The 141,314-nt window shown below is 40.8% G+C and overlaps 1 protein-coding gene and 1 long non-coding RNA gene across 2 annotated transcripts; one reads left to right on the top strand and one right to left on the bottom strand.

Moving 5' to 3' along the window:
* Positions 1 to 21,444: 21,444 nt before the first annotated feature.
* Positions 21,445 to 45,644, bottom strand: LOC126210588 (uncharacterized). Its single transcript, XR_007540709.1, has 3 exons — positions 45,607 to 45,644; positions 22,755 to 22,915; positions 21,445 to 21,953 (listed from the first exon to the last, which is right to left on the bottom strand). It is a non-coding gene; the product is annotated as an uncharacterized LOC126210588 (long non-coding RNA).
* On the top strand, positions 44,525 to 101,922 carry LOC126210585 (uncharacterized). Its single transcript, XM_049939854.1, has 6 exons — positions 44,525 to 44,651; positions 44,734 to 44,932; positions 78,834 to 78,917; positions 82,964 to 83,336; positions 84,895 to 84,938; positions 101,132 to 101,922. The coding sequence occupies exons 1-6, from the start codon at positions 44,575 to 44,577 to the stop codon at positions 101,453 to 101,455; spliced, it is 1,101 nt and encodes a 366-aa protein (XP_049795811.1). The 5' UTR covers positions 44,525 to 44,574; the 3' UTR covers positions 101,456 to 101,922.
* The last annotated feature ends 39,392 nt before the right edge of the window (positions 101,923 to 141,314 follow it).

Here is a 141,314-nt window from a genome sequence, read left to right as displayed (position 1 = left end):
CATGATTAGCTCCCAATCTTGTACTTATACCTGTGTTTTGCGTAAATAGCAACTCCTCCTTTATCCATGCTAGATCTGCAAGTGTAAGATGTTAAATTATACCCATTTATATTGACACATTGCATCTACACAGTTACATGATGTTCAGACAGACAAAGTATATCAATCTCATTCTTGTTTTTGAGATCATCTAAACACACTAAGAGCTCATATACTTTATTTTTTATTCCCCTGATATTTTGATGAAGTAAATTGATACTACACTTGGCTTTATTCCTATTTAGTGTACATGAAGCTTCTTTTATTCTCTTTTTCTTGAATGTTGTCTGTCTGGACTTCAGCTTTAATCTAAAAAAAACCTATCTGCCTGGTCCCATTAACCACAGGGATCATCCCTTGTGCGACTGTGGCCCCCATTACAGTGTAGTAGAGAAGCTAACTTATCTTTTCCTTTCCTTTTTAGGTGCAGGCCATGTGTAGTGTATCCCTACCTACTAAAAGCATCAACTGGAATAATACTTACATGAGATTTTGCTGGTGTCTGGAGCATCCTATTCAGCTCGTGCCTTACAGAAGTGTTTACCCATGGCCGATCATGGCGCTGAAATATCTCAACAAACCTCACATGTGTGTGCCCAGTTTCTGCTCCTATTTTGTCCAGTTCACTCCAAATACTATATCTTGGATTCGTAGTCAGGCTGTTTCCTGTTCCCCCATCTATAATTACCTGATCTTCCTTCTCAGAGTCCCTGAATTGCTGACCTAAGTTTTCTGTCACCTGGCTAAGACTAGCACTTGGTTTCACAAAACTTGTGGCCCGGTAACCTGCAACTAATTTCTCCTGCAGCTGCTGGTCTACACCCCTTTCACGACTGCTACCTAGAAGCAGAATTCTTCTTTTCCTGTTCTGATTTGATCCCGACCTGTCTTTTTTTCTTTAAGGTAATATGCTGCTTCAGCCTATATTCTGGTACATCTGGATGAAGCTCTTCCTCCACTACTTCTAATAGTAAGCCAAACCGATTTATTAACTGAATTCCTAAAGTTTTTTCAACAGTTTCCGTTTTTCGCCCTTTGCTTGCTAACTTTTCCCAGCAACCCCTCTCTCTTTCCTCTCGTAGCCTACATAAATACAAATCCGCGTTTTCTAATTCAGCCTCAAGGGCACAAATTTTTGCCTCCTGCTCAGCAATTTTTCTGTCCTTTCTATATAATCTACATTTCCATGGAAGAGCTTCATTATCTACCCCCATTTCCTCGCCGCTACATTCGCCCCAATGAAACCACAACCTACAGTCTTCACAGAACACCCCCTTCAGAGTTTTACGGCAACCACCACGCTTGTCACACGTGGCATGATAGAAAAATTTATGCAAAAATTTACACAAAATTTACACAAAAGCAGAGAATAACTTGGTACAAGAGCACTGTAGTTTCGTAGCCTATACTAATACGTAACTAAACGCTAAGGTAAACAAATTTTTAAACTTACTTTCGAAAGCTTTAATTAATTACCTAAACTCTGTATGACAGACACTAATTAATTTAACTTTGAACAGCTAAGTCTAAACGAAAAAAATAAAGATCTACACTCGCAATATGCTAATATAGTCTGTACTGATGAAGCACTAGGAATGCCTCTTACAAGTGTACATGGGCAGGGAAGGGGGAAAACGGTTGTTGGATTGCGACGACAATGTACAGGAGGTCGAGTGGGCATACAGAGCTGGCTTAAATGACACAATAGAAAAATTAGGTAAAACAAAGAGAGTATGTTTTAGTGTATGGTATACAAGAGGCGCGCCTAGGAAGGAAGTTACGAAGTTTAGGCCCGTCTAGGAGGTCGAACAGCTAATTAAAGTGGGCAGTGGAAGGGGAAGCGGTTGATGTTAATTGCTGTCGGTGGGCGGTCGTGAAATGTCTGCCGCCCACGAAAGACGTCTGATCTACTCGAGGTCTGGATCACGAGAGAGCGAGGCAACTGGGTTCTGCACTGTGGAATCTTCCAGGGTCCAAACGCTCACTTTTGGATAAAACCGATGGCAGTTCCAGCAGAGGGCTCAAGGCGTCTTTTGTCAGCAGCTTTAACTGGACAGCACTGCCTCAGTTCTGGAAGGCAGGCAATTTGTGTCACGTAGGCACAGCCGAAATTTCTCTGGGAGAAAACTTGTACAGATCTGACTGGAGCCTTTGAGATAAAATGTTTTAAACCAATTCCCTAAAATATTCCTTAACTGGCTGCCACACTGTACACAAGCAACCAGTCAAACGTATAGCAGCGGTATTTGGAACATGAAATTACACGCCTTGCTTCCACTGATTCTGTCGAGCAGATGTATACACAGTAATTGCTGTATCTTACAAACACTTGGCACTAACTTAGAATCGTTGTAGTTATGAAACTGAAAACTTGATTTTATGCCCCAAAATGAGGCAGAGAATGGAGTACGTCGCATAAATCTTCGTTCGTCTAGAGGAGGGTGCCGAATTTTAGAATATGTGGCGAGAAGTCATGATCGCATGGACAAGTGTTCCTAAATTTTTTGCGAAGAACCTAACGGTGTTCCGAAAACATAGGCTAAACACAGTTGGCGGTGGCTTGTTTGTTGTTGTTGGAAGTAGTTTATCTTGTAGCGAAATTGAAGCAGATAGTTCCTGTGAGTTAGTATGGGCAGAGGTCAGTGTTGGCAACCGGAATAAAATAATAATTGGATTTTTTACTGACCTCTCAAATTAGATTATACAATTGCTGAAATGTTCAAAGAAAACTTGAGTATAATTTCAAAGACGTACCCGACTCATTGACTTATAGTTGCCGGTGACTGTAATTTATAATCGACAAGTCGACAAAAATACTTGTTTAAACCGGAGGTACATCATCCAATATTGTGCTAAACGCGTTCTCTGAAAATTATTTCGAACAGTTAGTTCATGTGCCCACGCGAATAGTAAACGGTTGTGAAAGCACACTTGACCTCTTGGCAACAAATCACGGGCATCAAAACAGATACAGGATTTAGTGAACACGGCGCTGTCGTAGCGAGATTGAATATTGTAACCCCAAAATCCTCCAAAAATAACAAAAATTACACCTACTCAAAAAAGCAGATAAAAATTCACTTGTCTCCTTCCTGAGAGACAATCTCCTTCTTCTAAATTAACAGTGTAAGTGTAGACCAAATGTGGCTTGAATTCAAAGAAACAGTATCGACAGCAATTGAGAGATTTATACCAAATAAATTAACAAACGACGAAGCTAATCTCCCTTGGTACACAAAACGACTCAGAACTCTGTTGCAGAAGCAACGAAAAAAAAAGACATGTGAAAGTCAAACGAACGCAAAATCTCCAGGATTGGAGATCTTTTACAGAAGCTCGAAGTTTAGCGCGCAATCAAAGCGAAATGTTTACAACAGTTTCCACAACGAGTCTTCATCTCGAAACCTGGCAAAAAAATCTAGAGAGATTCTGGTCGTATGCAAAGTATGTTAGCGGCAAGACACAGTCCATGTCTCCTCTGCGCGATAGCAATGGAAATACTATCAACGACAGCGCTACGAAAACAGAGCTACTAATCACAGCGTTTCGAAATACCTTCGCCAAAGTAAACGATGTAAATACGAGGGTAATCCCAAAAGTAAGGTCTCCTACTTTTTATACCTACATAGGCCTGTTTATTTCTATAATGGTTCACATCAGTTTACAGCTTGAACATTTAGCTATTTTTCGACATAATCACCATTTCTGTCGATGCATTTTTGTAGACGCTGTGGCAGTTCTTGTATGCCCATGTCATACCACCTCGCCGTCAAACTATTCAGAAAGTTCTCTTTCAACTCGTCGTCGGAGCTGAATCGCTTTCCGGCCAAACGTTCTTTTAACGTAGGGAACAGGTGATAGTCACTGGGCGCCAAGTCAGGACTATAGGGTGGGTGGGTGATTATGTTCCACTGAAACTGTTGCAGGAGAGCAACGGTTTGCCGAGTGATGTGTGGGCGAGCGTTGTCACGGAGAATGTGTACACCCTTGCTCAACATTTCTCTTCTCCGGTTCTGAATTGCCCGTTTGAGTTTTTTCAGAGTCTCACAGTACTTGTCAGCGTTAATTATGGTCCCAGAGATTCAGCTCCGACGACGAGGTGAAAGATGAGGTTCACAACTTTCTGAACAGCGTGGCGGCGAGCTGGTATGACATGGACATACAAAAACTGCCACAGCGTCTACAAAAATGCATCGACAGAAATGGTGCTTACGTCGAAAAACAGCTAAATGTTCAAGCTGTAAACTGATTTAAACCATTGTAGAAATAAACATGTCCATGTACTTACAAAAAAATAGGGGACCTTACTTTGGGGATTACCCTCGTATTCCAGAAGTCGAACCAAGAACATTTGTCAACATGAGTAACTTAGAAGTAGATATCCTCTGAATAGTGAAGCAACTTAAATCGCTTAATAAAAGCAAGCCTTCTGGTCCAGACTGTATACCAATTAGGTTCCATTTACAGTATGCTGACGCAATAGCTCCATACTTAGCAATCATATACAACAACTCGCTCGATACTTTCCAAAGACTGGAAGGTCGCACAGGTCACACCAAAAATATTCAAAAAAGGTAGTAGGAGTAATCCACTAAATTACAGGCCTGTACCATTAACGTCGATATGCAGCAGGATTTTGGAACATATATCGTATTCGAACATTATGAATTACCTCGAAGAGTCAACACGAATTTAGAAAACATTGTTCTTGTGAAACACAACTCGCTTTGTACACACACGACGTGTTGAGTGCTATTGACAAGGGATTTAAAATTGCTTCCATATTTCTAGATTTCCAGAAGGTTTTTGACACTGTACCACACAAGCAGCTTGTATTGAAATTGCGTTATTATGGAATATCGTCTCGATTATGTGACTGGATTCGTGATTCCCTTTCAGAGAGCTCACAGTTCGTAGTAACTGACGAAAAGTCATTGAGTAAAACAGAAGTGAATTCTGGCGTCCCCCAAGGTAGTGTTATAGGCCCTTTGCTGTTCCTTATCTATATACAGGATTTACGAGACAATCTGAGCAGCCCTCTTAGGTTGTTTGCTGATTATGCTGTCGTTTATCGTCTAGTAAAGTCATCAGAAGATCAAAAAAATCATAAAACGATTTAGAAAAGATATATGAATTGTGCAAATATTGGCAATTGTCCCTAAACAGTGAAAAGTGTGAGGTCATCCACATGAGTGCTAAAAGGAAACAGTTAAACTTCGGTTACACGATAAAACAGTCTAAAGGTCGTCAATTCCACTAAATACCTAGGAATTGCAATTACGAATAGTTTAAATTTGAAAGAACACACAGAAAATGTTGTGGAGAAGGCAAACCAAAGACTACGTTTTATTGGCAGGACACTTAGAAAATGTAGCAGATCTATTAAACACACTGCGTACACATGTCCGTCTTCTTCTGGAATACAGCTCCATGGTCTGGGATCCTGTCCAGATAGGATTAACGGAGTACATCGAGAAAGTTCAAAGAAGTGCAGCACGTTCTGTATTATCGCGAAATTGGGAGAGAGTGTCGCGGACATGATACAGAATTTGGAATGGACGCCATTAAAACAAAGGCGTTTTTCGTTGCGGTGGAATCTTCTCACGAAATTTCAATCACTAGCTTTCTCCTGCGAACTCGAAAATACTTTGTTGACGCCAACGTATACAGGGAGAAACGATCCACACATAATAAAATAAGGGAAATCAGAGCTCGCACAGAAAGAATGTGGAATAATAGTGAATTATTGTGTAGATGGTTCAATGAACCCTCTGCCAGGCACTTATGTGTAATTTGCAGAGTATATAGATGTAGGTGTAGAATTTAAAAGTTCAAAGGAAATCTATTATACAGCTAGACAAAGTTCCTTGTAATTTCATACAGCTTATTGCCATTTATTACCATAGCTACGTCGTTCGACAGTCATGACTGGATAGACTGTGTCAGTGTTACAAGGTTAAGATTACTTAAGAATTATAATACAAAAAAATTAGCAAGCGTATGCATAATAATACAGAACAAATCTCCTGAGAGAGTGAGAAAATTTTAACAAGTATATTTTCATTTCATACGGCGGTGCATTATTTAGGGAGTCCAGTTTTCTGTTTCACTGCCAAAGAACTCATTTAAACTATACAGTGGTTTTGGCGTAGATTTTGCGACATCTTTCTTCGAAATTTCACAATTCGAAGGACTACATTTTAGTATTTATATAGTTGAACATTTTAATAGCTACTGTTGGAAAACTGTCCCTTGTCATAGAGGGTCGGCAGCTTGAGATGTCTGTCTCTTCCGTACTGCGGGTGTTATAATTGTGGACGTCACTCCTCAATTCTCCTCCCCCCCCCCCCCCTCCTCCTACAGTCAACGTCATCATCATCGTTTTCCAATTGCAGTTTTCCGGGAGTGGTGCGCAAGTGCTCACCATCTCCTTCTGTCTTCATACATCATCTCTTCCAGGACAACTTCCAATTTGTGTCCTTTCTCCTCCACATCTGATTTTACACTCTCTATTCAGCGTTTTTTTGGTCTTCCCCGTTGTCTTCTTCCTACAAGGTTCAGTTCGAAATACTTGTTGGCAACTCTTCAGGTCGAAATGCTTGTTGGCAACTCTTTCGCTGTTCATTCTCATTATGTGTCCCTACCACTGAAACCTGCGTTTCTTTATGACACAGGTAAAAGTAACGTCAATACCAGCTACCTTTCTATTCACCTCATTTCTGCTTTTGTCCTTTCTAGATGTTTGATTCATATTTATAATGAATCTCTTTTCTGTTGCCTGAATTCTGGTGATGTCTTTAAGAGCGTACACGCTTCTTAACCATATATAAGGACTGGTATGAAATAAGTGTGGTACATGGTCACTTTTGCTTTTCGTGGCATTTTATCGTCCCAGAGAAGATTTCTGATTTGACTTTAAAATTGAGTACATTCTGGGTCCTGTTGTATAGTTTGTAACAATAATTATAATAATCAGCAGGCCGCTATTGACAATGTTTCTGCAGACTCATCGAATCTGCAAAACAAATTGTGTACTGCAGTTACTTGAAGTTAAACTATAAGATGAGTCAAAGAAAAATGAATTGAGGACTAAAAAACTAAAAATGAATTGTACCTATTAGCACAATGGAATGATGTAAACGGCCCATTTGGCGCCAGTGAAAAATATAATACTTTCTGTTAAGTAATCTAAAGTTCTTAAGAAAAGCGTTTCAAAACATATCTAATAAATTACCATTTCTGTTTTGTAATTTATTTTTTGCAAGTATTCCCCGGTACTTGAGGATCAATTGCGACTGCTGCTAAACATAGGAGTTCATTTTCCATAGCTGAACTTCTCGTAATAGTGGCGTTCGTAACACTGGTTGAAATTGCTCGGCAAATCGCTCCCATGTAGCGAGGTCAAGTCGAGCGACGGATTGCAGCGATATCGTTATTCGTTGTACATCATCGTAGCTGCGCATGCGCAATAACGCATGTTTTCTTGCGCTCTTCTGCAACTGCTCAAACGAACCTGACGTCACAAACTTCAAGCATTCGTCCGCCATGTTAGTTACCCCAAGACATTAGCTTGTGGTGCTTCGATTGTGTGAAAGACGTGAAAATTATTACATAAAAATGCCAACTTGCGCCGTTATCGGGTGTACTGCTCGTTCTGATCGTAGTCAAAAGTGTTCAGGAATCACATTTCACAAGTAAATGGACTCGTTCAAACAAAATTTTCTTTTATATACATGAATTTTGGTTGCGCTGTTTACTTTTACCGTAATGTTTTATTTCTGTTATTTGACTTTAGATTTCCTAGCAACGCAACTCGCAAAGACCTCTGGGTGAACGCTCTGGGAAGGAAAGATTGGGAGCCGTCGAAGTATAGCAAAGTATGTTCACAGCATTTTCGGGAACAAGATATAGACCGAACTTCTGTTTCGACAGTTCGTATTCGAGAAAACGCTGTGCCATCCATTTTTCCTGCGTTTCCGGCCCACCGAAAGGTACGTAAAACATAGAAAATTGATTTTGAACTTAACTCTTATTATTTAACGATATAAAAGTTTGGTATCAGAAACCAAGAAGGTTTAAACTGTCATAATTCCAATAGTTAGGCACGTAAATTATGTGTGCAGATTACGATCGAGTTTCAAGGTACATCCACACGATGCCACTTTTCTAATGAGCAATCGGAGATGGATGAGAACAAAAGCGCATGCACAAAAATTAGTGGAATGAATCCACGTACGCATGCATGTTGTTGTATGCAACCTTTGTCGTCAGTATTCAAGCAGACTATGCTTTCATGTCTTTTTTTGCTTGGCACCTGTTTGTGATGAAAGGTTATAGCAAAAGAAAACACTACACCAAGATAAATACAAGTGAGGGCAACATTTTGTTTGCAAATTTCAGGAGGTTGTCACAATTTTAGATTTTTACTTGGGATGCCACAACGATAAGGCTTACCACAGCATTTCGTTGGCCGGCAACTGGCGACTTATAGATTCTAGAACCCAATACAAGGGAAGTTGGGTTTTCTAGTTCGGTATTTTTTCCATAACCAATGCAATTAATTTAAATTTCTAGTGGTTTGTTGACGAGTATCACAAGTCACATCTTTTCTTTTGACCAGATGCCAGACTCTTCAGTAGTGCTATTAAGTCGCCTTAATTGAAATATTCGTCCACAATTTTCATAAGCGCTGTTCGTAAATTCGTAGGCCTCTTTTTCTGATCTCCTACTTCCAGACTTATCCTTTGCAGTAATACTGTCAGACACTTTTAATCTGATACTAGACCCTTAGCGCATCACATTTCAAATTTTTGTTGAAATAATCTTTAGAAGCAGTATTCCATATGAGTTCCCTTGTTACATCTATACTCGGCAAACCACTGCGAGGTGCATGGCAGAGCTACGTCCCTGTGTCAATTATTAGGGTCCTTTCTCCATTCCACTCACGTATGGAGAGCGAGAAGAAGGGTTTGTTAAATGCTTCCGCACGTGCTATATTTAATGTAATCTTGTCCTCACGATCCCTACGGTAGCAATATGTGGCGGCTGTAGTATATTCCTAGTCATCATTTAAATCTGAGTCTTGAAACTTAGTAAATAGGTCTTCTCGAGATTGTTTACGTTTCTCTTCAAGTCTGCCAGTTCGGTTTGTTCAAAATCTCTGTGATGCTCTCCCACGGATCTAACAAACCTGACATGTATCACCAACTACGACAATTGTATCTTTTGTGGGTCTACTGAACGAATACTGAATCTAGTCTAATGTAGTCTGACCATTTGTGCTGCCCTACTCTTTATATGACCAGTATACACCGTTAGCCCAATTTGGTAAGGCTCCCACGCACTTGAGTAACATTGGATTGCATGAGTGGCTTCTGAGCAATCTCCTTTGTAGACATTTCCTCCATATTTTACCAATAAACTGAAGTCTGCCACCTGCTTTGCCCCATGACTGGGCCTATATGATCATTCCATTTCACCTCATTGCAAAGTCATGTACCCAGGTATTGGTGTGAGTTGACTGATTCAAAGTGGGTGAGTGTAAGCACACCATGACACACATGGTCTCAGATTTTGGTGTAACCTGCCAAATTTGTTACATTTTTGGATTTTAGTAAGAATCCAAAATATCTTTGATCTGTCTGAAGTGGTTTGGTTTCCACAGCCAGCTAAAGTTTTAGGAATGTCACAGCTTTGGGTTTTCAAGCAGAGGACATGCAGTGTTTTCAAATATGCAAAATACATAATTTATATCTTCCTTATTTATCAATGGGTACTGATCAAATTTTTTGCATATGCATCAACGTGCAAGTAGTTCAGAGAAATGTGAATTAAAACACTGTGAAACTTCACTTGGGCAGTAAAAAGAACCTTTAATTGCAATTTTCACAACAGTAAGGGCCAAATAATGGAAAGGGAAAAAGATAATAGAATAACTTTCCTTTTATTCTTGTTGTAAAAAATATACACTACGAATTGAGAAAATAAAATTATGGATTTTTCACTTCATTGTTTTATTACTTCATAAACGAAAATAATTAGCAAAATTTACATGCTTATATATGTGGCATTTAATTTTCATTCTTTTTGTATAAAAATATCCATTTTTCTATAAAAACTTGAGGAGTAAACAGAACTGAGTAATTCAAACACGATTAAATACATTGCTTGAGGGAACATGATTTTAAACAAAGAAACTGGCATGGTAAACTCATTTCTGTGATTATATTTCATGTTTAAAAAATCACTATTACTATCATTCTAAATTCTAGGTATTTTGTTCTGTAAGTGTCTGCAGTATTTTTGAAGCTCGGCTGTTAACATATGTCAAGCATTCTTTGGTGAATCATTGGAATAATAGAAGAATTATTCTGAAGGTGATTTGCTGAACCCTCTGCCAGGCAATTAAGTGTGATTTCCAGAGTATCCATGTAGAAGTCGTCCCAGTCATTGTGTACAGAGGATCCACAATTTCAATGACATGAAGGTGGGTGTCAGACATGAATCTTCTCTCTTAGACCAGAAAAATGACTCTGGTGGTCACGAGTGGATAAAAATTTTATGTACACATCTCTGTCTTCACTATTTAAATCACAAACCATACTGAAATACAAGGAGTTGTAAGTGCAAGCTATAAAACATCCAGAATATAAATCATCTAGTTTTACAATCACAGTTTTTCTTACTATGTAATTTGACTGTGACTGCTGGTTTTGCATCTTTACTGATTCTTCTTTCCAATTATTTCCACATCATACATTGGTTGAATGTTGTGGAAAGGTCTTGTTCCTGGAAGAGTTTGAAAGTTTTTCCAGCAGTTCTGCAAAGTCTGACAAGCTGAATCAACTATTCCTTTAGAGGTAAGTTGAAAGATAATATTTGTAACATTTGCTTTGCAAAATTCAAATTGTTGTCATTTTCCTGTCCAGATGTTGCTGCAGACTTTCCTTCCAAGCTAAGTGTTTTACAGTACCCCCCCCCCCCCTTTAACCATCACATTCTGTTTTATCATGACTGGTTTCAAAATATGTCCACTGGGCTTTGAGTTGAAAATCTTTTTTATGCAAACACAGATTAATTAAATTACAATTATTTTTATACTGGCCAGCACAGGCATCACTGAAGTAGTGAATGTTTGTGTGGGTAGTTCGCTTTCAGAAATATTCTTACTGTTTTTTGGACCTCACATACCATAGACACATCATGGTCATCAGAAATGAGAAGAGGTAAAACAAGTTTCTCATTGTTTTCAGCACTGCTGTGATTCATGACAGGATGAGCAGTGCATGAAACTGAGGCCCAATGATAACCTGGAACCACTTCTTATACACTGATGTCAAAAATTAAAGCAACAAATGGAAATATTGCATGGTTGCACTTATTTGGTCACAAAACAATATAAACACGTGATAGTAACATAGAAACAATGTAAATAATACAGAATGTAAACAATTGTAACATGCATAATGGTAGACCAAAATGTTTTTCATTTTCTCCAACTTAATGGATTTGCCCATGCATTCCGATAACTGTTTAATGTGCTCAGTATGGGTTTGATCACCTCTGGCAGCAATACAGGCCTGACACGGACAGAGCATTCCCTGAATGATGCCATCAATCTCTTGTTGAGGCAATAACACCCATTCTTACGGCAGAGCTGCACACAAGTCTTGGAGAGTGGTTGGTGGATGCTGGCGTGAAGCATCCCATCCCCCTACTGTATCCTGGTCATACTCTACAGGATTCAAATAGGGAGAGCGAGCAGGCCACGCCATGTGTGCATTACCTTCCCTTTCCAAGACGATATCGACTACCGTCACAGACAATAAGTGACATAAGTTCTTTGTAGTTCTCTCCAATACCAGCTGCCTGAACCAATAAAATGACATTATGATGTAGTACGCATACACACCCTAAGTATGTACCAATGGCAACAGTCGAAACACACCTACTTAGGCCTCAGAAAACAAAATTTTAAAAAATCAATTCTTAAGTCAAAATATTCCAACTTAAATACTGAGTGGCGCTTACGAAGATTACATAACATCATTACTAGTGATATAGTGAGTAATTCACTTTCAGTTAAATCAATAAGCTTGTCCATACCTTCATACATTTTCCCCACACTTATTTCCAGATCATTTCTTCCCTCAAATGGCAAATCAACTGCAAGGAAAGTTTGTATTTTTATTTTACATTGTCAAGCACCCAACCCCCTATGTTCACAAATGGGATGGAGTTTCATAAGGGAACATCCAATTTGACTGAATGAAGCATTTACCAGTGACACTTCTTTCTTGTAATTGGACTACATAATCAAATGATAATCTGACATCATCTACTTCATCTCTTGCATTTAATCTAGCTTCAATGCCACTTACCACTTTTTCCATATTACAGTATTTCTACATATACAGTTTTTGTCATGGTTTCACTTTGTAGCCCTTTGATAAAATTGTTCTATCCTGTTCTGCAGTTACAACTCGAAGTATTATTTTAATTAATGATTTGTATTTCTTGAAAGCATTACAACAAATCTTTTGTAAAAATTCATAGTTTCTCAGAAACACACACTGATGATGGAGACAAATAGTTTTTAACTTGACACCTGCTCCAGTCTCAATTGTAAGAGAGTTAAATTAGTTTCAAACATTTCTTCTGCAGAATGTATGGCTTTTTGTTTGAAATAGTTTAGCAAATAACAAGCAGCGTCAGTAACTTCAACAATAATGTTAAAAGAAGCACCACAACTGCACACACTTATCACAATAATTATTGTCCATTCTAATGTTAGAGGCTGAGCTCAATTGTCAGGTGGAATGTGTCATTCACAGCTACTTTCCCACTGTTTTAATACCTAGAAAAGAAACAAAATTTGGCCAACATCTTTTCCATTCTATCTGAAGCTGAAGACTGACTTACTAAAATAGCTGAGCTATTCATACCTGTAGACAGTATAAAGGAATGTTATTCAACAATTTGCAGAAATAAGTTAACATTGATATGATGCCATGCACTTTATAGCTGCAACATTGTTGATCCAGAATTTGTGCAGAAATAAGCAATACACAATCAGTTCAAAACTTTGCTTAAATAGATATCATGCTTGCACATTAAGCAAAGTATTTAATCTTGTTTTTATTACACACTACTTTTACTTTTCAAAGTAACATGATTGTTATTTAACAAAAGGAAATGTAAACATAACACACTGTAAGCAAATGTGTGAATTTTGTTAATTATTTTCATTTTATAGACTACATCTTTTAGCACAAGAATAAAACAGTTATTTTATTGTCCTTTTCCATTTCAATGACATTGCTCTTAGAGAGGTCTCTGTATTTGAATTAAAAAAAAAATTGGAAACTGCAGTTAAGATTATTTTCCTGGCTATGTGAAGTTTTGTGATGTTTTAATTCACATTTCTCTAAACTCTTGGCATACTGATTGTGAGAGTCCATACCTGTCAAACTCTTGTAATGTAGTAAAACTTAATGGGCTCCTGACAGATTCCCCTTAGTTACACTTTACAGTCATAATTAGTAACTCTACTGAAGGAGAAACTCAACAACTTGCAGATTAAACATATTTTTATCTCTTTATATGATGACTCACTCTCATTGTGTCTTACAGACAAGCTCTTAACATGAACACACAAAGATGCCTTAATGCAATTGACATGTATGTCCATTGGACACTCAGGTCTTCGGTATCCCTTGGACCAGTGTACGGCATAGAAATCTCTTTGCTGCACCTGTGTGACATCAATATGTCAGATCAAACACCTTTCAGCTGTCTAATTTACAAATTTATTTTATTGGGCTACCAGTTTGGTGATTTACTACACCATCTTCAGGCCCCTGAGTGACATGTAGAAAGATTACACTTCCGTTCCAGTCAAAATAGGGGCCAGCACTCAAATACTGATACCTGTAGATTTCTACTTGCTGTAGCAATCACTTCAACCATCATATGCTGTATCAAATGAAAATAATTAACAAAATTCACATGATTACTTACAGTGTGTTGTTTACATTTGTTTTTGTTTAACAACAATTATTTTCCTTTAAAAACTTGAAAAGTAAAAGTAACATGTAATAAAAACAAGATTAAATACTTTGCTTAATCTGCAGGCATGAAATCTATTTAAGCAAATCTTTGAACTGATTGTATATTGCTTCTTTGGTAGATGATGGTTGAAGTGATTGCTATAACAAGCAGAAATCTACGGATACCAGTACTTGAATGCTGGTCCCTATTTTGACTGGAACCAAAGTGGAATCTTCCTACAAGTCGGTCTGGGGCCAGATGATGACGTAGTAAACCACTGAAACTGGTATCCCAATAAAATAAATTTGTAAATTAGATGGCTAAAAGGTGTTTGATTTGACATCCTGTAGCAAATAGCCGAGTCCCGGAACCATCTCTGAAAAGATTGACATACAGAGACTTGTGACATCAGGTGCAGCTCAATCAAATTTGGCACCACACAAAACCCAAAAGGAATACCTTCAACAAACAAATGACAACAACAACAAAAATACCTCATCTAAAGAAACTATAATCCCAACTAGGGATAATTTTTAATTCTCAAGCTCCTCTTACTACTAAAGAGAAACTTCGCATTTTTGTTGATTTTTATGCTACTACAGTATGTGATTTTACAACCATCAGAATTATTACTTATAAAAGCATTGAAGATCTCATACCCTCACATGATTTATGCATAAATAAAATTTTATCAATAATCGCCACTAAATTGTTTTATAAATTTGAACACATTGTATTTCCTTCACCTGGCAACCAAAATCTGTTAAATTTCAAAAACTTTAGCAGGGTGTAAAATTTTAAAAGATTGAGGGAAAGCAGAAATATTTTGATTCAATAAACAAATATGCTAAGTTACATCAAAATCTGAGACGGTGAATGTCAATTTTCATTGATTTAACATGGTATGTTTTCACTGTGACTCATTGGTCATAGGATACTATGTTTTTTTTTTTCATTTTGTGAAGTGCATAATTTCACATTCTGGACATTGAAAGCAAGTTTCTTTACATCACTTTGAAATTTTATCAAGATCTGATTGAATATTAATGCAGATTCTCTGTGATAGTAACTGCATCATCTGCAACAAGTCAGAGGTCACTATTAATATTGCCTGCAAGGTCATTGATATACAATATGAACAACAAGGGACCCAACATACTTTCCTGGGACACATCTGAAGCTACTCGAGCTACTCGAACTTGCTGCATCCTTCCAACTGAGAAATCCTCGACCCAGTCACAAATTTTGTTTGATATCCCACATGAATGGTCATAGCCAAAGGCTTTTTGAAAATCAAGAAAAACTGCAGCTACCTGACTGTCTTCTTCACAGCCTTGCGTATTTTGTGAGAGAAAAGTATGAGTTGGATATCAACCATGATCGATCTTTTCGAAATCCACACTGGTTGGTGTGGAGGAGATCATTCTGTTCAAAATTCATTATGTTTGAGCTCAGAATATGTTCTAAGATATTATAATAAATTGATGTCAAGGATATTTGGTAGTGGTCTTGTGGAACATTTCTATCACCCTTCTCGGAAATTGCTGTGACCTGTGCTTTCTTCCAAATCCTGGGTATAGTTTTTTTGTTTGAGTAATATGTGGTCAATTACAGTAGGTAGACAAGAGGGGAAACTCAGTCACAGGTGCAGTACGGAATCTGAAAGGGTTCCATTGGGCCTGGAGCTTTGTTCAGTTTTGACAATTTCAGCTGTTTCTCAACCCCACTGACACAAATATCTATTTCACTCTTTTTTTCCAGTGGTACAAGAATTAAAATGGGGGAGTTCTCCTGGGTTTCACTTTGTAAAGGAGCATTAGGCATTTCTGCTTTGCGTTGCTACCATCAGTTTCTGTTCCTGTCTCACCCATGTGTCTGGACACTGGCTTTGGTGCCACTAAAAGCCTTTACACATGATGAAAATTTCTTTGGGTTTTGTGATTGATCATTAGACAAAATTCTGCTACGGTAGTTATTGGAGGCTTAATGCATTGCTCTTTTGACAGCCAAATGTGTTTCATTGAGCATCTTTGTATCTATAGCACTATATTATGTTTTGCATCTATTATGCAATTTTGTCTGTTTTTTTAGAACTATGTTCCATTGGAGGGACCCTCCTATTACAGTTATGAACATTTCTATTGGGGACTTATCAATCCAGTGCATGGTCAACTATTACTTTTTACTTGGCTCCTATACTTGCTCCTTTCCTTTGTTAAAAGTTTCAAGTTTCTCATTAAGATAGGGCACTATTGCTTTTTTTATCAGTTTTACTAAACATATTACCTTTGTCTCTGATTTAGTTGTCCTTTCTGCCTTGATATCACTATTGCCACAACCGTGTCGTGGTCACCGACACCAGTTTCAATAGGAGTTAGGTCTTTATATTGGCATTAGATCTAAAATATTTCCGTCCAGAGTGGGGTTCTGAATCATATGTTCAAGGTATTTTTCAGAAACGTGTCTATTGATATTTAACATGATGTCTTTTCGTGCCCACCACTAAAAAACACTGTAATTTTCCTGATTGATTGTTGGATGATTAAAGTCTCCACCTAAAATTACAGAATGATTGGGGAATTTACATACTAGCAAACTGAGGTGAGGTTTCCTCTAAAGTTGTCGGTCACATCAGAAGGGGACTCTGGTGGTCAATAGAAGGATCCAGTTATTATTTTATGCCCACCCCAGACACACTCTTGCATACAGCTTCAATTCCTATCTTGTTGGATTTGAGTGTTTCATCTGCTGCAACAAATACACCACCTCCATTTTCCATTATCTTTTTCTATTGATATTGTTGTTGTGGTGTTCAGTCCAGAGACTGGTTTGATGCAGCTCTCCACGCTACTCTATCCTATGCGAGCTTCTTCATCTCCCAGTACCTACTGGAACCTACATCCTTCTGAATCTGCTTAGTGTATTCATCTCTTGGTCTCCCTCTACGATTTTTACCCTCCATGCTGCCCTCCAATACCAAATTGGTGATCCCTTGATGCCTCAGAATATGCCCTACCAACATATCCCTTCTTCTAGTCAAGTTGTGCCACAAATTTCTCTTCTTTCCAATTCTATTCAATACCTCCTAGTTAGTTGTGTGATCTACCCATCTAATCTTCATCATTCTTCTGTAGCACCCCATTTTGAAAGCTTCTATTCTCTTCTTGTCCAAACTATTTATCGTCCACATTTCACTTCCATACATGGCTACACTCCATACAAATACTTTCAGAAACAACTTCCTGACAAATCTATACTCGATGTTAACAAATTTCTCTTCTTCAGAAACACTTTCCTTGCCATTGCCAGTCTACATTTTATATCTTCTCTACTTTGACCATCATCAGTTATTTTGCTCCCCAAATAGCAAAACTCATTTACTACTTTAAGCGTCTCATTTCCTAATCTAATTCCCGTAGCATCACCCAATTTAATACAACTACATTCCATTATCCTCATTTTGCTTTTGTTGATGTTCATCTTATATCCTCCTATCAAAACACTGTACATTCCGTTCAGCTGCTCTTCCAGGTCCTTTGCTGTCTATGGCAGAATTGAAATGTCATCGGCGAACTTCAAAGTTTTTATATCTTCTCCATGGATTTTAATTCCTACTCCAAATTTTTCGTTTGTTTCCTTTACTGCTTGCTCAATATACAGATTGAATAACATTGGGGATAGGCTACAACCCTGTCTCGCTCCCTTCCCAACCACTGCTTCCCTTTCATGCCCCTCGACTCTTATAACTGCCATCAGGTTTCTGTACAGATTGTAAATAGCCTTTCGCTCCCTGTATTTTACCCCTGGCACCTTCAGAATTTGAAAGAGAGTATTCCAGTCAACATTGTCAAAAGCTTTCTCTAAGTCTACAAATGTTAGAAACATAGGTTTGCCTTTACTTAATCTATTTTCTAAGGTAAGTCATCAGGTCAGTATTGCCTCACGTGTTCCAACATTTCTACGGAATCCAAACTGATCTTCCCCGAGGTCAGCTTCTACCAGTTTTTCTGTTCATCTGTAAAGAATTTGTGTTAGTATTTTGCAGCCGTGGCTTATTAAACTGATAGTTCGGTAATTTTCACATCTGTCAACTCCTGCTTTCTTTGGAATTGGAATGATTATGTTCTTGAAGTCTGAGGATATTTTACCTGTCTCATACATCTTGCTCACTAGATGGTAGAGTTTTGTTAAGCCTGGCTCTCCCAAGGCTTTCAGTAGTTGTAATGGAATGTTGTCTACTCCTTGGGCCTTGTTTCGACTCAGGTCTTTCAGTGCTCTGTCAAACTCTTCACACAGTATCATATCTCCTATTTCATCTTCATCTACATTCTCTTCCATTTCCATAATATTGTCCTCAAGAACATCGCCCTTGTATAGACCCTCTATATACTCCTTCCACCTTTCTACTTTCCCTTATTTGCTTAGAACTAGGTTTCCATCTGAGCTTTTGATATTCATGCAAGTGGTTCTCTTTTCAACAAAGTTGTCTTTAATTTTTCTGTAGGAAGTTTCTATCTTACCCCTAGTGATATGCGCCTCTACATCCTTACATTTGTCCTCTAGCCATCCCTGCTTAGCCATTTTGCAGTTCCTGTCGATCTCATTTTTGAGACATTTGTATTCCTTTTTGCCTGCTTCATTTACTGCATTTTTGTATTTTCAACTTTCATCAATATCTCTTCTGTTACCCAAGGATTTCTATTAGCCCTCATCTTTTTACCTATGTGATCCTCTGCTGCCTTCACTATTTCATCTCTCAAAGCTACCCATTCTTCTTCTTCTACTGTATTTCTTTCCCCCATTCTTGTCAATTGTTCCCTAATGCTCTCCCTGAAACTCTCTACAACCTCTGGTTCTTTCAGTTTGTCCAGGTCCCATCTCTTCAAATTCCCACCTTTTTGCAGTTTCTTCAGTTTTAATCTACAGTTCATAACCAATAGATTATGGTCAGAGTCCACATCTGCCCCTGGAAATGTCTTACAATTTAAAATCTGGTTCCTGAATCTCTGTTTTCCCATTATATAATCTATCTGAAACCTTCTTTTTCTCTTGATATACACTTAATATTTCCCCAAAAGTCTCACTGCTATCAATATCACATTTTAACCAGCTTCCTGCACCTAGTATCACATGAGCTTCACTGCTTTTTGGGAGTGCTTCAGCATTTAACTGCTGTGATTTTAATACCCTCAGCTGGGGGGCATTCCCTTGTATCTTACACTAATACTACTCAGTCTCCTACAGCTGTAATTGTGTGGACTGGATGGAGAGTCACCTCTTCTAAGGAAAAAAGAAAAAAAAAACATGTGTGCTCCCTACACACATTTTCTGATGTGTAGTGCGCACCTGACCCATTTAGGGGGACCTTACAGCTTTCAAACATATGGTGCAAATCCATGACGCTGAACCCCAGCTTGACACAGAACATTTGAAGTCTGTGTTTCAATCCTTCCATTTGTTTCAGAACCAGGGTGCCAGTATTAGTTCTCAGGCATACTCTTTGTCTGTAATCATCTATAATTTCAGCATTCAAAATATTACAGCACATACATTGCCTTAAAGAATGTTGTTTTGTTGTTGTTGTGGTTTCAGTCCTGAGATTGGTTTGATGCAGCTCTCCATTCTAATCTATCCTGTGCAAGCTCCTTCATCTCCCAGTACCTACTGCAACCTACATACTTCTGAATCTGCTTAATGTATTCATCTCTTGGTCTCCCTCTACGATTTTTACCCTCCACGCTGCCCTCCAATGCTAAATTTGTGATCCCTTGATGCCTCAGTACATGTCCTACCAACCGATCCCTTCTTCTAGTCAAGTTGTGCCACAAACTTCTCTTCTCCCCAGTCCTACTCAATACCTCTTGCAACCCAAGTTGCAGTTGCCTATCATCTGTTAAACAGCACACGGTATTCAAACCAAACCGGAGAAGCAATGCACTATAACACACATCTTCTGATTCAAGGAAATTATGCTCACACTGTTGAAAATGTAAGCATCTGTGCACGGATCAACCGAAAGTCAAAATACCATCTGTTGGCTTTGACTTGGGGCATAAATGTGTTGTTGTGTGACATCACAGAGGCACTGCATGTTTGAAATGGATTGTTCTTGAGTGTCCGAACAAGCCGTGGCACCATGGAGCATGGAGGTAACAATAAAAGGAGATGGGATTACCTATGTTTAGAGCAGGCATGAATGAAGCCAGGGGGAAGGACAGTTTACCATCTTGCTAAGATAAAAACAAGAATTTCTCCCTTGAAACAATGTGTAAAATTTCCTGTATCTACTTAAAGACACTATATTGACAGTTATATTTCAGTGTGTACAAAGATGAGGAACTTTCATGGAGGTATATTCATAATCAGACAGTTCAGAACTTCTGAAATTTTCCCGGCGTATTTCTTCTTCTAATAATTTCCGGGTATGCAGCCGGATCCCGTCGACATTCTGCCACGATATTTCGGCCCAGAGACGTCCGGCCATCATCAGGTGAGTACACAACTACTGAAGAGCCCAGGTGCAGTCGCGGTATTTATGCCGAATCATTTCTATAATGAACGGGTTATGCGCTTAAATGATCATTTTATATTCAACAAAACAATATGCTTGTGCCTTGTAAAATTGAATCTTTATTTTACTTTCACAAACAAACAACTGGCAGCTAATTACCCAGTGTACTTTATCAAAAATTTGTTCACTGTCGTTCACAGGTGATAAGATTCGGCATAAATACCGCGACTGCACCTGGGCTCTTCAGTAGTTGTGTACTCACCTGATGATGGCCGGACGTCTCTGGGCCGAAATATCGTGGCAGAATGTCGACGGGATCCGGCTGCATACCCGGAAATTATTAGAAGTTCAGAACTTAATTTATTGATTCAAATTTCATTAGTTAAGCAGTGACTACATCACAGCAAAACAGCTGATAGTTGTAATTTAAGTTGAACTTTTAGCTGTAATAGTTAACAGTACAATCAGCGTAAGATTCTTCCAATCATTTCACTACAAAAATGTATGATTTTTAGTAAGCGCTGAAATGACATGACAATCTTGTATGAAAGTTATTGACTGACCTTTGGTGCAATTAAGCATTACCGTTAAAATGACAAGCTTCACTTAATGTGAAGTAAAGCACATCTTTGTCTTTCACATATCTCCCCACTCCCCTTTTCTAATTATGTTAGGCCATTCTATATTCATTTCTATAATGAACGGGTTATGCGCTTAAATGATCATTTTATATTCAACAAAACTATATGCTTCTGCCTTGTAAAATTGAATCTTTATTTTACTTTCACAAACAAACAACTGGCAACTAATTACCCAGTGTACTTTATCAGAAATTTGTTCACTGTCGTTCACAGGTGATAAGATTACTATATTTGCATTCACATTTGTTTCTGTGAGAAAGAATTTCAGCATTCTCATTGCATGAGCCATACTAGACAGTAACACCAAGTGGCCAAGTGGCACTCAAGTTCAGAAGTAATGTCTTGGTTAAGCAGTTAAAAACTTCACTAACCATTAATTCAATGCAATTCTATGGACACATATTGCATCACTTGCAAAACCACCACTTATTCTACTTGGATGCTGCCTGGACAACTTTCCATTTAGATTACATGGTATCCATTGTTAAGCACTAAAATGCTCTTTATCTATGTATTTCATCTTCTGCAAAACCTTTATCATATGATTCAGATGACTATTTCACTGCTAGAGCAACAATTTAGCTGCTGAGGAAGCATGATTTTTTTCCAATTTTGCACATTTATCCCACACACAGTGTACAAGTTTCTCCTAATTTGAACAACCGTTCCATTGGGTGATGGATCTGGATTGATGGAAACATCTGTTGACAACACTAGAAAACAAGCATATGTCTAAAATTAGCATTACATGTCCAAGTTTTTGATGCACATAAATTATTTTTGCTTTCTAGAACAATAATTCTCAAAATAAAGCAAACTCTTCTGGCATAATAATTAACACAGAGCAGAATAATCGTATATGCACACAAAAAATTAATGTTTTTAAAATTTTAAGTGAAATAACTGGTTCCCTAGTCACAACATCCACTTGCTGGATTATTTCAGACACAAACATTAAAGTAAAATATACAATGAATAGACAGCTGCTGTGACAATAGCTATCAACAACAAAGGAAAACAAGTATAACATCAAATAAATATGCATCTTGCTTGTGGTACCTACAAGCACATTTAAGTAAAGTACCATTAGTGTGAAACATACTTCTGCAAATGCCAGTTTTTAAATCACTGTGCCTGTGTTCTATCATACTTTGCAATGCAAACAGGTACTGCAGTGATTGCCAGCCATATGAAATACGTGCTTGGATGGCAGCCACGTTGACCGATCACCTTAAGCGGAAGATCAGGAATCAAGTCCCGACCAGGCACAAATTTTCATTGTCATCAATGCATAATGCAGCCAATGCTGAGCCGTATTCATTCTTGTATTTACTGAAATAACTGGAATTGTTAAAGTGTCTTATTTATACTTTATGCCTGATGAATCTTCTACAATCAGTATATGACCTAAGAACACGAATTTTGAGAAAGTAAATCATTCAACACTTCTCAATTATCCATGTTAAATCTATTTTTTACAAAAATGTGTACTAGGAATCTATGAATTAACATACCTTTTGGGAAAGTTTGAGTGAGCAGTGAAATGTGAAGACATATTTTCTCTAAGATAAAATATTGAAAGTGCTGGGTACATATACAGCTCCATTTAAACACTTGCCAGGTCTTTCTCCTCGTGGCCTTATCCCATAGAGCTTTCTGACCATCTTTCAGAAGTCTGAAGTCATACGAGAGAAAAATATGTTGCAGTACAAGTAAAGAATTAGCACAAATTTGTTAGCAAGAAAAGTTGCAAAGTTATATGTTAGTGAGACAACTTTAACATCAACTGTTATTCTGTTAGGTTTCACATCACAGTCGGCATGATTCATGCACCCAGACACTATGTTCATCACCCTTATAACTCGAAATCCTTCAAAAAGTGAGAAAACCCTATGCACACAGACTTACAATAGTGGTATTTTGGGTGGATCAAGATAGCTACTTATTGCATTTCTTCGCTTCACAGTTGTGACATCAGGGCCTCTCCTTTATAGCTCCATGCCACAGAGATAGGTGAAACAATGAAATTCACTGATGTCCATGTACATCAAAGTCCTTGTACCATGATTGCCTGACATATATGATGTCATCAGTGTCTTTTCGGCTAATCAGCAAGTGAGGACTGCACAGCCAGTATTTGAACAAGGACTTTAGTGCCCCACACAGGAAGCCAAGCAAAAGTAACATCCCATACTCATGTTTGGGTTTGTACTATAGTAACATGGATGCAAATACTGGAAGTGCTGTATGCATTTACTGCAATGAATGTTTGTCAAAGGAAACGTATTTAATGCAGCATGTGAAGAATGTCCATTGAGTACGCACAATAATGTCTGGTTATTTAACTTGTTCAGTTTTCCAAGTGGACGTAAATATTCAGGATGCATTCACAGCTGAGAAATTGTTTATGGCATTCCACCCAAAGTCTTTTGCTAACCAGAAGATGTTGAAGTTTGTCTTTTGCAGGTAAGCATTAGATTAAAAATTAATTTTTTATATTACATTATTATGCTGTGTGCAGATTATTGCCTGTCAGTTGCATCCAAAAAATTATGAATTTTGAGGAACAGTTTTGGCCAACAACTTTAGATATTTACTAGCAAAAATTCCCTTACTCTTTCCTAAAGTCAAGAATTACTCTTTGCACATATTGCTGTAAAACTTTTTCTATGGAGAAGTATCTGAAATTGTATCTAAAGCGTGTGTCTACACTTGTATGCAACTGTAATTTCTATCCAGTTTCTGGCTGCACTTGCTCCATTTGCAGCTTCAAAATCATTTACACTAATTTCACTACATGTGTTTGACTGATAAAATAACATAAAAACTCATTTTTCCATTTGAGCAATTTAGTTCTAAAAACTTAGTTTTTTGGTAAAAGTTACATAGTGGAACCCATTGCATTTTTCGTGTGATGTGTGTACATAATATTCATCAAAATACTCATCAGAGACTTGCCCATTATCTGACATGTTTTCTGAATTTACCTTGTAAACCTTTATGATTAAGAGTTCATTTAAATATGGTCCAAAAGTAAACATTGTTACACCACAATTCTCTCTTATCACATCCTTCGTATTGAATGAGTTTGCCACATTATTACATTTCTACCTAACCTAAATTCTGGTTGTGCTCCAGATAAGTCTTTCACCACAACCAAGATTTTAGGTGGGAGGGACTCTAGGCATGGTACTTAGCCCCCCCCCCCACACACACACACACACAGATATATGTTTAAGCGTACATTGCAGTTTTATCATTTATAAATAAGAATGCATCAAATATGATGTGAACATTAGCTAAGAAGAATTCATACCAAATTACGAAACAGCTGGACCACAAGGTAGTGTTCGCAAGTCATTATTATGGCACGTGGTAAATATGAAGGAAACATTGCTATGATGAACACAGACCTTAGGCTATGCTACAGATCAATCCACTACCACAGTCTTCTTTTGGTATTCATATTTCTCCAGCACACATTCCTAAATGTTTATCATCATGGTGGGATTCACTAAACATTAATAAATTAGGAGTAGCATTTCTCCTGGAGAATATTTTGTTATTTTCAAGAATCTGGCTCCCTAATTATCAGAAATTTGTTAACTATTCTAGAAGTCTGAGAATATAATTTCTTCAGTGTGTCCCATGTGTGGGAAGCATGAATTTATATTTCTCTCTTTTATTGTGAAAGTAAAATAGTTCTCCTTAAATAACGTTCCTTCAGAGATTATTATACATTGCATATGTATAGTGACAGAATCAATAAGACTTTGTTTCTAAAACAATTTACAAATTTGTATTGTACAGTATCCACGTAGCTAACAATTTCCTTCTGAAGTTTTCGTATCTGAGATAACCTTCATATTTGCCCAATGTTTATTGGCTCATAAGAGCAAACAGATATTTATCATTTTATAATTAGCCTAAACTTCAATATCAGCCCAAACTAAAGGAAAATTGGTAACTCACTTCAGGGGAAGATATAGTGTATTTTACACAGAAGTGCTCAAACAACACAGATCTCGTTTTTAACACAATCATTAGTTTCTTTCTTTCCAGACACTGACACATGATAATATGCACCACAAATTTGTCTATAACAGCCTTTTCTAAAACTTTACAACCAACAAAAAAGTAAATGGAAAGTTTGGATCCATTGAACCTCAAGTGCCTCTCTCTAGGGATACTGATATTGTTTTTCCCATACCAATATATGATCCCTTCAATGTAAACATAAGGATTATAATACTGCATTCTCATTGGCTAGATGCTAGCTAATGCAGCATAACCACCACACTTAGTAGGACATCAGTATATATTAAAAAACCTACATTTACATTATTCAGTCATAGATCTCAACAAAATATTACTTTAAGGTACACACAAAAAGATAGAGTGAAAAACTGAAACAGTATTGTGATATGAGAAGTTAGATTTAGAAGGGAAAAATACTACATTATTGTAGCTGTTATCTAACTATAAGCAGCATAAATATACTGTTATCACTTTTTTTCTATTGTCTCAGGACACATATTGACAGTTTTTTGGTAACTTGTGTGTCAGTTTTGCTACTTATTTCAAGCAAGTAGGTACTCATTTACCCTCATGACCATAAATGCAGCCTGTTCCAGGCAACCCATCATGAAAAAATTACTAGCAGTACTAGGTATCGAACTCGGATCCCCAGCATCTCTGTCAGACATACTGAACACTCCTCCATGGCCAGATACAGGTCTTGATGATATAATGTGTACTGTACTCAGAAACTGTCTTGAAAAACTTTGAGTCTCAAAGAACGTAATATTATGACTTAAAATGGAGAATTCAGTTTTCAGTTCAATAGAAAGGTGAGACATGGATAGAATTCTTTCTGAGACTAACACAAAAATATGAGAAGCCAGTTAAAACAGTTGATGGGTGTTTCTCTATTTTCCTAGCTGATAGTAAATGCATACTGCTGGAGAAGACATGTCAAGCCGACACTCAAGAAGTTGCACTAATATTACTCATAAACATTACAGTACTGACAATTGATACATTCAATAACTAAACAAACTTATGGTACTGCTAATGATTCTGAGACATGTTTTATAAAAGAAATGAGCGCAAGGATATGTATATAAATATGAGGAAACTATACAGCTTCACTTGATAGAGAAATGTTTCCATCTATGAGGCAGGCGATCATTCACTGTTGGTACACAGTGAGTTGTGGTGTTTCGATACATCATCGTCACACGTAGCTATGAAAAGAACAAAGAAATAAAATATAAATGATGCCTCAGGAAAATATATGCAACAGTGGACAACAGTTTCCACCAATACTTACAATGAAGTACAAAAACAAACCACACCAAAGTGGGCACATAAGGTGCTGAAAATATAGCTCTCATATATGTGGAACCAGGTGAGAAACTGACCATACACCGAGAAATGTAGTGGTAAGGAAAATAATTACCATCAGCACATGGCATTATTAACCATACAGACAATAGTTCACCATCAAAGAATGTAACCAAAGGGGAGCATACAATGAATATATTGATTATGTACTGTGTGTGTGAAACTCATGGAGGAAACCATGTGCAGGCATGGTTCTGCTTATGAGGTACTGAGAGCAAGAGTGACTAACTCACATTTGTTGCCGTGTTTAGTTACCCGAATGAAATGATGCTTATGTGAAGTATAAAAATGCTACAAAACCACATATTTAAATTCTGTATGGTAAACGTACACGAGAGGCTAATTAATACTTTTTGCACTGAGGCTTTTAGTGGACTATGATTCATTAGTCCACTGCTGCACTGACAGCAGTTCCCTGAACCACCTCCAGCATTCACTGGTGTTACCTTGTGTAGTAGTTGTTATCACAGTATTCATGTCACTCCACATTGATTCACATCGTGGAATCACGTAGTGCAGGCATAGTTTGTTGGTTGGGTGATGGTTGTTAAATTTACAATGATTGATCAAAACACACAACCTAAAACTATAGAGGAACAATTACAAGGTATGTTATTATTGTTTGTGTGCGCTATCATATTGTGCAGCGGTAATACAAAAATATTGATTCCTGTATGTTTGACATTGAACTTCACAGATATATTTCAATCGGAGGAGGAAGGTGATGATCAAGAATGTGATACAGAGTGACTCACTGTTAACGATGGTTTGGAAATGTCCTCAATACCAGGACCATCTGGATCCTCATCACCCCCTGACAATGTGGACAGTATGAAGGGCAAAAAGTGTTTGAGGAATGAGAAAGATTGGAAATGGAATGTAAGAAAACAGAATCGAGCCAAAGGGGAAGAATATGTAAATGGTAAGGGCAAGATTACACCTGAAAAAAAAAAAAAAAATACTGAATGGGACCATGTTCTTGTATGAAGCAATGCCACCTAAAGATAAGTGCAGACAGGCTGTGTAAATTATTTAATGATTATTATGGATTGGCGAACAAACGTATACCACATTCCTTTCTCGATGGGAAAATACCAGGCAATACTGTTTGCTTGATATTCATAGTAATGATGTGCAAGTGTGCAAACCATATTTTCAGAACAAATTGGCAGTATCTGCAGGGCAAATAGACAGAATACTGAAGCAGAAATGTGTTAACACATCTGTTCCAGTTGACCAGTGAGGACGATGTGAATCAGACAGCAAAACACCGTCAGATAAAATAACTGAAGTGTTTTGTTGACAAATTGCCAGCGTTTGAAAGTCACTATGCCATTCACAAATCGAGAAGAAAGTGTTTGGCACCTGATTTAAGTATCAGTATTACGTAGTCATTATATTGCAAAGAAACAGTGAACCCAGTATCTGATTGTATATTTCACAAAATCTTCAATGAACAGTTTAATATAGCTTTCCATCCACCCATTTCAGATTCATGTAAGAAATGTGATTCTTTCCAAATCAAAATAATGGCTTTACCAAATGACAATTCATTCATCTTGCAGAAAGATGAACATTTGAAGAAAGCTGAGTGTGCACATAAAGGCTTACAGAACAATACTTTGCTTGCTAAATCAAATGATAATGTTACAGTTATAACATTTGACCCAATGAAAATTTTCCTACACCTGTATTGTCAATAGGGGTATGCTATTACAAAAGGCAAATGTGGACCTATTGGCTTGGTATTCATAACGTATGGAATGATGATGTTCACATGTTTCTTTGGAATGAGTCGATAGCATCTAGAGGTCATCAGGAAATTGGTTCATGTTTGTTGTACTATGTGAACCATTTTGTGAAATCTCCCCGGTTAATTATGTACTCGGATCAGTGTGGAGGTCAGAATAGGCATATTAAACTCTCACTTATGTGCCAGTACATAGTTTCCAAAACTATTTACATAGTAAATGAAATTGATCACAAATTTCAAAAGAAGTATTTTAAAAATATTTACTTTCCAGAACACTGGAATGAGATTATTGAGGCTGATAGAAAGAAAAAGCCTTTCAAATTAGTTTGCATGGGTAAAGACGACTTTTTTCAACAAAAACGCTTGAAAGAAATATTACGAAACACAAAATATCAGTTGATCAAACCAAAGTAGAGTGGTTCAGGATCCAGTAGCTACAATTTGTGGAAAAGCTGCCTTTTGATATACTTTTTTAAATATTCCAATGAAACAGGTGGTGTATTTAATAAAGTCAATGTCTCCAAGAGGACATCAACTCTTATAAAGGAGTTAGAACGGCCGTATCCAGAAGGTAATGCAATGAGTGAACTGAAGAAGAAAGATTTACTGAGTCTACTGAACTTCATTCCACTAGTTCACCATGATTTTTATAAGAACCTGAGGACAGCTGTTGCAAAGCCTGCAGATATGTTGCCCGTATCGTATCTTGATATGACGTGCAATAACAGTTTGTGGAAACCTTTGTGGTTGTTGTAATTGCATTATTTCATGACATTGTTTCTTAAAGCTGTTCAATGATGTACACAAACTATAGATCCTATTCCTCTACATTGGTATAGAAAAAACAATAACTATTTTGTTGTTGTTGTTGTTGTGGTGGTGGTCTTCAGTCCTGAGACTGGTTTGATGCAGCTCTCCATGCTACTCTATCCTGTGCAAGCTTCTTCATCTCCCAGTACTTACTGCAGCCTACATCCTTCTGAATCTGCTTAGTGTATTCATCTCTTGGTCTTCCTCTACAATTTTTACCCTCCACGCTGCCCTCCAATACTAAATTGGTGATCCCTCAATGTCTCAGAACATGTCCTACCAAACGATCCCCTCTTCTCCACCAATTCTATTCAATACCTCCTCATTAGTTATGTGATCTACCCATATAATCTTCAACATTCTTCTGTAGCACCACATTTCAAAAGCTTTTATTCTCTTCTTATCTAAACTATATTTCGTCCATGTTTCACTTCCATACACGGCTACACTCCATACAAATACTTTCTGAAATGACTTCCTGACACTTAAATCTATACTCGATGTTAACAAATTTCTCTTCTTCAGAAATGCTTTCCTTGCCATTGCCAGTCTACATTTTATATCCTCTCTACTTCGACCATCATCAGTTATTTTGCTCCCCAAATACCAAAACTCCTTTACCACTTTAAGTGTCTCATTTCCTAATTTAATTCCCTCAGCATCACCCGACTTAATTTGACTACATTCCATTATCCTCGTTTTGCTTTTGTTGATGTTCATCTTATACCCTCCTTTCAAGACACTGTCCATTCCGTTCAACTGCTCTTCCAAGTCCTTTGCTGTCTCTGACAGAATTGCGATGTCATCGGCGAACCTCAAAGTTTTTATTTCTTCTCCATGGATTTTAATACCTACTCCAAACTTTTCTTTTGTTTCCTTCATTGCTTCCTCAATATACAGATTGAATAACATTGTTGATAGGCTACAACCCTGTCTCACTCCCTTCCCAACCACTGCTTCCCTTTCATGCCCCTCGACTCTTATAACTGCCATCTAGTTTCTGTACAAATTGTAAATAGCCTTTCACTCCCTGTATTTTACTCCTGCCACCTTCAGAATTTGAAAGAGAGTATTCCAGTCAACATTGTCAAAAGCTTTCTCTATGTCTACAAATGCTAGAAACGTAGGTTTGCCTTTTCTTAATCTTTATTCTAAGATAAGTCGTAGGGTCAGTATTGCCTCACGTGTTCCAACATTTCTACGGAATCCAAACTGATCTTCCCCGTGGTCGGCTTCTATCAGTTTTTCCATTCGTCTGCAAAGAATTCGCATTAGTATTTTGCAGCTGTGACTTATTAAACTGATAGTTCGGTAATTTTCACATCTGTCGTCACCTGTTTTCTTTGTGATTGGAATTATTATATTCTTCTTGAAATCTGAGGGTATTTCGCCTGTCTCATACATCTTTTGTCAGGACTGGCTCTCCCAAGGCCGTCAGTAGTTCTAATGTAATGTTGTCTACTCCCATGGCTTGTTTCGACTTAGGTCTTTCAGTGCTCTGTCATACTCTTCACGCAGTATCGTATCTCCCATTTCATCTTCATCTACATCCTCTTCCATTTCCATAATATTATCCTCAAGTACATCACCCTTTTACAGACCCTCTATATACTCTTTCCACCTTCCTGCTTTCTCTTCTTAGCTTAGAACTGGATTTCCATCTGAGCTCTTGATATTCATATAAGTGGTTCTCTTTTCTCCAAAAGTCTCTTTAATTTTCCTGTAGGCAGTGCCTATCTTACCCTTAGTGAGATATCTCTCTACATCCTTACATTTGTCCTCTAGCCGTCCGTGCTTAGCCATTTTGCACTTTCTGTCGATCTCATTTTTGAGACGTTTGTATTCCTTTTTGCCTGCTTCATTTACTGCATTTTTATATTTTCTCCTTTCATCAATTAAATTCAATATTTCTTCTGTTACCCAAGGATTTCTACTAGCCCTCGTCTTTGTACCTAGTTGATCGTCTGCTGCCTTCACTACTTCATCCCTCAGAGCTACCCAGTCTTCTTCTACTGTATTTCTTTCCCCCATTCCTGTCAATTGTTCCCTTATGCCTTCCCTGAAACTCTCTACAACCTCTGGTTCTTTCAGTTTATCCAGGTCCCATCTCCTTAAATTGCCACTTTTTTGCAGTTTCTTCAGTTTTAATCTACAGTTCATAACCAATAGATTGTGATCAGAGTCCACATCTGCCCCTGGAAATGTCTTACAATTTAAAACCTGGTTCCTAAATCTCTGTCTTACCAGTATATAATCTATCTGATACCTTTTAGTATCTCCATGGTTCTTACGTGTACACAACCTTCTTTCAAGATTCTTAAACCAAGTGTTAGCTATGATTAAGTTAGGCTCTGCGCAAAATTCTACCAGACGGCTTCCTCTTTCATTTCTTACCCCCAATCCATATTCACCTACTATGTTTCTTTCTCTCCCTTTTCCTACGCTTGAATTCCAGTCACCCATGACTACCAAATTTTCATCTCCCTTCACTACCTGAATAATTTCTTTTTATCTCATCATACATTTCATCAATTTCTTCATCATCTGCAGAGCTAGTTGGCATATAAACTTGTACTACTGCAGTAGGCATGGGCTTCGTGTCTATCTTGGCCACAATAATGTGTTCACTATGCTATTTCTAGTAGCTTACCCGTACTCCTATTTTTTTATTCATTATCAAACCTACTCCTGCATTACCCCTATTTGATTTTGTATTTATAACCCTGTATTCACCTGACCAAAAGTCTTGTTCCTCCTGCCACCAAACTTCACTAATTCCCACTATATCTAACTTTAACCTATCCATTTCCCTTTCTAAATTTTCTAACCTACCTGCTCGATTAAGGGATCTGACGTTCCACACTCCGATTCGTAGAACGCCAGTTTTCTGTCTCCTGATAACGACGTCCTCCTGAGTAATCCCTGCCCGGAGATCCGAATGGGGGACTATTTTACCTCCAGAATATTTTACCCAAGAGTACGCCATCATCATTTAATCATACAGTAAAGCTGCATGCCCTTGGGAAAAATTACGGCTGTAGTTTCCCCTTGCTTTCAGCCGTTCGCAGTACCAGAACAGCAAGGCTATTTTGGTTAGTGTTGCAAGACCAGATCAGTCAATTATCCAGACTGTTGCCCCTGCAACTACTGAAAAGGCTGCTGCCCCTCTTCAGGAACCACACGTTTGTCTGGCCTCTCAACAGATACCCCTCCATTGTGGTTGCACCTACGGTACAGCTATCTGTATCATTGAGGCACGCAAGCCTCCCCACCAACGCCAAGGTCCTTGGTTCATGGGGGGAGGAACTATTTGTATTCTCACTATTTTGTAGCTATTTCAGTGAGTACGTTGTATTTCATTGTATTGCTTATTCATTTGTTTCGTCTATATTACAAGTGGTTCAAATGGCTCTAAGCACCATGGGACTTAACATCTGAGGTCATCAGTCCCCTAGACTTAGAACTACTTAAACTGAACTAACCTAAGGACATCACACACATCCATGCCCGAGGCAGGATTCGAACCTGTGACTGTAGCAGCAGTGCGGTTCTGGACTGAAGCGCCTAGAACCGCTTGGCCACAGTGGCTGGCATGTATATTACTTTACTTTCTTTTCCAATGTTGATGTTTTCACACTCGGATTGCAAAGTACACAATCTGAAATACGTTTGAATCCAAAAGTAAATGGAAATCCTTTTGTGAAAGAGGCTGTACACCTAATGCAACAGTGACTATGTTGAAATTCACGTTACGTGTAATGCAGAAGTGGACTAACCCACATAAAAATTGGGAATTTTAAAAGTCAAGATGTAATTTGGTTGTATAATCCACTTACAAGACCTGCAATACTGCTAGAAGCTACAAGTTGTAACATACATTGACCGGGTAAAGAACAGAATATGTTTGCTAAATCCAGTATCTTTCTACCTTGATTATCTCTGTTGGAGGAAGGTTGGGTTTAGCCCACTATTGCTCTCATGCATCATATGATTTCCCATTTGCCACTGCTATTTCCTTTTGGCAGTGCATATCCAGATCTACATTTTAGTGCAGGATTCACTGTGTGATACACATCACACATTCCATATTATCAGTGTTACTATTTTTCTTATCACTTGCTCCTCCTTCTTTTGGATGCACTGTGTGATACGTGTCACACACTCTATTGACTTTTAGTATTAATTTCTCCTGTGTTCTTATCGTACTCTCCCTTCTTCTCCTCCAGCCCCTATTCTTCCTTCCCCCCTCCCCCCTCTTTATTTACATATGTGTCATCACTCTGAATTGACACTAACAAGTTTTATCTTGTCATTGTTGCAGAGTAATGGAAATTGGTATTTCTTGTCATGGTTTAACACAGTAAACTCTTACAATGCTCTATTCATCAACATTAGTCTGCCGTATTAGGAATGGTATTTTGTTTATGTTGTGCTGCACGTTTGTTATCATGGACACACAGTTCCTATGACATTTCAGTTTTTACTTTTACACAGTTCACATAATTTTAGTTTATATGTGACATTATCTCATGATTACTTGCTCGTTACTACTGTATTAAGTTTATTTTATCTTCCTCTGATTTTAGGAATGACATGATACGCATGTCATTTTATGGCAGGATGATTTTGACTGACTACACTTGACTGCCTGTACATTAGGTTTAGCATATCGCCATATTTATCTTTTTATCACTGTTTGTTTGTAAGTTTCAATAAGCTATATTGTCAGTTTACTGTCTGTCCATTTTCCATTTTACCATGGGATACACCATGTTTTTGTGGCATATGCATATTTGATTTCCTTTTTATTGTTGTATATTCTTGATTAAAAGATAAATAAAATTAAAAAAATACGTTACGAATGCCCATGCCTACATCATAAATGCTTGAGTAAATATATCATATTATATGTACTGGCTGATCAAGAAGTCAGTATAAATTTGAAAACTTAATAAACCACGGAGTAATGTAGATAGAGAGGTAAAAATTGTCACACGTGCTTGGAATGACATGGGGTTTTATTAGGGGGAAGAAAAAAAAAGTTCACAAAATGTCCAACAGATGGCGCTGGACAGCAAAACGTTAGTGATTGTGCATGACAATCGTGTATAAAAGAAGCTGTAATGAGAGAGAGAATCATATGCGCCAGCAGTCGCAGCATGTCGACATTACCTGAAAAGGCACTTTTAGTGAAGCTGTATTATCAGAATGGGGAATGTGCTAGTTCAGTGTTACGATCCTATGGCCATAGGAAGGGGATTTGAATGGGTGAAGGTCCGCTGACAAATGAAGCTGTGGAGAGAATGATTTCGAAGTTCAAAGCCATGGGTTGTTTAGATGATAGACCCCGTAGTGGCCGACCGAGCACAAGGTGTAATGCTGCTGAGACAGTTCAGGAAGAAATGGAGACTGTAGCGGGTTTGTCTATGCATGGGGAAGTCAGCGCTCGTGCAGTCGCACATCGCACCGGCATTTCATACACTACTGTTTGGTTGGCACTGAGGCGTACCCTCTGATACTATCCATACAAAATCCATCGGCATCATGAACTGTTACCTGGTGGTTTAGTGAAGCGGAGGGCATTTGCAGTGTGGGCATTTCAAAAGATGGCAGAAGATGACGATTGGTTGAGTAACGTGTTGTGGACCGACGAAGCTCATTTCACGCTCCGAGGGTCTGTCAATGGCCTCAACTGCAGAATTTGGGCTACCGAAAATTCTAGAACTGTCGTGGAAACTCCATTGCACGACAAGAAAGTCACGGTATGGGTTGGATTTACCACATCTATTGTTATCGGGCCTTTTTTCTTCGAGGAAATGCGTGATTCTGGTTTTGTAACTGCTACCGTGATGCCAATATGTTACAGAATAGCATCATCCCCAGCCTGGCTGATAAACACCTGCTGGAACGTACGATGTTTATGCAGGATGGTGCTCAACCTCATATTGCCAGATGCATGAAAGATCTCTTGCACACGTCGTTTGGTGATGATCGTGTGCTCAGCCGCCACTTTCGTCATGCTTGGCCTCCCAGGTCCCCAGACCTCAGTCCGTGCGATTATTGGCTTTGGGGTTACCTGAAGTCACAAGTGTATCGTGATCAACCAACATCTCTAGGGATGCTGAAAGACAACATTTGATGCCAATGCCTCACCATAACTCCGGACATGCTTTACAGTGCTGTTCACAACATTATTCCTCGACTACAGCTATTGTTGAGGAATGATGGTGGACATATTGAGCATTTCCCGTAAAGAACGTCATCTTTGCTTTGTCTTACTTTGTTATGCTAATTATTGCTATTCTGATCAGATGAAGCGACATCTGTCAGACAGTTTTTGAACTTTTGTATTTTTTTGGTTCTAATAAAACCCTATGTCATTCCAAGCATATGTGTCAATTTGTACCTCTCTATCTACATTATTCCGTGATTTATTCAGTTTTCAAATTTATACTGACTTTTTTATCATCTGGTATATATCATAACTCTTTACAATGGTCATAATGTTTCTACCTTTTATTTGCTGCAATTTTTAAGTTTCTTTTCATATTTCACCTGTTCCACATGAAGCCCGTATATTTTGTGATATTTATTTCCAATCTGTACATTATATAATTTGAGTTATTTTGCCTGCATGGTTTACTCCATGGCTTTCAGACTCATGTAATACATAATTGATATAATCACTGTATGCTTCCCGCTGGTTACATTCTTTGACAGCCAGCTATTGTCCGCATGGTTACTAGCGTTATTTGTTGACAGCAAATGTTTTCCTTATCAGTCAGTTTCCTGATGTATGGTCACTTTGGCACCTGGATCTATGTATCTCAGAGCTATACTTTCAGTATCTTATCTGCCCACTTTGTTATGGTTTGTTCTTGTGCTTCACTGTAAGTATTTATGGAAACTGTTATCCACTGTTGCATTTATCTTCCTGACACATCTTTTATATTGCATTTCTTTGTTCTTACCACAGCTATGTCTGTTGATATATCAAAATGAGTCAATAAATTTGTAACAAAGGCTTTCTGCTATTCAGTGTTTGCCAAAGTATAGAGGCCTCGGTTAAAAATTGTAAATACACGAGTATATTCAAAGCTCAGAAAGTAACTGCAAAACAGCCTGGAATCCTGCTTAAAGAGATTAATTGCAGTGATGAAAATAATGTCCCATTGACTAATAATCCCAGAAAATTGTGCTAATTTCAGTGCCAGTGATTGTATGACACAGGACAAAATTTAAAACGTGTCTCATAAAAGACAGAGAAAAAAAATTGAAAGACACTAGTCACTGGTGTCAGGCTAACAAAGTGTGCATTAACCACCACACAAACTGAGAAAAAATTGTCCTGTAACTTAACCAAACATGAAAATGAAGCATTGAAATTAATGGGACTTACAAGTGGCCAAAAAATTATCTTGTGAAACAAACACAAATTACAAAATGTCGAGTAAACATGGGCTCTAAAACACGTACCTTAAAAGTTACGAGCACTTGATCATTAGAAGAGTTGTTTCAAAGCAGCAAAGATGAACAAGTGCTCATAGCTCTTAAGGAATGCATTTTAGAGCACATGTTTACTGGACTTGTTTTTCTTGTTTGGGTTCATACTACCACTTCCCAAAATATGGAAAGCAAAGAACTTGCAGTAGAAAATATTTGTTTCACAGTATCAAAGATGAAAAATTGCTCATAGCTCTTAAGGTATACATTTTCGACCCAATTACTGACACTTTTTTGCTTCTAGTATCATGTACTTTTAACTGTATGCATTTATGCCATTAATTAGGATACACCCTTTATATGTGGTTACTGATTCCATCGATTATCAGCACAAGAAACTGGATACTACAACTGTATTTAATATAGAACTGTTTCCTTTGGTGGCGTACCTATACATTCACTGTTAGAGAAACTGACTGTGGACCTGGATTTAGAATTGGCTTCTTTGGAGTTATTAGATCTTCATATAATTTTTGTTTCAGTGTACCATTCTCCAATTAGCAATTCCGAAAACTTTCTCATCTGAGTGGAATCTTTCCTGTGCTACTTAATGCACTTGAAATAAAGAATTGCATTTTGTGCTGATTTCAATGTACACTTTGGCAAAGAGAGTACTAAGGAGAGAGAATTTATGAACCTAGTAGCCAGTTACAGACTATTTGTAGCAAAGCATTTACCAACCATAGGCTATGTCTGCCTCGGCTCTGTGATCACAAATGTAAATGCCTGGGACTATTTGATAGCTATAGTTGACCCAATGATCATTGACCAGAGAGCATCAGTCATGGAAATATACACAAAAAGAGCTATTAATCAACCAACTGTTTCCTAGAATTCTAATTATGTATTAACAAAAAGGCTCATAAATAAGGGAACATTAAGTTCTTCTCAAACAGCACAATCTGCAATAGAGGGGTAGCATGGATCACAGTAAATGGCAGTCATTGGTGCATTTAGTGTGTTCTTCCAGACTATCAAAACTAAATTTGATGATATCTATTCACAGAAGACCAGAAAATGTCCTCCAAAAATGTCACAACACATGCAAAATGTGGTGAAAGAAAAAACATGGTATGCTGGTGAACTGAAAAACTTAAAATGCATTATCCTACTATTGCAGGATGTTTTCCAGAAAATATTTGCAAGTATAAAGACTTAACAGAAAGGATGTAGAAGAAGCCAAAAAGAAAAGTAATGATAGGGTCACTGAAGGAGCTCACAACCCATGCAAGGCAGTCTGGTACCTAATCAACAAATCCAAGGAAAAACACAGCTCTCTGAGTTTGTGTAACCCTTATGACTTCAGCAATTATTTTATTGAGATTGAGAGAAAAATTGTACGTGCAATACCTAACTTGAATATAGATCCTGCAGCTGCTGTAAGAAACTGAAAAAAGTGCACCATGATGAAGTGGAGAAAATTTAAAAAAAAAAATCAGAAAAGAAAGAAAAAAAGAAACAAAGAGGATTGTGAAATCTTATAAGCCTTTGGGCAGTCAGGATAAGCTTTCATGGACAGTTCTTGCAATTTGCAGATGAAACATCTTTGTACTCAAAAGGCATTAATGCCAGCAAATCTCAAACAGCAGCACATGCTTTGTTTGATGTAACAAAAGAATGACTTGTTATAAACAAAATGAAAATCAATGAATCAAAAAAGAAGAAATTGATATTTAGCCTCAGTGACAAAGGGGAGAAACTGGTAGAAGCTGATCTCAGGGAAGATCAGTTTGGATTCTGTAGAAATGTTGGAACACGTGAGGCAATATTGACCTGACAACTTATCTTAGAAAATAGATTAAGGAAAGGCAAACCTACGTTTCTAGCATTTGTAGACTTAGAGAAAGCTTTTGACAATGTTGACTGGAATACTCTTTTTCAAATTCTGAAGGTGCCAGGGGTAAAACACAGGGAGCGAAAGGCTATTTACAATTTGTACAGAAACAAAAGGCAGTTATAAGAGTCAAGGTTCATGAAAGAGAAGCAGCAGTTGAGAAGGGAGTGAGACATTGTTGTAGCCTATCCCCGATGTTATTCAATCTGTATATTGAGCAAACAGCAAAGGAAACAAAAGAAAATTCAAAGTAGGTATTAAAATCGGGGAGAAGAACTCAAAACCTTGATGTTTGCTGATGGCATAGTAATTATGTCAGAGACATCAAAGAACTTGGAAGAGCAATTGAACAGAATAGACAGTATCTTTAATGGAAGATAGAAAATGAACATCAACAAAATCAAAACAAGGATAATGGAATGTAGTCAAATTAAATCAGGTGATGCTGAGGTAATTAGATTAGGAAATGACACTTACAGTATTAGATGAGTTTTGCGTGTACACACACGCGCGCGCGAGAGAGCTTGTGTGTTTGTGGCGGCCGACCTAGGTTGCGGCACCAGAACTTTGTTGTGGTCAGTTTTTATTTTTCTTGTTCTTAGTGTATTTGTTGTGTGTTGGGGTCAAGGGAAGTGTTCCATTTCAATGTGTGGTTGTGACTATTGGTGTTCCGGTATCGGGAGTTACTGTTGATCTATATAGGTCAAGGGAAGTGTTTGATTCCAATTTGCGGTTGTGGGTTTGTTGGCCGTTATTGGGAGTTGCTGTTGAGCTATATAAGTCAAGGGAAGTGTTCGATTCCAATTTGTGGGATCAGGAGCTGCTGTTGAGATACATAGGTCAAGGGAAGTGTCCGATTCCAGAGGATATTGTGTTTAGTGGAATTTAGGGAGTTTTGTGTTGTCGGGTTTTTCCGTCGTTTTGAGTGGTTTTGAATGGGTGTATGTGTCTAAACTTGTTTATATTTAGTTTGTACCCACCCAAGAACCCCCAATTTCCCGCGCTTGTCCTGTTAGTGTCATTAGGTCTTTTGTGGAACGTGTGCGTTTTGGTTTTTCGATGTATTTTCGTGTTTATCATGTTTACGTAATGACGTCATAGGCGCCATATTAGATTCGTGGTTTATGGTCGTTTCCGCCATATTTGTGACGTCATGGGTCAAAACAGACGGGTAGAATCGGACGCTTCTGTATTTCCGGGTACGAACTTATTTTTTTGTCACTTTATCTACTGGACAGTGTTTTAGGCCACTATAACTCCTAGTAGAAACCAGAATGACACCGTGATATTTGCTGATTTTGTACACACAAATAATTTTCTTCAACATTCCGATTAGTTCCGCTTTGTGCCACAATTTTTTTCAAAAATGTCGCTTGGGATTCACTTTTCATTTTGTGGTCTTAAGACCACAATTCCGCGCAATATTTCAGTGTGCATACAGTAAATACGTTGCTAGTTTAGTATTTGGTTTAACCTCGTACTCATATTGTCGGACGCCGGTGGTCACCAGTGACTCCCGACGTCCGACACTACTGTGAACTCGTTACCAGTCATCTCCATACTAACTGGATGTACATCTATTGTCTTTGACCATAGCGCTTATCCGTGCCGTCTTAGGAGTGTTTGCTTATATCGTCTGCCATCTTTTAGTTAGGCAAAAAGTTTCTCTTGGTGTTAACGAAGTGTATGTTGTGAGTGTAAAATGGTTATTTCGTGCTCTGCATACAACTGTACGAACTGGTGGAACAAGGAAAGTAATTTAATTTTCCACAGGTAATAATTGAAAGTCGAGAAATGACAACAATCTCGTAAATATCTTGGTCGTTGCTTTGCATGATACAATGTGTCTTCTGTCCTGGACAGGTTTCCCCTGCAAAAAGGCGATTTACTGAAACAGTGGGTCATTGCCACTAAACGCAAAGGTTTCACGCCTACAAGGGCTAGTTTCTTGTGTGGAGACCACTTCTTGGAAGAAGATTATTTAGTAAGGCCTGGTACTTCGAGAAGGCATCTCAAGCCTGATGCAGTGCCATCACAGTTTGCGTTTCCGACGCATTTAATGCCCAAGGAAAAGCAACCAAGGCGACAGATGAAAATAACAACTGAACAGCCTACTGTAGAAACTCATGATTATATTGAACAGGTTAGTCACTTCACAGAAACAGTATAGACACCACTGCTCAATACTAAACTGGAGAGACTACTCAAATGCGTCTTTGCCTAGAAAGCTGTGAAGTTCTATGTTGGAGTCGCCGTATTGTAAAGGGGCAGAATACCACATTCTTCACTGTGGAAGTACTTCTTGTCGTTCTTGTACTTGTGATTTTAAAGTGAAAGTGTTGTGTTGCATACGGATGTAATAATCAATGGGCAGCAGAAAATGGTATTTCACCTGAAAGCTACACATGCTTTAGCATATGGTAAAGGAAATAGTATTCGAGAAATTCAAATACTGAAAAAGATATCTAACATCTTTTCAGTTTTCCTCACTCGTGTCCAGAACTTTTAAAGAAATGACTGTGTGTAGCCCCAGGGGAATACAGAACTCCATCGAAATATAGCGTCATTTGTAGCTCAGTTTTCCAGGCCATTTGCAAGTGAAAATCAATCGGAGAAGGTAACTTGTTCTGAGTAAACCATCATTTACTGAAATACAAACATGTATTCAAGGATACACAGTGCAGGAGAGCTTCTGTGAAGCTTGGAAGGTAGGAGAAGAGGTACTGGCGGAATTATGGTTGTGAGAACGGCTCGTGAGTCATACTTGGGAAGCTCAAATGGTAGAGCACTTACCCGCGAAAGGAGCAGTGGTCCCGAGTTCGTGTCTCGGTCTGGCACACAGTTTCAACCTTCCAGGAAGTCTCATATCAGCGCACACAGCGCAGCAGAGTGAACATTTCATTCTGTCAAGGATACACATTGCTGTTGATGTAGCTTTCTGAATTTGTCGTAACTCGTAATTGTTGCTGATGAATTCTTTTAATTGTGTTAAATATTGAATTAGTTTCTGCACGGTTTTCTGTTGCAAATGTACACACTCTGAACGACATCAGCTGTCACTAGCTGTAAATCACGGCGTAAACTGTTTTTCATTTTTCATAAATAAAGCTACATTTAAATGTTACTAAGTGCAGCTTACTTCAAAAGTTACGCTGGCGGCCGAGGAAAACCTAAAATGATTTCACACGTCCTCGAGTCACCATTTTGATTTTCCGTGCTCCCTCTTTTCCATTGCAGGTATTTATTATACCATGGAGGTAAGAATATTACATATTTCTTTCCTAGGCTGTACATAAATATTCTTGCGATGCTTCACCCTCATATGTCGGTACAAGCTTTTTCTTGTATTAAAATTTGGGATAAATTCTAGTGTCCCATACCACCCGTCGGCTTTGGCCAATGACGTCATACGTAAGGCAAAGATGCTGTAATGAACAATCTATGAATGGCAGGGATCATACTGTTAAACAAACGAATGTCGTAAAAATAATACATTTAACGTGACTATTATTTACGCGCGAATTTCATTAAAACGAGTTGAAGATGACAGAAATAAATAAGAACACGGGAGCAATTACGAGCACATATATTATATTTTACACACGTACTGCAAAAAATATCTAAATAATGAACTGTCGAATAGTTGGAATCGGTAACTAGAAGCAACCTATGTAGGAGGTCGTTTCTAGTTACTGATTCCAATATTACTGTTTGTTGCGCAAAAATCTTATAGCATATCAGAAACGTGCTTAAAAAATGATCTTGTTAGTGAACTACAGAATACGACTAAAATTTCAAAAAATGAAAATCTTTACATACAGTACTGCACACGCAAAGAAATAAAACACAAAAATGATCAAACCTTGCAACCAATAACTATACCACACGAAAGTCACACCAGGTACAGTAGCTCCAAAAAACACTCAGTAAAACCGATACACCAGAAGCGACAGCAAAATTAAGAGAAGTGTAGCAGAAACATCGAAAAGGAAAACGTAAAAGTAGCTACATAAAAAGAAACTTACCGCATATGAACTTCCAAAGGAGTCAAAGATCGAGGCTGACAAGAACGAAAGGAGGACATAACGAGAAATAATAATGTTAGAAGGTCAAACTGTAACGAAAGAAGCAAAATCCGGAATAACTAATGAAAAAAAAATAAGAAACACAAACTGCCAGGAACGAATGATACACCACCCAAATCAGTTCTTCCCTACCACCCGCCCTCAATCAGACGCAAAACTGTAAAATAGTAAAAAAAAAGAAACCACGAGTCAATAACATAAACCCTACGGCAAAGACACAGAAATACCCCTCGGACCACAATTGTAATCAGAAAATATTAAAACGACAGAAATACCTCCCTCCAGAGAAACCAAGAAAGTATCACTGGCACAATACAGTAACATAAAAAAACGCAATGTAAAACAATAAAAAGTGTCAGACCCACCAACACCTAACTAACAAAACGAGGCTTGTACATTTTGCTGACTACTTTCATAAATGCAAGAAATAAACAATAACCTTTAGGAACACTCTTCCTCCAACAGAATTCGGCTAAATGGCCTTGCAACACAGAAATCCTTTTCTTTCCCTGCCCGACAACAGATTTTACAGCCCCAAAATACCCCTTGATAGTACTGGTAGATGCCCCCGTCTTATAATCTTTAAACTGAATATTGTGATTCACGACCAAATGATGATAACCCCTTTCACCCAACACCTTGTATGAAGGAAACCTATCCGACATGACTACAGAACCTTCTTCCACATATTCTTCTACTAAAGATGTCAAGAATTCCTTCGTCCAATTTGGTACAACCCTAAATACATCATGAGCACAATCTCGTCCAGAAACTACTACTCCAAAAACCTTAACCCCAACAACCTCTTGCCCCCTTTTGTACTTTTTTTCCAAAATGTGACTCATCTACCTCAACTATAACCCTTGTCCCCCCCCCCCCTTCCCCCACCCCTCAGTGACTCCCTATACTTTATAAATTCCCCGCAGACTCTTCTACAAAACGAGAATCAGTCGACTACAGTGCCACACGAAACGCCTGCTTCGTGCATGACAGCTTGACAGCTTCACAAGAATATTCATAGCAAAAATAGAAGATTAGCATGACAATTACTTCTAAATTCAGTCTCGATCTTTCGAACCATGTCACCCTGCCTATGCATCTCCATATGTTTTTTCTGCACCTCAACATGAATTCGTCGGAAGTTCGTGATGACGCAACCTTCGTCAAAACTGTATAATTTCCACAGACACTGCCCTTGCAAAATTCAGCAATGACGGCCAATGATTGAAAAAAATTTTATAGTTGATTTACGGTCACTCATTTTCTGAGGCATAATTTTTGCAGTAAAAACAACTGACTCATCCATAACGAACAGCCTCAGAAATAGAGACTTTATAAATCACGACTACTTATAAATCACTTCTTTCATTAACAAAAGATGTCGAAAACAAATTACAAGATGAAAACAAAACAATCTACAGCGAATTTTTAATATACGCGCGTAACGAGGAAATCCAGAGAAATAATTTAACGTTCATGGACAGCAATCTGCGGCACAAATAAAATAACATCACACATTACGTCATTGGTCAAAGCCGACAGGTGGTATCGGACACTACAATTGACCCAAAATTTGTTCCACACACGTTACACAAGCCTGCCACAACACGAGTCCGTTCAACATTACCCATAGTGTACCTTGCGACGATGAATTAAGAAAAGCACAACATCAACACACACACCAAGATGGGTCCCGCGAAAATCATACGAATTACGAAGCGTTCAAAGATCTACCTACAAGCAGCTACGTCTCATTGGCTCTTACCGTCAACCAATGAAATATCGGTGCCAGTTGAAATAGCTACGTATAATGCCTCGTGAGGAATAGAGGGAGACGCCGTGACGTCACAGCTGCGAAGCTATGTGAAGCCGACCAAAACATTGCTGCTGTATGTTTGTGTGCATAGGCTTATCGCTCGCTTTTGGAAGGATTTTGCGCTATTATGGTGACTTGTGTGGTGTTCGGATGTACGAATCGTTCTGATTGTGATGCGAAATCGAAGGGAATAACATTTCACGTGTAAGTTGTCTCGTTAAGTGTGATTTTACAACTTCATTGTGAATGAACGTGTGCTACATCGGTACTTGTACTATGATTTTAGATTTCCTAAAAATGAAAGTCGGAAAGCTCTGTGGGAGAATGCCATGAGGAGGAAGAATTGGCGTGCGTCTAAATGGAGCACTATATGTTCTCAGCATTTCGGAGAAGAGCACATAGACCGAACTTCCCTTTCAACAGTAAGGCTCCGAGAAAATGCTGTACCATCAGTTTTCCCTACACACCCAAAACATTTGCAAAAGGTATGTTAATTCAAAGAATTAAATTCTTAGTTTTCAAGTTCACGTTTCAATATAATACGTACGTATCGTCGATAACCGAAGTGTTGAGTAACTCACTTTGTCTTCATCATGTACCAAATTAAAAGCTAACACTACATTAACTGGCGTAAAGTATAGGCCTAAACAGGCCACTGTGTAGATTTGCCATTCTATGTTCTGTATTTCAGCAAATATTGGTGGTAATGAACAGTGTTTCCCGGTAGTGTAACGTAACTGAAATGTCCCAGTACGTATTACAAACAAAATGTATTTATGGGGCTTTGGAGGGAGGGTATAGCTAACTTAGTTTTCGGTTTCTATTATTTAGTGATATCGTACACGTTTATTACTGAATTAACAAAATTTTATCGTTTACATTGAAGACTAGCTATTCGTAATATTACACTAAAAACTATTTTTAATTAGAAGAAACGCGGAATTTCGCCATTACGAGATTTTATTTTAAACAAAAACTTTGAAACAACCAATCTGATGACGTTACATGCGTATATGGTGCAATTAGCGACTGTAATACACGCAGCGCTGTAGCACACTGGCAATGTTTTAGTCAGAGTGTCATGGCAGCGAGCCACGTCCCCATGGCTTCAAAACGTAGTGCGGCTGGGATACGTAGCGCCGTATCCCCTTATTCTTACCTCCATGTATTATACTGCCTGCGCAAAACTAATAATCGTTTTGTCAAACTTGACTATGCTTGCCAAATATTTGACCGTGAACGGAGATGTTTCATGTGCTTGTCAAGCAAAGAGCATGTTTGATGTGTCAAGTTTGACAAGATGGCGGACGTTGTTTGTGTTCGTTCGTCGCATATGTGTGGTGAAAAGTTATTTTACTACAATGTATGTAACTGTATCGTGGGTATCCACAACCATGAAAACAACGATCAAGGCCAAAAACAACACAGCAATGACAGTTACCAAAATGGCTGAGGTATCATATTTCCCAGCCATATTTTACGCTGGGAGGGGTTATGAACAAAATCATTGTTGACGCATGACATAAGCTAGAGTGCAATGAAATAAAAGAAATCGAAATTTTCCGGTACTTCTGCGGACGATGCGTGGTATATGTTCCTACGTTATGGTATTTTGATTAACTGTCATTAGAGGGGAAAGTACAATAGCATAAATTTTGGCATACATCCCTCTTTTTCAATGTGAGAGCGAAGTAACTAGCAAAGTCCACCATTAAACGTTTCACTGTCCATCCGCAGAAAGTTGATGTAATGACCAAGTTCTGATAGTAAAATTTCCATTAACAGGTTTTCGTGTGTATATTTCTCTCATATTTTAAACTATTCCCTGGACCAACATCTTGTTTTCGATTTCTTCTTCTTCATTAAACTTACCCAAACGTCAATGCCAGGACGGAAAAGTACATGAAAGGAGGACCAATTACGTTATCTTAGGTATGTACAACTTACGTCTACCTGCATGTCATATTGATGTGAGGCACTTCATATAGTGAAAAATATCGAGACATGACACTGTATGATCTTATATTATAGAGCTAATTTTTGCGATTTTTGAGCTAGATAAATCTAAAGTATGTTTGAGTAAAATGTGAGTTTATATATACACATTGGTACTATATTCATCTGCAGCTAAAAGTTATACATAAAGTCAGATTAACATGTTCTGTTTCATTCAGTTTCTTAAACTCGTATGTATCTAAGTAGTACTATTTGAGTCAGTTTCGTACATTGTGATTTTCTATTTTTGTTTCCCAAAAGATGAATAAAGAGTCAAAATATGGCTCCTGAAAATAATAAGCAATGTCGTTCCTACAAAATATTTGCAAGAGTGCTCTGAACACTTTGCAGAAGACTGGTTTGATAGGGAGAGGTTTGGAAATGCGTAGTTAAAGTCTGATGCTGTGCGAACAATTTTTGATTTCCCACAGCATCTGTTGCCGAAATTGACATCAAGAAAATCACCAACAAAAAGAAATTCATTAAGAGCCAATATGTGTTGATTTTACCATACTAGTAGGCCCTACTCGTGGAAGAGAGGAGATTGCGGAGATATGGTTTAGCCGCAAGGCAAATGTCCTATGTTCAAGTCTTGGTATGGCACAGTTTTAATAACCCAGAAAATTTCATTCCAGCCCAAACACCACTGCAGAGTGGAAAAATCCCCCAGGCTGTGGCAAAATCATATCTCCACCGTATCTTCTCTTACAGGAGTGCTGGTCTTGAAAGTTTCTCAGGAGAGCTTCTGTGATGTTCAGAAGGTAGGAGATAGGGTACTGGTGGAAGTAAACCTGTGAGGAAGGGTGGTGTGTATTGCTTGGGTAGCACTTGCCTGCGAAAGGCAATGGTTCAGAGTTAGTGTGTCGATCCAGAACACAGCTTTAAATTGCGTGTTAGTTTCAAAATTGTGCTACTTCTTTACTCGTACAGTAGTGTATTTTCTCTCGTATGAAATCAGATTTTCAAAAGATGATTGAAAAGCACTTTGTCCCCTGAGGAGAAAAAGTACTGGTGATTATGTAAGTGGAGTATTTTCAAGAGTGTCGCTTTCAACCGTTCATCTTAGGGAAATTTCTGTGCCACCTAATTTTTCTGCTCACCCAAAATGTTTGAAAACTGTACGGTAATTCATGGATTCCAAGTTCATGTTTCTATGATCTATTTCCTCAATATTCATGTGCTGAAGTCATATACTCATTTTTAATTTAAGTCCTAAAATATAAATAAGATGCTATGTAGCTTTAAAATTCCAGTTATTTCCATAAACATTGGTATTTGCAGAAGCATGTTCAACAGTAATGTTACTTAAATGTGCATGTTACTTTATTCAGTGTGTTGTATTGTATTTTATCACTGTCTTTTGTTAATTTATGGGTAATTAAGCCCGCCCAGTTAGCAGTGTGGTCTAATGCACTGCTTTCTGGGCAGGAAGCTGCCCAGCAAATTAGTGTCGAGGTCCGGTGAGCTGGCCAGCCTATGGATGAAGGTGGTTCTCCATCTGCCTCGGCGAATGCGGGCTGGTTCCTCTTACTCCGCCTCAGTTTCACTATGTCAGCGATTGCTGTGCAAATACGGTCTCCATGTATGTGTACACCATAATTACTCTACCATGCAAACATTGGGGTAACACTCGTCTGGTGTGAGACGTCCCCGGGAGGGGGGTGGGGTGGAGGGGGAGGGTGATCCACTGGGGGCCGAACCGCACAATAACCCAGGGTTTGGTGTGGGGCAGCAGTGGTGTGAGTGGACTGCTGTAGCCTGTTGTGGGGTTGTGTAGCACTGCGAGCTACAGCGGGGACAGAGCCTCCCTGTCGTTTCTAGGTCCCCAGTTCCGTACAATACAATAGGTAATTGTGTTTCAGTAGTAAATGATTATATCATAAATTTTAAGTGTGTTGATTTTGGGAGCATTCAGAAATCCATTCAGGTCTTTTGAATAAATGAATTTCAATCTCCACCCCCGTGAGCTCCTGGGTCAATTCTAGCATCGGATTCCACGTCCACCCATCAGCGTTGACCAGTGACGCTGCAAGTGGTGTCATTCGTTTTTGATGCGAAGGACAGTGGCTTGTTATTAAATATTATCTGTGGTTTTATTAATATCTGACGTAAACTACGCTGTTTCTTGCAGATATGTTATTTGCAAAGATGTGGTTAGACAGGAACCTAATAGGATAGCTTAAAACATAAAACACTGCAAGTTAAAACATTAGCAGTCATAGGGAATTGAGAAAGCTCCAATTCCACCCGTCTACTTTTACCCGTGATGTCATATTTTGAGTAAACTGCCTGGTTTACAAGAGTTGCTTAAGACAACAATAAATAACATGTAATACAATTACATCCTTCAAGGTGAAGATCACATACTTAAAAATGACGCGAAATATTAAAAGCAGCCAATGAATGGAAATTAATGGGACAACTGCTGGAATTGGGGGGTTATGGGCAGGGATGACCTGAAAAAGGTAAAACTGTAATCATTTCAAAGCTGCCAGAAAATCCAACAAAAATGCACATGAATTCCTCTGGAATAAATTGAACAAAAAATACAGAAAAAACCAAATTGAAGTTGAATAATTTATTTGACCACCAAAAGTGCAGTCCTCCATGTGTTGCAGGTGGTAAATGCGTAATGAATTACCGGCAATTGAACATGGCGAGATGCGTTGACTTTGTCAACTCTCAACTAAATTGTCACGTTCCAATCTGACCTCGGCCTCAGACTTTGCTACAGGGTAGACTGTCATGACATAGTTTTTCTCCATATCGAATACAAATGCAGTCAGCCACACCCTGTCATGCATCATGAAGTTACCAACTGCAGTACACAATGGAAGACAGGTACCCTGTAACAGCATTTAGGCTGTGTATAGGTCAGATGAATACAGCGATACCAGAACCCCTCTCTCCTCACTCAAAAAGATGTGTGTGAAATACAAAGCATAGTTAACAAGTATCATAGTTTACACTTGTTACTAAGATGAACGTAGGTTGTCGAGAGTCAAAGCAGATGTATGGAATCTGACTGTTCACGTGACTCCGATCATATTTGTAATCTTAGTTCTCACAATTTTTTTTTTTTTTTTCAAATGTGGTATGATTTCTATGGATTTGGTTGGGCGTGTACTAAAGTGTACAGCCCAGGTCAATTCTAGTTCACCTTTCCCATACTTTTTTCCATCAGTAAGTGCATATTGTTATTTCTTTTGAGATTTACTTTTTTTTTTTTGTTTCAGGTCTCAGTACTTGAGCTTACAGGTCAAGTCAAATTGTTGATTACATCATCTGTTATGTTTCGTGTTTTTGAAGTAGCACATAGAGTGAAATAAAAAAGTGCTATCCCTTACAAAATAACAATTTACAATCTTTGTAAATAACAGATTTCAGCTATCAGTCGTCCTTTGGAATATTTATTGGCAGATCTAGATTTCGGCTTGCAACTAGCCATTCTCAATGCTACGAATACAACAGGTACATAGTTAGATGATGTCATAAAAAAGTTGCAATTAATGGCTTAACTCATATGATTTGTATATTACATACCACAATCCTTTTTTTGGTCAATGCATGTAATGCCTGTTGGTCTGGCCTTGTACACAGTTCATGTAATACTAATATTTGCAGAATGCGGGCTGTGTGGAGAACACCATCTATGTGAACTACATATAAACCTCAATGGAAGTAAAATTCTTACGTTGTCGTCATACTTATTTCATCTTTATCGTCAAGTAATAAAAGCACATTATGTTTTATAAAGTGCAGACTTTCCCATCCAATGGGAGGTTGCTGCACAAGTGTGAGAGGGCAGGTTCCTCAACCTCCTGGAAGAGGTCCAAATCTTCTGCCATTACAAAAATACCGACAGCAACCTGATTAATGATCAGGTAGTTGTGAAAAATGGTCGGTTCTGGGAGTTGTTCGAGGACTTGTTGCTGGGAACTGGTGTAGGGTTTGACCCAGGGGGAACGAGGTAAGCACCTACCGTCTTACCAATATGTAGCAACCATTTGCAGTATACTATATGAGTACGATGAGTATAATTCTGAACCAATAGAACTTCTTCCATCATATATTAGGTCAAATGCATAAACAGTATTATTAACAGCAATTCCATATATTGGCTGCTTTACATTTACAACGAAAATCAGCTTTAAGGAAGAAAGAGGTTAGCACCCTCTGTATCTATAGCGGAATAGTCAAATTGCAATAACCATGCATCTAACTGATGTTTGACACTGTCTATGAACTATTTAGTAAATATGACTAACAATATACTTATTAGATTTTAATAAAGGGAGATATAATATAAAAATAAATATATCTATGCCATATCGACCAGTAGATGTACGCAGCATGTGCCCTCCAATGTTTTTTAAAAAATTGAAAAAGTTTTACCCCCCTCTTACGTAATTTAAATGTTTCAATAATAATAACGGACTCACAAGGAGTGAACATAATAATTTTATTACTTGACGATAAAGATGAAATAAGTCGGATGACAATGTAAGAATTTTACTTATGTTCCATTTCATGTAATTCAATTTGAAGTGGTTTACTTTGAGGTTTATATGTAGTTCACATAAATGGCACCATATAACCAACCGATGTGTTCTCCACACAGCTTGCCTTCTGCAAAAATTAGTATTCCATGAACTGTGTACAAAGCCAGACCAACAGACATTACGTGCATTGACCAGAGGAGGATTGTGGTATGTAATATACAAACCATATGTGTTAAGCCATTAATTGCAACTTTTTTATGACATTATCTATGTATGTACCTGTTGTGTTCTTAGCGTTGAGAATGGCTAGTTGCTAGCCGAAATCTAGATCTGCCAATAAATATTCCAAAGGACGACTGATAGCTGAAATCTGTTATTTACAAATCAAAACAATGGTCACTGCGTGCAACAGCCTCTGAATGGAGGGGAACATGATGAATTTACAACCTGTAAAAACCACATAACATAATGGGACATGGAATCAACAATTAAAATTGACCTATACAGCTTAGTTACAAATGCCGACTCCAAAATTTTAAATCTTAAAAGAAAGCACGTCACAGACCTATCACAAAAACACAAAAAAATAACAAACCTTGGAATCGATGACTATAATTGACCTATGTGGGTGAATTATAAGTATCAGTTCCAAGGTTTGTTACTTTCTACATTTTGTTTTGGAGGTGTGCACTGTTATTTTTTAGGAATTTCATTTGTCTATACTACTGTGAATAATGAAGTACTTTGTAATCGATAAGCAGATACGACCTATGTAGGTGATGTCTGCTTGGCAATTCAAGGTCTTGGCAAACAAGGTGTTATATTTGCAGTTTTGCAATATGTATCCCCAGCTCCTTCAGCACTTCTGTTTTCTGTTGTTGCTATCCTAGGAATCAGTAAATTGACGTATGTGTAAACTTAGTTGTCGATTTCGAGGTATGTTATTTATCACATTTCTGCAACAGAACAGAAAATGACACCAAACAATTAAATCTTTAACGAATATCAGTCCACACCTAAAGAAAATGACACATTGTGATAAAACACAGAATCAAGTACAATGATACTGTATATTAAAATTCTCAAAGACTGGACAGTCTAGTTGTTGTTGTTGTTGTTGTTGTTGTTGTTGTTGTTGTGGTCTTCAGTCCTGAGACTGGTTTGATACAGCTCTCCATGCTACTCTATCCTGTGCAATCTTCTTCATCTCCCAGTACCTACTGCAGCCTACATCCTTCTGAATCTGCTTAGTGTATTCATCTCTTGGTCTCCCTCTACGATTTTTACCCTCCACACTGCCCTCCAATGCTAAATTTGTGATCCCTTGATGCCTCAAAACATGTCCTACCAACCGATCCCTTCTTCTAGTCAAGTTGTGCCACAACCTTCTCTTCTCCCCAATCCTATTCAATACCTCCTCATCAGTTACGTGATCTACCCACCTAATCTTCAGCATTCTTCTGTAGCACCACATTTCGAAAGCTTCTATTCTCTTCTTGTCCAAACTAGTTATCATCCATGTTTCACTTCCATACATGGCTACACTCCATACAAATACTTTCAGAAACGACTTCCTGACACTAAACTCTATACCCGATGTTAACAAATTTCTCTTCTTCAGAAACGATTTCCTTGCCATTGCCAGTCTACATTTTATATCCTCTCTACTTTGACCATCATCAGTTATATTACTCCCTAAATAGCAAAACTCCTTTACTACTTTAAGTGTCTCATTTCCTAATCTAATTCCCTCAGCATCACCCAATTTAATTTGAGTACATTCCATTATCCTCGTTTTGCTTTTGTTGATGTTCATCTTATATCCTCCTTTCAAGACACTGTCCATTCCGTTCAACTGCTCTTCCAAGTCCTTTGCAGTCTCTGACAGAATTACAATGTCATCGGCGAACCTCAAAGTTTTTACTTCTTCTCCATGAATTTTAATACCTACTCCGAACTTTACTTTTGTTTCCTTTACTGCTTGCTCAATATACAGATTGAATAACATCGGGGAGAGGCTACAACCCTGTCTCACTCCTTTCCCAACCACTGCTTCCCTTTCATGCCCCTCGACTCTTATAACTGCCATCTGGTTTCTGTACAAATTGTAAATAGCCTTTCGCTACCTGTATTTGACCCCTGCCACCTTCAGAATTTGAAAGAGAGTATTCCAGTTAACATTGTCAAAAGCTTTCTCTAAGTCTACAAATGCTAGAAACGTAGGTTTGCCTTTTCTTAATCTTTCTTCTAAGATAAGTCGTAAGGTTAGTATTGCCTCACGTGTTCCAACATTTCTACGGAATCCAAACTGATCTTCCCCGAGGTCCGCTTCTACTAGTTTTTCCATTCGTCTATAAAGAATTCGCATTAGTATTTTGCAGCTGTGACTTATTAAAATGATAGTTCGGTAATTTTCACATCTGTCAACACCTGCTTTCTTTGGGATTGGAATTATTATATTATTCTTGAAGTCTGAGGGTATTTCGCCTGTCTCATACATCTTGCTCACCAGATGGTAGAGTTTTGTCATGACTGGCTCTCCCAGGGCCATCAGTAGTTCTAATGGAATGTTGTCTACTCCCGGGGCCTTGTTTCGACTCAGGTCTTTCTGTGCTCTGTCAAATTCTTCACGCAGTATCTTATCTCCCATTTCGTCTTCGTCTACATCCTCTTCCATTTCCATAATATTGTCCTTGAGTACATCGCCCTTGTATAAACCTTCTATATACTCCTTCCACCTTTCTGCCTTCCCTTCTTTGCTTAGAACTGGGTTTCCATCTGAGCTCTTGATATTCATACAAGTGGTTCTCTTCTCTCCAAAGGTCTCTTTAATTTTCTTGTAGGCAGTATCTATCTTACCCCTAGTGAGACAAGGCTCTATATCCTTATATTTGTCCTCTAGCCATTTCTGCTTAGCCATTTTGCACTTCCTGTCGATCTCATTTTTGAGACGTTTGTATTCCTTTTTGCCTGCTTCATTTACTGCATTTTTATATTTTCTCCTTTCATCAATTAAATTCAATATTTCTTCTGTTACCCAAGGATTTCTATTAGCCCTCGCCTTTTTACCTACTTGACCGTCTGCTGCCTTCACTACTTCATCCCTCAGAGCTACCCATTCTTCTTCTACTGTATTTCTTTCCCCCATTCCTGTCAATTGTTCCCTTATGCTCTCCCTGAAACTCTGTACAACCTCTGGTTCTTTCAGCTTATCCAGGTCCCATCTCCTTAAATTCCCACCTTTTTGCAGTTTCTTCAGTTTCAATCTGCAGTTCATAACCAATAGATTGTGGTCAGAATCCACATCTGCCCCTGGAAATGTCTTACAATTTAAAACCTGGTTCCTAAATCTCTGTCTTACCATTATATAATCTATCTGATACCTTTTAGTATCTCCAGGATTCTTCCAGGTATACAACCTTCTTTTATGATTCTTGAACCAAGTGTTAGTTATGATTAAGTTATGCTCTGTGCAAAATTCTACAAGGCGGCTTCCTCTTTCATTTCTTCCCCCCAATCCATATTTACCTACTATGTTTCCTTCTCTCCCTTTTCCTACTGACTGTTTCCAGTCACCCATGACTATTAAATTTTCGTCTCCCTTCACTACCTGAATAATTTCTTTTATCTCGTCATACATTTCATCAATTTCTTCATCATCTGCAGAGCTAGTTGGCATATAAACTTGTACTACTGTGGTAGGCATGGGCTTTGTGTCTATCTTGGCCACAATAATGCGTTCACTATGCTGTTTGTAGTAGCTAACCCACACTCCTATTTTTTTATTCATTATGAAACCTACTCCTGCATTACCCCTATTTGAGTTTGTATTTATAACCCTGTAATCACCTGAGCAAAAGTCTTGTTCCTCCTGCCACCGAACTTCACTAATTCCCACTATATCTAACTTTAACCTATCCATTTCCCTTTCTAAATTTTCTAACCTACCTGCCCGATTAAGGGATCTGACATTCCACGCTCCGATCCGTAGAACGCCAGTTTTCTTTCTCCTGATAATGACGTCCTCTTGAGTAGTCCCCGCCCGGAGATCCGAGTGGGGGACTATTTTACCTCCGGAATATTTTACCCAAGAGGACACCATCATCATTTAATCATACAGTAAAGCTGCATGTCCTCGGGAAAAATTACGGCTGTAGTTTCCCCTTGCTTTCAGCCGTTCGCAGTACCAGCACAGCAAGGCCGTTTTGGTTAATGTTACAAGGCCAGATCAGTCAATCAGCCAGACTGTTGCCCCTGCAACTACTGAAAAGGCTGCTGCCCCTCTTCAGGAACCACATGTTTGTCTGGCCTCTCAACAGATACCCCTCCGTTGTGGTTGCACCTACGGTACTGCCATCCGTATCGCTGAGGCACGCAAGCCTCCCCACCGACGGCAAGGTCCATGGTTCATGGGGGGACAGTCTAGTTACAAATTCCAAAGTTTTCTATTTTTTCATGAATTTCTGTGTAGTGCCTCTTCCTTTAGGTTTTTTATGTTGCTGTTTTCTCCTTATTTCCTATTTATGTCCTTTACACATTTTCTTTATATTACTGTTTATTTCATTATGTGTTTGTTGTGTTAGAGTTTAGTTTGCCCTTGTCCTAAATGCCAACTTTCGTGTGACTGTCCCCTTAGATTCAATATTTTTTATTAAGAATTACTGGTATTCCATATATTACTAGTTGATGCGTGGTATTGTGGTGGACTTCAAAGATTGTCTGTAGTTCTTTCACTTATATGATGATTTATTTCATGCCTTCTGTTTTTTTCTGTTACTTTTTTACCCCCAACTTCTTTGCAGTATAATTTGTGGCTGTGTAATTACTCGTATGAACTGTGGCTGTATTTTATCATACACTGATCAGCCAGAACATTACGACCACTGACCTACTATCGATATAAACTCATGCAGGCCATAGCAGTGTCACATGGCTAGGAATGACTGCTAGTCAAGACATACAAGCAGTGCATTCAATATCAGTGTTGAGTGTGCAGCCCGTGTGTAGAATGGGGAAGATGTATGACCTATTGGACCTATTTGACCAAGGGTAGATTGTAATGGCCCGGAGGCTTGGCACGAGCATTTTGGAAATTGCACGACTTGTTAGGTGTTAGAGGACTGTCTTCAATACATGGCGAAAACAAGGTGAAAACCCCCTGCGGATCCGGGTGTTAGAATAGACCTGAGGTTTTCCTGCCTGTCGTACTAGGTAACTAAAAGGAGTATCGCACATTGTGGTCTTTATGTGATGGTCCCCTGTAGGGTTTGACCTCCATTCTTCAAAATTTTCCCGAAGAGCAAGCCAATTGGGGAAGGGAGCCTTACAAGGTGCATCATGTCCATCGAGCATTGAGATCTTTAGCGCACTTTCTCGTCGTTGCATTGTAGTCCTGCCCATTCTTCACATTTTGGGTGAGGACACGTTCCTGGGTGCGTTTTCCATCATGCACTACGCAGTGTCGATTTCTGCTTTGACGATGACCATGGACTTCTTTGCACCTGATATCCAGCATGGTAGCCAGTCCTTTGTGGTGGGGCTCCCATGTACCCTGTTGGTTGTAGCCCCCTGACCACACAGGGATCACTCTGCTGATGCCTTCACCATTAACTCCTCACGTATGCCAAGGGGTAGATGCCTATCCTCCTGAGGCATCGGGACTCCCGGCAATGGCCATCCTGCCAGGTGGCCTTTGCTGCGGCTGGTTGGTACCCGTGGTGAGGGCCCCTGGTCGGAATGGGTACATCAGGGCAGATGATGCGCGATGAAGTGTAGTCCATCGTCTCTTGCTGATGGTGAAACACCAGCAGTCTCTAAGCAACCATGAGCTCAATTCAACACACAGAAGTACGACCCCAAATTGTTCCCCTCCTTGGCCATACCATGGGAGGAACGTCAGGCTGAGGATGGCAGCAGATCTTATTCACCCCAGTACCTTGTATGTTAGAGAGCTGATGGGGAATCTTTCATGACAATGAAGCCTCCGTTTTTTGTTGAGCATTTAGAGGACAAGTTCGGGGAGGTGGAGGGCTTGTCCAAAATGAGATCTGGGTCAGTCTTGATCAAAACAGCATGCTCTGCCCAGTCATCGGAGTTACTCGCTTGTGGCAAGCTGGGGGATGTTTCTGTAACCATCATGCCCCATAAGAGCTTAAATATGGTCCAGGCTGTCATATTTCACAGAGACCTTCTTTTGTAGTCCAACGATGAGCTGCACATCAATTTAGAGCGGTGAGGTGTACATTTCGTCTGGTGTGTCCACCGGGATCCGAACGATAATCAGGTTGCCACCGGTGCCTTCATTTTGGCCTTTGAGGGTGATACATTGCCCGAGAAGGTCAAGGTGATGGTCTACTCGTGTGGTGTCAAGCCCTATATCCCTCCCCCCATGCGGTGCTTTAAGTGTTGGAAGTTCAGCCATATGTCTTCCCGCTGTACTTCCAGCGTCTCATGTCGAGATTGTTGGACGCCCATCACACCCCAATACTCCCCCTGCGGGTCCGGGGTAAGAATAGGCCCGAGGTATTCCTGCCTGTCATAAGAGGCGACTAAAAGGAGTTTCAACCGTTTCGGCCTTCCATGTGATGGTCCCCCTTGGGGTTTGACCTCCATTTTTCAAAATTCTACAGAAGTACGAGCCTTTTGGGGAAGGACGCCTTACGTGGTGTCTCACTGGTCCTCAGTGCACTAAGAACTTGGCACTCAGCATTGTAACGGCGTTGTAACCACACCCACTATTCCTCAAATTGGGCCTAAATGCCTGATGGGTTGCACAAGTTACGCCCATAGTGCGTCCCCATCTGCACCTACGATCATGATGGACTTTCCATGGCACCCGAAATCCAGCACGGTAGCCAGCCCATTGTGGTGGGGTCGTCATGTACCCTCTAGGTTGTAGCCCCCTGACAACACAGGGATCGTACTGCCGATACCTGAGCTGCACCCTCCCCACGTCGGCCAAGGAGTAGATGCCCGTCTCCTTGGGGCATCAGGACTCCCGGCAACGGTTATCCTGCCAGGTGGCCCTTGCTGAGGCTGGGTGGCGCCCGTGGGGAGAGCCCCTGGTCGGAGTGGGTGGTATGGGGGCGGACGTTTCGCAGATGAAACTTCGACATGTATCGGGTTGCTCTGCGGCCGAGTCTTTTAAAAAGAAAGGTACTGTCTCTGGTTCTGGTTCTCCTGCACTTTCCCCTTGGCCACTCCCTGGGAGGAAGGACAGGCCCGCCGGCTTGGGGCGAAGTACTTCCCCCGCTATTTAGTCTGTTCTTGGACCGATGGGGGGACGTTCGCCACCTCCAAGCCCATGTTCTTTGTCCAGCACATCGAGGACATCTTCGGGGAAATCGAGGCTCTCAGTAAAATGTGCTCGGGGTCCGTTCTTATAAAGACCGCCTCCGCCACACAGTCGGCGGCGCTTCAGGCGTGCGACCGACTAGGGGACATCCCAGTGTCTATTGTCCCGCATCTGGCACTGAATAGGACGCAGGGGGTTATTTTTCATCGGGACCTCCTGCTGCAATCTGATGAGGAGCTCAGGGCCAACCTGGAGCGCCGAGGCGTGCATTTCGTCCGGCGAGTTCAGCGCGGCCCCAAAGACCGTCGCATCGGCACCGGAGCCTTTATCCTCACCTTCGAGGGGGACATTCTCCCGGAGAAGGTAAAGGTGATGTGCTACCGGTGCGACGTGCGACCTTACATCCCGCCTCCTATGCGCTGCTTTCGGTGTTTGCGCTTTGGGCACATGTCGTCACGGTGTGAGGCTGAGCCCCTTTGTGGCAATTGCGGATGTCCCCTCCGTGAGGAACATACATGCACCCCACCACCTCGGTGCGTCAATTGTCCTGGCATCCACTCGCCTAGATCTTTAGACTGCCCCGCGTATCAGAAGGAGAAGATCCAAGAATTACAAACTTAGGATCGCCTCTCTTATTCTGAGGCCAGGAAGAAGTATGACCGCTTCCATCCCGTGACATTGACAACTTCGTTTGCCTCAGTCGTGTCCACTCCTTCCACAGTATCCTCACCCCTCTCCTGTCCCCCCTCCCCCTCCTCACCCCATCTGAGGTCTATGCCTCCGCCTCCCAAATCCCTCCCTTCCAAATCCTCCTCCCTCGCGGCCCCTGCCCCTTCTGCCCCGGGGGCCACCCTTCCTCCTCCGCCCCCTCTGCCCCGGGGGCCACCCTTCCTCCTCCGCCCCCTCTGCCCCGGGGGCCACCCTTCCTCCTCCCCCCCCTCCGCCGCCTGAGAAGCGATCCTCTTCTCAGGCGTCCATCGGGGAAACGTTCTGGACCCCGGCTTCCGAGGTCCGGCGTTTCAACACGGACCCCGCGCATGAGGACCTTCTTCAGGTCCAGCCCACCATCCCTGTGCCTCATCGGACTTCCAAGAAGAAATCTTTATCCCCCTCTCCACCCCGGCGCGTTTCGTCTGATGCTCCATCCGTGAGTCGCTGCTCCCGGCCATCCTCAATTTCGCCGGGACGCTCTGCTGCCAGGCGCTCAGCTGGCCTCTCATCGGCGAATGATGCTGCCCCTCCTACGCAACCTGGGAAAGCGGCCGCTGCTGGCGATGACTCGATGGAACAGGATCCGCCTCCTGCCAGTTGTAGCGTTGTTCCCTCGACACCTGGCCCTCCGCGGCCGTCGAGGTGACCAGCTCTTCACCCGTTTCGTTCCCCCTCTTTTCTGACTAGCGATGGCTTTGTTACATTGGAACATGTATTCGATCTAATCGGAAGGAATTACAACTGCTCCTCCGCCTGCACTGTCCGCTCGTCCTTGGTCTCCAGGAAACCAAGTTGCACCCAACTGACCGTATTGCTTTTACCCACTATACCTCGGAGCGGTCTGACCTCCCCCCTGTGGGCGGTATTCCAGCTCATGGTGGGGTCATGTTGCTCGTTCGGGACGATGTCTATTACCATCCCCTCCCATTGACCACCCCACTCCAAGCAATAGCTGTCCGTATTACTCTTTCTGCCTTTATTGTTTCTGTTTGTACTGTCTACACTCCATCGTCACCCGCAGTTAGTCGGGCTGACATGATGCACCTGATTGTTCAGGTTCCCCCGCTGTTTTTATTGTTTGGCGACTTCAATGCCCATCATCCCCTTTGGGGGGCTCTTGCATCCTGTCAGAGAGGCTCCCTCTTGGCAGATGTCTTCAACCATCTCAATCTTGTCTGCCTCAATACTGGCACCCAGACTTTCCTCTCGGACTCTACTCATACCTACTCCCACTTGAACCTCTCGATCTGTTCTACCACTCTTGCCTGTCGGTTCGAGTGGTATGTCCTTTCTGACACCTATTCGAGCGACCACTTCCCCTGTGTCGTTCGTCTCCTGCACCACACCCCATCCCCACGTCCTTCGAGCTGGTACATACCGAAAGCTGACTGGGGACTTTACTCCTCCCTGGCGACCTTTCCGGACCACGATTTTCTCAGTTGTGACAGTCAGGTCGAATACCTCACGGCTGTTATCATCAACGCTGCCGAACGTTCCATTCCTCGTACTGCCTCTTCTTCACATTGCGTTTCCGCCCCCTGGTGGAATGAGGCTTGTCGAGACGCTATCAGTGCTCAAAGACATGTTTTACGCACCTTTTGCCGCCATCCTACGTTGGCAAATTGTATTGGATACAAACAACTCCGAGCGCAATGCCGTAGAGTCATCAAAGACAGCAAAAAAGCTTGTTGGGCCTCTTTCACCAGCTCCTTTAACAGTTTTACTCCCTCTTCTGTCGTCTGGGGTGGCCTGTGCCGGCTGTCGGGCATTAAGGCCCACTCCTCGGTACCTGGCCTGACTTCAGGTGATGAGGTCCTTGTTGATCCTGTGGATATCTCCAACGCCTTCGGCCGCTTTTTCGCGGAGGTTTCAAGCTCCGCCCATTACCACCCTGCCTTCCTTCCCAGGAAAGAGGCAGAAGAGGCTCGGTGACCTTCCTTCCACTCGCTGAATCTTGAAAATTATAATGCCCCCTTTACTATGCGGGAACTCGAACGTGCACTTGCACTGTCCCAGTCCTCTGCTCCGGGGTCAGATGCCATTCACGTTCAGATGCTGGCACACCTTTCTGCGGCAGGCAAAAGCTTCCTTTTTCCCCCCAGGGGGTCCACAACTCTTTTGTGGATACGTGCGTAGCGAGCACGGGACCCCGAGCTAATGTGGCCCTCCTTCCTTTCCGGGCTGCATACCTTCCCTTTCCGCATCCTTCCCCGTCCCCCATCTTGGCCCCCCCTCCTCCTCACCTCTGGCTCTTTCCTTCCCTTTCTCCCCCTCTGGGAGTATGGTTTGTGCCTACGTCCTGAGACGGACGCTCGAAACTGTTACAAATTCCTTGCTTTCTACACTTGCAAGTCTTCGTCCTTCCTCTGTCCTTCTCTTTTCCTTCCCTCTTCTCTTTGCCCTTTTCTCCGCAGCGGCGTTTGAGACCCCTCTTCTTTCCTTTCCCTTTCTCCTTTTTCCTCCCTGTGCGTGTCTGAAGGCCGACCCACGCACTTCCATGCGTAGCCGGTGACGGGGTAACGCGTAATTCCCCGCCCCGGGTAGACAGGTAGGACACGTACGTACCCCCTGGTAACGGCCAGGCCCAGGGAGGGGTGATTACCCGAGCTGCTACCTTCCGAAAGTGCCGATTGGTCCCTCTGTCCGTTTGTCGGGAGGTGTGACCTGAGGTGTGAACAATAACCTAAGGCGGGAGTGCCCTCAGAGAGGGCCCCCACAAGGGAGGAGCGCGCCATCGGAGACACCGGTAATAATGGGGGATTCTTCCGCAATGGTTTCCTCACCTTCCACTATGTCTGCTCACAAACATAAGTTCACTGAGTCTCAGCCACAGACAGTTCTTCCATCGTTGCCACAGTTCCTTGTTGTTTCTCGGTCTGATGAAGGTCACGACTTCTCCACGGTCAACCCTTTCATTATTCAGAAAGGTGTAGATGCAATTGCAGGTCCTGTAAAGTCTTGTTCCAGATTACGGAATGGCACCCTGTTGTTAGAAACAGTCAGTGCCCTCCAGGCACAAAAATTGCTGCGTACCTCACTACTACACACCTTCCCTTCCGGGTGGAACCGCACCGTACTTTAAATTCCTCGTGTGGAGTCGTTTATACACGCTCCCTCGATGGATTGTCTGACGAAGAAATTCAGCACTACCTGTCTGACCAGGGCGTAACAGCTGTTCGTAGAGTTATGAAAAGGGTTGACACGAACATCATTCCAACCCGCACTGTCTTCTTGACATTTGACAAAGTTCAACTCCCATCGAAAATCAAAGCAGGCTATGAGATAATTTCCGTTCGCCCTTACGTCCCAAACCCTACGCGTTGCTATCGGTGTCAGCGGTTCAATCACACCAGCCAGTCCTGTTCCAATCCGGCCAAATGTGTTAAGTGTGGCAAGGATGCCCATGCGGGTGCTTGTCCACCTCCATTCCCTCACTGCATCAATTGTATGGGTGACCACGCTGCTTCCTCTCGAGATTGCCCCGTTTTTAAGGACGAAAAGCTCATCCAGGAAATTAGAGTGAAGGAAAAGGTGTCGACCTTTGCTGCTCGAAAATTATTCGGCAGTCGACAGCCCACCGTGCCTCAGACAGGAAAATACAGCACTGTCCTTGCTTCTCCTCGGCCAGCAAAGGAGGCGGCCACGCAGACTTGCGACCTCACCTTTAGTGCCACGGTCGTCAGATCGGCCAGCGCAAAGATCGCCCGTTCAACCTCACCACTTTCGCCTGCTCAATCTATAGCTCACCCTTCATCGGGTTCTGCTAAATCTCGAGCCCAAAAGTCAGACACCAAGACTTCGAAAAAAGAGCATACTCGTAAAGAGTTTTTACGTACCGCAACTTCCCAACCATCAGTTCCTCTCCTTCTCCGCCAAGGCGTGTCCCATCTACAGCACCACCTGGTGGAAATCGCCCTCGGCCGTCTTCTGTGTCGCCAAGGCGCACTGCTGGCGGCCGATCAACCGGCTGATCGCTGGTGGCAGGAGCTGCTCCTGAACAACCTATGGATCAGGATCTTCTGCCTTCGGCTGAATGCCATTCCATGTTGTCAGTCGCAAGCTCTGAGCAGTCGTTGACAGCAACCTTGGTCACATTCCTCCATTTTCTGTTCACCGTATGTCCATTATCCACTGGAATACCCGCGGTATTCGAGCCAATCGGGATGAATTGTCGATCCTCTTACGATCCTACTCGCCGGTCATCTTCTGTCTTCAGGAAACAAAGCTGCGTCCCCATGACCGCTTTGTTCTCCCTCCTTTTCAGTCTGTCCGATATGATCTCCCCTCTGTTGCAGGCACTCCAGCACATGGAGGACTCGTGCTTCTTCTCCATGAAACTCTCCATTATCACCCAATCCACTTAAACACTTCCTTCCAAGCTGTCCCCATCCGTCTTTCCCTTTCTGGATACACGTTCTCTCTTTGTACTGTATACATTCCATCGTCCACACCAATGGCACGAGCTGATCTCCTTCATCTTCTTGGTCAGCTTCCATCCCCCTATTTGCTGGTTGGGGACTTCAATGCCCAACACCCGCTTTGGGGATCTCCACATCCTTGTCCTCGTGGCTCACTATTGCTAGACGTTTTCCACCAAGCGGATCTAGTTTGCCTCAACACTGGGGTCTCTACATTTTTGTCTACCTCTACGACAAATTTATCTCATTTGGACCTTGCGGTCGGTACTGTTCCGCTAGCTCGGCGCTTCGAATGGTTCACCCTTGAAGATACACACTCGAGTGACCACTTTCCATTTGTCCTTAGACTGCAGCCTCAACTGCCATATATGCGCCCGCGACGCTGGAAGTTTGCCCAAGCTGATTGGACACTTTTTTCGTCTCTAGCGACATTCGATGACCGTCCCTTTCCCAGCGTCGACAATGAGGTCACACATATTACCGAAGTTATTCTTGCAGCTGCGGAACATTCAATACGACGCACCTCAGAATTGCCCTGGCGCCCCCCCAGTTCCTTGGTGGAACGAGGCATGCCGTGATGCAATACGTGAGCGGCGACGTGCTCTCCGCGTTTTCCACCACCATCTTACTTTGGCCAACTGTATCTGCTATAAGCAGTTCCATGCGCGATGCCGTCGTGTCATCCGCGATAGCAAGAAGGCAAGCTGGAAATTCTTTATTAGCTCATTTAACACCTCCACTCCCTCCTCGGAAGTTTGGAGTCGGCTTTGACGGTTCTCAGGCGCGCCTAGTTTCTCCCCGGTCTCTGGGCTCACTGTCGCGCATGATACATTAGTGGACCCCGTTGCAATTTCTAACTCGTTGGGTCAGCACTTTGCTGACATTTCGAGCTCTTCAAATTACCCACCAGTGTTTCTCCCGAAGAAACGTGCAGCGGAATTGCGACCTCTTGCTTTCTCCTCTCAAAATCGCGAAAGCTACAATACTGTTTTCTCCATGCGGGAACTCCAACATGCACTCTCTTCTTCTCACTCCTCCGCCCCAGGACCGGATGGTATCCACGTCCAAATGTTGCTGCATTTATCAACCCATAGTCTGCGTTACCTCCTTCGCCTTTATAATCGAATTTGGACCGACAGTACTTTTCCCAGACGATGGCGGGAAGCTATCGTCGTTCCTGTTCTGAAACCTGGAAAGGACAAACATCTCCCCTCTAGCTATCGCCCCATTTCTCTCACGAGTAGTGTCTGTAAGGTTTTGGAGCGTATGGTGAATTACCGTTTAGCGTGGTGGCTGGAATCCCGCAGTCTTTTAACATCTGCCCAATGCGGATTCCGAAAGCATCGTTCTGCAGTTGACCATCTTGTTGCTCTCTCCACTTGCATCATGAACAATTTTCTCCGGAAACGCCAAACAGTAACAATATTTTTTGATCTGGAGAGAGCATACGATACCTGTTGGAGGACAGGCATCCTCCGCACACTGTTCTCTTGGGGCTTTCGAAGTCGGCTGCCCCTTTTTCTTCGCGAATTTATGGCAGAGCGCACATTTAGGGTGCGGGTGAACACCACTCTCTCCCGTACCTTCTCCCAAGAAAACGGGGTACCCCAGGGCTCCGTGCTGAGTGTTGTACTGTTTGCCATTGCCATAAATCCAATTATGGATTGTCTCCTTCCTGATGTCTCGGGCTCCCTCTTTGTGGACGATTTTGCGATCTACTACAGCTCTCAACGGACCAGCCTTCTTGAACGACATCTTCAAGGATGTCTCGATCGCCGCCACTCTTGGAGCATCGAAACTGGCTTCCGTTTTTCTCCCAGTAAGACCGTTTGTGTTAATTTTTGGCGATGTAAGGAGTTTCTTCCGCCCTCCTTACATCTAGGTCCTGTCAACCTTCCGTTTTCAGACGTCGCTAAATTCTTGGGCCTTATGTTTGACAGAAAACTGTGCTGGTCCTCCCACGTTTCCTATCTTTCGGCTCGCTGTCTGCGATCCCTCAACACCCTCCGTGTCCTGAATGGTACCTCCTGGGGAGCGGACCGAGTGGTCCTTCTCCGCCTCTATAGCGCCTTAGTGCGCTCGAAATTGGACTATGGAAGCATAGTCTACTCCTCTGCTTGGCCGTCTATTCTTCAGCGTCTCGACTCTATCCACCACCGTGGATTACGTTTAGTGTCTGTAGCTTTTTACACCAGCTCTGTGGAAAGCCTTTACACTGAGACTGCTGAACCTCCGCTGTCCAATCGGCGAGCAGTCCTTCTGAGCCGTTATGCTAGCCATCTGTCTTCCATGCCTGCTAATCCAGCCCATGACATTTTTTTCGACGCCTCCTTTGATGTAGGGTATGCAGGCCGCCCCTCCTCCCTACTACCACTGGGAGTCCGCTTCCGTCAACTGCTCCATTCTCTTTCCTTCCGCTTTCTTAAAACCTTCTTGACAACTTGGGGTACAGCACCGCCTTGGCTCCGTCCCCGGATCTGCCTGCTCCGTGACCTTTGTCGATTTCCCAAGGATGGTACCCCTTCACTTGTTTATTGTCGGGCATTTGCTGCTCTCTGTGCACAAATGACGAACGCCACATTTATTTACACCAACGGCTCGAAAACATCGTTAGGTGTAGGGAGTGCCTATATCGTTGGCGACACCCCAAATCACTTTCGGCTTCCCGACCAGTGTTCGGTTTATACTGCGGAACTTTACGCTGTTCTCCAGGCTGTCCACTACATCCGCCGCCATCAGCTGATACAGTACGTTATCTGCTCAGATTCTCTCAGCTCTCTCCTCAGTCTCCAAGCTCTTTATCCTGTGCACCCTCTGGTCCACCGGATTCAGGACTGTCTGCGCTTGCTCCACCTGGGGGGCGTCTCGGTGGCGTTCCTCTGGCTCCTGGGACACGTTGGTATCTGTGGAAATGAGGCGACAGATATTGCAGCCAAGGCTGCAGTCTCTCTTCTTCGGCCAGCTATTCAATCGATTCCCTTTGCCAATCTACGGAGCGTTTTATGTTGTCGTGTTGTTTATTTATGGCACGCGCATTGGTCGACGCTTCCCCATAATAAATTGCGGGACGTGAAAGCTCTTCCTTGTGCTTGGACCTCTTCCTCCTGAACGCGTTGTTGGAGGAGGTAATTTTAACTAGACTCCGGATAGGGCACTGTCTTTTTAGCCATCAACATCTTTTAAGCGGCGATCCTCCCCCACTCTGTCCCCACTGATCTCAGCTGTGGACGGTAAGACACCTTTTAATTGAGTGCCCCTATTTTAACCCGTTATGCTCCCGTCTACAGCTATCGCCTGATATATCGTCGATTTTAGCAGATGACATGCGCTCAGCCGACCGCGTTCTCAAGTTTATTAGTGCCAGTGAAATGACGTCAGTCATTTGAAGCTTTTGTTGGGGACAACCACCCCCTTTCTCTAGTGGATTTTTAAGCCTTCCTTCTGCTTTTAGTTTCTCCAATTTTATGACTTTCGTTCCCATTGCTGCTGGTTTTCAATTTCGGTTTTTACTGTTTCCTAAGCCACGGACCGGGCGCTAATGACCATAGAAGTTTTGCGCCCTAAAACCAAAACAAAAAAAGCTTCCTTTTTCGTACCTACAATCCCGTCTGGACCGAAGGTAAAGTCCCCATGCGTTGGCGTGACACCGTCGTTGTTCCTATACCCAAACCCGGCAAGGATAGACACCTTCCTTCTAGTTACCACCCCATTTCTCTTACAAGCTGTGTCTGTAAGGTGATGGAGCACATGGTTAACACTCGGTTAGTTTGGATTCTTGAATCTCGACGGCTACTTACCAATGTTCAATGCGGCTTTCGTCGCAGCCGCTCCGCTGTTGACCACCTTGTGACCTTGTCGACATTCATCATGAACAACTTTTTGCGAAAGCGCCAAACTGTCGCCGTGTTCTTCGATTTGGAGAGGCTTATGATACCTGTCGGAGAGGAGGTAACCTCCGCACTATGCACAGGTGGGGTCTACGCGGTCGCCTGCCCCTTTTTAACAGATCGACAGTTTAGGGTACGTGTGGGTTCCGTATTGTCAGACGTCTTCCTCCAGGAGAACGGAGTGCCTCAGGGCTCCGTCTTGAGCGTAGCCCTTTTTGCCATAGCGATCAATCCAATTATGGATTGCATTTCACCTAATGTCTCAGGCTCTCTTTTTGTCGATGACTTCGCAATCTACTGCAGTGCCCAGAGAACATGCCTCCTGGAGCGCTGCCTTCAGTGTTGTCTAGACAGCCTATACTCATGGAGCGTGGCAAATGGCTTCCGGTTCTCTGAAGAGAAGACGGTTTGCATCAACTTTTGGTGATATAAAGCGTTCCTTCCGCCATCCTTACATCTCAGTCCCGTTGTTCTCCCATTCGTGGAAACAACTAAGTTTCTAGGGCTCACATTGGACAGGAAACTTTGTTGGTCTCCGCACGTCTCTTATTTGGCGGCCCGTTGTACACGTTCCCTTAATGTCCTCAGAGTTCTTAGTGGTTCATCTTGGGGAGCGGATCGCACTGTCCTGCTTCGCTTGTATCGGTCCATAGTCCGATCAAAGCTGGATTATGGGAGCCTCTTCTGCTCGGCCATCCCTCTTACGCCGTCTCAACTCCATCCACCATAGGGGGTTAAGTCTTGCGACCGTAGCTTTCTACACTAGTCCCGTCGAGAGTCTTTATGCTGAAGCTGCCGAATTACCATTGACCTACTGGCGCGACATACTGCTTTGTCGGTATGCCTGCCGGCTGTTGTTAATGCCCGACCACCCCTCTTATCAGTCCTTCTTCGCCGATTCTCTCGACCGTCAGTATGGGTTGTATGTGTCTGCCCTGCTGCCCCCTGGAGTCCGCTTTCATCGCCTGCTTCGACAATTGGATTTTGCCCTCCCTACCACCTTCAGAGAGGGTGAGAGCCCGACACCACCTTGGCTCCAGGCTCCGGTTCATGTTTATCTCGACCTCAGCTCGCTCCCGAAGGAGGGTACTCCAGCTGCAGTGTATTGCTCACGGTTTGTCGAACTTCGTGCGCGACTTGCCAGTCACACCTTTATTTACACCGATGGCTCCAAAACTGACGATGGTGTCGGCTGTGCCTTTGTCGTCGGGGCCGTCATCTTTAAATACCGGCTCCTCGACCAGTGTTCCAGCTTTACGGCAGACCTTTTTGCTCTCCATCAGGCCGTTCAGTATGCCCGCCGCCACCGCCATTCATCGTATGTACTCTGCTCTGATTCACTCAGTGCTCTTCAGAGCCTTGGAGCTCCATATCCGGTCCATCCCTTGGTGCAACGGATCCAGCAGTCCCTCCATTCTTTCGCTGAGGGTGGCTCTCCAGTCAGCTTTCTGTGGGTTCCCGGCCATGTAGGAGTGCCTGGGAATGAGGCTGCTGATGCTGCAGCCAAGGGTGCAGTCCTCCTGCCTCGGCCAGCCTCCCATTGTGTCCCGTCATCTGACGTTAGTGGGTTTGTTTGTAAGAGGCTTGTGTCCTTGTGGTGGGATACTTGGTCCTCACTTCAAGGAAACCAGCTCCGGGCAGTAAAACTGTTCCCAACTGCTTGGACAACCTCCTCCCTACCATCTCGGCGAGAAGAGGTCCTTCTGACCACGTTGTGGATTGGGCATTGCCGCTTTAGCCACTGCTACCTGCTCTCCGGTGACCCAGCCCCGCAGTGCCCTTGTGGTCATGCATTAACAGTGCGCCATGTTTTATTGTCGTGTCCCCGTTTTAGTCAATCTCGTGTTGTCCTGTCTCTGCCATCTACTTTACAGGATATTTTAGCGGATGACTCTCGAGCAGCTGCTCGTGTTCTTCGTTTCATTACTTTGACTGGATTGTCCGAAGACATCTAACTCTTTCACTTATTTTATCTGCATCTTTGGTGTCGTCGTCCCCCCCCCCCCCCCCCACCCCTTGAGTTTTACTAGATTCTATGTGCTCTAACAGTTGTGACTGGGCGCTAATGACCTCAGTAGTTGAGTGCCCTTAAACCCCCCCCCCCCCCCCAAAAAAAAAGACCCAATACTCCATGTGCCCCACCTCCCATCTGTGTCAATTGCAGAGGGCACCATTCGCCTTGCTGCAGGATTCTCCAGAAAGAAAGGAAAATCATGGAGTACAAGACCCTGGACCGACTGTCCTACACTGAGGCTAAGAGAAAATTTGAACGCCTGTATCCTGTGCGTATGACATCATCTTACACAGCCGCTACAACAGTTTTGGCACCATCAGCTCCGCCAAACCAGGTCACCTCCCAGAGCTGGAAGACTACACCTGCCCCCTTGATGATGGGGGGCATTTCACCCCCCCCCCCCCCACCCCCACCCCCCCAACCATCGGGGATGTCTGTCGCCACTTCTAAGCTGGAGAAGTGTAAGTCTTCTTCAGCTTCTCTCGTTAGGAAGGGGATCCCTTGGGTCACTCCCTTCCCAGGTTTCTTCTAGTGGGAAAGATGACACCTGCCAGTCACTGAAGGGCCCAAAAGCAGCTGGTCGTAAGGCTTCATGGTCATCCTCAGTCCCAGAGACTGAGCCAGTGAAGAAGTCCTCCTAGCCAGGGAAACCAGAGGAGCAGCGAGAGAAATCCAAAAAGAAAGCTCCTAAGACCAGGGAAATTGCGGTGGCACCCACACCACCGCTACCTACAAGCTCTGTGGCTGAAGATGGGGTGGAGATTTTGGTGGCCGCTGAGGACCTAGATCTCGCCGGACCCTCAGAGACAATGGACATAGACTGCTCAGGCAATAAATCAGTAGCAGCAGGTGACTCTGAGGCGTAAACTGCCTCATTGAATGTTCCATGCCTTCCCAGTCTCATGATGTCATCCTTCCGTGGAATTGCGGTGGTTTTTTCCACCACCTGGCTGAGCTACGGCAACTGTTAAGCTTTACACCTACTGTCTGCATTGCCCTCCAGGAGACCTGGTTCCCAGCAATGCGGACCCCTGCCCTCCGCGGCTATAAGGGATGTTACAGGAACCGTAGCGACTATAATTGAGTGTCAGATGGAGTTTGCATTTGTGTCCTAAACTTGGTCTGTAGTGAACATGTGCCTATTCAAACCCCTCTTGAATCTGTGGCTGGCAGAATAAGGGCGACGCAGGAAATAGCTGTCTGCAATGTACATCTTCCTCCAGATGGTGCAGTACCCCTGAATGTATTAGCTGCACTGATTGATCAACTCCCTAAACCTTTTGTACTTCTCGGACATTTTAATGCCCATAACCCCTTGTGGGGTGGTACCATGCTTACTGGCCGAGGCGGAGATGTCGAAACTTTACTGACGCAATTCGACCTCTGCCTCTTAAATACTGGAACCACCACACATTTCAGTGTGGCTCATGGTAGTTAATCAGCCATTGATTTATCAAATTGCAGCCCAGGACTTCTCCCATCTATTCACTGGAGAGAACATGATGACCTGTGTGGTAGTGACCACTTCCCCATCTTTCTGTCACTGCCACAGTGTCAAGCATGTGGATGCCTGCCCAGATGGGCTTTGAACAAGGCGAACTTTCACCTCTGCTTTCACCGCTGAATCTCCCCCCACATGGGAACATCGATGTGATGGTTGAGCAGGTGACTAGCACAATTGTTTCTGCAGCAGAAAATGCGATTCCTCGCTCTTTAGGCTGCCCAAGGTGTAAGGCAGTCCCTTGGTGGTCGCCAGAAGTCGCTGAAGCAATTAAGGAGCATCGGCAACCTCTACAGTGGCATAAGTGGCACCCTTCCCTGAAGCACCCCATAGCTTTTAAACGTCTCCGTGCTCGTTACCTTATCCAAACAATGGAAGGAGTGTTGGGAGAGATACGTCTCCACCATTGGGTGCCATGTCACCTTCCCAAGTCTGGACGTAGATCAGAAGTCTTTTTGGGTACCAGACCGCAACAGGTGTCCCCAGTGTTACCATAAATGGCGAGTTATGTACCGACGCAAATGCGATTGCCGAGCACTTTGCTCGAGCCTCTGCATCAAAGAATTACCCCCCAGCCTTTCGCACGCGGCGGCTGGAAGGGAATGTCCTCTCATTCACTATACGCTGCACTGAACCCTATAGTGCCCCATTTACAGAGTATGAGCTACTCAGTGACCTTGCACATTGCTGCGACACAGCTCCTGGTCCTGATTGCATCCACAGCCAGATGATTAAATATCTCTCATCTGACTACAAGCGACATCTTCAACTGGCTCTGGTGCTATGGCGTCTTTCCGTCACAATGTCGGGAGAGCAACATCATTCCGGTGCTCAAACCCGGTAAAAACCCACTTGATGTGGATAGCTATCGGCCTATCAGCCTCACCAAAGTTCTTTGTAAGCTGTTGGAATGTATGGTATGTAGGTGGTTGGGTTGGGTCCTGGAGTCACGTGACTTGCTTGCTCAATGTCAGGGTGGCTTTCACCAGGGTCACTCTACCACTGATAATCTTGTGTCCCTCGAGTCATCTGAACAGCCTTTCCCATATGGCAACGCCTGATTGCCGTCTTTTTGATTTACATAAAGCATACGACACGACTTGACGACATCATCTCCTTGCCACATTGTTTGAGTCGGGTCTCCGGGGACCACTCCCAATTTTTATCCAAAACTTCCTGTCTGTCCGTACTTTCCATGTCCATGTTGGTGACTCCCATAGTTCCATCCATATTCAGGAGAATGGAGTCCTGCAGGGCTCTGTATCGAGTGTCTCTCTATTTTTAGTGGCCATTAATGGTCTAGCACCAGCTGTCGGGCCATCCATCTCACCTTCTGTGTATGCAGATGACTTCTGAATTTCGTACTGCTGCTCCAGTACTGTTGTTGCCAAGCGGCGCCTCCAGGGAGCCATCCACAAGGTGCAGTCATAGGCTCTAGCTCACGGTTTCCAGTTTTCAGGCACAGTCGTGTGTCGTGCACTTCTGTCAGTGTCGTACCGTTCATCTGGAAACTGCACTTTACCTTAATGACGATCCATTCACTGTAGTGGAGACATATCAATTCCTAGCACTGGTTTTTGACGCTCGATTGACTTGGCTCCCTCATCTTCGTCAGCTTAAGCAGATATGCTGGCAGCACCTCAATGCCCTCTGTTGCCTGAGCAACACCAATTGGTGTGCAGATCGCTCTATGCTGCTGCAGCTCTACAGAGCCCTTGTCCAATCCCGAATTGACTATGGAAGTGTGGCTTATGGTTCGTCAGCACCTTCAGCATTTCATTTACTCGACCCTGTGCACCACTGTGGGGTTCGATTAGCGACAGGAGCTTTTAGGACGAGTCCGGTAACCAGCGTCCTGGTGGAGGCTGGTGCCCCTCCACTGCAGATCAGACGTGCCAACTGCTCACGAGTTACGCAGCATACATTCATAGTTCCCCTGAGCATCCGAATTACCGTCTCCTATTTCCGCCCTTGGCAGTCCATCTCCCGCATCGGCGGTCCAGATCGGGGCTAACAATTGCAGTTCCCGTGCGGTCTCTTCTCTCCGAACTGGAGTCCTTCCCTTTACCACCTCTACTTGCAGTCTGTTCACATATGCCTCCATGGTGTACACCTCGGCCGCAGCTTCGTCTGGACCTTTCGCATGGCCGCTGTCACTTCCTCTCGATTTTTGACGTGTTCCAGGGCTCTGAAGTGATTTATACTGATGGCTCAATGGCTGAGGGTCATGTAGGCTTCGCATATGTTCATGGAGGACATACTGAGCAGCACTCCTTGCCAGTTGGCTGCAGTGTTTTCACTGCAGAGTTGGCAGCCATATCTTGTACTCATGAGTACATCTGCTCATGCTCTGGCGAGTCATTTCTCCTGTGTACTGACTCATTGAGCAGCCTACAAGCTATCGACCAGTGCTACCCTCTCCACCTTCTGGTAGCGTCCATTCAGGAGTTCATCTATGCCCTGGAACAGTCCCGCCGTTCCATGTTGTTTGTGTGGACCCCAAGACTTGTCGGAATTCCTTGCAATGAATTTGCCGACAGACTGGCCAAACAGACGACGCGGAAACCGCTTCTGGAGATAGGCGTCTCAGTGTCGCTGTGGCTCCCAAATGACAGTCATCCACCTCTTGCTGGACTGCCCACTTTTAGCCACTCTGCAGCAGGCTTTTAGCTTTCCCAGCACCCTGCCTTCGGTGTTGGGTGACAATGCCTCCACAGCAGCTTTAGTTTTACATTTTATCTGTGAGAGTGGGTCTTATACTTCTATGTAGGTTTTAGTGCATGTCCTTTGTCCCTCAGCGTCCACCACCCTAGTGCTTTTAGGGTGGAGGTTTTAATGTGTTGCACAGTGGCTGGCTTTCCCTTTTTATTCTCGTGGTTGGCCAGCCACTGTAATCTATCATGTTTTACTCTCTTCTGTTTCTGTTTTCTCTGTTGTCTTCTTGTCCTCTTTTGTTCCTTTTAGTGTTCGTTGCCTTCCCTTCATTATTGTGGCTTTTCCTTTCTTTCCGTTTTGTGTTATATGTTTCGTCCGTTTTATTCTCACACTTGTGGCATTGTTTCATTGGGAACAAGGGTCCGATGACCTCGTAGTTTGATCCCTTCTCCCGCCTTTAAACCAACCAACTGACCAAGGTGAAACCACATCTGACAATCGTGGGGTTGGGGGCCACTACTCATTACAGCTTTAGCATATTGTAGTCTGGGCAGACTGGTAAAACAGGGCAGGTGCTGAACTTTAATGCTGTACAGAGTAGAAGTGTATCTGAACATACAGTGCACTGAACATTTCTAATGATGGGCCTCCACAGCCAACGACCAATACATATGCCAGTGTTAACAACACCACTATGATAACTAAGACTGAAATGGGCATGTGACCATTGAGATTGGACAGTAATGCAGTGGCAGTGCGTTGCATGCTCTGATGAATCCCGATATCTTCTTTGTTGTGCCGATGGCAGGGTGCAAATCTCTTGTCTTCCAGGAAAACAGCTCTTTGACACCTGTACTGCAGAATGGAGACAAGCTAGCAGCGGCTCCATTATGCTCTGGGGAACATTCACGTGGGCATCCAGGGGTCCAATAGAGAATGTGCAAGGCACCATGATGGCCAAGGAGTATCGTACACTGATTGCAGACCATGCACACACCTTCATGACAATCACGTTTCTTGATGGCACTGGTATTTTTCAGCAAGGTAACACACCATGTCACAAGGCTGGGAGTGTGATGGAATCATTCAAGGAACACATTGGTGAGTTCCAGTTGATGTGCTGCCCCCCCCCCCTCCCCCCTGTCCCCCCTCACTTGCCGGATCTGAACCCAGTCAAACACTTCTGGGATGTGATTGAAAGGGCAACAAAGCTCATCCCCCTCTCCTCTCCCCCCCCCTGGAATTTATGGGAATTAGGTGTGTGTGTGTGTGTGTGTGTGTGTGTGTGTGTGTGTGTGTGTGTGTGTGTGTGGGCGCGGGCGGGCGGGCGCGCACTGAAGTGATGCTAGTTCCCTACCAAGGCCTCATTGCTTCTGGATCACAATGGGTTGCTGCTGTTACCCATGCCAAAGGTGGACATACTGGCTATTAGAGAGGTGGTCGTAATGTTCTGACTGATTGGTGTATGTATTTGTATTACCTCTTTTTTTCTGTGATAAATTTATTTGCATATGAATAAGCCTTGTTCAACCCTTGTTGCCTTTAGATATCTCCTCTATATAGTGTATTTGGCTTAGGTATAGAGTTATCGGTTGAAACTGACATGTGGAATTGGATTCAAGAGTTTGTATACAGATTTTCAAAAAGGGAGCTGTGAATTGTCTCTACCCCCCACAATATATTTTAAAGAAAATATTTGGATAAAAATCCTTTTTGATGAACATTTGGCTTTGCACACAAGGGAATTTTGGAGAAGTTCAGGTTCATTGTTTAGATTATGTGTGTGTTTAAACTGAACAGAAGTATGTCTTGTATAATTATTTAATGAATTCACAGAAATAAACATCGACTGCCTAAAATAGAACTGTATATTTGAGGTTAATCACAGCAAATGCGCATGTTTTGTATCTGAAGCACTGTTAATTGATAGCCGCTGTTTAAAAACGGCATTACCTATCAGAAAGCTTTGACACTATCTCCTCTTTAAAGTTGTGCACTGTTCTGAAATGCTGAATATATCATCGACTGCTACTGTGAAATTAGAGGTAATATAACACTTAATGTTAGTGTTGGACCAGTTACATTAACAGTGTGTCAAGTGACAGTGCGCCCGGGCAGAAAGGAAGGCAAAACCTTTTTTCAGTGGATGACTACATTACATTACAAAATGTAGAAAAGACGAATTTTGTTGTGGTGTAACCGTAATGATCTGATTTCATTAATGTTAAAGACCTGAAAAAATCTTTCTGATGCATAATTAATGTAAATGTAATGAAAAGACACAGTAGCTCAAATTGAAATCCCATTCAGGGTTATTTTGCTATAACCAGAATGAAATAGAAAATACCAACTGTGTTCTCCGTTGTAGAAGGAGGCATCCAGTTAAGGTATCATTATTGGTGCCATTAACTTAAACCTTTAAGTAAGCATACAGTGACTATTTTGCTGAAATAAAATACTGAATACAGTGATTTAATGTCTATGCTTTATTTCATTCCTCCCATTCACCATAACTCTTACAGATGTTTGCTAAATAATGAGAGATGGATAGTGACTGTGATAGGGAGCTGCAACACAGATTTGTAATTTAGAATCAGAATGGACCAAATTCATCACCTTGGAAAATATTACAAATTATTGCTGTTTTATTTATTTGAAGATGGAGCAGAACCACGTGCTTTTTTGTTCTTAGAGTGAATAATGCATGTAATAAGTACACCATGTATGTGCTGTGGTACTTTATTTGTATCTAATTAATAAAGGTAATATGGTACTCATTGTACTTCACTCCTTGACTTCTGCATTTTTTTTTACTTATTTACTTTTTAATGGCAAATGACCCTATTTAGCTGTGAAGCCCTCAACAGCACTACAAAAATTTCTATTTCAAACTTAAGCACTCTGCATATAGTAATGAGAAATATTCATACAGCACTAGAAGAGGCCACGTTCAAAGATCACATTCAAACTCATCCAATGTTATATTTCTCTCTTTCACCAATCAATGCAGCTGTAATATAAAATGTTAATATTTTCAAATTTTCGTTGAACTACAACTAGTTAAGCCAGAACTCCCACTTGTTGACAATTTGTGATATTGCCGCTGTGTGAACATTTCACATACATACTGACATGCTCACTGAGCTCATAAGTCTGACTTTGTGTCACTCTGTAACATTGCTGTATGAGTTGACAGGAAGTATATCTGAAGGAAGATCCCATGTTTGTGGTATCTCCCCCCCCCCTCCCCACACACACATTTATCATCAAATTAACAAAATTTTATTGTTTATGCTGAAGACTAGCATAGCTGTTTGTAATCTTGCATTAAAAATTACTTTAAACAGAAGAGATGTGAGACATTGCTTTTCTGACATTTTATTTTAAACAAAAACTTTGAAATAACCAATTTTGAGAACATTAATTATCTACGTATTGTGTTGAGCAATGGCAAATATACAGAGCAATAACGCACTGTCATTTTTTGGTCAGGGTGGCATGGCAGCAAGTCCTGCCCTCTTGGCTCCAAAGCATAGTACAGTTTAGGTCCCTTGTACATCTCCCTTTATTCTTACCTCCATGGGTAGTGAACTCTAGTGTGGGATGTTTCTGTTCCTCAACTGTTTGTGAGAGATTTTAGTGGAGCATTGGACTTCATGTTTTGTATTACTCTGTGTTGTGGGAGCTTTTGTCCTCTTGTACTTCATTTACTCTATATGGGTCAAATGAAATTTCCAGTACCAGGTTTTCGATCTGTGTGTGTGTGTGTGGGGGGGGGGGGGGGGGGTTCCTGGTATTGCTTTGTTTCCTTGAGCTATATAGGGCAAGCTAAATGTGTGATACCAGTGGTGCATATTTTTGCATTTTTTGGTTGGGTTGATTGTTGACTATTTTGTGTACATCATTTTTGAGTGAACATTTGTTTGGAATGGTGTGATGATTCTCGTTACAGGTATTTAGTTTATTCCTGCGTAAAATCGCCTAATTTCTGCAGTTGCCCCATTAGTTTAATTTTATTGCTAGAGTCAAAGATTTCACATATTACTGATGTTTGTTCACGGGTATAATGAGTGAGGTTTGGTCACCATAATGCATATACTTGAATTAGGGATGTACACCATCTTGATTATGTGATGGGTCAAAGGCGATGGGTGGTATCCAAACTTTTAGTGATCTCTTTTGAAGTTATCATTTTCCGTTTGTGAATGTAATTTATTTGGAGGGGAAGTTCATTTACATTTATGTTACTCTATTTTTTAAGGTCCTCCTACACAGAAGTGTTATACAGTGTGTCGCAGAGGAATGGTCAGTATTCTGGGATATGACTGGACTGATCATTTGAAGCACAAAAAGTCCAGTAGACATAGGCTCTAGACGTTTTTGCTTTGAATGAGCATTTGTGTCATATACTTGAATACTGATGATTCCCCCTAGGACACCCTGTATTTATAGAAACAGTATGTGTGACTGACTTCTGAATTGTAATGTAGGAGTTTGTTTTAATGAAAAGTTTTCAGCAAATTGTAACTATCAAGTTTTGATGTTCTTCAATGTCTTATTTTATTCCTTGACTGCTTTCTGTCAGGGTAACAGACATTATTTTTGTTGCTGCATATGTTAATGCAGAATAGATATTTAACTATAAACCATTCATTTTTAAGATTTCATAAATTCCTAACAGTCTCTTACATGAAAGTTTCACACTTGCATGCATTTGTGGGAAGTACTGGCAGGTTAGATCATAGTGAAAAGGATGTCAAGATACACAAGTGACATTAAACAGTGCCAGCCTAGGACCTTAACAGTACAGTCACTTCCTTGACCTTTCCTCCACCTAGTTAAATGGAGCTTCTTCCATTAGCAGTTATTTCCTCCCCCATGTGTTAGTCACATGTAACATCCTATTGTAAAGGAATAGGATATAAATACATACAAACAAACCCAATTAAAGGTTTGTAAATATTGCAAATATTTGACTTCATCTGAAAGAATGAGAACAATTAAAAATAAGCAGTAGCTTCAGTAAAAGTGCACTGATGGTTAGCTGTATTTTATGTTGCTTGTTGCTGTTGATGAGGGGTCATAATTTCCTTCACTTCATAAGTTTGTTTCACTTGTAGCAATGTAATCTGTGCTGTTGGGTTCCAACCTAAGCGCAATGTCAGAAATCATGATCTACTTGGAAGAAAACAGCCAGATTTTTGCTATAACCATAATTATAAGATTGAGTGATTCTTGATGACTGCTGTGTACTATCACCTGATTGATTATGACCTATGATAACAGATTGCCAACAGCAAGAAGCAGTGAAAATGTTCTGGCACTGTAAGTGCATTGTAGCCGTAGCTTATAACACAGCACATTTCAGTTGCATCATTTTCAGTAATTGTTCGTTTTCATTTTCTTCAGAAAACGAGGAAGAGACTGCCGCCGCCACCACCACCACCACCACCACCACCACCACCACCACCACCAAGACAGGAGGCTACAAAGGTACTGTTGATCTACCTACTATCAATGGAACTCATTTTAAAGTATCTTCTCTTGTTACTGACAACCCGTCAGTTTTTGAGTGAAAAAATTGATGAAGTGTCAGTAGCGAAAATCCTCAAGTGGAATATGAATTTTCTGTTAAAAAATGAAGAATTAAAGGAAAAAAATAAGTTGTTTAACAGTCAGATGCCAAAGAAAGGATGTTACATCTCTGAGTACAATAGTTGATGAGCTTATTGCACAAGGCGTTGCTGCAGTGACAAACTAGGAAAGGTAATTCTCTGAATGTGTCTAGAACGTACAATCTAGAGCTACATTCATTTGCTCTCACTTTAGATTTTTGCTCACCAAGAGCGTACAGGTGTGTTGAACGCTACTTTAATGCGTGCCTGCCACATCCTAGAACATTAACAAAGTGGTACCAATGCGGCACATGGATTTACCTCCAAGGCTTTTAACGTAAAAAGAGCAAAAGCTTTCCATTAGCAATCAAGTAATGTCATTCTTTGCAGCCTATTGGTTAATGAGATTGCAATGAGGGAACACGTAGTGTCCGATGCTACTGAATATTTGGTTGGTGTTTATATGGGGGTTGCCTATTGCTGTGTATAATTTACCTGTAACAAGAGGCATTAGTAGTCATACTAATGCTAGTTGCTATTAATGGCTCTTGGCGACTTCCAGCAGGATGCTTTTTGATTTGTGAGACAACAGGGGAGCAGAAAGATAGCCTAGTTGGACAGTGCATCAGTCTTGCCAGTGCCAGTGGCATTCAGGTAGTTTTGCTATCTTGTGATGGTTGTCAAACACTTGCTAAGGACTGCACTTTTTGTTGAAGGTATTAGCTATGAAGTGACATTTCTGCTACAGTTCCCATTCGTGTTGAAGCTTGTTACACTGCTTAGGCATAAACAAACATTTCTTGGATGGGCAGGGTAATGTTATTTCATGGTATCTCTTTGAATTACTTCATAAGGTACAAGTGAATGAAAGTCTTCATATAAGCAACAGAACTATAAGCAGCCACATTAATTTTCTCAGTAATAAAATGAAAGTGAGGTTAGCAACCCACCTGCTCAGCACCCCCATAGCAGATGCCATGCAAGATTTCTCGGACATGAAAGTACATGGCTTTGACAATGCATCTGCAACAGTCAAATTTAGTTACATATTCAACCATCTTTTTGATTTGCGGAATTCCAGGTGCCTTATTCAGAATCAGTGGAAGCAGCTTTTGACAGTTCATAACTTTACAATTGTTGATGTGGTTTTCTTTGATGTGCAGAAGTGGACGTACAGGGTGAACATAACATTTAGTTCCAAAACACTAAAAAAATGAACCACTGCTCAGAATGACATCCAGTTTGAATGGAATATTTTTGAAGAATGAGGAAACATTATAGAAACAAAATTTAATGAAGAATTTGCTTCTAGACGGTGCTGTAAGGGACCGAATATGCAAAGTGAAAGATGCGAGTTATGCAGTTGTTCCTCACTGTGTGTCCAACATGAGCAGTATGACTGTCTCGATGAAGGATTGTGCACTGCTGGTAAAGCTTTTTTACAAGAATGATGACACTGTGCCAGCAGCTGTGCAGAAGTTCTGCACACATTGTTGTGGAGCATGCTGTTCTCGACTTCAACTTCGGGCAGACAATCAAGTACAGAATATTGAACATCTGTTGCGCTAGTCACATGAAATGCAAAACTGATTTCATTGCTGCTTTTTATGTGGAATTTGGCCTCAGGACACTTAAAGACAGATTTTTGCCATCTGATTTGTATGACCTTGCTGTGGTGGTTGGGCTTACCTAACTAACAGTGCCAAAAATGTTGAATGCCAAAACGTGTGCAGTGTGCAGTCATGCACGTTGCACAGTATGGGTGATTTAATCTGCAGCTCATACTGTAGATGTTGTATTGAGATTCATCTGTCATTTGTAGCTGAACCCATTTGCATTGACACAGTGCCATCAAGTGGGAAAAGATTTTTTGAAATTATCCACCCCCCCCCCTCCCCCCACAAGACAATATTCCATTCAAATTTGATGTCATTCTGAGCAGTGGTTCTTTTTTTACAGTGTTTGGAAACTGGAACTTTAATTATAACCACCTTGTCCATCAAAGTACTTAGGTCTCCAGTACCTCATGGCACAAGAGTTATGGACACGAAGACAGGATTTGTCAGTTTTCTTATGTTTGTTTCTAGTGTCTTGCATCTCTATGTAAGGCTGGTTGAGCCTCAGTCTTCCACACCCATAATAAAATTCCTTCCCACTTACAAGTGCTCCCAGAACCATTTAGAAATGTTTTTCAGTGCCATTCGTCTCATCAGTTTGTCTGCCTACAAGTGAGTATTAGTGCACGATGAAATTCGTTAGTATAAGAAAGGCAATTATGTAGCATTGGGAGTAATCCCTATTCTGACTTAAGATGGTCAGAGCATTGAAGAACACATCAGTCTCACCTCAGATCATTTAGTTAGTAGATGCCGAAAGCCATTTGGCGACTCACGATCATGACTTCATTGAAGGTGGTGTGCCTCTCTCTAAGTGGCAAGCCATATTGTTGTTTACATTGCACGATTTGTCATTTGCCAATTAGAAAGTACATAGCATTGTGAATCATGTTTTTTGTGGGGGGATGTCAATAATGCTGTTTATTTTCTCATACCCAGGAAGAGCAGAGGTGGTTTAGTTTCACCATCAAATAAACATAAACATTAGGCTATGCCACATGTCATTCTGTTACCACAACCTCTGTTTGACATAAACATTAACATTCATTAGTTTCACTAGCTTGAAGCCAAATTATCACCTTTCTGCCTAATCTAGAACTCGGACTGCACTACTGAACAGTCCTGTCAGCATGACCAAGATATCAGTCGAGTCAAGTACCATGCTCAAGCTGCAGCCTGCTTGTTTATTAATATTTCATCCAGGATTTTCCAGTTTTTATGTGTATGACTTTGCTGTGTACAGTACAGCTGTATGTTGAAATATAAATTGAGGCACTAGAGTTAATATTGAAAGTAATGATTGTAGAATGAAGGCTTTCACGACCGGGTGACATGGCTGTTGATATACTTTCCGGGATGTGAGGTCGTGGTCCAAGAACTTTTCTGCTCCTTACGTTTCTTCCAGAACTGCGCTGGACTTCCTTAGAGGCGCTGCTCCGCTGAGTCTAGCCGACTGACTGGTCGGGTGTCTGAGAGCGACTTATATATTGTGAGAAAGGGGCGTGATGAGCAGTGATAATCCATAGCAAAGATAAGGTTGACTATCGATTACCACCTTGCCCAAGATAAAAATTGTTAGCAATTTTGTAGAGCCACTGTCCATATATCGCTAAGTTTCATAGCCTCCTCTTTCCTATTAAAATTATCGTGATGTTTATAAATTTCGATAGCTTCTCTATATAGCCGTGGATAGTAATTTAACGTTGTAGATAAAACTTCAGTATCCGAAAACTTCACTTGGTGGTTGCCTGAAGTTTTATCTACAACGTTAAATTACTATCCACGGCTATATAGAGAAGCTATCAAAATTTACAAACATCACGATAATTTTAATAGGAAAGAGGAGGCTATGAAACTTAGCGATATATGGACAGTGGCTCTACAAAATTGCTAACAATTTTTATCTTTGACAAGGTGGTAATCGATAGTCAACCTTATCTTTGCTATGGATTATCACTGCTCATCACGCCCCCCTTTCTCACAATATACAAGTCGCTCTCAGACACCCAACCAGTCAGTCGACTAGACTCAGCGGAGCAGCGCCTCTGAGGAAGTCCAGCGCAGTTCTGGACGAAACGTAAGGAGCAGAAAAGTTCTTGGACCACGACCTTACATCCCGGAAAGTATATCAAAAGTAATGATTGTCAGCCACAAATAGCATGAGGGAGACCATTGTATTATGATTTGTGCTGCTTCTAACTGCTGGTAATACTAGTTTCTCCTTTTAGAGTATCCAGTATTTTATCCATTGTAACAAATGAATGTTGAGAAACATTTACCACAGAGATTTATTTGCTTGTAACTGCAGGTAGAAGAACCTGAGGTGCCTGCAGCTGTCATTGCGCCTGGGGGGAAATGCTTTGTGTGTGGCAAAGCAGCTGGGTCAACAGGATCACTTATGACAGCTCTTACAACCACCACAAAAATCCAGCTTCATCAAAAGCTGGGTAGAGTTATAGGAGCAGAATTGGATCTTGTTGTTGATGAAGATGGAGTACTTTGCCATGGCTGTTGTCGTCTGCTGAACTACATGGACCGAATTGAAGTGGAGCATAGATTGCTCACAAAATCAGTTCTGGACTGTATGCGAAGGACACTTGGTCTTGGTTACATCCAAGGTGATAATCATATGCCTGAAGCTGTTCTCGCCAGCATAGAAAATTGCAGCAAAAACTCCAGAAGTGAGTCATGTTATTTGATTTTTAGTGTATATGAACATTTTGTTTGATATTTCTTGAGGACAAGAACTCCTGAGACTAATTTTGTGAGATTTTAAGTGTAACTGAAAAGGGGAGGAGGTGAGAGAATTGTGTTATCATTCTAGTAGGTTGAATAGTAATTTATGGCACCTGTGCTGGGGATCATGTTGGTTGTAATGAAATGAAGCTTCATTTTATGGTGGTAGAGGGAAACTGCTAATGCTTCATGTTTTATATTTTATTCGTCTATGGTAATATTTTTGATAGTTGACAGACTGGCTCTTCTAGTTTCCCATTTTCCACATATTTTTTATTGTTGAGTTATTATGGTAGAAAGCTCTGAAGCATATTACTGATTACAGTGAATATTTAATATAGGCATTTATTTCTTCATCTCTGAATTAGCTGACAAATTAAGTTATACGAAAAATTTTGTTCAAGGCATTATTCTCATCTGTATTTCACAGAATTAGGCTTACATGGCAGTTCTTTCTGTCTGTACACTGAGGTGACAAAAGTCATGGGATTCCTCCTAATATAGTATCGGACCTTCTTTTGCCTGGAATAGTGCAGCAACTCAATGTGGCTTGGACTCAACAGGTCCTAGTCACCTACAGAAATACTGAGCTATGCTGCCACTGTAGCCATCCATAATTGCAAAAGTGTTGCCAGCACAGGATGTTGTGTATTAATTGACCTCTTCATTATGTACCTTAGATGTTCAATGGAATTTGTCAGTCGATCTGGGTGACCGAATCATTTGCTCGAATTGGTCAAAATGTTCTTCAAACCAACCACCAACAATTGTGGCCTGGTAACATGTTTGGAAGCATGAAGTCGATGAACGGCTGCAGATGGTCTCCAGGTAGCCCAACATAACCATCTCCAGTCAATTATCGGTTCTGGACCTGAACCCAGTCCATTCCATGTAAACGCAGCCCATACTGTTTCGGAGCCACCACCAGCTTGCTCAGTGCCCTAATGTGGCCACGAGCCCAAGACGGGCACTGCAGATGATGTATTGTTAGCAAAGGCACTTCTGTCAGTCTTCTGTTGTTATAGCCCATTAACACCAGATTTTGCCACAATGTTCTAACGGATAAGTTCATCATACACCCCTCATTGATTTCTGAGTTGTTTCATGCGGTGTTGTATGTATGTTTGCACTGACAACTCTATGCAAACGCCACTGCTCTGTCAAGTGAAGGCTGTCGGTCCCTATGTTGTCTGTATTGAGAGATAACTCCTGAAATTTGGTATTCTTGGCACACTCTGACAGTGTATTTCAGAATATTGTATTCCCTGGTGAGCTCCAAAATGTAATGTCCCATGCATTTAGCTCCAACTGCCATTTCACATTCAAAGTCTGTTAATTCCTGTTGTGCAGTGCATATTGCCGTCCCATGCCTTTTGTCATCTCAGTATATGTTAACTTAGAAAGCTAGAATAGTAAGTATCTAGGCATAAATTTCTTTGAATTGTATTTATGTTGTGAAATACCCAGAAAGTTCCTTGAATTTTTTTTTCTTTGTGCATGCAGTTCCTGCGGAGAAGCACGATATTTGCCTAGGCCTGCCTGACAAGGTAAGAACACTAGTAAACATAAGATATTTGTATTGAAAGCTATTAAAATTAGATTTTATGCCAAAAGGAAATTCACTTTAGAAAACTATAAAATGGAGCCAGAATTGCTGGCCAGGAATGGGCTCCAGGAGGCAAAATATCAGTTCTGCTGGTGGCCCCAGAAGTACTATTTTTAAATCTTTAGTCTCTTGTCTCACTTAGATACTTATTAAAAAGTGCAGAGGTATTTGTTTGAAAACAGTGTGACTGTAAAAGAACTTATATGGGTATAAGTTGAAATTTTTAGTATTGTATTTTATTAAGTGCTAAAATGAGCCATTGAGTTAAAGTTTCAGTTCAAGTATGAATGGTTTGCTTCCCCACTAAGAATTGCAATTAAGTATTTGCTTGAGAATAGTAGGAAGGTCTTTCTTCAGATTAGATTGCTGCAGTTGTCAAGGTGCGAGCCTCATATTAAGAAAGAATGGTTTGAAAGCCTGAGTTAAATTGTATGCGCTTTCCTTCATTTACATCAAGTGATGATTGCTTTAAAACAAGAGGGGGATGAGGTTGAAGCCAATTTTGATCTTGGTCTTCGTTTCTGACAAATTATCAGCAGGCATTAAACTCTTCAGTATGATGAAGTGTGATGTAATTACATTGATTTATACAGTAACCCAACATTTCATAATTTGCGCCAACCAAAACTTTGAATTCCACAAGTTCTGGCTAAAACTTTGTTTTTGAAATTGAAGAGAGAAAAATTTAAAAGACTGAAACTAAATGAACATGCCAAAAAGGAACAACTAGTACTTTTTCGGCATTTGTTCGTCCCTCTCCAGGGTGTATATAACCCCGGACAACCAGGAGATGCGGGAGAAACTTGGGAATTTTTTAGAATTCCAGGCATTTTCCATTGTTTTAGTTTTCAGTAAAATTTTTGTAACTTTGACTGGTAAGAACCAGTACTCTAACAAAGGATATTATCTCGCTATTGCAGCAATAAAACATGAACGGGGGGAGGGGGGGGGGGGGGACAGAAATAAAACTTAAGTTGCAAAGGAAAAGCACCATATACAACAACAAAACTCGGTGCTCATAAAAGGGTCTGCCAATAGCTAAATGTGTTAAAGATTTTAGGAAGGCTATGCAATGCTTCATAAAAACAAATTGCCTCCGATGAGCGTGATGTCACAACTGTTTACATTAAATTCGTTTGAGCAGTTGCGAGCGAACTCGTGCACATGTGTAGTTGTCGCGTATGAGTAGTACTTTCTCCCACATTTGGCTACAGAAGTGTGGCAGTTAGCTGTATAGACAATAGTAACAAGCAGCCAGCTGCTATCCAGAAAAATTTACTGGCCCGCCTAAGCTGCCAGATTTATGCATGTGCAACTGGCCCGTGGACAAGGGGCAAACTGGGGTATCTGCCCTGGGTGGAAACTTCGGGGGTTGCCAAATTTGTATACCTGAGGGAAAAAACCCTTGTTTCACAAAGTGCCTAGCATCCAGCGCACGTTGGTATTCGATTATTCATGTGATTTTGAAACTCATCCCTATTGGTATTTGAACATTTTTGAACACATTCTAAGTTTATTTCTGAATGAATCACAAGTTGATTTTTGAATGCATGCATAGTGTACGTGGTGTCTCTGCCAGGGGAATCCTCGTTGCCTCTGGAAATAAACTTTCCTGCAGACACGAGGGGATGGGGCTATACAAATTCGAATGGGTGAATGCCAATTGCTGTTCATGTGATTGACTGGGTTTGCGAATGATCAGCGTCGTTATAATTACTAGCAAAATACGTAGATTCGGACTACCAGAGTGGAAATAAACGACTAACAAGAATAACAGGTGAAAAAGATTGCGTATTATCCTCTTGGTGTATCCAAGAAAATGACATTTTGACAGAAAACTTTTGACCAGACCGCTAGACTAGCAAGGGCCATTTGTACAGCCGCTATATTTCTATTCTGGAAGTAGCGTGGAAAACGCATTGTATGAACACGTAATAATGCCTAACCGGAGAATAAACATGGGATAACTAAACTGGTGATTGTGGCAGGGTTAGTGAAGTTAACCGGATAATAAGTTTTGACACTGGCAGGAATAGTTATAGAATTAGTGATGACAAGATTGTTTGTTAGAATCAGGAAGGAGAAGAAACGAAGACGTCACACAAAATATGGAAGAATGTGAAGATTCCACATTTATGCAAAAATTGCATACTACTACTATTCGATCTCGTGCTTCAGAAGCTGGGGCTTATGAATGAAATTTCCAACATAAAACTTTTTGCTTGTAGTAGGCCTGAAAGGCTTTTGATATTGGTACTTTGTGAATTATATTCTGTTATAAAAATGACAATTTGTGCCAAAACAGTCGTGCTTATTTCATGTGTGGTACAATTGCTGCAATATTAGGTAGACCTGTTTCATTTTATTTAGCAAACAGTGACAAAATAAATAATATCAGATTGAGAAATTGCACCAGTCCTAGGTACTATTTGTATAAACAGCTTTTTCAGTATTAGACAATGACATTTCGTTCTTTCGTTTAGCAAAATGTTTGATGAAATTTGATGAGGTAATAGATTCTTGTCCAGAAACGAAAGCATGCCATGTAAACCTGTAGTAGGATTAGAGAGGAAAAAGTGCTAAGACTTAAGGATTGAAGAAATGAATACTGTCTTGCTTGTCTCTTGTCTTTGCTGGTTTTATGTATCCTATATTTAATTTTATGTCACACAAAACAGCAGATTATTAGTTAGTAGGCAAAAAAGAGTGTAGATTTTCTGAAGGGTTCTTGTTCTTGCAGTAGCAAATAATCCCATCCAGTATTAATTTTTTTTAAGAGGTGCAGGATGTCAAACCAGCAGACTGGGAGCAGGAGAGGCACCACAGGACATTTTAATTTCCTTTCTTGAATATAGTTTGATGGCATCCATTGCAAAACATTACATGTTCGAATTCCACGGAGCGAAATACAGTGATGTGCGATAGCAGAATTCTGTGCGAAGAGGTGTGGCACTGCACTTTGGCACACTTAGAACCAAATAACATGTCTTATATTTTGTCAAACACATGTTTTATGTATCAGACTCTTCAGAAAGATTTGCACTGTGAAGTGAACAAATTTTTGAAAAGTATAGTTTTTCTTTTTTTAATTTTTGCCATTTTATTTTAAACGCTCAAGGGAGGGTGGGGGAGGGGGCACTACTATCTAGTATTGCCCCCATTCGGAAATATTGTAGATCCAGGGTTGATGCAAAGAGCAGTCTGAGCTGTAGTGGTGAGGTAGGTAGTCTCCACATGACGTGTTTATGTTTAGTGATTTTGCTATTTCCTCTTTGTTTATTGCTCTCACGTCAAATGAAAACAAGACGGATTCCTGTTGCCGGGAGCTGTCAAGCAAATTAAAATACATTCACATAATTCCGGAAGGCTAACATATGTTTTTTAGTTTCAGGTTTTATTTGATTTCAACCTTTCTGACAGTCAAGTATTAATCGCCTTGCAGAACAATTAAGTTATTTTTGTTGGGTTGCTGAAGATATTTGGCTTTTATTAATCTTTTCTGCTGAGGGAGTCAATTTATTTGAAATGAAGTGTTTAATTCCACACTGTTGGCTGCATTTCAAGAGCATGTTTTCATCTTCTAGCACGTATGGCATTTAGCCATAATAAAGAACCAAACATGAGATATACAGTACTGGTACTCCAAGAAAATTTACATCCAAATGTGGACATACAAATGTGCACTTTAGGCCAAATTATGCTTTTTAGTATGGTTCATGAAATTCCGATGCTCTTGGAATATCCTCTAATGTCTTGTTTCTTTTATGACATAATGTAAGATCTTGCAATGTTTTAAAAGTACCAACATATGGGCTTCCTGCATCATCGTAGCTGTTCAATTGGTTATCTGGCGCTGTCTGGCTACTGCTGAAATGAAACTATTTCTAACAGGTCGCAGGAAAATACTGCAAATGGTTGTGTGAAAAGTATTACTTCCAAAGTAAATTTCCTTTTATGCAAGGTGAACTATGTGTGAAAATGTACGATGAATTTCTTAAATCAAAGCATTTGACTCTTATTTAAAAATCAACTCTTTGAGGATGACCATTTAGAAGAATTTAGAGCCCAAAAGATCAGACATTTATGTCATTGTTAAAAATTTTACTGGCACAGTTGTGTGACGTATCTTAGTGTAACACACGCAAAAAAGATAAACATTGTGTGTGAAAGCTTAGCTTTTCTTGTAGCTTATTAATTAATCTTTGAGACCAATATTATATGTGAAAGCTTTTCTTTTTTTGTAGCAACACTATGTAAATTAATTTAAACCATTAACTTTTCCTATTTGTGTGTTCGCGCTACTTAACAGTGATGTTGCTGTTGGCTGACTACATCACGTGTCCTTTGCTCTGAATGTCCGCTGTCATCAGCTGCCGAAATCACGTGACATGAGCAATGACTCTTAGAAAAGCACATAGCAATCTGAATTTCAATGCTTCAGAAAGTAGCATGTGGTGTTTGGTGGAATTGAAAATTTATACTTTTGTAATACAAAAATATGCAGTGTACATGTTGTTACACATGAAACATTTTTCCAAAACATGCTTTTTCCCTGAGTTTTGTTTTCTAAAGTGCCAGGAAATTCTACACTGGTGTAAAACACTATAACCATTCAAAGGATTGATACGTTCTACACTTCCGAGGAAAAGTATACTGTCACTTAACTCGGAAAAAGTGTATTTTCCCCCGGGAGAAAGCATATTTTAAACCGGGAAATCCAGGAAAAATCAAGGATTTTTTTTCCCCTTGTCCTCATATACACCCTGCTCTCGTTTCATACAAATGGTGTATGAAGAAAAAGTTGCTCCCTGTATTATCTTAATATCTCTCACCTTTCTCAGTTGCAACTGACATTGGCCAGTTGCACACAGGTATTCAAAATGTGATGCCACATCACTGCATGGGAGCACGCGCAAATGATAGTAAGTCAGGATGTGAACTGGACACTCAAAGAAACTACAATCCCCCTTGAAAAGGTCATCTGCAGATGCAGACAGAACATTGGGTTTTAATGTGAAATCTGTCCAACCACAGCATAATAGCCTGTAATGTTGTATTAATTGTAACATTTCCAATTGTGAAAGTTTACATTTTACAACAGGACAGAGTTGTGAGGTGCAGTGTCATGTGGCTGTTCTGTAGGAGGGGGGGGGGGGGGGAGGATAGAAATACAGAAGAGGAATGTACTAATCAGTTTTATTGGCAGAATAGAAGGCGTGTGGGAGTAGTACTGGAGTGGGAGTAGGGAAGGGGATAGGCAGGTGGAGGAGAAGGACTAGTGAAGGTTGAGGCCAGGGGACTATGGGAACAAAGGATTTATTGTAGGCAGCGTTCCCACCTGTGCATTTAAGAAAGCTGCTGTTGGCGAGAACAATCCAGATGACACAGGTTATGAAGCAATAATTTAAGTGTAGCTCACTGTGTTGTGTGGCATGTTCAGCAACTGGGCAGTCCAGCTGTTTCTCAGCCCTAGTGTGGTGATGAACAGATAGCTATTTAGTTTCATGCCCATGTAGAAAGTGGCACAGTGTTTTCTGCTTAGTTGGTAGATAACATGGCTACCTTTGCATGTGGCTCTGTCTTTGATAGAATGGAGATGCCAGTGACAGGAATGAAGTATGTGGTAGTGGTAGGTTCTATGGGACAGGTATTGCATCTGGGTCTGTGAATCATGAGGCAACTAGTTGGGAGCAAAGGTGGACTAGGAAGGGACAGGTGTATTGCTTAGGTTGGGGTGGAGAGGATTTTCCTAATTTCAGGGCACAACAGGTAATAGTCAGAATCCAGGCAGTGCTGAATTCTTCCCATTGTGCTATTTACATTAGGCTGGTCTGACCAAGACAGGTCTGACCAAGGCAGAAATCTAAATGTACCTCTCTGATCACGGTGTCATTGCAGTCCAGCGGGTGATGAGAAAGGTAGGTACGTCCTTAGTGCCCACACGCATTCCATCTCATAGGGGAGTCATGGTGCTCTCTGGGATGATGTTCATAGTCAACCCATCTCCCTGACTACCTAGCTTCAAGCTGTTGCAAGCTGCATTTTCCTTCCTTGCGTGACCTTTTCTGTTTGTACTATTTACATCCCTCCATTATTGGGTGTCACAAGGGCAGACTTCCACCAGGTTTTTGGGCAACATAATCACTCCTTTCTGCTGCTTGGTGACTTTAATGCACACCATCCCCTTTGAAATTATTCCGGAACCTGCCCGAGATGTGCTATCTTGGCTGACCACCTCAGTCAACCTGACCACATCTGCCTTAACATGAGAGCACCCACATGCCTTTCAGACTCTACTCATAGCTGTTCCCATTTGGACCTCTCCTTCTGCACTGCGCAGCTTGCCCATCATATCGAGTGATCCATTCTCTCTGACATGTAATCAAGCAACTTTTTTTTCCATGTGCTATCCGTTTGCTGACTCCTACCCCATCTTCGTGCACACCCAAATGGCAGCTTTCTAAGGCCGAGTGGAGGCTTTACTCATCCCTGGCGACCTTTAGTGAACAACATTTCTCCACTTGTGATGACCAGCTAGAACATCTGACAAACGTTGTCTTTACTGCCACAGAATGTTCCATTCCACGCACTTTGTCTTTACTGTGCTGTGTTCCGGTCCCTTGGTGGACTGAGGCATCCCGCGATGCAATTTGCGCACAGAGATGTGTTCTCCACATTTGTAACAGTCATCCTACGATGGCAAACAACATTCGTTATAAATAGTTGTGTGCACAGTGTCGTTGCATTCCCCAGGATAGCAAAAAAACTAGCTGGCTTTCATTCACTAGTTCTTTCAGCAGTTCCATTCCCTCTTCCATTGTGTGGGCCAACCTCTGATGGCTCTCTGCAACCAAGGTCCATTCCCCAACTTCCGGCCTGACACAGTAGCAAATGATGTCATAGTGGACCCTATTGCTATCTCCAACACCTTTGGGTGCTATTTTGTGGAGATTTTGAGCACCACACGCTATCACCCTGCCTTCCTGGAATCAAAAATGAATGGAGGAGGCTTGGTTAATACCCTTCTCTTCTCAGAATTGTGAGTGCTACAGTGCTGCCTTTACTATGAGGGATCTAGATCATGCTCTCACTTCATCCCGATCCTCTGCCCCAGGGCCAGATAACCTTCACATTCAGATGTTGCAGAACCTTTCTCTTCAGGGCAAGCACTTTCTCCTTTATACATACACTCGCATCTGGGCAGACAGCACGTTTCCCAGATGCTGGCGTGAAGCCACTGTCATACCCATACCTAAGCCCAGTAGGGGCTTCCTTCTAGTCATTTGCTCAAACTCTCTGGGCCCTTTAGAGCCTCTGTGTACTGTGCACCATCCATCATTTAGTGCAGTGGGTCTAGGAAAGCTGTCACTTGCTTACTCCTGATGGAGCCACTGTGAGGTTTACGTGGGTTCCTGGTCACATCGGTCTGACAGGAAATGAGGCTGCTGATGCTGCTGCCAAGGCTGCAGTCCTCGTACCTCGACCCACTAGTGCTTCCATTCCCTTTGATGATTTCTGTGTTGCTGTCTGTCAGCAGGTGGTGACATTTTGGCATCACCACTGGTCCTCCCTTCATGGGAACGAGCTACAGGGAACTAAGCCTCTCCCAGCAGCTTGGACGAACTCTTCTCGGCCCTCTCGCCACGCGATCATCTTAACTAAGTCGCGCATTGGGCACTTTCCTTTTACCTATCGCCATGTGTTAAGTGATGCTCCACAACCACTTTGCGCTCATTGCCCTCAGCCTTTGATGGTTTGCCATTTTTGACAGAATGCCCTTTTTTTAAATTACTTATGTTGTCATTCATGTTTGTCGTCTGAGTTATTGGCCGTTTCAGCAAACGATGCATGGGCTGTTGACTGTTTTATTTTTTATCTGTCGTGGTAGTATGGTGAAGGACCATTTAATCTTCAGTTCAGGACCTCCATTTCTCTACGGTGTATTTTATGGACCTCTCTCAAAGTCCCTGTTTTTAGCTACCTTTCCTTCCAGTGATTGGGCTTAACATGTAGTTGTTTTTAACTCCTTTTTTTTGTCTTCATGTTCTACAGTTCTGACTTGGGCATGTATGACCCTCATTGTTTTTGCGCCCTAAAATGAAACAAAACGATGGTCAGGCATCTGGAATTTCAGAAGTGCATATAAACAGTTCTCTAATTTGCCCATCACCTACTGACATCAGATGGGAATTTATAGAGCGAAGTGGCAAGGAATATGTGCTCTGATTGCCCTACATGTGGAGACATTGTGTGGTAGGAGTTTGTTAGACATGGCAGTTTTCATGCAACAGTAGCTTATTTTTTGCTGATTTGGGGTTGTGGCTGGCACAGTGCAAACAGCAGAATCAGGAGCAGACACACGTGAAAAGACACACCCTTGGTTTGGGTGTGAAGCATGAAAGGTTGCTGGTTTTAGACATTGAGAGCTTGAGAGTTCAGACAGTGGAGGTACTTCCCGGTGCCACAGAGTCCTAATAAGTGAGCTTCTGGATTTTCACATGTGATCACACACAACTGACTTAACACTACAGCAGATTCATGTGAAAATGCATCAGCATTGCCGATAGGTGGGCACTGATGTTTGTGAAGGGGCATACTGTTGCCACAACACTGTTTGTCCCAGTTTCAGTGATAGTATTACTTTCATTTATTATTCAACCAGCCACTTGAGCAACTAAAACAGTTAGAGGGTTGCACTCACATTAGTGATTGAATGTGCAGCCAGGATATGGTAGTGCCCCCTCCAGTTCCTTCATACCTTTATTGCAATTGTATTGGTCTTGCCACTAAGTCTTATGCTGTGTCATTGCTTTTAATATAATGAAGCATCAATTTATTTTATTTGAAGTAACTTGTAGTTTCCTTCAGTCCATTATTATTATTATTATTATTATTATTATTATTATTTGTTTATTGAGTAAAAGTAGTCATTCAGTAGAATTTTAGAGCAATTCCCCACAGTAGAATTCCGTGTTAGGGTCGCTTTTGATATAGCAATTCCATTAGGCAGTTAACATTTAACATCAGGTATTAAGCGGTGTGTGACGGAGTCTGGGCAGTTCCATCACTCTGTTATGATTTCACATCCACACATTCTGAGGTTTTGGAATTAATGCATTGTCAGTTTGCATCACCAGGTTTTACAAATTTGATAAAGTATGCCTAGTATGCAGCACAGTATGCAGAACAGCAGCCACAACCATTTCTTAACTGCATACTACTTCTGTTTAAATGAAACTAGTAATTACTGTGAGTTGCCTAAATACTTTCTTTAATTAGGTGAGCATGGTGTAAAGAAAATGTTTTTGTCATGCAGTAGATACTAGCATTTTTGTCGTGGCTACTGGAAATAAAGAAGGAAATGTTTAATTGTTACTAAAATATACATTATTAAAAAATATCACAGGAACTGTGCTACATAAATTATTATAAAATACAGGGTGATTCAAAAAGAATACCACAACTTTAAAAATGTGTATTTAATGAAAGAAACATAATATAACCTTCTGTTATACATCATTACAAAGAGTATTTAAAAGGTTTTTTTCACTCAAAAATAAGTTCAGAGATGTTCAATATGGCCCCCTCCAGACACTCGAGCAATATCAACCCGATACTCCAACTCGTTCCACACTCTGTAGCATATCAGGCGTAACAGTTTGGATAGCTGCTGTTATTTCTCGTTTCAAATCATCAATGGTGGCTGGGAGAGGTGGCCGGAACACCATATCCTTAACATACCCCCATAAGAAAAAATCGCAGGGGGTAAGATCAGGGCTTCTTGGAGGCCAGTGATGAAGTGCTCTGTCACGGGCTGCCTGGCGGCCGATCCATCGCCTCGGGTATTTGACGTTCAGGTTTATACCAACGTTTAATACACCACCTATCAGGAGGTTTAACACCATACTTCGTTCGAAATGCACGCTGAACAACTGTCGTCGATTTACTTCTGCCGTACTCAATAACACAAAAAGCTTTCTGTTGAGCGGTCGCCATCTTAGCATCAACTGACGCTGACGCCTAGTCAACAGCGCCTCAAGCGAACAAATATACAACTAAATGAAACTTTATAGCTCCCTTAATTTGCCGACAGATAGTGCTTAGCTCTGCCTTTTGTCGTTGCAGAGGTTTAAATTCCTAAAGTTGTGGTATTCTTTTTGAATCACCCTGTATTTCATGTCAACATATTAAAGTCCCGATTGATGGAAGTTGGCTGTAATTTAATGTCGTATACTGCCTTGATTTTCTTTCCTCTGCTTGTTATTTGTGTAACAGTTAAATCTGCAACAGTTCAGTTGACGATATGAACTGCAAGTTATTCAAGAAATTGATGATTTGAGAGTTTTTGGTGTGGTTTAATGTTTAAAATGTGCATGTGTGCACTTTGGAATTTGCGCTATGTGGAGATATGTCCTCTTGTCACAGCTACATCTGCTCATTTGTCAGTTCTTGTGCCAGGCAGGAAGGGCTTTACAAACTGCTGGTATAAGTAGTTCTTTGTATGTCAAAACTGAGCAACTTTTTAAAAATATTTGCAATGTGCCTTAGCAGCTCAAGTTTCGACAACACATTTATTTCAGTCTGTTCTTCTTGTATGAAAAATTTCAGCGTAGGTTTTGACATTTAGGATTGGTCCATTTTGTTGCAAAAGTCTTGTCAGTTAAGTTTCTTCACCATCGCCGTGACACTCTCCTACAGGTCAGACAATCCTGTGACCATTCATGCTGCCCTTTGTATACATTCAATATCCTCTGTTAGTTCCATTTGATACAGATCCCACACGCTTCAAGCACTGATCAAGGAAGGTCTGGTAATGACATTATTATTAGAAGGATGCACCAGAATATCAGCTTATACTAACTATCCTTTATTCACGACAGACTGTTTTAGCATTTCTCACCATTGTCCAGTACATCTATACTGATGTGATGTCCATATTAGGTCATTAGTGAACTGTCTTATAACTGTTACTATTTTGATGAGATTTTAAATGATGTAAATACAGTGTATTGAAAATATGTTAATTATGGTATAACAGTAGTTTGACATTTCAACTCTTATGACACTATACTTGCCTTACCCATCACTGAGCCATCTCCAGACAGTGTTACATCCAGGTATTTGTATGTGTTTACTGATTCTATCAGTGACTCATTGATATCATAGTAATAGGATAATACGTTCTCATTTTGTGAAGTGCGAGATTTTATATTTCTGAATGTTTAAAGGAAGTTTCCAACATTTGAACCAAATTGATATCTTATCAAGATAATCTTGTACAGTGCTTCATTAGACCAAAAGTCACACCCTTCTACAAGAATGATAGCAGAAATTATCCACAAGACTACCATCCAATATCATTGACATAAGTTTGTTATAGAAACATAGAAGTATTTTATTATATTTGAGCTATTAGTATTGTATGCAAGCAAGTATGTTAATGTTGCAAGCAAGTATGTTAATGTTGCAAGCAAGTATGTTAATGTTGCAAGCAAGTATGTTAATGTTGCAAGCAAGTATGTTAATGTCTACATCTACATGACTACTCTGCAATTCACATTTAAGTGCTTGGCAGAGGGTTCATCGAACCACAATCATACTATCTCTCTACCATTCCACTCCCGAACAGCGCGCGGGAAAAACGAACACCTAAACCTTTCTGTTCAAGCTCTGATTTCTCTTATTTTATTTTGATGATCATTCCTACCTATGTAGGTTGGGCTCAACAAAATATTTTCGCATTCGGAAGAGAAAGTTGGTGACTGAAATTTCGCTAATAGATCTCGCCGCGACGAAAAACATCTTTGCTGTAATGACTTCCATCGCAATTCGCGTATCATATCTGCCACACTCTCTCCCTTACTACGTGATAATACAAAACGAGCTGCCCTTTTTTGCACCCTTTCGATGTCCTCCATCAATCCCACCTGGTAAGGATCCCACACCGTGCAGCAATATTCTAACAGAGGACGAACGAGTGTAGTGTAAGCTGTTTCTTTAGTGGACTTGTTGCATCTTCTAAGTGTCCTACCAATGAAACACAACCTTTGGCTCGCCTTCCCCACAATATTATCGACGTGGTCTTCCCAACTGAAGTTGTTCGTAATTTTGACACCCAGGTACTTTGTTGAATTGACAGCCGTGAGAATTGTACTATTTATAGAGTAATCGAATTCCCACGGATTTCTTTTGGAACTCATGTGGATCACCTCACACTTTTCGTTATTTAGCGTCAACTGCCACCTGCCACACCATACAGCAATCAAGTATGTTAATGTTGGAAGCAGGTATGTTAATGTTGGAAGCAGGTATGTTAATGTTGGAAGCAGGTATGTTAATGTTGGAAGCAGGTATGTTAATGTTGGAAGCAGGTATGTTAATGTTGGAAGCAGGTATGTTAATGTTGGAAGCAGGTATGTTAATGTTGGAAGCAGGTATGTTAATGTTGGAAGCAGGTATGTTAATGTTGGAAGCAGGTATGTTAATGTTGGAAGCAGGTATGTTAATGTTGGAAGCAGGTATGTTCATGTTGGATGCAAGCTTATTGATGTACAACAGGAACAGCAAGGGTCATAACACACTTCACTTGGGCGCACCTGTGGTTACTTCTACATCTGCCGATGACTCTCCGTACAAGATAACTTGAACTTGCTACATCCCCCGTACCAAAAATTCTTCAGTCCACACACAAATTTTGCCTGATACCCATAAAATCTTAAATTTGATGTGGTACTGAATCAAATGCTTTTCAGAAATGGAGAAGTACTACATCTACCCGATGGCCTTAATCCCTACCTTCAAGCGTGTCGTGAGGAAACTGAAAGCTGATTTTGACATTTTCGGAATCCAAGATGGTTGGCTTGGAGGACTTTCTGTTAGAAAACATTCTGAGCTCAAGCATAATGAAATACCTCTATGGTTCTGTAACAGATTGATGTCAACAATATTGGATGGTAGTGTTGTAGATAATTTCTACTGTCGTTCTTGTAGAAGGGTGTGACTTTTCCTTTCTTCCAGGTGCTGGGCACAGCTGTTTGTTCAAGGGGTCTAAGACAGGTTATAATTGAGAGGGGTAACACAGCTGCAAATTCAGCATAGAATCTGATAGGGATTCCATCGTATGCTGGAGCTTTGTTCAATTTTAATGATTCCAGTTGTTTCTCAGTGCCACTGACACTGATACGTAGTTCATTCGTGTTTTTAGTGGTACTGGGAATAAGTTGGGGCAAACCTCCGCACAACCAGAACCATATGGTTGTACATCTACAGCTATACTCTGCAAACCACCATGAAGTACAAGGCAGAGGGTACGTCCCATTCTACCAGTTTCTTTTTGTTCCATTCACATATTGAGTTCGGCAAGAATGATTGTTTGAATGCGTCTGTGCATGGAGTAATTATTCTGATCTTATCCTCACGATCTCGGTGACGGATACATAGAGGGTTGTAGTATTCCCCTAGAGTAATCATTTAAATCTGGTTCTTTAAACTTTGTTTATAGACTTTCCGAGGATTGTTTACGTCTATCATCAAGGGTCTTCCAGTTCAGTTCCTTCAGTATATGTGTGACACTCTCCTATGGATTAAACAAACCTGTGACCATTTGTGCTGCTCTTCTCTGTGTATGTTAAATATCCTCTGTTAGTCCTATCTGGTGAGAGCCCCACATTCTTGAGCAATATTGTAGAACCACTCACGTGAGTGATTTGTAATCAATGTACTTTGTAGATAGATTAGACTTCCCCAATATTCTACCAATAAACTGAAGTCAGTTTCCTGCTTTACCCAAGACTGAAACTGTGTGATCATTCCATTTCGTGTCCTGTCTGCACGTGATAGTTGAGTGCTCAGTGCGACAGAATGTCTTACCTAATGCCCCGGGTTCGATTCCTGGCTGGGTCGGAGTTTTTGTCCATTCAGGGACTGGGTGTTGTGTCATCATTTCATCCCCATCGACACGCAAGTTGCCGAAGTGCCGTCATCTCGAAAGACTTGCACCAGGCGAACAGTCTACCCGACCGGAGACCCTAGCCACACGGTATTTCACTTCATGTCCCTACAGAGTGTAACAACCAGGTATTTGCATGAGTTGGCTGATTCCATCTGGGACTCATTGATATTACAGTTATGATTCTGTGTTTTTTCGTTTTGGGAAGTGCACAATTTTACATTTCTGAACATTTAAAGCAAGTTGCCAATCTCTGCACCATTTTGGAATCCTATCAAAGACCTGACTGAATATTTATGCAACGTCTTTCAGACAATACTTAATTATAAATAACTGTATCATCTGCAAGAAGTCTGAGGTTACTATTAATATTGTGTGGAAGGTGATCAACAAACAACATGAACAGCAAGGGTCCCAACACACTTCCCTGGGGCACACCTGAAGTTACTTCACATCTGACAGTGACTCTCCATCCAAGATAATATGCTGTGCCTCCCCCTCCCTCCCTCCTCCTCCCCCCCCCCAACCAAAAAGTCTTCAGTCCAGTTAAAAATTTTAACTTGATACCACATATGATCATTGACAATAAGAACAGGCGTCGTACTGAGTCAAATGCTTTTCAGAAATCAAGAAATACTGCATCTACCTGTCTGCCTTGATCCAAAGCCATCAGTATGTCAAGTGAGAAAGGTGCGAGTTGGGTTTAACTTGATTGATTTTTTTGAAATCAATGTTGGTTGGCATTGAGGAGATAATTTTGTTCAAGATACCTCATTATGTTTGAGCTCAGAATATGTTTTAAGATTCTACAACAAATCAATGTCAGAGGTATGGGATGGCAGTTTTGTAGATCACTTCTACTACTCTTTTTGTAGACTGTTGTGACCTGTGCTTTTTCCCAAGAACAGGGCATGCTTTTCTGTTTAAGGTATCTATGATAAATTGTAGTTATAACAGGGGCTATCTCAGTTGTGAATTCAGTATGTAAACTGATAGGGATTCCATCAGGCCCTGGAGCTTTGTTCAATTTTAATGATTTCAACTGTTTTTTAACACCACTTATACTAATACTTATTTCAGCGATCTTTTCAGTGGTATTAGGATTATATTGGGGCAATTCTCCTGGGTTTTCTTTTGTAAGGGACATTTGAAGATGGAGTTAAACATTTCAACTTTTGCTCTGCTACTCTCAATTTCAGTTCCTGTCTCATTCGGTAGGATCTGGGCACTAACTTTGATGCCACTAACAGCCTGTACATACGACAGGAATTCCTTTGGGTTTTGTGAAAGTTCATCTTACAATATTCCGCTACGGTAGCCATTGAAGACTTTATGCATTGCTCTGTTGACAGCCAAACATGTCTCATTCAGTATCTCTCTATATACAGTGCTATGTTTTGTTTTACACATATTATGTAGTAAGCTCTATTTCTTTAGAAGTTTCTTTACAGTGACTGTATACCATGGAGGTGTCCCCCCACCCCCTCCCATTATGCACTGCTCTGTTGAGTACTTATCTGTCCTGTGCATGGTCAACTATTCTTTGAAACTAGAGCCATAGCTCCCCTATGTGCTCCTGCCTTGGGCTGAAGGTTTAAAGTTCCTCATTGAGATATGGCACTACTGATTTTTTATCTAGTTTACTGTGTGTGTTTGTGTGTGTGTGTGTGTGTGTGTGTGTGTGTTAGATCTGGACAAGAAAATAATCCAAAAGCTTAGTAATGTTTTAATTGTATTCATGTGCCTGTCAGAAGTTGGGACACCTCAGCTGTACAAAGAATATGTACCTTTACGCGTTCCGCTACCTGTATTCCACCTAGAACTTTCCAGTACTATATTAATTATTGGTATATGACATGGAACTTAGTCTGTTGTTGCTTCTACATTACTTCCTGCATCTAGTATCTCATTTGATCCAACTTTTCCTTTCCTTCTTTAGAAATGTGTGCTATTTTTTCTTCTGTTCGTTATCTTGCTTCTGATCAACACTGTTAAATTGAAAAACTAAAGATTCAATTTTTTGGCTGATTTTGATACTAATGCAGATTTTTTCTGAAATGTTTCCAGTCTTTTTTGATAACTATTTTACTTGCCGGTACCCTCCACTGTTTTTAATGGCAGTTATATTGTTGGAGGTACCAGTTGCGAAGAAAATGTATTTCTAACACCAATATTTTCTGTTACAGGAAACGTCTAATGAAGCTGTGTCATGGAGTAAGACAGTGACATCTAATGGTGCTCTGTTACGGAGTAAGACGGTGGCTCCGAGTGATAAAAAGAAGAACCAGACATTAGTTATAGCCAGAGGGCCTGAAAAAAAGACTGATGCTGAGCAGGATAAGCAAAATTATCACTGCAAAATCTGCACCTTTCAAAGTAAACATAAGTCAGTGTTCCTCTTCCATTTGCAGAGACATCTTCAAAGTAGTTACAGGTGTGATTTCTGCTGTGAATTATTGCCAAAGGATTTAAACTACTGGATAGCAAGGATGCAGAAACAGGCAATGTAGAAACTGCCAACAAAAATGTCATTCCACATACTAAAGCATCAGAAATGAGAGATTATGTGGAAACAATGATTGGAGAACTACATACCACTGGCATTGTTACCACAATGAAACCTGTAACTCCTACCACACTAAGTGAAACAAAACATAAGTATCATTTACAAATATGAGGATGTGAGTAGTATTGAGCAAGGGGCACTTACTATCCTTCTGACTTTCTATGCTCACTTTGTTCACCTGTTGTGGTGAAACTTTAGGACTTGACAAAAATGCAGTAACTTGTCACCTATCCATAGCTGAAGGAGGAGCAACTGGATTAATTGTACTTAATTGGATGAAGTTGAAGTCTTCTCAATAATCTCTCAGTTAACATAAATTCTCACATCCAACTTCGATGGTGTAATAGTTCCCAGAACAAGCGAGAGAGAGAGAGAGAGAGAGAGAGAGAGAGAGAGAGAGAGAGAGAGAGATGGTAGTAGTAGTCTACCACATAGTATGAATGAGAAGAAAGTAAGTAGTCTGTTGCAATCAGTTGAAGACTATAAAATCACCAGGTTCAGACTGGTGTTATTCTAGCTTTTGTTTGCACATTTTTGTGACAAGTTAATAACTTCATAAAAAATGGTACAATACGAACATACATGTTGTGAATATAGTTTAGTCATTTATATTCGTGTATGAGAATGTTAACTTCTGTGTTGTGTTGAGATTGGTATCCTTAGTTTGACTAGGGAGTACTTTTCAATCTGCTTGTCAAATCAGTTCTTGCAGGTTTGTATTTTCCAGGACTAAGTTACATAAGTTTTGTGTTCAATGTCAGGAATAACAAATTATAAAAGGAATTTCGGTGTGTTTAGTTTCATGAATAAAATATGTTTTCGAATCCAAAATTGACAATTCCCACATTTCATATTTGGATATTGTCTATTTAGGATAGGTTTGACAAAAACTAGAAAGTGTTTGTCTGTCTGTCTCCTAAGCTTTCTGGTGAGATATAAAGTTCCAAAAGATAATTTAAATTATATTTTACCGTAATTACACTGTTTGTAACTTTCTTCTTTTGGTTTGTTATTGGAAGTAAAATGGCTGTTTCTGTGACGTTAACACTTAGAGACTTGGATACATGTAATATGTATTTTTCTTTCTTTCTTTCTTTCTTTTTTGTAATTTATTTTTTCTGAATAATTGTGTATTCACATATTTGGTTGCAAATATAAATTAATGACAGTCTTTGATAATCAGTAAAATCTTATTTAGCTAATATTATATTTCTTTAGTGTAGGCATTATGAAGTGCCTACCAATGTAAACTACTAAAATATCATATGAAAAGATCAAATGGCACAATCTGTATCCAGTCAGAATCATAAAGTGTGACTAGGAATCCTTACTGAATCTGTTAGTACCATGTGTATACTGTTAAAACTTTCCCAAATAAAACAAGAAAAAGTATATCAACTCGTGATGATGTCTCAGTTGAAAATATTTTCAGTAATGCCGTACTAGAAAGACAACTGAGGAATGTTTCTGGAACCAACAGATACAGAAGACAAAACTGATGTCCATGAGGGATAAAATGTACTCACAGAAAGTTTAAACATAGCTTTTGTGAAAACGTAATCAGGTCTTCCATTGCTCAAAAACAGTCCGGTAATTGACAGTGAGAATGTAAATGATAAATGAGCTGAATGAAGCAGATCAGAAGGAGTTATGCAGCAAAAATAAGATTCACAAGCATATGCAGAAGAGGTGATTGTTGATCCATAAAATAGCTCCTGTAATGAAGGTACAGAAGAAAAATATTGGAAACAGTTGGCTTTGCTGAATTAAATTGGTTTGATAATGTTACTCAAAAGGAGTTGGCCATCTCAACACATGCAGAATGATCCAAGGACATTATGACATGGTAGAGGATAGCAGAGATCAACATTGGGATGACTTGTGCTACACGGGAAACACTATAGAGCCAAGTCTAGAACATGATGATCAAAACATTCTAGAATGTGAATTAAAAGTGCTGAAGAAGTACACACAGTGGCTGCCAGAATCTCTTAATCCTGCGGATACAACCTCAAGCACAACAAGAAATGGTAACAGTGCTGACAGAAGATTATGCATAGATGTGGTCTATTCACACTGCTGGAAATTGAAATGAGTGGTTGAAATTAAATGTCACACATGTAAATGAGAATCCCTATTGGCTCCATCTGACTGCCGCCAGATCCACCACAAGTGGTAATAGTGAAATGACAGTGTGGATAAGTACTGCTAGTCACTCTGGCTAACTAGAAACACTAACTGAAGCAGAAGCGAAAATAAGTTGGCTGCTACGAGAAAATTGGATAAAATGAATTTCTGACTTAGTTTGCACCAACACGAAGGAAATGGAAAACTGGAGGTGTTGCTAGTAATAGAGACAAACATGTTTGGGACCATCACAAAATGTTGATACAGACAGTGGTAGGGGCTGGTGGTGGTGCTGAAGGTGAAGTGAAGGTACCGATAGTAACCAACCTTTTCTTGAAGTAGAGAAAGAGCAGCCACAGAATTTGCTCAGCAACAAACTATGTCTAATGGCTGATGAGGAAGTTTTTTGTGGTGTCCCGTCGACTCGTCTCTTATAGGGTGCCTAAAGGATGCTGCTTTCTTGGATAGCTACACAATAATTCAAGCAAACCGCATGCTTTTTATTACCATATTGACAATACTTAACTTTTGTTTACAATATCGTGTCGCAAGCTATTGGCGATATGGAAATAATCAATATCTTTTGCTATATAGAATGTCCATGCAAGTAATGGATATGGATCACAAGTAACTGAATCACTGATAGCAGAAACAGCATTAGTCCATGCATGTTGATTTTGAGAAAAACGGAAAAATAAGTTTGTGGGCCTGAGTATTCTATTTTCTTTGACAGCTCTATTTTACTTTGAATGGCACAGTTTCTGGTGATGTCCAGACACTATTTTCAATGATGTAATGATTAGATTATATAATGATTTAAATACGCAAAATTCGTGGACATGTGCTGTTTCTGAAATCAATTGGTTGCCAGAAATGTAAGTCTGTGTTATTCAGCAGTTCATTTGTAAATTTATTCTGTTCAATACAAAAATTATTATTAGTTTCTGAAGATCAGCTATATTATTTCTCATTACCAAAATTCTTATTTTATGTGTACATAACAGGTTCTGAACAATTACTTTTAACTACAAATTACAATCAGGTAAATAGCAAGCTTAGTGAAATATTGCTTGTACCTATGTCTATTATTCACTGTCAGGCCCTCTGCTGTCTACTGAAGGCCAGTTGTAGAGAGCTCTGTAAAAGAATAGGTACTGTTCAGGGATATATGGCTCCAATTTCTTGAGGTCAGCTATTTTCTTCTCACTTAGTGGTACACATTTTTCATATGCTGCAGCTGTCGGTAGAGTTACTGTTGTTTTTAAATCAAGAAGTAAAAGAAAAGTGTGTGTCACCAGGCTTCCAATGTATGGTTTTTCAATGACGTTCCCACTACACTCACTGTTGTATTCAAATTCCATGAATTCTGAAACGGTGAAGGTTTTTCTCATTCCTTGTGAGCACTTTGCTGTTCACTGTTTCCAAAGACAAGGCATTGCGTTTGTAAAATTTAGGCCACCCTTGTTTAAAAGCCAGTACAAACTCTGTTGAAACAACTTTAACCTGGTATTCGTTAAAGGTACTTGCAGCAACAATAAGTTCTACAAACTGCATGATGCTATAAATCCTATCAACAGCTTGAATTTTCCTCTTAATCACTGCAAAGTCCCTGTCACAGGGTAAGAATGAATGGCCTCTGACCGGGAATTAATGATAAATTCTGAGTAAACGCGGAGATGCTGCAACTGCCATTACGAACCTGACCATTGTATTATTCTTATTCTGCCCTGGGCAGCCATCTGAAAATATATGTGGGTATTTTATGTTTGGTGGCAACTCATTTCGTATGTAATTCAGTAGAAACGTGCAGACTTCATTGGGACCCTTCTTTGCTACACCTTTGTGATAACTGTAGAATGTTGCATATCCTGTGCTCAGGTTGTGGATATTGAATATATTAACATTGAGTTGCCGAAGGTAGAAAACCTCCTGAAGTGGAATGGTAGGAAGGGACAGATTTTGCATAAAATCTATGGCAATACCTGCAACATCCCCATCTTTTGACACAATACTTGTACATCACGAATACGAGCAGAAAACTTTGCAGCCCCTGCATTTATGAACCATCATTTCTGCAGCGGCAACCCTCTTAGCCTTTTCATTCAGTGTTTTGTTTCGTAATTTATTTTGAAGCACTTAACAAGTATCACATGTGTTAACTTGTGGTGGACCAAATGTAAGTGAAAAACGTTCTTTGAATATTTTTAAATAAAATTCATACTTAATATTACTTGCTTGGGATGTTGTAATCTGAACTGCTCATGAATGATTTTGACATAAAGTTGGCTATTTAAATAATGCTGTTCTCTTGTGCCATAGTGAGTAATGTTTTGGGGATAGGAATTTATGTAATCAATTATCAAACTTATTTCTGCACCCCTCCTGATGCATTTTTACCCCTCTGGTCACTTTCCACAAGCAAGCAGATTGCTTATCCTCCTTACCCTTTGGTTTGTGACACCATGGATACTTAAGAAAGCTTTCTTGCATACCTCTGATCGTCCAGTGCTGGAATTAAAAAAATACTGAAAACTGTTGCATCTTGGTTTGCAGTTGCCTCCTTCTGGTACTCTTCTTCGTCTTCTGGAAATATTACCTACAGTAATCAGCCCTTGGAGATAAGAATCTTGTGCATCCTTTGATGTCATGTTGTAGAAAAGTGAAAATACTTCATTTCTTTCCTCTTCAGGAATTCTTCCAAAGCAGTTTCTACGACATCTACAAAATTACACAGATATTTTCAGTCATGCAATAAATCATTAGTTTACTGTTTTACTGATGTATAACCTCCCATATTAGAACATTACTTACTTGCAGTCCACACCAATGCTGTCCTTTGAAACTAACTTTCCACTGTAGTTTTTGTACTCTAAACCTTTAATTTGCGACCTTTTTATGATTTCACGCCGATACTCGACATTCTTTACACCTTTTTTTCCTCTTTCTACTTTCACCACCATCATGTACATCCATATCTTCCCTGTTCAACATTGCTGTGGTTCACAAAGAAAAACCATGCGAACACAGAGGTGATATTACACAACAGGCTAGCCAACGTTGGCTGCAGAAATAGCACTAGTCCTGGACAAGTGTTCTTTCTCCTCTCACTCATAATGTCGGGATCTTGTTTGTCCCATTAAGAATGATGGACAAATGTTGTTTCTGCATTCATTCGATAGAGGAAGTGCCGTAACATGGAAATCAGCTCTTAACTCAATTTAACCAAATAGTGGAAAAGTGTTGTTTCTGCAATCAGCGATTCAACTGCTCTTCTAGTGCTCTTTTCTAGTCCGGGTCTACTAGTGTCCATCTTCTACTGTCCGGCCGAGGCTGGCAGGAGCGGCGCTTGTATTCTCTTTAGATAGAGACCAATCCTGTCATGGTGCGGTCCTAGTCAGCGTACTATTGGCTCACATCATCTCACAGCCTTCTCTGCTCTTGCATTCTTCATCTTATGCCAGTGCTTGTTGTAACATTGGAACAATTTTAATGAGAATGTAATGAGTTTACATTCAGCTGTGCAGAATACTGATAAAAGGTTCTTCTTGTGTACAAGATGTTGTTTTTATTTATTTAGCACATCATTTTATGCTTCTTACAAATGTTTAAACAAAGATATACAAGAAAAAACCAATAAAATATGCTATATAAGAAGTATAAAACATACAGATGATGAGCAATACAGTTAAATACAAACATAAAGATTATATATGGCCAATACAATTAAATGCAAACATCAAGATTATGTATTAAGTCTCTTGCAGTGTCTGTTGCCATCAGAAAATCACTGAACTTGCCACTGTATGCTCTTCTGTCGCACTCTTGTACAATGTGGTGGATGGTCTGTCTGTTGGCTCCACAGTCACAGTTGGGAGTTGGTGTTCTCCATTTTTAAAGTGTATCTGCACATCTTCCATGATTTGTGTGTATTCTGTTAAGGGATGACCATATTTTACACAGTACTTCATATTCGGGTCTCTCTGTGATGCAGGAGAGGGCTTGACAACGCTCAAGGCACACCTCTCGCCATTGTTCCCTCCAGGTCTTAATTGTATTAAAGTTTATACTTTGCAATTGCTTGGCTGTTATCATTGTTGGATGTTGAGACTGAAGTCTAAAGGTTAGGCATGTCACACTGTATAGGGAGCTGGGCATTGTCAATTATCTTCCTATATTTCTGAAGAAGAGCATTCTTCCAACATAGGTCCACAGGTTGTCTGTGGCTCACAATTGGCAGCTAATGTGTTGGGGTTGATCTCATGGTTCCACTAACAATTTGCATCGTGCAGTTCAGCTGCACACACATATCTCTCTCTCTCTCTCTCTCTCTCTCTCTCTCTCTCTCTCTCTCTCTCTCTCTCTCTCTCTCTTTTTAACACTGTTCATCCAGACTGGTGTGCAGTACTCCACGGCCGAGTAGACCAGTCAAAGTGCCGATGTGTGTAGTGTGTCAGCTGAGAAGCCCCAAGTAGTGTCACACAGCTTCTGGGGAATATTATTCCTCATCTTTTGTTTGCCTGCAGTATTTTCCAGATGTCGTTTATAAGTGAGCACTCTGTCCATAGTGACTCAAAGTTACTTCGGATGCTCATTAGATGAGAGTAGATTTCCCTCGAGATGAACGTCACATTGTTTGTTTGCTTGCTAATCTATTATGGAGATGAAAACATGTATTTTCAGTTATTGTAGGATTTGGTTGTAATCTCCATTTACGAAAGTACGTACTTAATGTCTTGGAGTCTGATGTCAAAGTTCTTTCTGTGATCTCGAAAGTTCTTGTGTTGTGTTACCAAGGCACAATTGTCTGCATACCCAAACTTCCTGGAAGATGTTGATGGCATATGGGCAATATATAAGCTGAACAGTAGTGGAGCCAACAGGGAGCCCTATTGTAGGCCTTGTTCAGTGTTCTTTGGACACTTATCTGTTCTCCTGTTATTACTTGGAATGTTCTGGCAGCAAGCATGGCGTCAATAAGTCTGGTAGTTCTCAAGCAAGGGATTGTTTGCATGAATTTGTACAATAGGCCATGTCTCCCGACAGTGTTGTAGGCAACAGACAGATCTATGAAAACAGCTGATGTTCTTAATTTCCTTTCATACCCAGCCCATACATAGTTATACCCGGGCCGGTGAAACATGTCACTTCACAGCTCACGTGTGGTTGGCTACACTGCGATTGTGAGGTTGCAATAGCTGCCACTGCACGCGCCCACAACTCCAAAGTACGTTTTGTAAATGTAAGCTACAATCAACGTTTATACGTAAGTGCAACAAAGTACATTTTTCTAACAATGGAGAGAACGACGACGGAGACCAAGCGTTTGATAGTATATGAAATCGAGAATTAACAACACCTGAAGTTAATGACAATATCTATGAAAAGTCGTCCAAATGGTTACAGTAGTAGCTGCATGTAAAACGTCGTATAATAATGCAAATCTAAGCATACCAAATAACACCCTATCCACACTCATAGAAAGAAATAAAGCAAAACCTACATAGCCTGCCCGATTGCTGAGAGAAAAAGAACTAATTCTGTATACATGTACACTCACCAATTTACAATGTCAATGGCACAATTCCATCCAGTTCTCCTTCACTATCATTGGAATCAGCGCCCAAACTGTTGTCTTCATCATCATCATCATCATCATCAAGAGAAATCATTAACTGTTCGTTTTCGTTTATAATGCCATCTATAGTCTGTGCTTCTCTTACCAGTTTAGCAACATGGTCTACTTTTTTCCTCCATGAGGTAGCGTCTACCGTAGCAAGACATTCACGTAGCAGTCTTTCCACTTCTGTTATAGTGAAAGTCTTGTTGTTACTTCTAATGTATGCTTTGCCTTCACTCCAAACCAAATCAATTGGATTAGAATGATAGTGATAAGGTGGTAGCCTAATTACCAAGTGACCCTGTTCGCTTGCAATTTCATTTACAACATTTCGTTGTCATTGTCGTCGTCGTTGTTATCGTCGTCGTCGTTGTTGTTGTTGTTGTTGTTGTTTTCAGTCCTGAGACTGGTTTGATACAGCTCTCCATGCTATGATTTTTACCCTCCACGCTGTCCTCAAACACTAAATTGGTGAACCCTTGATGCCTCAGAACATGTCCTACCAACCGGTCCCTTCTTCTTGTCAAGTTGTGCCACAAATTTCTCTTCTCTCCAATTCTATTCAGTACCTCCTCATTAGTTATGTGATCTACCCATCTAATCTTCAGCATTCTTCTGTAGCACCACATTTCGAAAGCTTCTATTCTCTTCTGGTCCAAACTATTTATCGTCCATGTTTCACTTCCATACATGGCTACACTCCATACAAATACTTTCAGAAACGACTTCCTGACACTTAAATCTATACTCGATGTTAACAAATTCCTCTTCTTCACAAACACTTCCCTTGCCATTGCCAGTCTACATTTTATATCCTCTCTACTTCAACCATCATCGTTTATTTTGCTCCCCAAATAACAAAACTTCTTTACTACTTTAAGTGTCTCATTTCCTAATCTAATTCCCTCAGCATCACCCGACTTAATTCGACTACATTCCATTATCCTCATTTTGCTTTTGTTGATGTTCATCTTATATCCTCCTTTCAAGACACTATCCATTCCGTTCAACTGCTCTTCCAAGTCCTTTGCTGTCTCTGATAGAATTACAATGTCATCGGCGAACCTCAGTTTTTATTCCTTCTCCGTGGATTTTAATACCTACTCCAATTTTTTCTTTTGTTTCCTTTACTGCGTGTTCAATATACAGATTATTCCCTTTCATGCCCCTCGACTCTTATAACTGCCATCTGCTTTCTGTACAAATTGTAAATAGCCTTTCGCTCCCTGTATTCGACCACTTCCACCTTTAGAATTTGAAAGAGTGTTCCAGTCAACATTGTCAAAAGCTTTCTGTAAGTCTACAAATGCTAGAAATGTAGGTTAGCCTTTCCTTAATCTTTCTTCTAAGATAAGTCGTAAGGTCAGTATTGCCTCACGTGTTCCAATATTTATACGGAATCCAAACTGATCTTCCCCAAGGTCGGCTTCTACCAGTTTTACCATTAGTCTGTACAGAATTCGCGTTAGTATTTTGCAGCTGTGACTTATTAAACTGATAGTTCAGTAATTTTCACATCTGTCAACACCTGTTTTCTTTGGGATTGGAATTATTATATTATTCTTGAAGTCTGAGGGTATTTCGCCTGTCTCATACATCTTGCTCACCAGATGGTAGAGTTTTGTCAGGACTGGCTCTCCCAAGGCCGTCAGTAGTTCTAATGTAATGTTGTCTACTCCAGTGGCCTTGTTTCGACTCAGGTCTTTCAGTGCTCTGTCAAACTCTTCACGCAGTATCATATCTCCCATTTCATCTTCATCTACATCCTCTTCCATTTCCATAATATTGTCCTCAAGTACATCACCCTTTTACAGACCCTCTATATACTCTTTCCACCTTCCTGCTTTCTCTTCTTTGCTTAGAACTGGATTTCCATCTGAGCTCTTGATATTCATACAAGTGGTTCTCTTTTCTCCAAAATTCTCTTTAATTTTCCTGTAGGCAGTACCTATCTTACCCTTAGTGAGTTATGCCTCTACATCCTTACATTTGTCCTCTAGCCGTCCGTGCTTAGCCATTTTGCACTTCCTGTCGATCTCATTTTTGAGAGGTTTGTATTCCTTTTTGCCTGCTTCATTTACTGCATTTTTATATTTTCTCCTTTCATCAATTAAATTCAGTATTTCTTCTGTTACCCAAGGATTTCTACTAGCCCTCGTCTTTGTACCTAGTTGATCGTCTGCTGCCTTCACTACTTCATCCCTCAGAGCTACCCATTCTTCTTCTACTGTACTTCTTTCCCCCATTCTTGTCAATTGTTCCCTTATGCTCTCCCTGAAACTCTCTACAACCTCTGGTTCTTTCAGTTTATCCAGGTCCCATCTTCTTAAATTGCCACCTTTTTGCAGTTTCTTCAGTTTTAATCTACAGTTCATAACCAATAGATTGTGGTCAGAGTCCACATCTGCCCCTGGAAATGTGTTAAAATTTAAAACCTGGTTCCTAAATCTCTGTCTTACCATTATATAATCTATTTGATACCTTCTAGTATCTCCAGGATTCTTCCATGTATACAACGTTCTTTCATGATTCTCTGGCTAACAAGGGGAGGCCGCCAATTGTGAAATTCAGATTCGATTCATACTGCGCATAATAAAAGCTCATGGCCAGAGGTGTAATGTGGCAAAGCACCAAGATGCACTTCTCAGCCATTGTTGAGAAAATCGACATTTAACTGTCGCTGCGCTGCTGCCGCTGCGGTGAAATACTCTCTACGATTAATAATTTTCTACAGCGTTGTGGCGCAGCGGTAAGCGCTCAGGTTCGTAATCCGCAGGTCGCCGGATCGAATCCCGCACTATGCAACTTTTTTTTATTATTTGTTTTATTGTAATTCAAATGTACACACACACACACACACACACACACACACACACACACACACACACACATTATATATCATTCCCGGCAATCAGTTGCAACAATTATGCATATAATAAGTTGTTGAAAGAAGACGTAGAAACGATATTCCGAAACGAATATGTATATTGTAAGTCAAACGTTCGAATTAGAATAGAGACCCCACGAACACAAATTTGCTGTGGCAGGTATGAAATATAAACTCCGTTACTCGCTCGCTGCACTTGAAGGACAGATGTTGAATGGGCCGAAACGAGCCGCCGCATAACAGCGTAGTTGCCTGATAACTTCGAAAGAAGGTAGATGCGGTCCCTAGCGCAACTTATAACATCGTCGAAAATCAGTGCGTACGTGAGAGCTTTGGTACATCCTGTTAAACAAACGGAAAAATGGAGACGGCACAATTGGAGAGCGATCCGGGCCCTTCGCATGAAAGTAATGTGATCGAAGATGATTCTATACACAGTGAAGTGGCGAAACAACTATTGAAAGATGCGTTGGTGTATTTTGAAAGCCTCCTTTGTAACAGTAATCGCATCGCAGCAGAACCGTCATCAATCAACGAAGAAGCCATGGTAATTGGGGAAGAAATGTTCCAGAATACGCTGCAAATGCTCGCCGAAAAAACCCTCATTCATGATGAGGAACTGATAGACATTAATGAAATCGACGATAATAATGCCTACGAAGTCGTTGAAACGAGTCCCATTGCCAAAGAATCATCAGACGAATACGAGCCGGACGAGAAGAAAAAAAAGGGTACGGTTATATTTCTCTGGACTACAAAATTAGAGCTGTAAATCTGGCCAAAGAACATCCAGGCTGGAGTCTCAAAACTCTACAAAAAAAGGGGTGCTCTCGTTTGACAAATATGGGCTATTTATCCAGGTGGGAAGAGCAAATCAAACGTGGTGGTAGCAAATTTGATATATATTGTACCATCGATTCATGGGTGCATGATCGCTTCGTAGAAGCTCGACAAAACTTCCAGCAAGTTACTACCAGAAACCTGCAGCAGTGGGCCTTGGACGCTGCAAGTCAGTTCCTAGATTTCAACTTCAAAGCTTCAAAAACATGGGTCACCGAATTTAAAAAGAAGCATGGTATTCGGCAACGGAAAATCACAAAATTTGTTTCCCAGAAAGAGACGGCTACCCAAGACGAAATTTTGGTCGCAGCGGACACATTTCGGATCCAGACGCGAACGTTGATAACTAACTTCGACAAAGATTTCGTAATTAATACTGATCAAACAGGTACGTAAAGAGCTGTTCACAAATGTCATATGACATGATGACAGAATATGATAATCTGATATATGATTGACAACACAGATTTCGTATATTTCTTATATAAACTATATTTTTATATTTTGTTTGTCAGGGTGCCAGTACCAGTTCACGTTCAACAGAACTCTCGCCGAAAAAGGGTCAAAGGCTGTCCTGGTAACCCAACACGACATGAACAAGGTGACGCATTCGTATACGGCACAATATTCAATCATGTTGTCTGGACGAGTCTTGCCTCTTGTTTTCGTATGCCTCCAAGAGTCCACAGGTACGTTTGGACCCAGAGTACAGAAGACAGTCTACGAGTACGCCAAGAAGTATACCAACGTTGTTATTACATCCTCCAAATCCGGTAAACTAACAACGGGTTTGTTCATGGACTTCTTGCGTAATGCTTTGCAACCATACGTACAAAAGAGAGTTTCTCCTTCTGATCGACTCTTGGAGTGGGCAAACGAACTCGGCGTTATACGATGAGACGTTCCAGGACGATAAGAAGTTACCAACGTGCACTATAAAAGTCATTCCTCCAAATGCACTCCTCTCGTCCAACCGTGTGACGTTTATTTTTACCAGCAGGTAAAAAATTTGATCAAGCGCCTTCAAAATTGTGCTTTTTTAATCGAGCGAAACTGTGACATCAACTCCAGAGACGATTGTATAAAAATCCAATCCATCGTCCACCACCAATTGTCTTCTCCGATTTTTGCCGATATGATACGATACGGGTGGTATGCATCAAACCTGACGAACGATAGAACAATTTTTCAGAATGTCAATCAGGTGTGTTTCCCAGCAGGTAATTTAAAAAAAATTTGTTCTTGTAAAAACGCATCGTTTATCAGATGTGCTCGATGTCGTGCTGTTTTCTGTTTTCCATGTTTCTATGATAACTATCACTCTGGTTTGTGCGATACTCCAGCTACTTCTGGTCACTAATTGTTCATGATGTGCGAATGTATATATACCGAACTTTTCAATAAATTGTATCCACTTGAATATTATTTGTGATATTGTGTTTCATTTCAAGTATTCTTTTTCCACGACAAACGACTTTCAACAACTTATTATATGCATAATTGTTGCAACTTATTGCCGGGAATTATATATAGTGTGTGTGTGTGTGTGTGTGTGTGTGTGTGTGTGTGTGTGTGTGTATACATTTGAATTACAAAAAAACAAATAATAAAAAAAAGTTGCATAGCGCAGGATTCGATCCGGCGACCTTCGGATTACGAACCAGAGCGCTTACCGCTGCGCCACGACGCTGTAGAAAATTATTAATCGTAGAGAGTATTTCACCGCAGCAGCAACACAGCGACAGTTAAATGTCAATTTTCTCAACAATGGCTGAGAAGTGCATCTTGGTGCTTTGCCACATTACACCTCTGGCCATGAGCTTTTATTATGCGCAGTATGAATCGAATCTGAATTTCACAATTGGTGGCCTCCCCTTGTAAGATGTTGAAATATCTGGTGTGAAGATACAAGGCTGGGAAGTGGGTGGAATTAATCTCTTGCGAACTTTACACAAGTTCTAGTTTATTCAGAAAGAAATACAGATCACCCTAATTGCATACTGATTGTACCTACAGAATGGCCAATTCTGTTACAGAGACGGTGACTAACTTCACCACTCCGACTGCCTGATAGGAGCTCTTCAGTACTCTCTGTCCACACTAGCACCCTACATCAGAATCCTGCAGCTTTGACCTGAACGCTCATCAGCAACTATCTCCAGTTGCATGCCTACAGTCCACTCCTAAGCCTAAGTCAGCTGCTGCTATCCATGCTGACTACTGTCACTACCGGGAGCCTAACCTTGATAGAGAGACCCAAGGGGCATACTCCAGAGTTTTGTTAGCTTTCCCTCTTCGACCCCGCCAGCGCTTGGCATGACATAGCGTCAAAAGCAACTTGTCCTTATTTGGTACAGTTTTAAGTTTTAATTTCTTTATTTTTCTTCAGAAGCTGCATGGAGGGATAGAGGTGCCTCTCCCTATATGGTCACACAATGTGCCTGAGCCCTTCATTGGCTCCTCATGACACAGTGCTCCACCAAGGGCCCTCTTTCTTTCTCTCACTGCTCCCAGACTTCTCTCTCTAACCAGAAGTGCTCTCTATTGATACTCCTAATTAACTGCTTATCACAGGTCCCCTACACAGAGCTCCTTTTTGTCTCTTTATAACTTGGAGTCTGTTTACTTTCTTACCACGCGTAGCTGCCTGACAGTTAGGACTTCTGCCTCAGCTGTCCAGCTGCGTCATGTTTCTTTATGACCCCTCTGCCACGCCCGATGTCCAGCTTTACATTTTAACTCACTTAATGTTTATGTACTATTTCTGTCGTACTGCCTGAGAAAGATTGTAATTAGACTTGGCTTTTTCCTGAGGTTACAACATGGGTGAGAAAAGTAGAGGCATTTCAGAAGTGTGTCAGAAGCTTGATATGGAGCAAGGATGTACCCCAAATCAGTAAAAAGGTTATATACCGGTCATACTATGTCCCAATCCTGACATATGCATCCAAAACCTGGGTTATGAAAGGGAGAGAGAAGCAAAGTACAAGCTAGTGAGGTGAAATTCTTGAGGAACAGTATTGGCATGACAAAGATAGACAGGTTAAGACATGAAAGAATCAGAGTTAATTAAGGTGGAACCATTACAGGAGGAGATAGTGAAATCAAGGCTGAGACGGTATGGGCATGTTAAGCGGAGGAGGAGAAGAGGATACCTGAGATGAAACTGAAAGGAAAGAGACCAAGAGGAAGACCGAGAGACAGGTGGCTAAAAGGGGTGGAGGAATGCGTCCAGAAGAAAGGAGAAGATTAGACCAAGGAGAAGACGGTGGAGAGCCTTAGGTTCCAAACAGACCTGGCCATAGGCTGGAAACTGTCCAAGGTGATGAATTCCACAGAAGCAAAACTGATAAATTTGACAATAACAATCTCACATCTGTGGCTTTGTACTAAGTGACTGTGACTTTGACTTCAAATTATGTGACACTTGTCGTGTGGGAGCTAGAGTGGAAATTACTTTCTGATTTGTGAAATGCTGTTTCCAGTATTGCTAAAGTGGAATTTGTTTTAGATGTGTGTCAGCCGAAAGAGTTGATCACCATATAATGCCATCACACAACGTGAAGTGTGAAACTGAAATAAATCAGAAACTGGCTTGCACATGTTAGGAATTGTGTAAAAAGTGGATTTCAATTTGCAGAATGTTTTATGTTTATTCCTTGAAAAGACTTTTTCTTAAAGGGGAAAGAAATAATATTGTTCTTGTTGGAGTTTTTGCCAGGACCTGTATAAATACTTGTTAAAAGCAGGTTTGTTCATTTGGGGTTGACTGTATAAAGGACATGGAAATGCACAAGCTTTTGGAGCTGTTGGTTCCTTCTGACAAAAGGGTTAGAGGGAAAGGAAGAGGGATTAAGGACAAGGAATAGTGAGGCTTAGCAAATGGGGGAAGTTATGGAAAAGTCACCCAGACTCAGTCTCTCATTCTTATCAGGCTCAAGTCTCCCCTTACCCAAGGTTCTGGACACTTTTTCCCTAGCTCTTCCCATTTCATAAATGTTGCCCTCAATCTATCTGCCAGAATAAGGAGCCACTGGCTTCAATAGCTTTGCACATTTCTGTAACCTTTATATGTGCTTCCTCCACTTGGTGAGTAGATGTTCTCATATATCCAGTTATAAGTACTGTGTTTCTAATTGACAGTACATAACTTGGGAATACTACCTTAGTAGACAGAAGTTGACACACAACAATTTAGCTTTCAAACATCGGAGAGAATTTATGCAATGAGGAAGGAAACACTGTTGAGAATGAAGCAACGGTGTCCAATTTTAGTATCAATGAAGGTGATGTCTATTCATTGAAGGTAAAAGAGCTGTATTACATAGGCAATATCAGTAGTTTAATGCCCCAATCAGAACATAGCCCAGTTATGCCTGCTAAACTTTATTTAAAAAAATATTAACCATTCTGCACAGAATGGATTAAAATTAAATTGTAGACAAGAATTTTATTGAATTTTGTATTTGATCAAAAACATGTCCTTTTAAATGGATAATAGAAACATAGGCTTATATTTTATCAACATTTCTGTATAACAGTTCTTTAGTCTTCTGTGGGGTCACTAGCAAAACATGATAAATGAAGGGAAACATTGCACTTCTGGCATTTAGTCGAAACTTTATGACAAAGATGGAGTCTTCTTCTTCTTCTTCTTCTTCTTCTTCTTCTTCTTCTTTTTGTGAAGTGACCAATTCTGTCATATCTTGAATCAATATTTTCCAAGTTAGATGGTTTGTTCTGTTTCATATTGGCAACTTCTGTATGAACTGCTTTTCAATAAAGCCATTGCAACCCTGTGGTGGAATGACAGCTGGACCATTGTAATGCTGTAACTGCCAGGCATTTTGTATAGCAACATTGATACAGTGGGTTATCAATGAAATATGAAATGCTTTAAGGACTTATTGTTATCACAACCATCCACTCCATCCATACTCTTGTTATATATGTGGATTTATGTGGCTGGGTGGCATAGATTTTCTTCTTTTCTTTCCTAGAGTATCTTTTGTCCACATGCAGTGGATATGCATGTGAGGTAACAGATACTATGCTGTTGACATTCCAGCTTATCATAGTGGAGGCATCCTCTGTCATTTGAGATGATAGAATCCATGGGGCTTATTTTTCATTTATTTTTGTAGCATAAGGAGTGACTTTGAGGATCTGTTTTCCCTAATACTTTTTGTTCCTCTGTAACTTGCAGTTCTTAAATTCTTCTCGAAGTAGTACAGTTGTGAAGAGGTCAAAACCAAAGTGGAAAGGGAAAGTATCAGTTCAATTCTGGGTATATCAGGAGACTGCCAAACAATGAATGGTCTTAGCTTGAACAACTTGTATTTATCTACGATTTTTGCTTTCGATCCTTGGTAAGGCTCCATCCATAAAACGTAACCACTGTAAGTGGCACCTACCAACAATTTGTATCCATATCTAATTGACTTGCCTCTTATAAACTGTTTGCACCCGTGGCACGCAGAATATGGTAACATTGCCTCATCAACACTGTGATTTTCATGGTGAGGAGCAACATCTTGAAACAGATGATTTAGAGCTTGGAAATGAGAGAAAGTACTTATAGAACTATCATTTGGATGAAGAGCAAATTATCACAACAGTAGAGGGTGGAAAAGATAGATTTGAATTTACCCTCTAGAAACTGCACATGCAACAGCTTCACTGAAAGTGTCTTCATTTTTTTCCCAGTGCAGTCTTCGTATCGGAACTGGAACATAACCATTTAGAAACAGGATACATACTAAACTTTTCATTTCCTTTCTTAACTGCTTGTGTCACCAGGTTTGTTCTTCCTTGCAGCATATGTTACTCTTCTCCACTATGTTGCAGCATGTCATTGTCAAAAGAGCATGAAAATAATTCTAAAGGGGTTTTGTATTTGTGGGGCTCCACAGCCTCGTAAACATGGTCTGTAGTAGGCTGTAATGCAATTTTTGTTCAATCACGCAATTAACTAATTTCAACTGTGTCATTGTCAAGCACATTTGTACTTCATGTCATTTTCAAACCACTCTTAAAGTAAAAAGTAGCCATATTCCATAATTTTACGAAGGAGACTGATCCTGTTTGGCAAATAATAATTCGACCACAATGTTGTGAGACACTGAGTTCATCCCTTTGCCAAATATATTGTGTTTCACTACAGCTTGTAATTGTTTGACTTTTGACTAAACTATTCTTTTTGTACTACTACTTGTGCCACTTATATTTCTACTGATAATATCTCCTTCGCACTAATTTTCCATTATCTGTTCTTCTTTGCTTTCTTCATATCCATCTGTGTGAATCATTGTTGGAATGCAGCATTGAAATGAAATGTTTCTGCTTGATCCCTCAGCATGCTCCCAGGTAAGTTGTTGGGTGACATAGTATCTTCTTTGCCAGAATCTTCATCTGACAAGTCAGGATTTGTTGCATTCATGGGTGACATTATAGCTATTTCTCAAGTTTTATCAGTTTGTGTGTCATCATCATCATCATCCTCCTCCTCCTCCTCCTCCTCCTCCTCCTCCTCCTCCTCCTCAAGAATATGGGGAGTTTCATCGAGTGTTAAACCCTTGAAACAAAATTATGTAATTATAATTTTCTACATTGCTGATATGTTTGTGAGAATGCTTATTGTCCTTTAGAAAGGACACCAGAAAATATATGTTGTATGTAACAAACCTATTGTAACTGCAAATTTTCTTTTACTTTTAAAACATAAATATATGCCTTTGGAAATTAGCATTATAATACAGCTCATTACTTCAAGATAGAAATGTAATAACCTACATCTCAAATTTTATGATATTGCAAAAAAACCATTTTGAAAAGGTGGTCAACTAACAGATGGTTTATTCACATGAACAGTCACTACCAAGGATGCAAAACTCAAGCAAACCACACCTTGATGTTGTCTAGCTGAGGTTACCATGTGTGCCAACTGTTTGGAATAGTAGTACCTACATTAATAATAAAATTTACCACCTTCGCCATTGTCCTTACAGAAGGACAATAGGCAGATCTGGGTTAACGTATATTGTGACAAAAGATATGTTATGAAATTTGTAGAAGGACAAAGTGATAATGATGTTGAAGAAAGTAGTATTGAACTTAAAGTACAAAAAGAAAGTTTCAATTGCTAGTATACAAAGAATTTTTGTCAAAAACTTATTTTACAAATGAATTTTATTATTTGTTACATTAAGTATCTGCCACTTTCTACATTTATTTATATGTGAATGTAATCTGTAATTAAAGAGTTGAAATTAAAAATATAAAATTTTCACAAGAATAAAATTAATTTTTATAAAATTTCTGCATTTTATTTTAATGTATGGGAAAATGTTTCAAGTCTTTAACATTGTAATTGCTCCTTGTTAATTTACGAAAGTCAGGCAGTTTTTCTATATATGAAAGAGAATGTAAATCAAAGGTGTTGGTCTGTTCAATGGTTCTTTTATCAGTAACTCCTTTTAAAATCAGTATTACTACAGCAGGGATTAAAATTTCTGATTTAGGTCATTGTGGTAAAAATAAAATGTGGCATTAATTTTACTTTTGTTTTAACAAGTGCTGATGGTGCTGTTACATAGACTGAGATATAGACTCCTTTCTTATGTAATCACCTATGCAGACAGTGACTTTGACAGACTGTTAGAGTTGTATAATGTACATGCATTATGATTTACTTCTCATAGTGTTATGTCATAGATGACTGTCAATACTTGTGAAGAGTGTTTACTTTTTCTCTGCCACAGCAGAAGCAGATGGAGTGTTGTAAATATTTCATGTTGTATGCATATATTTCATTTTAAAACTGTTAGAGTGCTTAGTGTTTTTCTATAGGACATTACACAGTTTTAATTTTGGGTAAATTTATATAAAGTTTTGCAATTGATGGGCTTAATTTGTTTGCATGTGTCTTGTCGGTGTAAACATAACAGGCCACTGACACATACAAACATGTGTGTACACAAGGGGGGCAAGAGGGGGCAGTTGCACCTGATCTGGGACCCACCTCTTCCTGGAATCTGGAGTACAGAGCTTTCATGCATATACAGAGTGGACAGTTGTTGATTCTCTACGATACAATCAGATTTCTTGTGTTACCTATAAAACTTAGTCCTTGTGGCATGACATGCCTTGAAACTCATCAACATCAACTCATTTATTGTAAGTCCTGCACCCCCCTCCCCCTGCCCACTTTCCTGAAAAATTTCTGCTGGTACCCATGTATACAAATGCATATATCCGTGTAGTCATTTACTGCGGTATGACTGTGGCATGACAAATATCCATGCAGCTGTAGGTTAGTTTGGGTCTGAATTGTGGGGATTACAAATAGTGATTTTGCTGTGGTAAGTGCAGTGAGACAGAAGAAGAGTCAAAGAGAGATTCTTCCATGGTTGTGTAGGTTTTGTTTAAAAGATTCAAAGATTCCAGAACAGGAACTGAAGATTTGTGACCTTAAGGCAGAGATTGTGAGAATGAAAATTGAGTTAGAGCAGTGGGGGCTATAGGAGGGGGGAGGGGGAAGGAGAAAAAATGCTCTTTCTGCTGCTAGGTAGCAGGTGTGGGTCAACAGTGTAGGAAAATCAAGGGTCAGAGTGCTAGGTCACAAGTATTATAAGTCCTAGCGCTAGTGTTGAACAGGTAATAGAGGTCAATCAGGCACTGACTGTAAACTTGAGTAAAGAGGATCATGTAATGAATGTTGGGGAGTGGGCCAAGAAGAGAAAATATAGTATTGGGAGTGACTTGGATGAGCTGCATACAGCAACCACATTAAAATTTCTTTTTGCAACAGTGCTATCAACTGTCAATGAACAAAGATGATTCTGTTTCGAGCAGCTGGAGATGGCAATCGCAAGTGCGCGTGAGAGCATGCGCGCGCACGTGTGTGTGTGTGTGTGTGTGTGTGTGTGTGTGTGTGTGTGTGTGTGTGTGTGTGTGTGTGTGAGAGAGAGAGAGAGATATATATATATATATATATATATAGGTGTCGGTGTCTTTCTTCTCTCTGGTGAAGGCTGTGGCTGAAACCTAATGTGTAAGTGTCTGTAAGTTGTGCCCGTTTGCGACTTAACATGTCATCTTTATGGTAAGTAGCAATCTACCTTTTCCTTACATTGTTGATATTCCAACCAGGAGTTTCCATTGTTTGAACAAACCTGTCAATTGGGTTAACCATGAACTGACAGTGTTGCTGGTGATTTTAGGTGGATCTCATATCAGTGATGTACCTGTTGCTACGATTGGGAGTTGGGATATGCACAAGACATGACATACACCTTAACAGGAGGAAGAGGGGGGAATACATTTGCTGAATTTATAGCGAAAACGCATGGAAAGGTGGGTGGGCATCACCACCAGTGGCAAGAATTATGTGAGAAGTAAATATTTTTAATGCCAAATACATCATTTGAACAGACTGCTGTAAAACAAATCTACATAAATGAAGTGGCAGCACACAAAATAAAATGTATTTATCATGATGTGTCAGAATGTTAGAGGCCCAGAAAACAAAATTAATGAATTTCATGTCTGTTTACACAACTTATATTGTCAAAAGGAAGTTGATGTATTATTTGTCTGTGCGCCAAGTATATGAAAAACCCCATATGAGATGTTGAGATCAAAAGGGAGACATGTCATTCAACAGTAGTTTTGAGATATATAGAAAAAAGAACTGTTATCTTGAACGGTATTATTTGCAAACTTTATAGTTTCTCCCACATGCTCACCAGGAAGAATTCAAATGTATAGTACCAAAAACTGTAAAACAACTAATAGAAAATTTTAATACAAAATAACTGACACATCCCCTTTTTGGTTTAAACAACTCTCATTTTATCATAAATATCCTACAACTAAAAAAAAGATGGTATATTTTCAAGGAAAATATTCTATTTTATCATTTCCAGATATTCATACACATTTCTATTATTTGTATAAACATTCATAATTAAACAATGTATATCAAAATAGATAATATGATGGAAGTCAGTGTCCTTTTCAGTTTCTTGGCATGTTGTTCTCGTCGTCGTCGTAGTCTTTAGTCCTAAGACTGGTTTGATGCAGCTCTCCATGCTGCACTATCCTGTGCAAGCTTCATCATCTCCCAGTAACTACTGCAACCTACATCCTTCTGAATCTGCTTGGTGTATTCATCTCTTGGTCTCCCTCTAGGATTTTTACCCTCCACGCTGCTCTCCAATAATAAATTGATGATCCCTTGATGCCTCAGAACATGTCCTACCAACCGATCCCTTCTTCTAGTCAAGTAGGGCCACAAACTCCTATTCTCTCCAATTATATTCAATACCTCCTCATTAGTTACGTGATCTACCCATCTAATCTTCAGCATTCTTCTGTAGCACCACATTTCGAAAGCTTCTATTCTCTTCTTGTGTAAACTAATTATCATCCACGTATCACTTCTATACATGGCTACGCTCCATACAAATAGTTTCAGAAACGATTTCCTGACACTTAAATCTATTCTCGACGTTAACAAATTTCTCTTCTTTAGATACGATTTCCTTGCCATTACCAGTCTACATTTTATATCCTACTTCGACCATCATCAGTTATTTTGCTCCCCAAATAGCAAAACTCCTTTGCTATTTTAAGTGTCTCATTTCCTAATCTAATTCCCTCAGCATCACCCGACTTAATTCGACTACATTCCATTATCCTCGTTTTGCTTTTGTTGATGTTCATCTTATATCCTCCTTTCAAGACACTATCCATTATGTTCAACTGCTCTTCCAAGTCCTTTGCTGTCTCTGATAGAATTACAATGTCATCGGCGAACCTCAAAGTTTTTATTTCTTCTCCATGGATTTTAATACCTACTCCAAATTTTTCTTTTGTTTCCTTCACTGCTTGCTCAATATACAGATTGAATAACATCAGGGAGAGGCTACAACCCTGTCTCACTCCCTTCCCAATCACTGCTTCCCTTTCATGCCCCTCGACTCATAACTGCCATCTGGTTTCTGTACAAATAGTAAATAGCCTTTCGCTCCCTGTATTTTACCCCTGCCACCTTCAGAATTTGAAAAAGAGTGTTCCAGTCTACATTGTCAAAAGCTTTCTCTAAGTCTACAAATGCTAGTAATGTAGGTTTGCCTTTCCTTAATCTAGCTTCTAAGATAAGCCGTAGGGTCTGTATTGCCTCACGTGTTCTGATATTTCTACAGAATCCAAACTGATCTTCCCCTAGGTCAGCTTCTACCAGTTTTTCCATTCATCTGTACAGAATTCGCGTTAGTATTTTGCAGCCGTGACTAATTAAACTGAGCCGGCTGAAGTGGCCGTGCGGTTAAAGGCGCTGCAGTCTGGAACCGCAAGGCCGCTACGGTCGCAGGTTCGAATCCTGCCTCGGGCATGGATGTTTGTGATGTCCTTAGGTTAGTTAGGTTTAACTAGTTCTAAGTTCTAGGGGACTAATGACCTCAGCAGTTGAGTCCCATAGTGCTCAGAGCCATTTGAACAATTTTTTTAATTAAACTGATAGTTCAGTAATTTTCACATCTGTCAACACCTGCTTTCTTTGGGATTGGAATTATTATATTCTTCTTGAAGTCTGAGGGTATTTTGCCTGACTCATACATTTTGCTCACCAGATGGTAGTTTTGTCAGGACTGGCTCTCCCAAGGCTGTCAGTAGTTCTAATGGAATGTTGTCTACTCCTGGGGCCTTGTTTCGACTCAGGTCTTTCAGTGCTCTGTGAAACTCTTCACGCAGTATCATATCTCCCATTTCATCTTCATCTACATCCTCTTCCATTTCAATAATGTTGCCCTCAAGTACATCGCCCTTGTATAGACCCTCTATATACTCCTTCCACCTTTCTGCTTTCCCTTCTTTGCCTATAACTGGGTTTCCATCTGGGCTCTTTATATTCATACAAGTGGTTCTCTTTTCTCCAAAGGTCTCTTTAATTTTCCTGTAGGCAGTATCTATCTTACCCCTGATGAGATACCTCTCTACATCCTTACATTTGTCCTCTAGCCATCCCTGCTTAGCCATTTTGCACTTCCTGTCAATCTTGTTTTTGAGAGGTTTGTATTCCATCTTGCCTGCTTCATGTACTGCATTTTTATATTTTCTTCTTTCATCAATTAAGTTCAATATTTCTTCTGTTGCCCAAGGATTTCTAGTAGCCCTCGTCTTTTTACCTACTATATCCTCTGCTGCCTTCACTACTTCATCCCTCAGAGCTACCCATTCTTCTTCTACTGTACTTCTTTCCCCCATTCCTGTCATTTGTTCCCTTATGCTCTCCCTGAAACTCTGTACAACCTCTGGTTCTTTTAGTTTATCCAGGTCCCATCTCCTTAAATTGCCACCTTTTTGCAGTTTCTTCAGTTTTAATCTACAGTTCATAACCAATAGATTGTGGTCAGAGTCCACATCTGACCCTGGAAATGTCTTACAATTTAAAACCTGGTTCCTGAATCTCTGTATTACCATTATATAATCTATCTGAACCCTGTCAGTATCTCCAGGCTTCTTCCGGGGGAATTACACATTTTTTTTTTACTTTTTAATCAACCCTTTTTATTTTCACACACACACACACACACACACACACACACACACACGTATGTTCATAAACTTGTCACTCTTGATTACTGTCCCAAACTTCACATTCAGATTCATTGTCTTCCTCTACACCAGTCACGTTATTAATGGCACATTTCTTTAGAATATTATCAAAGTACTCACAAAACTGCAAAGGGATAGTGTCAATCATACATGAAACATTCTGCAGCAGAGAAAATTAATTTTTCATCATTCCATTGCAATTGGATGAAAAACACGTATTTTGACTGTACAGTGTACTCAAATATGATGTATTATGTACAGACCATTTTTCTCCTGTCGCAGTAGCAGACTTTTAAAAAATGAATCTAGATTTTTCCGATAGTCAAGAAATGTCTTGGGTGCACTGTTCAACATCGATGTTGCTCTCTGTAGTTCTGTGATCCATTGATGGATAGTACACACTGTGCCCTGTTTCCTTTTCGATAATTCCAAATGTAAAATCCCCATCACAAGCATTGTAGGAACGTCCACAAGTTGGGAACATGTGGAAAAACTTGAAGAAAATTAGTTGCTGTGGACTAGAATGTACCAAAATTGAACCATTGTGAAATTCCTTCTTTTTTTTTTAGGCCAGTGTCTCATTATTAAATCCATAAGGAGAGAAACAACTGCATTAGGAACCTTCTTTGAGATTACTTTATCCATACATATAGACGAAAAGTTTATCAGAAAATCTGTGAATAACAAATTCATGTAAATTGTCTCCAGACTTGTCTGACAGTTCCATCATTGAGGCCATTTTGAAATCTCACAGCTGTTTGCTGCATGCCACTAAGTACTTCCATGCTATATAGGGACTTGCCTCCTTGACAAGTCCTCTTTTTGCAGAAAATGAAATTTCAACACTGGTTTGGACAGGGAAAACAATCACGGAACAGGCCCTATTTTAAAACCAACATATGTGGAATTATGTGAAAATAACAACTACAGTAATAACTCGTACATCCCAAAGAGAATGACAAGTCTCGTTTTTGATGTCAATGCCTTGTGTTGAATATAAAGGATGATACTTTAGCAGCCCATTTCTGAAGGGGAAGACATGGAGAAAGGAGTCTCCGTTTAAGTTAAAAATGACATGAGATTACAGTAAAGTTTGAAGCATGTGCTGGTGAATTTCTGCTACCGGAAATGTCATTTGTATAGACCCAACTGGAAATTTTCATACAATATTAGAAAAAAAATGAGTCATTATTATACCATATAGCAGACAAGGGATATAAAATGATAGTGTGTGGTTATTTTAATATCAGTTTTCTGAATGAGTCAAATAAAAGAAACGACTTGGAAATATTAATCAATAATTACAGCCTGAATTCGTAAATTATCGTTTTAGAATTACACAGGAAAGCAGTACCCTGATAGACAACATATTTGTAGGTGAATATTTAATCATATGCACTGATCAGCTGGAACACTTTGACCACCTATCTAATAGCCAGTGTGTCCACCTTTGGCACAGATAGCAGTGGTGATGCGTCATGGCATAGAAACAATGAGGCCATGGTAGGTCACTGGAGGGAGATGCCAGCACATCTGCACACACAAGTCACCTAGTTCCCATAAATTACAGGGAGGGAGTGATGAGCTCTGATGCCATGTTCAATCGCATCCTAGGTATGTTCAGTTAGGTTCAGATCTGGCGAGTTGGGAGGCAAGCACAATTGAACTTACCATTGTCTTCGTCTAACCACTCCAATACACTCCTGGATTTGTGGCATGGTGCATTATCTTGTAAAATGTCACTGCTGCCAGGAAACTCAATTTTCATTGAAGGGATTATGTGGTCTACTACTATTGTACAACACTCCTTGGCTGTCACGGCACCTCGCACGAGTTCCTCAGACTATAATGGGGCCACTGCCAGTTTCTCTCTGTCCAGCAGTGCAGGTGTGAAGGAGCGGTTCCCCTGGAAGCCAACAGATTCCTGCCCTCCCATCGGCATGATGGAGGTATTGGGATTCATCAGACTGTATAATGCTCTGCCACTGCACCAACATTCAGTACCTGTGCTCACGTGCCCATTGCAATTGTAGTTGCCAATGTTGTGGAGTTAACATTGGCACACGCACGGGTCGTTGGTTGCGAAGGACCATTGTTAGCAGTGTTTGGTGCACTGTGTGTTCAGACATACTTGTAATCTGCCCAGCATTAAAGTCTGATGTAGTTCCACCACAGTTCGCCGCCTGTCCTGCTTTACCAGTCTGCCCAGTCTGTGACGTCCATCAACTGTAATGAGGGGTAGCCGCCCATCCCCCAAATGTCTGGATGTGGTTTCACCTTTGTTTCGCCACTTATTGAAGACACTCGCCACAGCACTCCTCAAAGCCTGACAGGTCGTGCAGTTTCAAAAATGCTCTTGCTGAGCCTCTGAACAATCACAAACTGCCCTTGGTCAAACTCAGATAGATCACGCGCCTACCCCATTCTACACACAGACAGCTCGCTCACTGATACTACAGGCACCTTGTGCCTGTCTCACTAATGGCCATTCCTTGCCAGGTGATGGTGGTGCCATCTGGATGAGTTTATGTCAATAATAGGTTGGTAGTCATATACATTCTGGCTGATCAGTGTAAGTGTTATTCAATAGTAACTTTCTCGTCTGACCATGATGCACAGCCAGCCATACTAAATTATTTGCATGATTGCAGTGAAGTGGCATCGTGGAAAACAAGAGTAATTAATGAACAGACAAGAGGTTACAAGGCAACCTTACTGTAAGCTGACTGTAGGGATATGTGTAAGGTGATGTGCATGAGTTCCAAATTTAATGTTTTTTATAGATGAGTTTGTCAGTCTCCAACAGCTGTTCCCCTTTCCCCCCCCCCCCCCCCCCCTCCGAAAAAAGGGCACTAATAGCACACAAAGAAAGCCTTGGTTCAAGGAAAAGGAAATTGTATTAAATAGTTAGGACAAACCAAACTGTGACCGATTTCTCTATTACAAAAAGTGCTGGTCTGTCATAAGGAAAATGATTGAAAATCATACAAGCTCTACACTGTACTGCATGAATATGGATCAGGGGGAGTGGAATGTGCTAGGGGTTTACTGGGCATAGTTTCAAATTATCATTTATTAATAAACATAGTGTTGCCATATTACTACACATGATGGCAAGAGAGATTTCACAAACGTCAATCATGACCCAATTACACAGGTGTTTGCATTTGGTCACATCAGCCAAGAAGTTAAATGAATATTTGATCTTCTCAGTCACAAAAAGCTTTTACAACTTAGTTCTCCATACCTTTAAAATAAAACACTTCAGCACACATTAAGAATACATAAAAAAACATATCAAGTTATTTCACAAATCTTATAACACGTCACATAGCCATAGTGCAACAAGCACTCCAAACCTTAACAACATTGAACAGTTACAAAACAATCACCAAATGGTCATCAAATCAAACTTTGAATCACAATATCTCCTTTGTATACATAGTACCCATCTATACACTCTCAGGGGACTGATGACCTCAGATGTTAAGTCCCATAGTGCTCAGAGCCATTTGAACCATATACACACTCTGTGTGCTAGCAACACACACAACTTTGTTCTAAAACTTCTTCCATAAATCAAACAACTGATTTGCTTACATCACTTGAAAAAATGAACTGCAATGATTGAGTAGCAGTACTGGGCAGAAGACCCAATCTGGAGTTATTCAGCTGCCGAGTGCAAGTCTTTTTATTTGATGCCACTGCAGTGACTTGTGCACTGATGATGGTGAAATGATGAGGGCAACACAACCCCCAGTCTCCAAGGGGATAAAATTTCCGACCTGGCTGGGTATCAAACTGAGGCCCCTGAATGGCAATTAGCTGAGAAGACCATTCAGCAATGGGGGCAGACATCACTTAAAGACATACATAAAGCCAAAAATGAAAGCTATACTCAATATTAAGTAAAATAACGAAGGATGAGGAAAAATCGTGGTCATAAATAAAGAGGGGCAGCAGCCTTTTCAGTAGTTGCAGGGGCAACAGTCTGGATGTTTGACTGATCTGGCCTTGTAACATTAACCAAAACGGCCTTGCTGTGCTGGTACTGCGAACGGCTGAAAGCAAGGGGAAACTACAGCCGTAATTTTTCCCGAGGACATGCAGCTTTACTGTATGATTAAATGATGATGGCGTCCTCTTGGGTAAAATATTCCGGAGGTAAAATAGTCCCCCAATCGGATCTCCGGGCGGGGACTACTCAAGAGGATGTCGTTATCAGGAGAAAGAAAACTGGCGTTCTACGGATCGGAGCGTGGAATGTCAGATCCCTTAATCGGGCAGGTAAGTTAGAAAATTTAAAAAGGGAAATGGATAGGTTAAAGTTAGATATAGTGGGAATTAGTGAAGTTCGGTGGCAGGAGGAACAAGACTTTTGGTCAGGTGATTACAGGGTTATAAATACAAAATCAAATAGGGGTAACGCAGGAGTAGGTTTAATAATGAATAAAAAAGTAGGAGTGCGGGTTAGCTACTACAAACAGCATAGTGAACGCATTATTGTGGCCAAGATAGACACAAAGCCCATGCCTACTACAGTAGTACAAGTTTATATGCCAACTAGCTCTGCAGATGACGAAGAAATTGATGAAATGTATGACGAGATAAAAGAAATTATTCAGGTAGTGAAGGGAGACGAAAATTTAATAGTCATGGGTGACTGGAATTCGTCAGTAGGAAAAGGGAGAGAATGAAACATAGTAGGTGAATATGGATTGGGGGAAAGAAATAAAAGAGGAAGCCGCCTTGTAGAATTTTGCACAGAGCATAACTTAATCATAGCTAACACTTGGTTCAAGAATCATAAAAGAAGGTTGTATACATGGAAGAATCCTGGAGATACTAATAGGTATCAGATATATTATATAATGGTAAGACAGAGATTTAGGAACCAGGTTTTAAATTGTAAGACATTTCCAGGGGCAGATGTGGATTCTGACCACAATCTATTGGTTATGAACTGCAGATTGAAACTGAAGAAACTGCAAAAAGGTGGGAATTTAAGGAGATGGGACCTGGATAAACTGAAAGAACCAGAGGTTGTAGAGTGTTTCAGGGAGGGCATAAGGGAACAATTGACAGGAATGGGGGAAAGAAATACAGTAGAAGAAGAATGGGTAGCTCTGAGGGATGAAGTAGTGAAGGCAGCAGAGGATCAAGTAGGTAAAAAGACGAGGGCTAATAGAAATCCTTGGGTAACAGAAGAAATATTGAATTGATGAAAGGATAAAATATAAAAATGCAGTAAATGAAGCAGGCAAAAGGGAATACAAACGTCTCAAAAATGAGATCGACAGAAAGTGCAAAATGGCTAAGCAGGGATGGCTAGAGGACAAATGTAAGGATGTAGAGGCTTGTCTCACTAGGGGTAAGATAGATACTGCCTACAGGAAAATTAAAGGGACCTTTGGAGAGAAGAGAACCACTTGTATGAATATCAAGAGCTCAGATGGCAACCCAGTTCTAAGCAAAGAAGGCAAGGCAGAAAGGTGGAAGGAGTATATAGAGGGTTTATACAAGGGCGATGTACTTGAAGACAGTATTATGGAAATGGAAGAGGATGTAGATGAAGATGAAATGGGAGATAAGATACTGCGTGAAGAGTTTGACAGAGCACTGAAAGACCTGAGTCGAAACAAGGCCCCGGGAGTAGACAACATTCCATTAGAACTACTGATGGCCTTGGGAGAGCCAGTCATGACAAAACTCTACCATCTGGTGAGCAAGATGTATGAGACAGGCGAAATACCCACAGACTTCAAGAAGAATATAATAATTCCAATACCAAAGAAAGCAGGTGTTGACAGATGTGAAAATTACCGAACTATCAGTTTAATAAGTCACAGCTGCAAAATACTAACGCGAATTCTTTACAGACGAATGGAAAAACTGGTAGAAGCGGACCTCGGGGAAGATCAGTTTGGATTCCGTAGAAATGTTGGAACACGTGAGGCAATACTAACCTTACGACTTATCTTAGAAGAAAGATTAAGAAAAGGCAAACCTACGTTTCTAGCATTTGTAGACTTAGAGAAAGCTTTTGACAACGTTAACTGGAATACTCTCTTTCAAATTCTAAAGGTGGCAGGGGTAAAATACAGGGAGCGATAGGCTATTTACAATTTGTACAGAAACCAGATGGCAGTTATAAGAGTCGAGGGACATGAAAGGGAAGCAGCGGTTGGGAAGGGAGTAAGACAGGGTTGTAGCCTCTCCCCGATGTTATTCAATCTGTATATTGAGCAAGCAGTAAAGGAAACAAAAGAAAAATTCGGAGTAGGTATTAAAATTCATGGAGAAGAAGTAAAAACTTTGAGGTTCGCCGATGACATTGTAATTCTGTCAGAGACAGCAAAGGACTTGGAAGAGCAGTTGAACGGAATGGCCAGTGTCTTGAAACGAGGATATAAGATGAACATCAACAAAAGCAAAACGAGGATAATGGAATGTAGTCGAATTAAGTCGGGTGATGCTGAGGGAATTAGATTAGGAAATGAGACACTTAAAGTAGTAAAGGAGTTTTGCTATTTAGGGAGTAAAATAACTGATGATGGTCGAAGTAGAGAGGATATAAAATGTAGACTGGCAATGGCAAGGAAATCGTTTCTGAAGAAGAGAAATTTGTTAACATCGAGTATAGATTTAAGTGTCAGGAAGTCGTTTCTGAAAGTATTTGTATGGAGTGTAGCCATGTATGGAAGTGAAACATGGACGATAACCAGTTTGGACAAGAAGAGAATAGAAGCTTTCGAAATGTGGTGCTACAGAAGAATGCTGAAGATAAGGTGGGTAGATCACATAACTAATGAGGAGGTATTGAATATGATTGGGGAGAAGAGAAGTTTGTGGCACAACTTGACTAGAAGAAGGGATCGGTTGGTAGGACATGTTTTGAGGCATCAAGGGATCACAAATTTAGCATTGGAGGGCAGCGTGGAGGGTAAAAATCGTAGAGGGAGACCAAGAGATCAATACACTAAGCAGATTCAGAAACGATGTAGGTTGCAGTAGGTACTGGGAGATGAATAAGCTTGCACAGGATAGAGTAGCATGGAGAGCTGCATCAAACCAGTCTCAGGACTGAAGACCACAACAACAACAACAAATAAAACCCCACACTAAAATTACTGTTACATATCATTTAACAATAGACAAATTCACAGTAGACATTACTGTGCATTTGTTGTAAGAATCTGTGCATCACCCATCCGGATGCCATTCTCCATACTCGGCAGCAAGCAGTGTATCAGACAGATTGCCTACACCCATTGCCATTGGCTTGGCACTGGTGTCATGGCTCAGTGGTCACACCTTGGTGACTCCGTACATAGGCTGGCTGCTCCCCAATGCACTCCAGCCAACAGTGCCCTCTTTCTTGTCTGCAGGCAGATTTTTAACTGAGATTCTGCACTAGCCAATGCTGCACTACTTCCTCCTTGGCCACAGATAAGTCAGCAGTTGCAGCACGTCCTTCTGAAATTGATGGAAGAGATGTTCCTGGAAGAGCTCATATATATCTTAAGTTAATAATTTGGATAGCAAAATTAAATCCACAAGTGAATTAATTAAATGAATAACCAGCAAATCAGTTAAGGACTGTGAGGATTTGGCCATTAAAGAAACCAGCCAAATAATAAATGAAAGCACTCGGCAAGCCATTGTATTAGCTAACAATATTGTGGGAGGAGAGAAAAAGATTGGCATAGACATTTAAAGGGATAAAGCAATAGAATGCATGCACAAAGCAATGCCACACGGCAAATCACAATTACTCCATGATCTGCACATTGTCACAAAAGAACATAAGGAACTGGGGATTAATGTAGTGCAGTGGATATAGTATTGGACCCCTATGCCAAGGGTCACGTGCTCGAGACACACCCTGTATGTAAATTTTAATTTCTATATCTGTTTCTAGTACATACTAGATGTATCAAAAAGCAATGTTCTGGAAGGTTCTGTAAGTGTATAAATACTGTGTAATCTACTGGCTAGGGGCACTTCGCTCCATGCTCTTCAGTTCTCAATACATCTTCGTTGAGTTAAAACTAGTATTCATTATTCAACTAGCTACGTCTAAGGACAATCAGTTCTCAGTAGCTGTGGGACATTATTCTGGTGGAGGCGCCAGGTATTTGAACTTTTGATTGCGCACATTGTTGACAATTCAGTGGCTCCCAACAGGCCATGATAGAGCCATTGTTTATGTGGTGAGCAGCCCAAGTACGAACCATACACTACTGAGCAGATGCTCTCAGCGACTGAAGAAGACAAGATAACTGAAAAGACACCAGCGGTATGCCAACATATAAGACATCCAGCGGTATTCTCTGGACGTGATGACCAAGACCCAAACAGGTTGTTAAAGAGATACGAACATATTGCCAGCTTCAACAAGTGAGACAAAACAGTATGCTTGGTGCATTTTACTACTTGGAGGGGACCACCAAGCAACAGTACGAGAACAACGAGGAAAAGTTGACATGCTGGGAAATATTCCAGGCAGAATTGCAGAAGTATTTCAGAGGCACCCAGTGACAGAAGTGCCAAGCAGAAGAAAAATTAACATGCAGAGCACGGCATTCAGGAGCAGAAACTACAAAGTCATACATTCAAGACGTCTTGGAGCTGTGCAAAATTGTCAACCCTCAGATGCAGCAGGAAGAGAAAGTTGCACGTGTTATGAAGGAGGTTGCCAAGGGCGTGTACCAAGTCCTTCTAGTGAATGAATTGTACACAACAGATGATTTCATAAAATGATGCCAGGACATTGAGAGAATGCATCAAAAATGAATTGGCTGCAAGAAGTTTGAACAACTTCTGGACATTGTATTGATGGCTGTGATGGAGGAAGAAATATGGGAATACCCACTGAACCAAGAACCGAGATGCTGCAAGAGATAATAAGGGAGGAGCAGATGCTAGCTCCAATCTCTCATTGTCCAACACCTTCGAAAATGATGAAACTATCAAGACCAGGATGATATTCCACTCCTGCAACACAGCATGAGAATCCTGTTTATGCCCCAAGGAAGACTGACATCTGGAGAACCCAGGACAACATGCCAGTATGTTTCCATTGCAGGCAACTGGATCCATGTGGCATGCTACTGCTGAGAAAGATGGTATGTATTTAATGACCCAATGCCGAGAGAAGGCAAGTAGGACTAAACTGACGCCAGCCCCAGGATGATAAAAAAGAGAACAAGAGGATATATATATAGATCACCGTACATCACCATTGCCACAAGCAATCCACTGGAGGGGATTCTCCCCGATATGCCAATCAAGGTCCCCATCACCATTTAGAAGCTCCAGCCAATCACCTAGCCACCACAGCCTGAAAACTAAAGGGTGCAACCTTCCTTGGGGGTGATGCCACCGAAGAGAAAAATCCTCTTCCATTGATAATTACAAAAATGATGGGAAACTGCATCAGTACCCTCATGGATGGCTGACCAGCTGAGCTCTTGTGGGCTTTGGAGAAGTATTGCTACCAGTTGCAGGAAACCATATGCATTGACAGCAAAAACTCTTCACTGAAGGTGGCTAATGGGAAGTACGTACAACCTACAGGAAGATGGATTATTTGTGTCTGTATAAGCAGCTATACACAGCCCTTTGAGTTCATTGTCTTACAAGAATGCTGTCATGACATCATTCTTGGATGAACTTTGTGAAAGATTCTCAAGCAATTATCGATTGTGGTCACTAAGTGATTATGTTTGATGAGATGGTGGAATGTGTAGAGGGAGATACGCATCTGAGTGTGTGGCGACTACATGTGCTGGATGAAGTGATCATTCCTGTGGCCAGTGCTGCAAAGGTAACTGACATGTGTCGTGCCATGCATCAACCCATGGATCATGTAGTGGAATGTAATAGAAGCATATCACTGGAGAAAGACTTAGTCATTCTATCCTCTGTTGTCTCATTTAAAAATGGATTTGCGATATAGGGAATTGTGCGTAGTTAACTGCGGGAAAAAAGGCACAGATTTTTCCAGGACGCATGTGCATATCAAACAATGAGCCAGTAATTGAAGAGCAGCTGAGCATTATAGGAACCTCCCATAAAGAATCTGCAGGCGATATTAGCACTACCACTACAAGACAAGATCTTCATGCCTGGCCATCGCCAGACCTAACAAAGGAACAACAGGAGAAGCTACTTGCCATATTCAAGATATAAAGGAACTTAATAATATGTTCTTTTTGTTAAATGTATAGATAATTATTTGACTCTCATCCCAAAGATTAATTTGAAAAGTATTTACCACTGATGGACAAGAGAAGATTTACGCTCTTCATTTATTGGTTTTACGAATAGTTACCTATCGTTGTTCTCATGCCCTCATGATAAGATGTGCTGTGTAATTACTAGTGAAATTGTGCTAAATAATGAAAGCAACTTGTGAAACGAAATGACTTTCTCATTTACAATACCATAGATCCCAGCTCCTGTAACTCTGGAAGGTTATTACTATTTTGATTTTGTATGGAGAATTTAGATGGAAGTGATGATCTTCACGATGGTGCTGCTCAACAATGGAGGTGAATAAATGTATTTTAACGATTCTTTTTACCCAGGCCACAGGGAATGATAGTGCTTAGAAAGTACATGCCTCTATCCTGATTGTATGTTCACATACAACTGTGTACCGACATACTATACTTATGACCCATTTCCCTTTCAGTATTAATTCTTACTTTGGAACACTCACTTGCAAATGTGTGTGCCCTCTTATTTTGTGTAGTCAGTCAGGTGTATTCCTTAATAACATTATTTTAATATTCAGAGGCTTAGTTTCCATAATTGACCTTTGCCTGTGTTGCAGCAGCGCTTCATGCGAAATATTTATCACATGACATTCATACTACCTCTTATATCAAAATTACAATGCCGGCTGACTAAGCTCCTAACAATTTAATACGGCGGTTACAAGTTCAAATTTTAGGTTGATTTTATATATATATATATATATATATATATACACTCCTGGAAATGGAAAAAAGAACACATTGACACCGGTGTGTCAGACCCACCATACTTGCTCCGGACACTGCGAGAGGGTTGTACAAGCAATGATCACATGCACGGCACAGCGGACACACCAGGAACCGCGGTGTTGGCCGTCGAATGGCGCTAGCTGCGCAGCGTTTGTGAACCGCCGCCTTCAGTGTCAGCCAGTTTGCCGTAGCATACGGAGCTCCATCGCAGTCTTTAACACTGGTAGCATGCCGCAACAGCGTGGACGTGAACCGTATGTGCAGTTGACGGACTTTGAGAGAGGGCGTATAGTGGGCATGCGGGAGGCCAGGTGGACGTACCGCCGAATTGCTCAACACGTGGGGCGTGAGGTCTCCACAGTACATCGATGTTGTTGCCAGTGGTCGGCAGAAGGTGCACGTGCCCGTCGACCTGGGACCGGACCGCAGCGACGCACGGATGCACGCCAAGACCGTAGGATCCTACGCAGTGCCGTAGGGGACCGCACCGCCACTTCCCAGCAAATTAGGGACACTGTTGCTCCTGGGGTATCGGCGAGGACCATTCGCAACCGTCTCCATGAAGCTGGGCTACGGTCCCGCACACCGTTAGGCCGTCTTCCGCTCACGCCCCAACATCGTGCAGCCCGCCTCCAGTGGTGTCGCGACAGGCGTGAATGGAGGGACGAATGGAGACGTGTCGTCTTCAGCGATGAGAGTCGCTTCTGCCTCGGTGCCAATGATGGTCGTATGCGTGTTTGGCGCCGTGCAGGTGAGCGCCACAATCAGGACTGCATACGACCGAGGCACACAGGGCCAACACCCGGCATCATGGTGTGGGGAGCGATCTCCTACACTGGCCGTACACCACTGGTGATCGTCGAGGGGACACTGAATAGTGCACGGTACATCCAAACCGTCATCGAACCCATCGTTCTACCATTCCTAGACCGGCAAGGGAACTTGCTGTTCCAACAGGACAATGCACGTCCGCATGTATCCCGTGCCACCCAACATGCTCTAGAAGGTGTAAGTCAACTACCCTGGCCAGCAAGATCTCCGGATCTGTCCCCCATTGAGTATGTTTGGGACTGGATGAAGCGTCGTCTCACGTGGTCTGCACGTCCAGCACGAACGCTGGTCCAACTGAGGCGCCAGGTGGAAATGGCATGGCAAGCCATTCCACAGGACTACATCCAGCATCTCTACGATCATCTCCATGGGAGAATAGCAGCCTGCATTGCTGCGAAAGGTGGATATACACTGTACTAGTGCCGACATTGTGCATGCTCTGTTGCCTGTGTCTATGTGCCTGTGGTTCTGTCAGTGTGATCATGTGATGTATCTGACCCCAGGAATGTGTCAATAAAGTTTCCCCTTCCTGGGACAATGAATTCACGGTGTTCTTATTTCTATTTCCAGGAGTGTATATATATATATATATATATATATATATATATATATATATATATATATATATATATATATATATATATGCTTGTGTCTGTGTATGTGTGGATGGATATGTGTGTGTGTGTGCGAGTGTATACCTGTCCTTTTTTCCCCCTAAGGTAAGTCTTTCCGCTCCCGGCATTGGAATGACTCCTTACCCTCTCCCTTAAAACCCACATCCTTTTGTCTTTCCCTCTCCTTCCCTCTTTCCTGATGAGGCAACAGTTTGTTGCGAACACACACACACACACACACACACACACACACACACACACACACACACAAAAAAAAGAAGATGTGACTTACCAAACGATCAAACGAAAGCGCTGGCAGGTTGATAGACACACAAACATACACACAAAATTCAAGCTTTCGCAGCCATCGCAGCCAACGGTTGCTTCATCAGGAAAGAGGAAGGAGACGGAAAGACGAAAGGATGTGGGTTTTAAGGGAGAGGGTAAGGAGTCATTCCAATCCCGGGAGCAGAAAGACTTACCTTAGGGGGAAAGGAGGACAGGTATTCACTCGCATACACACACATATCCATCCACACATACACAGACACAAGCAGACATTTGTAAAGGCAAAGAGTTTGGGCTTATATATATATGGGAAACATTCCAAGTAGGAAAAATATATCTAAAAACAAAGATGATGTGACTTACCAAATGAAAGTGCTGGCAGGTCGACAGACACACAAACAAACACAAACATACACACAAAATTCAAGCTTTCGCAACCAACGGTTGCTTCATCAGGAAAGAGGGAAGGAGAGGGAAAGACGAAAGGATGTGGGTTTTAAGGGAGTGGGTAAGGAGTCATTCCAATCCCGGGAGCGGAAAGACTTACCTTAGGGGGAAAAAAGGACAGGTGTACACTCGCACACACACCCATATCCAACCGCACATACACAGACACAAGCAGACATTTGTAAAATATATATATATATATATATATATATATATATATATATATATATATATATATATATATATATATTTTATTGTGACTATAACCAATTGTTTCTGTTACAAGTTACACCAATTGCATACCAGACAAGAAAATTATTACAAAAATCAATGCATAAAATTCACAAATATTTATCCCAAAAATTTGGAAAAGAAGGAAGTTTTGGAACATTAAACGTTAAACCTCCTAACAAGAAAACCAACCAGTAAGCAAAAATACATAAGGCAACAGCAACAGCACTACAACACTTTTGGTTTATCGTAAATGTGGGACACCCACTGCACAGCACGCATATTTTTCAAAATTTTTTAGATAGCTTTGTAGATTGTTGTAAATATATTTTACGTGAATGTATCACAAGATGGCAGATCATTTTCATTGACTGCGCACATAGAAGTCACTGTCAGTCTTCTGTTTCATCAGAGACTTTTTTTTACTACATTGAATTTCACGGACGAGTGCAACGTCTTCTGTGATTTGTTTAAGTGTAGCACGAGATGCAGTAATAGTGAAGTTTAGCTCCACGCTGATTTTCAACTATACACAGCTATGGTGAAATAAAGATCACAAACCAAAACAATGGATAATTCATCTGATGAGGAATCAGTTGCTCAACCTATGCCTAACACAGAAGTAGAAAACATTGCAGATACTGATAATGCAGTCACAGTGACTAGTGGTACTCAGTCACAAGCAACAGACGAAAATATGTCAACTTTGGAAACTGTTCCAGATTCTGCAAATATGCTAGGTCCAGTAAAGCCAGACATTATGCAGACGTTTAGAGTAATGCCGACAGATTTGATGTCACAATTTGTAACTCAGATAACAGCCCAAACGAATACACAGACAGGAAATATCACAACACAGGCAGGGAATGTAACAGCCCAAATGAATACACTGATAGGAAATGTCACATCACTGATAAGCAATATCACTACACAGGTAGACAATGTCACAACACAGGTAGGGAGTGTAAATGAACAACCTAGACAGTGAAGTAAAAAACCTTATTGATATGCACAATAACCTGACAACAAAACTGATACAACTAAAAAGAGAATAGAAGTGGTATGTGAAGATTTAAATTCCATGAATCAGAATATTGATAATTTGTTAACCACAGTTAAGGATGTGCCAGATCAGATATGTAAGTTAACTGAAAATTTCAATGCCATGAATGTACAGGAAACTGATCTCAATACAAAAATGCAGGAAGCAGTAAATCAAGTTGAGGACATGACAAAACAGCAGTTTGAGGACTTTCTAGAAGAAAACAACACATACATAAACTGCACTCTAGAAACAGTTACAAAAAGTAGTAAATAACACAATGGAACAAGTAAACACTACACAAAACACATCTGTAGTTAAACTGCAAACTGACATAGATCAGATACCGAAAACTTTGACAGAGGACTTACCAGGCTGGCAGAATCAAATAGTCAAGCAACTTAACAGTAAACTTAGCACAATGAAGGAATGTCACTAAGACACAGAAGAAGAGATTGACAACATACCCACATGTAAGAGCGATAGTGCAGTTAGTAACTATCCTATGCCGAATGTACATGTGTGTTCACCAAATTGTGAGATGTACGGTAACCAATGAAACCATGATGGAAGGAGGAAACAGCAGATAGCCAAACCCACTTCGTCATCAGTTTTGTTAGAAGAGAGTCTTATAAAACACCAACAATTTCAAGTGTTTATACCTGAAAAAATGTCTGTGCATTCAGTAATTTTTATAGTCATTCAAAAGTGTATTGCCTAAAATGTGGTCGGAACACCAAACGATACAATATGTTACGGGTTATATCGAAGGTGATGGAGCATTATGGGCAACAGAAATGTCAGAAACTTGTCAGACATTAGAACAGTTTGAAAATGCATTTCTTTCAAAGTACTGGCCACATGGTATTTAAGAGAGATTAAGAAAAGCCCTATTCAACCTGGAATAATATAATCCAAAATTTGGATCACTGCATAAGTATTTTGAGAAATAATTAAATAAGATGAGGTTCTGGGACTAGCCAGTGACACACACTGATGTCCTACGCATTCTGAAAGCTATACTACTGCTTAATATTTGGGAAAATAGTACAAGAACCCGAAAGCAATTTGGAGTATTTTCTATCTATCCTGCACTCTATGACAGAGCCACACCACCCAAAATAATTTCTGTAGCAGTAGTGGCAACCAGCCTCCGCAGCACCAGCCGCAGTACAGCGTCAACAATGTAGCGTGCGCGGCTGAGTCGTGACTTGCTTTTGTTGATTCCACTGTAGCAACACATATGCCA

This window comes from Schistocerca nitens, chromosome 10 (assembly GCF_023898315.1).
Source record: "Schistocerca nitens isolate TAMUIC-IGC-003100 chromosome 10, iqSchNite1.1, whole genome shotgun sequence".
NCBI classification, from domain to species: domain Eukaryota; kingdom Metazoa; phylum Arthropoda; class Insecta; order Orthoptera; family Acrididae; genus Schistocerca; species Schistocerca nitens.
The sequence above is the reverse complement of the archived record's forward strand: the minus strand, read 5'-3'. Positions and strand labels throughout refer to the sequence as shown.

What these genes read in the sequence shown, in the direction of transcription:
- LOC126210585 (XM_049939854.1), top strand. Translation starts at nt 44,575, where the DNA reads ATGGTGACTTGTGTGGTGTTCGGATGTACGAATCGTTCTGATTGTGAT. An exon ending in AAGGGAATAACATTTCACGT is followed by an intron (nt 44,652 to 44,733) that starts GTAAGTTGTCTC and finishes CTATGATTTTAG; the next exon opens with ATTTCCTAAAAATGAAAGTC. An exon ending in GCCTAGGCCTGCCTGACAAG is followed by an intron (nt 84,939 to 101,131) that starts GTAAGAACACTA and finishes TTTCTGTTACAG; the next exon opens with GAAACGTCTAATGAAGCTGT.